At 36.6% G+C, this 144,179-nt stretch overlaps 1 long non-coding RNA gene across 1 annotated transcript; it reads right to left on the bottom strand.

The window, feature by feature from the left end:
* Nucleotides 1-44,800: 44,800 nt before the first annotated feature.
* On the bottom strand, nucleotides 44,801-117,103 carry LOC128627062 (uncharacterized). Its single transcript, XR_008391140.1, has 6 exons — nucleotides 117,032-117,103; nucleotides 76,493-76,557; nucleotides 50,270-50,423; nucleotides 49,943-50,007; nucleotides 46,704-46,766; nucleotides 44,801-45,760 (listed from the first exon to the last, which is right to left on the bottom strand). It is a non-coding gene; the product is annotated as an uncharacterized LOC128627062 (long non-coding RNA).
* Between the last annotated feature and the right edge of the window lie 27,076 nt (nucleotides 117,104-144,179).

Genomic DNA, 144,179 nt, shown 5'->3' with positions numbered 1-144,179 from the left:
TTCGGTGCCCCATTACAAGGGCACAGACATAGTTTGTGGGTTTGATCCCTGCTCAGGTCATTTAGAGGAGGCAATGGATTGATGTTTCTTTCTCACACTGATGTTTCTCTCTCTCTCTCTCCCCACCATCCTCTCTCTGGAATCAATAAATTAGGAGAGGCTTTTTTTTAAAAGAGTGGACCTGAGGGCTGAGTATTCAGTTTCACTGTCCATCCCTATGGAAATGACAGCGCACTGGGTATGGTAGGTTGGAGTGTTGGCGAACAAACCTCAGGGATGACTCTGAGTTTACCAGTTGTAGACTTACCTTGAATTTTTAGTAAAGACACACTAATGTGTTATATATTAAATTTTTAATAATCCTAAAGGAATCCTGGGCTAATATTAGTTATGTCTAATTCTGTTCAATTGTCATCTATTCATCCATTTAGAAATTTCTCTTATATACTCAGCAGTGACTCAATACTCTTACTGGACAGGGGGCCTGGCCCCGAGTGGGCCTGCCTAGAGCCAGTTGGTAGTATGTGGGTTCTTGATTTCACTCAGGAAAGATTTCACGAGTCCAGATGACTATGAGAATGCTTTTATTAAAGCTGGGGATGGTGAAACAAGGAAGTGCTCAGAAGCAACAGGAGAGCCTAGACTGAGCTGCCTTAGCTCACTGGGAAGTCAGAGAAAAGGGGGCCTTGGGACAGGTTCAGGTGACTAGCCTGAGACAAGCTGCTGCTGCTGCCCATTGCTGTAGAATTTAGGAGACATGTGACTCTGGGGAAAGAGGTGGAGGGAAGAAGAGGGGAAAGGGAATGGCAAACTGCTGCTCCCCTGAGGAAGGGCACATGCTGGTTCCTTTGTCTTGAGGTTTTTATCTCTTTCTCGAGGCTGGTTGGGAAACTTAGGGGAGGTCTTAGAGGAAAGTGTCAGCAGAATATTCATCAGTTCTCCAGGTATGCCCTTTCAGAGTCATGGTCTCCACTGATTTTTTAAAATATTTGTATTTATTTTTTTTTAGACAGAAGGTAAGAGTGGGAGAAAGAGAGGGAGAGAAACATCAATGTGTGGTTACCTCTTGCACACCCGCCCCCACACTGGGGACCTGGACTGCAACCCAGGCATTTGCCCTGAGTGGGAATTGAACAAGTGACCCTTTGGTTCACAGGATGGCACTCAATCCACTGAGACAAACCAGCCAGGGCAGGTCTCCACTGATTGATCAATGACAGAACAGAGGATCTTTAGTCATTACAGTTGGTCCTGGAATTGCACACCTGGTTTTATGGCTTTTCTGGGCCTGGACCTGAAATACAACTGAGGCCTAGATGTTATCTCTAGGGAGGCTGACTTTTTTCTGGCTGTAAATTGCTTGGCCATTGTGTTGAGTCTCACAGTCTCATTGTGTGCCTATCTGTCTCAGGTTTCCTATTCTACTTACCAAAGAAATTTCCTAACATCTCACTATCCTGTCTCAATACCATGGGCATAGCCCTCTTCTCTGTCCTTCATTAACTATATTTGGGGGGGAAATGTTGGAACAATTAGAGAAACTATTTTAAAGGTATTATATTGTAGCAAAATTGCTGATGAAAAATACAATATTAAGAATCCAAGTTTTTTTCCTGAAAGTATCCAAGAAAAAATAGTTTATTGCCAAGATTGAAGGCAGAAAAGTAGAATGATAGCAACAAATGCATGGGGAAATATAGGAGCCCATGCTAGCCAGAGAGGAGCACCTTTTGTGGAGAGCAAAAGCATATCTTCTAATTATATAGCAGAACCTCATTATTATGTATTCAGTAAATAGCTTTTATCCCTTTCTTGAAAAGACATATTCTCATCAACTCCCATTTCTAACTTCCCACCCCTAGTTTATTAGTGGAGAAAAATTACTGCTTAGGAAATGATTTCCACTGTAAGAAAACCCAACCCAAAATTCAAAATCTCCCAAATAGAGATGTCAGAAGCTTCCATCAGATTAGGTAGAGTATTGTAATCTTATTTTAACTCCCACTGTTAGCCTCAGGGATAGCGCCTTCCTCTCAATGCCAGTAGCACTAAACTCTTTTCAACATTGATTTAGCTACCTTCTTGTCTTGTATTATCATTTAATTGATTTAGGGTGGGGTTTTCTTCTCCACTGAATAGAAAGTTTTTGAAGAATGGAGTGGGTGTGGTGAAAAGCCAAATACACAGTAGATAGAAGAAAATATGTCCAATTTCATGGATTTGTGCTGTGTTTCCTTTTCCCCCATTTTGTGGGGGGACAGAATTCTCACCTCTAGAAGAAATGTGGGTAGGGCAGGTTTTATTTTGTTTCACACATATGCAAGTGATTCAACCATGTATTTATTAATCTATTTCATTTAAGTTCTTTTTTTATGATACCTTTGACTTCACCCTGACAACCCTATTTAAAGCCAACCTGTGGAAACTGAGGATGAGGTGTCCTATTTCCTTTGCAGAAAGCAATAAAAAGTGTTAGCTAGCACAGTACTTTGCATACAAGAGGTGTTCAACAAATGACAAGAATGATGATAATGATCTCTTCCTATCTCAGGGAAAAAAAATCAAAGAAAGTAAACCTTGGTTGATTATGTTCTCTTTAATGCTTTTATAGATTTTACTCCTTTCAATTCCTGTGTCATCTTCTGATATGTTGTTTAGATATACCCTTTGAAGCAGTTTGTTCATGGATATTTGTGAAATTACCTTGTGCTTTCAATATTGTTATGATAAATATTTCATTTTTCTCTACCTTCACACTCCTTTGGGCATATAAAGGTTTTTCCTTTTCCTGAATATCATAATGTTTTTATAGATTTAACAAATATTTGTACAAACTCTTCTTCATCTCTTCACACCTGTGTAATAAAATCCAGCTTTCATCTTAGCTGCCAGGAGCCACAGTGACCCCGGATCAGCTGTATGCAATATAAAGTTCATTGGGTTTAAAACTGAAGCTTTTCCTCCTTCTTTCCCTACAAACATTACTTCTGCCACATCTCCCAGATATTAGGTTAAAATCTTTCTACCCCTCACAGTAAACAATATTGCTTCTATCACTTGGTATAAAGAGGCCATGGTGTACCTCCAGGGCACTCAGAAAATACAATCTCACAAGGCCGTGAGTGGAAATAGAAAACCCTGGTAATACCGATCCCTCATTTTATTACCACTTGTCCTTCGGGACAATAGCATTCCAGCACCTGCTCTTGTTCCACTGTGAGGTTGCTGATGCTCCACAATCATACTTTGCAAAGATAAACGGTCATTAAGAGCAATTCTAAATCTATACATATAACCATGGAGGTAAAAAGTTGTTGCCTATGTCCACTGCAATGCAATGCAATGTCTCATTTAACTTCAGTGTACTTCAATTCACAGAATGGATGTCAATGAACCATGAGAAGATTTGAGTATTTATTATGAACTAAGAGCAGCAACCCAAATACACTATTTTACATTTAAGACATCAATGTGAGAAAATAATTTGAAAAAATATGTACTTGAAGAAAAAGAATATAATTTCAGTGATATTGATGTTATTCCACAGTTTACCTCATGTCTTAACTGACAGATAAAATGGTCTTGTGTCAATTTGTTGTGGCTTCTCATCTCTAAAACTTCTTCTCTGTAGTGAAACCTCTTGCAAGTCCTTTCAGCTGCCTCAGTAGGAAAGAAGCAAGCAAGATTACAGAGAGATAGGAATATCCCCTCTTCCTTCAGCTCTTCACCTTTTTTTCTAGTATTGCCTTTGGTTGTATGTATGTATGTATGTATTTAGACTGTTAAGGTATATTACGTTTCTAAAAAGCAGTTAAAATGAGTCCATTACACAAATATGTTTATAAAAAGAAAATAATTCTGGAAACAGTGTTAGACAGAGAAACTATTTTTTCTTTAATATAAATGATGCCCCTTATTGTAAATGGAACCTATTTTGAGTGTTTGGATTTAGTTTTATGACCATAAAACATTTTCCTAGAAGATGAGTTTCTGAATAGAATGTTAAGTTGTCATTCTGAATGTTACTTAGTCAATGTTGTCTTAGAATTTCTGCATAGGAGCAGAAATGGCAGCATAGAATGGAATTGGACAGTATTATGCTTAGGGAAATAAGCCAGGCCGTGAAAGACAAATGCCATATATCTCACCTATAAGAGGAACCTAATCAACAAAACAAACAAGTGAGCAAAATAGAACCAGAGACATAGAAATAAAGAACAAACTAACAATGACCAGAGGGGAGGGAAGAGGAGGGTCATGGGGGACAGAAGGGGAAGGATCAAGTCAAGGAACATGTATAAAAGCCCCATGGACAAAGACAGCAGGAAGGATGATTGAAGGTGGGGAGGTGTGGGCAGGGCAAGGGAGAGTAACGGGGAAAAATGGGGGCAAATGCAATTGAACAAAACAATTAAAAAAAGAAATGCAATGAAACTTAAAAAAAGAGTTTCTGCATAGGAGACACATTTATGAGTGGTAGTACTATGATGAGAAGAATCAAGGAATTGGCCTTGAAACTGACATAAGCATTTTGAATTAGACACACAGCATTCTGAATTAGATTCTGTGTGTTTTTAGAGGGATGGTCTGGATGAATGTTTGATAGAAAATCAAAATAAAGTCATTAGAAAGAGCTTAGAATTCCCAGTCTCTTCCATCAAATTACATGTATTTCAAAATCTTAACAAAAAACTGGCAACACTAAGCTCTTAAAGTATGAAATTTGGGTTGAACTAACATTTGGAGAAAATTTTAGTTTTCAATTAAGAATTTGGCATAGTTTAAGGAATCAGTGGAAGCTAAATGGTTTTATTATAGCTAACTGGTTAGAAATAAATGAAAACAAAACTAAACTAATTCTCCTGAATTGATCCAATAGGCTCTACTCACCACTGCATAGATACCCAAGACAGTTTTTTGAAACCCAGCTTCATAAATATCTCTAGCAGTGGCTTCAAAAGTGTAGTCTTTTAAATGGCCCAAGTTCTTTTTTCTGCACAAGAAATGGTATGGAAAAAAATGTGGGTCTTTCTAAAAATGTCATTAACAGACACTGGAAAATAACAGAGTGCTGGTACAAATTCCACCTGGTGAACTTTATTAAGTGTTGGGAATCTCAGTGTGTTTTTTTCCATTATTGTCATTGCAAGAAACACAGTTCATAGTTTCCTCCTGAGAACTGCTTGCTGGACTTCTTTGCTTGAACTGCTGCACGTCTTTTGTGATCCCTAACATAGGTACTACTTACTATACATAATGAAACTATAGCATCTTTCTAACTTTATCTTATTAATCTTGTTAACTAAACAAAACCAGTTTGCCTTCTTGCTTCACCTTTATCCTTCGATTAAGAGCTTGTTTTCCTACCTTCAGTGTTTTCCCTCAGTTCAACTTCAGTTGAGCCAGATGTCATTCCTCATGGCCCTATACTTTCTTTGCCTTACTGCCACCAGTTGTACAGGTGAAGAACAGAGAGTTCTTCCTTTTTACTTACCAAAAAAAAAAAAAAAAGGCCAGACTTGTTTGTTTCTAATTTAGCAGATGTGCATTAAAAACATGTAATCAAGCCCTGGCTGGTATAGCTCAGTGGATTGAGCATGGACCTGTGAAGTAAAGGGTCGCAGGTTCAATTCCCAATCAGGGCACATGCTGGGTTGCAGGTCAGGTCCCCAGTAGGGGACACATGAGAGGCAACCACACATTGATGTTTCTCTCCCACTCTTTCTCATTCCCTTTCCCTCTATCTAAAAATAAATAAATAAAATATTAAAAAAACAAGTAATCGGTGCCCTGCTAGATTATTAATATTAATCTTTATTAAAAATATCAACATTAATTCTGCACTTGAGAAGAGAATATTACCAACAGGACTCAAAATTTCTCCATATAAGATGCCCTTGCTTCCAGATAATATCTAATCCTGGAGACAAAAATATGAAAATGTAAAAGTCAGAAATCTTGGAGGCAGGTATCCCAGACAAATCTCGAGAATCCATAAAAGTGGACAACCCCAGTTCCATTTTCCATTTCTTTACACCATACCAATGAAAAAGCAAAGCATTATGATTTTACTTGATGATTACTTATGCTCTATGCTTCCATCTTTTATTGTTGTCACTATTACAGATGTCCCCCATTTTTTCCTCTTTGCCCACCTCCACCCAGCCCCTGCTCCCTGACGCCTTCACCACACTATTGTCTGTGTTCATGGGCTACACATATATGTTCTTTAGCTAATCTCTTCACCTTCATTTATTCAATCCCCTCATGCTCCTCCCCTCTGAGATCTTTCAGTCTGTTCTGTGTATCCACACCTCTGGTTCTATTTTGTTCATCAGTTTGTTTCATTCCCCTTGTATGTTTAAGGGAAAGAATGGAGAGAGCTGGCTCAATTGTTGAAGCTTTCATTTTGTCCATTCTATCACTTCTATCATTTCTCCTCTACTGAGGAAAGTCATTTTAACTCTGGAGGGATCTTTAGAACAGGACTGCAGATGCTCTTAGGAAAATCACAAACGTTATCTTCTCTACCTGCTTATCTTTCCCCTTTCATGCCCTAATCTGGCCATGGTTGGTAGGGTGTATAGTATTTACTTAGAAAATGAAGACATAAAAAGTTATGTTTGAGAAAAAGCTATACCCTATAATGTGGAAAGTAAAACTCTGTTGAGAAAGCAAATAAACCAAAGGTTTGTGTAAAACATCAAAAGAAGTAGAGATATCTACCCTGGGAGAATATGTAAGGATTCTTCCTGCATGTCTTTGTTTTTGTTTTTCTAATTATATTTTTTGATTATGCTATTACAGTGCCCTGATTGTTCCCTCTTTGCCCCCTCCACCTAGCACCCCACACACCCTCAGGCAATTCCCTCACCATTATTCATGTCTATGGGGTATGCATGTAAGTTCTTTGGCTACCCCATTTTCCTAACCTGCACTTCACATCCCCATAGCTATTCTGTAACTACCTATTTGTACTCATTAATCCCCTCACCTATTCCCCGACACCACCCTCCCATTTGGCAACCATTAAAATGCTCTCTTTATCCATGATACTGTCAATGTTTTTGTTTGCTTAGTTTGTTTTTTAGATTCAGTTGCTGATAGATATGTACTTATTGCCATTCTATTTTGTTCATAATTTTGATCTTCTTTTCTTTAAATAAGTCCCTTTAACATTTCATATAATAATAGTTTGGTGGCGATGAACTCCTTTAGTTTTTTCTTGTCTGGGAAGCTCTTTATCTACCCTGGAATTCTAGGTGATAGCTTTGCTAGGTAGAGCAATCTTGGCTGTAGGTCCCTGCTCTTTATGACTTTGAATATTTCTGGCCAATCCCTACTAGACTACAGTTTCTTTTGAGAAATCAGATGATCATCTTACGGGATCTCCCCTGTAGGAAACTAACTTCTTTTCTCTTGCCGCTTTTAAGATTCTCTATTTTTAACCTTTGGCATTTTAATTATGATATGTTTTGGAGTGGGCCTCTTTGCATCCATTTTGTTTGGGCATCTCTGTGCTTGCTAGACTTAAGTGTTTATTTTCTTCAACAAATTGGGTAAGTTTTCTTTCATTATGTTTTCAAATGGATTTCCAATTTCTTGCTCTTTCTCTCCTCTATCTGGTACCTCTATGATGCAAAGTTGTCCTCTTAAAGTTGTCTCAGAGACTGCTTATACTGTCTTCACTTTTTTGGATTCTTTTTTCTTGTTTTTCTGATTCATTGTGGTATGCTTCTTTACATTCCAAATCCTTGATTTGATTCTTGGCTTCATTCACTCTCTCATTGTTTCCTGGTAAATTGTTCTTTATTTCAATTAGTGTATACTTCATTTCTGACTAGATCTTTTATAAGGTCCTCACTAAGTTCCTTGAGCATCCTTATAAACAGTGTTTTGAACTCTGCATCTGATAGATAGCTTATCTCCATTTTGCTTAGCTCTTTTTCTGGATTTTTGATGTGTTCCTTTATTTGGTCCATGTTTCTTTGTCTCCTTTTTTTAATCAGACTCCTTGTGTCTGTTTCTATGTATTAGGTAGATCTGCTCAGGTAGATCTGCTTATGTCTTGGTAGTGTAGGCTAATGTAGTAGGTGTCCTGTAGGGTCCAGTGTCACAGCCTCCCCTATCTTGATACTTAATGTTTGCCCTTTGTGTGGACTAAGTACATCCTCCTCTTGCAGTTGAGCCTTGGTTGCTGTTGGCAGACTAATGGGAGGGAATTACCCTGGCCAGTCAGCTGCAAGGATCGGCTGTGACCACTTACCCCAACCTTCACCCTCCATGGAGGATCAGCTGTGCAGTGGCAGGGTGGTGGTACTTCAGTGTGGTCTGTAGCTGTCCAGGGTATGCACAGGTTCTGAAGTTTCCAGGGTGGTGCAGGCCAAGGTCAGTTACCACCTGTGTTTTACCCAGGGCCACCCTGATGGAGTTATAAAGCAATCTGTGTTGGCTGCTACTTGTTCTGGGCTTAGAGATTCCCAGGTGATGCCCAGCTGTGAATCTAGGCTGGCTAGTGTTATTGCTAGGCCTGGGGCTCACTAAGGCCAGCTGCTGCTTGTTTGAGAAGATTTAGGGTATTGTGAAGTATGAGTCTGGACCAGCCATTCATATGGCAAAGCAGATTGGGTAGGCCAGTAAGTTGAGTGGGGCAGAGCCTCTGGGGGATCTCCAAGGTATGTCAACAGTGTTAGCCAGGTTGGAGTTTCAGATGTGATACCTCTTGCCAGCTCTGTGGGGGAAGGGTTTAGAAAAGGGACAATGGCCTCTGCTAACCTTGATGCCAGACACTTCAGTTCCTCTCTTTATGCCTCTGGGGGCTTTCAAACTGCTACCCAAGTGCTGGAGTTCAGAGGGAGTGAGTCTGATTAGGTGAATCTATGTGTGGCTTCTTTAAGAGGAACTGCTTGGGACTCCAGACGTTTCTTCAATTGACTCAATCCCCTCTAGTTTTTGCAGCCAGAAGTTGTGGACTTATCTTGTTGTCACTGAAACTCTGGGCTGGGAATTCTGGTGTGGGGCTGAGACTCCTCACTCCCAGGATATTCCTGAATTTTTATCCAATAAATGTGGGTATGGGACCAGCCCATTCTGCATCTGTGGCCCTCCTACCAATCTGGATGGATGTGGTTTCCTTAATTTCATAGTTGTCAAAACTCCATTCAACTCCATTTCTGACAGTTTTGAGTTGTGGTTGTTCTATATTTAGTTTTCATTTTTATGTGATTGTGTGAATAGGCCAGCCATGTCTGCCTATGCTGCCATCTTGACCGGGAGTCCCCTTAGTGGATTTCACCAATAGTGTCCACGTTTATTCTGAGCACATCTAACTGTGGAATGCAAAGAAAACCAGGCAAACATTCCTTCCCTCCATAGTTAGAATTCTAATGTTCTTTTCATCTGCCCACTAAGCTCAGTATTTTAATTATTGTATTTATTCCTAATTCTATGTCTTTAAGTTCTTGGCTACATATACAAAGGTAACACTTGATATGTGGTTTTCATTTTTATTTTCTAATTAGTACTGCACAAATCACTTGTTATCACAACATAAAGTAAACTCTCTTGTTGTAGGGCCCATGCCTTCAGTTAAACACTATAAATAGCTGCCATGTTTTGTTTCTTGATAATACTAAAAACAATTCAATATTATGTTTTTCCTTCAAATTATTATCTATGTTGTAATAGAAGATAAGTTTCATAAGGCCATGAATCTTGATCACTGATCTATTTATCACTCCCACTTTCTGCATAAGAGTACTGACACCTATTAGGTACATAATAGGTACTCTATTATAGAATGATGAATAGATCCATACATTAATTACTCGTGTATAGTTAGATTTTCCTAGTCAAAGGAAAGGAATAATTTGCAAAGTATTCTGGATACTTTCAAGTTTTGTTCAGTCACAACTGTCAGTTTGTTTCTATATATTTTAGTCATTTTAAATAAGGATTTATTTTATATTTTGCCACCGTAAATGACAACATTTTAAGTATATTTTATTGATTATGCTATTACAGTTGTCCCATTTTTTGTTTCCTTTATCCCCCTGTGCCCTGCAACTCTACACCTTTCAGCATTTCCTCTCTCCTTAGTTCATGTCCATGGGTTATACATATAAGTTCTTTGGCTTCTCCATTTCCTATACTATTCTTAACCTCCCCCATCTATTTTATGCCTACCAATTATGCTTCTTACTCCCTGTACCTTTTTCCCTTTATCCTTCCCCTCCCCACTGATTACCCTCCATGTGATAATTTCTCTGGTTCTGTTCCTGTTCTAGTTGTTTGCTTAGTTTTTGTTTTTGTTTTTTAGGTTCAGTTGTTGATAGTTATGAATTTATTATCATTTTCCTGTTCATAGGTTTTGATTTTCTTCTATTTCTTAGATAAATCCCTTCAACATTTCATATAGTAAGGGCTTGGTGATGATGAACTCCTTTAACTTGACCTTATCTGGGTAGCATGTTATCTGCTCTTTCATTCTAAATGAAAGCTTTGCTGGATAGAGTAATCTTGGATATAGGTCCTTGTCTTTCATGACTTTGAATAATTCTTTCGAGCCCCTTTTCTGCCTATAAGGTTTCTTTTGAGGAATCATCTGATAGTATTGTGGGCAATCCTTTGTAGGTAACTGTCTCCTTTCCTCTTGCTGCTTTTAAGATCCTCTCTTTGTCTTTAATCTTGGGTAACTTAATTAATTATGATGTGCCTTAGTGTGTTCTTCCTTGATTCGATTTTCTGGGATGCTCTGAGCTTCCTGGACTTTCTGGAACTCTATTTCCTTTGCCAAATTGGGGAAGTTTTCCTTCAATGTTTGTTCAAATAAGTTTTCAATTTCTTGCTTTTGTTCTTCTTCTTGCACCCCTATAATTCAGACATTGGAGAGCTTAAAATTGTCCCAGAGGTTCCTAAGCCTCTACTCATTTTCTTGAATTCTTGTGTCTTCATTCTATTCCATTTGGATGTATATTTCTTCCTTTTATTACAGATTATTGATTTGAGTCCTGGTTTCCTTCCCTTCGCTATTGGTTCCCTGTATATTGGTTCCCTGTACATTTTGCTTTATTTAACTTTGTGTAGCACTCATTTCTTCTTTCATTTTGTGACCAAGCTCAATCAATTCCGTGAACATCCTCATTGCCAGTGTTTTGAACTCTGCATCACATAGTTGTCTATCTCCTATTTGCATAGCTCTTTTTCTGGAGTTTTGATCAGTTCTTTCAATTGGGCCATATTTCTTTGCCTTTACAACATAGCATACCTGTTATGTTATAAGGGGGCAGAGCCTTAGGTATTTGCCAGGGTGGGGCAACCCTCTTTGGTGCATTGAGGTGCTGTCTGTGGAGGAAGGGTGAGACAGGGAACAATACCACTTGCTCCACTCTAGTCTTACTTTCCAATTAATTCTTCTATGAGACTGGGAGTTTCTCCCACCATAGCAACCCCCACAGTATTTTACACCTAGAGGTTTTGAGTCTTTAATTTTCTATTCAGCCAGCCCCACCTCACCTGCGTGTCTGCTGCCTTGCCACAAACCCTCTCTGCTCAGCTGCTGGTCTCCACCCTTTCTACCAGTTTGGATGAATGTTTCTTTAACTCCTTGATCTTCAGAGTTCCATGCAGTTTGATTTTGTTGCACTTCTGGTTGTTTACTGTTTTTAAATTGGTTGTTATCCTTCTTTTGGTTGTGTGAGGAAGTGAAGCATTTCCACCAATGCCTCCGTCTTGTCCAGAACTGACAACAATTTTTTAAAAAAATTTCTTAAAAATTTTACTCATTTAATTTTACAGACAAGAAGGGAAGGAGAAAGAGAGAGAGAGAGAGAGACATCAATGTGTGGTTGTCTCTCAAGTGTCCCCTACTGGGAACCTGGCCTGCAACCCAGGCATGTGCCATGACTGGGAATTGAATCAGCAGGCTGCCACTCAACCCACTGAGCCATACCAGCCAATATTAAATGACAGTTTTTGATTCTAACTCAAAACTCAGTGGCTTGGCACCATTTTTCCTTGATGCTCGTATAAGTTTCAGCACTCAAACTAATGAAAGGTTTCTCTCATTTTGTTATCTTTTTTTGAAAACAGTATTTGAAAGATTCTATGTAGAAGTAAATTAAATTTAAACCTTGGATCAAAATGTTCCATGACTTTATGTATATCATTTCTCTAGCTGAAATACTATAAACACAATAATTTGTAACAATATTTCCTTTGCCTTCAACTTAAAAAAGTTCTGTAAGCTTTTCATATTTAAAAAGTAAGGCTGTTTAAGAACCCAAATGTTATCTTTGTATGTGTTGGCTTGGCTCTTAAACAGTAAATAATTACTTTTAAAGCCATGCCTATTGGTCTATATGTGATATGACTCAACCAATTCACCTCAATTTAGTAATGTTCTTGAGGTATGCAGACATCTAATTCCTGATCACTATATCTCGATCTTAAGCAAGATCATATTCTACATCTGCATCCATTATTGACAATGGCTCTAAGTATACACTTTCTTTCCCCAGTTCTATAGAAAAAACTTAATGCAAAATTTGTCATTTCTCTTTAAACTAATTTCATTTCTACATTGCAATAGTGAATGGAGGGAGATGGCCTGGTTAAATTTAATTTACAAGAAGTAAAATAGAAATGTCATATTGAACAATGGTTTACTGACCTTTTCTAACAATATTTTTTTTACCAGATAAAGAGAATAATTTGGATTTTTAAATTTTATTTCTTTATTCAATTATGTGAAGATTATAATAAATAATGCAATGTATTTTAGTCCAAAATTAGAGCAAAGAGCAAGGAAATCAAGTGGTCAAGATAATCAATATGCTAAAATAAGTCACTTCATGATTAAAAATTATCTGTCCTTTAATTAAGATAGGAATAAGCATAAATAATTTACAAGGCACTGACTTTTATATAGTGCATGTAGATTTTGAAACTGCCCATGGGGAATTTTCCATTTAATGAAGACATGCTAATAAGAAAATAATTGCCAAACAAGAAGTATTATATTTAATCTGAGGGTATCAACTACTCAGAGAATGTTCCTAACACATCTACTTAAAAAATATTGTTGTGAATCTCTGCCTCTGTAGCACAGACATGCACACACATGGATTGAATGGGAACCAGGGCCATGCTAAGCAGCAAGTAGTTCAAGAGCATTTGGAGTGAAGAAAACTTGTTACTGGGTTTTAAATAATTTGTTACTTCTCTTTATACATAACTTCCCTCAAATGTAAAAAGAAGTAGGTAGACCACAAAGTCCATAAATTTCTGTTTTACATTCTAGATAAGAAGCAAAATGAGGTCAGACAGGAGTAACCTGAATGCAGTATTTCCAGTCAATTTGCTTAAGTATTCATTTTCTCTTACTCTTTCTAAAAATGGTTGTGAATCGAATTAAGTAAAACCTGACTTTCTTAGCATTCTCTTAACCAGATATTTCTATTAAGTAGCATGGAGGGCAAACACCTTTTAGTTTCATATTTTGAACTCCATGTAGGAAAAATAAGTGCTGAATAAATATACTATATTGACAATATTAAAAGCCACTTATAGACTGTGACAAAAAAACAGATTCAACTCGATGAGTTTCTCCTTCTATTGATGTAATATTGAGGTACTGCAAAGTGCTAAAAGACATTTCAGTCAAATAAATATTAAAGTACAGGATTTTTTGTCTATTTTTTCCATCCCAGCCTCCCCTGCCCCTTGCTCCCCACCTCCCTCCCTTTTCCACCCCCATTAGTTCTCTTCCCTGTGTCCTTCCTATTTGTTCCTCCAAATCCCTCCCCCTTTTTCCCCTTAACTTCCCTTCCCTCTCCCCTCTGGTCTAAATAATTTTTTTAAATAAATATAAATAAATAAATAAAAGATTTATGAAAACATCAAAAAAAAAAGAACAGATATCTAGATGCAAGTATTTGAATAGGAAGAAAATAAGCAAGAAGTATTAGGAAACCTAGACTTAAAAAAGTTTGAAACTTATGGCCTTGCAACCCTTGGTCACCATTACTTTAGTAGATGGGTATAAGTTGAGATGCAAAATGCCATAAACATCAATAAAAATTGCACATTCCTTGTGTTTATTTAATTAATTCTTTAGATAGGCATTTTAATGAGAAAGTGTTAGGGAGGATAAGAAGGGAAAGTAGGGAGTTCAAAGAAATATATTTATTCACACTCCGGTAATTCTGTAAGTTAGTTATGTCATATTATTCCTTGTCATTTCTTTGTTTGAACTTCAAAATCTTCAAGAGCAGACACCATGTTTTCTAGTTCACTATGGTATTCAAATGTTCTAATGAATACATATTATCCAGTGCACGTTTTCTGGGTTATGGGACATAGCAGTGAATAAAAAAGTAAAAAAATAAAAAATAAAAAATAAATGCATTTGGTTTGCTGGTAATTGTAAGCTTTTTAAATTTTATTTTCTTCAAATATTTATAAACAGAGTACACAAAATATTAGATATACTACTCTAACTACTTGAGTAATCTTCCCCTACTAGGTAAACTTTGATTTTTTACTTTGGGTTTCAATATGTGAAACTTGAATCAGTAGACAATGAAGTCATGGGCTAGGGCTCCAGGATCTGGGATTCTCCTCATGTGTACATGTGATTGCTAAAACCCAATGACACGGTAAGAACTGGGCCAGGATTCATCTCTGGGTCTCTTTCTTAACTAGTTGTTCTTCATGTGATTTGTTGAGCAAATGATATGGTCTCTCTCAGCAGCAGCCTGCCCATTTAGAAAATGGGGGTAAAATATTTGCTTTTTTCAGAAGTCAAAATGATTAAATAAAAAATGAATGTAAAAATTATGTAAATGACTAAACTATTGTGTCTTTGAAAATGTAAGACAGCATTTTTCTAAATGGCTCATTATATATGAGTTCTATTTACTGAAGTCACACACTTGTAATTCCTTTCTTTAAAAGTGTAATTAAGTTTCCTCCTCATCAAAGTATATAAAATGAGTTTATACATCGAAGTTCCATCCCATATTTTTGGGAAGGAAGCTTTGTGTTTAAAATATTGTGAATATAAAGGTAACTTTAGTGAGAAGCAAATTTTTTTTTTCTCAAGGTCGTGTTTTTAATAGATTGCAGAGTTTAGGTAGAAAGAATGTGTCTCTTATTCTTTTTTGTACTCAGAGTTCCAAACACAGAGCAGGTACTCAATAAAAGCTTACTGATATGGAATTTGTGGAGTGAATCAGAGACAAAGGAAACAGAACTTTTATAGCTCAATCAGCACAATTCAATGCCATGCCTGGCAAGTCAGTCAAAGTATCTTCCTACTGCTGTAAAATCAGAGAAGTATGATTGCTTTTATTCACCTTCTGTGCCACTTTTCCAGGTATTATAGTTTTCTGAGATCCCCTGTTACACTGGTGTCTTCACTGAAACTATTCTAAGACATGTACCTCTTAAGGTGAGTTTCCTTGTTTTTATTTATATCAAAAGGAAAACAAAGAAACTCACCATAAGAAGTACATTTTGAATATTTATGTGCCTACTTCACTATTTAGTTATAAACAGATATTGAGTTTTCTCTGTGTGAGAATGAGCAGTTAAGTGTTAACTGTTCAATACCTGCCTTCACTATTTGACATTGTTATTATTGATGATATTGGTTCTCTTTTTTTCATTGAGCACATTTTTACTGAGCACTTACTATCTACACCAGACACTGATTCTGTTGCTGGTAATATAGCATAATAATACAAAACAGATAAAAATTCTTGCCCTTTCAGAGTTCTTGGGGATTGCATTCTAGTGACACCAAGGTAACCAACCTGTGGAGAAAGTGACCAGGCTATTTTCTCAAAAGACCCAGAACAACTCCTATGAGCAATAAGAAAAGGGATTCCTACTGTTTAAGTCAAAAAGAAGCAATGAAGTCCCTAAGAAGTCATCTAAAAAGGTGATACCCTTCTGAGCTCCCTGACCCATTTCTGCAAAAGCACAGGGCTCCCCTTTGCCACAGTCCTAAGGCACAGGGCTCCCAGAGGGTACACTAGGGCATTTAAAAGTCTATCCCTAAACCCAGGGCATTTCCAACTGAAGAGTATTTCCAACCAAAGAGTAAAGCAATGGTTGTACAAATTTGTTTTAAGAATCAAGTCAATAGTCTCTGAAATATGAAATTCAGTGAGAAGGAACATAACCCACAACTGATAAAAATAAAAAATAAATGTGAAAGTAAAATTAAAGTGTTTATAGCATAACAGTTTAAAATATAAAATGAGAATGTAGAAAAGATTTTTACCGAGGAAAATATTTTAATCCTTAGACCCCAAAACCAACAGAATAGAAAGTTACTATAGGATAATTTGACAATTTTAAATGTAGGCAATTTCTAATTTATAATGTTCTATTTTTCTATGGAAAGACTAAGTTGAAATTAATTTGCTCAAACTTGGCTTTACATAATGGTTTAATATACAACATTTTATGGTGTCTTTGGGACTTCCAAAAACAAAACAGGGTTCACTGGGTTTTAAAAAAAAATTATGAATAAAAGAAACAATTCTAAAACCAAAATGGAAATAAGCAAACTATATATAGCAAGTAGCACTGAGAAAAATAAGCTACAATAAAATCTTATTAATTAAGATTCATTAGGGCCTAGGCAAGTTTGAGTAGGTGACATGTAAGTAAATTTATATAAAAAGTTATTTAAATTCTCCATGAGATAAAAAATATATATATAAATAAACAGATATATATCAGAAATAAAGACTGAATTGAATAAAACTTTAAACAGTGTAATGTCAGGCAGTGTCATTGTCCCTCCTCTGAGCCCTCTCCCAAACAGAGCCACACAGCTATGACACAGGTTGCCCGCTCTGGTAGTTATCTAAGGCTCTACCCCATACAACTTACAGGTGTGCTTTTCTACAATAGACCATGATACTAAGACAAGGAGTCAAAGCAGCTCTACCTGATATACAGAGACAAATGCAGGGGAGCTGCCAAAATGAAGAGGCAAATAAGTATGGCCCAAGTGAAAGAACACAGCTCCAAAAATTAACTCAATGAAATGGAGACAAGCAACCTATCAGATGCAGAATACAAAACACTAGTTCTCAGGATGCTCAAGGATCACTGGGTACTTCAACAGCATAAAAAAGACCCAGGCAGAAATGAAGGTCACATTGAGTGAAATAAAGAAAAATGTACAAGGAGCCAACAGTGATGGGGATGCACTGAGAATCAAATCAATGATTTGAAACATAAGGAAGAAAAAAAGCATTCAGTTGGGACAATAAGAAGAAAAAAAGAATTAAAAAAAAATGAGGATTCGCTAAGGAACCTCTGGGACATCTTCAGACATACCAACATCTGCATCACAGGGGTGACAGAAGAAGAAGAAGAAATTGAAAACTTAATTGAAAAATATAATGAAAAAAATCTTCCCTAATTTGGTGAAAGAAATAGACATGCAAATCCAGGAAGCATAGAGACTCCCAAACAAAGGTGTGGACCCAAAGAGGACCACACTAAGACACATCATAATTAAAATGCCAAAGATTTAAGATAAAGAGAAAACTTAAAAGCAGCAAGAGAAAAGCAGATAGTTACTACAAAGGAGTTTCCATAAGGCTGTCAGCTGATTTCTCAGAAGAAATTTTGCAGGCTTGAAGGGACTGGTAAGAAGTATTCAAAATGAGAAAAGTAAGGGTGTACAACCTAGATTACTATATCCAGCAAAGCTATCATTTAGAATTGAAAGGCAGATAAAGTGCTTCCCAGACAAGGTAAAAAGGAGTTCATCATCACCAAGCCACTATTATATGAAACGCTAAAAGGATTTATACAAGAAAAAGAAGATCAAAACTATGAACATTTAAAATGGCAACAAATTCACAACTATCAACAATTGAATCTAAAAACCTAACTAAGCAAACAAGCAGAACAGGAAGAGAATCATAGACATGGAGATCTTTTGGAGGGTTATTAGCTGGAAGGGGGAAGGAGAAGAATGAAGGAAAAGGTGTAAGGATTAAGAAATATACATTGATAGGCATAAAATAGACAGGGGGATGTTAAGAACAGTACAGAAAATGGAGTAGCTAAAGAACTTATATGCATGACCCATGGACATGAACTACCTTATTTTGCCATATATAATGTGCACATTTTGCCCAAAATTTTGAGGGAGGGAAAAAGGTTGTGCATTATACATGGGTAGTACCTGAAATACCTTGTATCTATCCTTGTGATTTATAATTACTTGTTACATAAAATTTCTTATAATATGTTCAAAATAAATACTAAAGTTTCTTTATAATACAAAAAACAAATATCTAAATGTGAATAAATAAAAAATTGAATTGAAAAATTAAAACGAAAGATATTTTCCTGAAAGTTTGGGCCAAAAACATGGGTGCGCATTAAACATGGCAAATACAGTAAGTGGTGGGAGATTGCTGGGAGGAATGGGGGTACCAGATGGAAGGGGCAAAATTGGGACAACTGTAATAGCATAATCAATGAAATATACTTTAAAAGCATATACCCGAAATATACTTTAAAAAGTGTGGCCTCATAAAAATCCTCATGAAAGCTATTTTAATGTAATTGGAAAGAGTGATTAGTATTGGGCATATTAACTGATAAAAGGATGTTTTTTAAAGAGAGCTTTAAAATTGTTTAGTTAGTTCAGACACAATAGGCTTCTTTACATACTATTAATTTGCTTCAGGAAACTCTTCCTTCAGCTTAACTCATTATCTTAAGTTCCAGGAGGAGTTAATGAGGTTTTACTGTAAAAGCAGGAAAAAAAGACTTCAATGATAAGATTCCAGCAACACCTATAACAACAACAAAAAAATGTAGTAATGAAATTTCAGTTTGAAAAGCCACTACTGCACAACATAGCAAGGGCCAGATGTTGACACAGCTGGAAGCAGAATGAGGTTAAGAGCAGGAAATCCTCACAGTATTATACCAGTGGTTCCTTCACTCATTAAAAATACAAAACTGCAATATTACAATGATACAGTACAACTACTGCTTATTAGAAGGCACTGAGTTTTACCTTTCTCAGGGGAGAGAGAGAGAAGTGTTTCTGAATGCAGTCACAGTGATATAAGCTGTGGAAATTCAGTTATTTTTCCCCTTTTTATTGAAATTTTGGGGTGATACTGGTTAAAAAAATTACTCATGTTTCAGGTACACAGTTCCACAGTACATCATCTGTACACTGTATTGTGTGTACATCACCCCAAGTCAAGTCTCCTCCAATCACCATTTATCCCCTCTTCCACTTCACCCTACTCCTCCCCATCCCCTGGCAGTCAACACATTATTGCCCCTGTCCATGAGCTTTTTCACCTCCCTTTTTTTTCTCAATTGCTCCATTACCCACCCAGCTCCCCAACTACCCTCAACGGTTGTCAGACTGCTCTCTATTTATGTCTATCTTTATTTTGCTTGTTTGTTTATTTTGTTCATTAGATTCCACATGTGAGTGAAATCATATGGTACTTACATCTGTACTTCAGGCTTCTGAAGGACATGATTACAGTAAAAATCAAGCAAATAAAAACCAAAACAATGAACACATGCACTCTGAGCTTTCTCATTCCCATTTCATGTAGGACACTGATGCAGACCATCATTATCCGGGAAAATGTGGCTTTCACTGCAGTTAAATCTCAGCGTGTCTCCAAAATAGAGAGTTTATAAAATAAGTTATTTTACATCATGTACATTTGACTTTGGGATGATGGTGAGACACACAGATGTAAGTAAACACCAAGAAACTGAGCTTATTGTCTCATGTTGTTTCTGATGATGCCTCAGAAAATCTCTTCACTGAGAAGGGTGTGTCCTCTCTGCTTATTGATGAGTTTTATCACCAAATACACAAAAGATTAGTAACTGATGTTTTCCATTAGTACTGTACCATGGGACTTCTTCTATCTGTGACTCTTAACCTCATTAAAAAAAAAACACAGTAAAAGCACCAAGAATAAGTATGACAAAAAAATTCAATAAGCTGACTGAAAAAGAGTAAAGTAGTTCTCCTTCAAGTCTATTTTTGTAAAATGCCAAATGTTAAAGAAAGAAGTCTATTTTTAATAGTTGTATATTTGTTATTTCTTCTCTTTGTCTCTTGACTGTTCAGACTTGACTTGATTGTTTGTTATACACTAGAATTTCTATTCTACGTTGGCATATAGAATTGATGAATTAGCTTTATTTAAAAATGTTTAGGTCAAACCAGCACTAGATGAATTAAATCATATGTTTCAAGTCATTTTACTTTTGTATGAAGGTATATTTCAAAATTTAAAGGCCTCAGAGGTTTACTTAAATTAGTCTAATTGTTCTCAAAAAAGACTTAACCATTCAATAAATGGCAATTATTATTATGTAATTCTCTGTGCAAACATTTTACTTATATATTATTTTACAATAATTACTTGAAGTATTATCCCCAGATATTAGAAAGGTTGAGCAACTTGCCTATGCTCACAAAGCTAGAAATGGATGACTCCAGGATTTGAACTCAGGTTAGGCTCCAAAATCCATGTTCTTGGCCACTGTACTTTCAATAACTCATACTCAGGAGATTGCTCACATGTGGTTTGATAGTATAGACACTGGAAAGCCTCCCATAGTCCTAACATTTTCCTCATCTTTGTTTATAACCTGAATGTTCATCTTTGGAAGACTTTCACTTTATATAAATTGTGTTCATCCTATATACATGCATAAAATCCAAGTTGGGAAGACATTTTAGCTCCATAAAAATATAACATTCTTATGTCCCATTATGTTCAGTGTTTATGTAATGATTTTCACATAATCTTTACTTTTGCTAATTAGCTATCTGTTCATTCAATTCTATTTAATAAGTGTATTAGCAGGAAATCACTGTAGAAATTCTGAGAAGAATAAGGAGCTTATTCCAAGGAACTTAAAATTAGTTATATAGATTCACATCCAGTCACAAATGAAAATACAATGCAACCCAGATATAAGTGATGTCATGTTAAAGAATCAAACAAGGAGCACTGAATTCCAGCTATTGATATCAGGAAGTCTAGAGACAAAAGAGGCATGAAGGGATATATTGGGCTACAGGTATAGATAAAAAGAGATTCCAATACAGAGGATTGGCATGATCATGGCATAGTGTCCACAAGGTGAATAGCACATGTTTGGAAAACAGCAAAAGATCCAGCACACTTTCAGTGTGGCACTCATGGCATGTTGTGGGACAAAGCAAGCTAGAGAGAGCCCTGGTCATGGGCATCTTGACTATGAAAGTGGTTATTCGCACTTGCTTCTATGAGGTATGGAAGTGCTTGATGGTGGTAGTTACCATCTAATCTGCATTGTAGGAAAACTGAAATTCTTCAGAAGGGGAATAAAGAAATAAAAAATGAGAGGTTTTTGCACCAGTCCAAACAGGACAGCAAAAGAGTCCTCAGTAGCTGGTGGAATGGAAAGGACGGGACAAAAAAGACCTTATGGAAATGAAACTGTGTAAATGTGGTCTGATTATTGTACCTTTAGAGTTTTGGTCATAGGCAGAGTGTAAAGTGGGTAAAGTTAACCTACATCTTATTAATATTTGTCTCCCACCCCAGCATGTTTCTTCTTGTGTACCATACCCTCTGTAGTAGCTGTGGGGAAGCCAAGCTTGGGCTTTCAAATCATCAGAGGCAGATGCTCTAACACCATAGCATCATTGGATAGTAATTGGAATGGATGCCTTAACCAAAGACAGAGTTTATAATGAGGGGATTACACCAAGGGTTTTCTGAACAGGTGGGATTTAATTGCTTTCAAGCTTGAATTTTCTTATTTTCCTATGTCACGTCATATTGGTACCCCAAGTTCAACATATCTCTTTCCAAAGATCAAAGACAAAAGAGAAAAGAAGGAGAAACAGTCTGAGACCCCCTGACCACATCTGTGTGCACTCCTCAGCTCTTGATAAATAGAATGTTGAAGATCATGCTTCCTCTTATCTCTAGAGTTCCTGTGCTATACAACTCCAGGAGGTACTGTTCACAGACCATGCAATAGAATACGATCCAGAGCTCTCCCTGTCATTTCTTGCTTTTTCCTATCCCTGAGCTTTGCACCAACCCAGACTCAATCCACCATCCCTGTTTCTTTCCCTCAAGTGTTAATCTTACACTCCCTTTCCACAGCACACACCCAAATAAAACATGAAATCACTCACAGGCCAAATAAAAGTAATGGCTGTTTTAATTAGGCTTTAGGCATAGTATGATCTGCTTTACAAGTCCTGTCTCTGTGCTTATTTCCTTGTTTTCATTTAAGCATCCATTGTCAGGACTATTTCAAATAATAATCTTAGTATTAAATAATTCACACTAGCCATCCTCCTCTTTCCCTGCTCCCACCTCAAAAAACAAAACAAAACAAAAAAAACAATAGGCAGCATAAACTGTTAAGAGAAAAAAAAGAACAAAGTTTAGGAAAACAAAGATTCACCATTTTCAAGAGTGAATATGTGTGTCCAAATTACTTCAGTTATGATAAACACATCTTTTTAGAACAGTTGTCTAATATCTTTGGCTTCTCCATTAGGATTCAACTTCACAATTGTGAATAAGAAATACAAATTTAAAAAAAAACTTAAAGAGAATCCTATATTTTATTGCTAAACAAATGTAACATTCTTTATTTTGTCCCTTCCTTCTATATTCCAAGACTAGGAAGATAAATAACAGCCGGTTTAATACTATTGACAGCAACCTTTCTGCTATGTAAACCTGCTTTCTCTACAAATGCATCATGGCCATAGGGGACATTGAGAGCAAGATTGAAGATTCATTAATATATCCCCATAAGCAAAGAGCAAATGAATCTCATGCCTGCCTCTCAGAATATGTGGAATGACTCACCCAACCAGCTGTCTAGAGCCCTTCTGGCTGGAAATATTAGAACTAGCATTGAATAATTTTATATTAAAAGGTGAAGAAAAAATACAAGTCTACTCTAGGTGTTTATATTGTAGAGTCTCATTGTATTTAATTGCAGATGTACTGCAAAATATTCACTTTATATACATTATTATATGATGAGGCATAAATTCTATATGGAAATATTTTATTTGTTTTCAGAGTGAATTTTGTGCTTATGAAAGTTATAGAAGATTTTGTTATGAGGTGATATGTCTATTGCTTCTTTATTTATACGTGCAACATTAGTGAAAGATGGCAGCTTTAGAAATGGACTGACTTATTCTTCCCCCAGCTCCTTGCAGTTAGTCTAAACCCAGACACATTTTTTTTTTGCCTCATCTTACAAAAAAAACTTACAAATGAAAGAACATAAGAACTGCCATCTGGTCCTGGCAATTTTTCTGTCTTGCTTATCTATTAGGTGTAGAACATCTTGTACATTAAATAGTATTTGATCTAATAATTCTCATCTGTTTCTCTTGCCCATTTCCAAAGACATTTAGCAAATGAGACTGCCTCTAACATGTTCCTTAAAAGAGAGAAACAAATAATTCACTTAATATCTTAGTCTTCTATCTTCCCTCACAAAGCAAGGAATGCATATTTTTCTTTTCACACCACAGCACCTTCTGCCTTGTGTTTGTCTGCTGGCTCCCCAGGCCCAGCCTCTCAGGTGTTCCTTCTTCTTCACCTGTTCACGAAGAAGTAACCTATATTTTTTGTGATAGGAAATTTTTATTAAATGCAAACTAAAATGCAGAATAGATGTTTGGCTTATGGAATTGAGGATAATAATCTTTATTCTTTTTCTGGATACCCTAAAATGATCATGTATTGTTTTATTTTTAAAGCTTAATACATTTTATTTCTTGTTTATTTTTTAATTAGAAATAATATTCATTTTAAAAATGTAATTGTTCACTCAACAAATAGCACGGGATTCATATTTTGTACCAGGTTCTGTATAATGCAATGAAAACACAATGGTAATAAAACAGGGACTTTCATCTCACACTGTGAGGAATTGTGAGGAATAAGTATTGAACACTCTGGGGAAAGAGTACAGCATTCTATTTAGAGGAGCAAGTATTCAATTAAAGACAACAAAGAGGTCCTTATTTAGAGTGAATGTACATGTTAAAAACACTTCTATTGCTATAAATACATTTTTCTGCAACTATTGATTAATACCATGAACCTTTCCTATTAAGAATAAACTTTAAATACGAAAGAGCATCTACAAAAAAAATCAAGAGTAATCTTTTTCATTTGTTTGTCTTTTTGCAAAACAAGAAAAGATGTATAAAAGGCAGACATACTAGTCCAGAACATTAGGGAGAGTTTCTCTGGAGAAGTGACTTCTGATCTTAGTTCTAAAGCTGAGTGGGAGAGAATGTTCCAGCACAGAGAAGAGCAGTTTTAAGGCCCTGTGCCAGAAAAGATCTTACATATGTGAAAAATAAAAAAGAAGGCCAGTTAGTTGAAACAGTGAACAATTGGTGCAGAGCCAATCTGAGGGAGGAGGCAGGAGCCAGGTCATGCTGGGCTTTGCAACCCACAATATGTGTTTTGGTATTTATCATAAATGATGAATGATACTGAAAGGTTTTAAGCTGGGCAGTTGTCATATAAACAAGAATACCAAATCTGTTGAAAGAACATTTGAGGAGTTAAAGGTTAACTCCAAATTTAACTTTTAAAGAAAGGCTCAAAAACAAGTGCATTTATATTCTAAAATATGCCACAGAGGTCTAGCAGGTCCAGATACCAAACTTCAGCAGGAACCCTTCCCTTGATATGTGGAGCTTTGACTCTACATGATTAAGGACTCATTGTGTGGCCAAGAGCAGAAAGACTATAGCTGTATTATGAGGCAGAAAGTTGGTCCCAGCCCTATTCAGCACTTAGTTGTGAGTAGAACTAGCCCCTCCCTTGTTATCTAATTGGGGCCAGCCCCCCACCTTGTGATCTAATCAGGACATAAGTTTCACAGGTGTATAATGTAGCAAGTAAAAGAAATTCTCCACATCACTTCCTACTTGGGGGGAGGCTTTGGCCCTTCCTTTGGCTCGAGAGGGGCCAAGAGATCAAGCCTTGTGGTTGGGCAGGATTGATTGCCTTAAGCTCAAGACCTTAGTTCGCAGAAGGCCCAGGGGATCTCTCTTGGGTAAGTTAACCATTACTTCTGAGCTGTGACATGCTTAATGTTGTGTTTTAAAATAATTACTCTAGGTACAGTTTGAGAGCACATTGGAGATGGCAAGAGTGAACAAAGTCCATGTGACTATTTTAATAATCAGAAAGGATGTTGGAGCAGGTCGAATTAGTGGGAATGTGCATGTACATGTAAACTGAACTTAGGAAGTTGATTTAGAAGTAAAATTCGCTAGATTTTGTGATGGACCAGTTGTGACAAGTTGAGTCCCAGATTTCTAAGGTGAACTAGATGTTTGGTTCTTCCTTCTCCCGAGATAGAAAATATTCCCATACGTAGGAATCAAGATAATAACTTCAGCCTTTGATGTGTGGAGGAGATAGCCTAAAATTAAATGGAATAAATCTCAGACAAGAGATCTCTGGCTTTTAGGGCAGACAATATGGAGCAAAGCCCTAATAAAGAAAAAACAGTCAGGGCAAGATGAAGGCCTAAAAATGAAGATCACTGGCTGTTTTCTTGGCTCCATTGTCACCACTGTGTGTTCATAGCATCTTTTCAGTCTCTTGGAATTGTCTAAAGTAATTATGTTCAGGAATGACATTTATCTTTTAAGTTTCAGCCTTGAAGTGTGTCAGTATAGAGAGCATCCTATAAATCCATTAGGTTACTTTTGCATTATTCAAGTGTAGATTTAATGTAAGACCAGGTGTACTGAGTTAGTAGTTTAAAGGTGTCATTTTTGCCCAAGCTACTGATTACTCTTCTCTGCCTACCAGCAGGATTCCTTGCATTTGAGAACTGCAGGAGCTCTGAAAGCTGCCATTTGCCTTTTTTATCTTCGATCTTGCTTTATCTCTGGTGCTGCCACACCCTTCATCACTTACCCGCTTATGCTGGGTCTTGAAGTTCAATCGTCTGTAGGGAGTGAGTGATCACATGCAATGTGTCCCAAATCATCTATGCCTTTGGGGTGCTCTCCTATTGTTATAATACATTCTCTGGGTGAAGTGTGCAGTGTGTATCTGTGTATGTGTGTGTGCCTGTACAAAACTGTGGTGAATATGTATTAATATAATGTGTTTTCTAAGTGGAAAGATTACTCTTCCCTAATGCTATTCTCAAAATGTTAATATATTGTTTTATTCTTTGATGATAATCCTATCTAAGGCTCTTTAAGCTTTAAGAACACTTGAATAGATAGTTTGAGATATTTATTTTCTCTGTGCACTGTTGAAAGACCTGACAGATTGTGAAAAGACCAATTTTGAAATGGATATTTTAATAACTCAGTGGTAGATGTCAAAGCACTTATGTGTATGCATATCATCCAGGTGTCTCTTGAATTTAATAAGAATTAAGTATTTTAGTGAACCTTATTTAAATTGTTAGAACATTGAATATAACCCTGTTCTCTTAAAAAATACAGTGTATATAATTGTGTAAGGAGTGATCGAATTAATGATCTATTAAAATATGATATAGTTTATTTATGCTAAATTTGTGAAAAAGATACAATCAACTCTCAACTGCATCTTTAAATTATTACACATTCCTATATGCAAAAAAAGTGAATTAAACAGACTATAGCATGGAGAAAGGGGTTAAATTCTGAATCTCAACTAATTCATACTTTTTTGTGGATCATAACAATGTCTCAGAATAAGTTGGTAGTCAAACATAATGTTCTACTCATCTCAGCTAATGCATAAGACAGGCACGATCAGGATTAACATTTATTCTTATATGGTGTGTGGGCACTTGCTTGGTTCATGTGAACAGATCTTAATTAGCCAAAATACCATCGATAAAGATGCTCTTGCTTTTCACAAATGTAGCAGCAGGCAGCATGTGAATTTCAAATTAAGGATAGTTTTAATAATCTCAACTCCTCAATTTTGAAATAAGATTCAGTGACAACTTTAAGTCAACAGGTTGAAACCAGTCTTTAAGAATAGACAACAGGGAGTGAAAAAAAATGCAGATGTTTTCTGCTTATAAGAATTTTTTTCTTTTCTATGATTTCCCCAAAAGAGAATAAATTTTATTCTTGATATTGGGAGTTGTGTATGTATGCCTTGATAATTGACATGACATGCGGAGTTCAGCACAAATAAAGCTGTTTTTTGTGTAAAATCATAAGCATGTAGTTTTGTAACATAACAATATCACACTGAAGCACACCATTTGACATTTTAGGTGAAATGTTCAAATTAAAACTGTAAGTTATTACACTTACATTGTTACCCTACCAACCATACTCAAGCAGGCGTTACTTCTACCAGAACCTGTATGTAAAATGTGCTAATGATAGGAAGGGTAGAAGGTAGATAATGGAGCTGAGGAGTGGCCTGCAAATTTACTAATCTCTAAATGCCAAATACACAAACTCCAGACCCTGGGGGTGAGAAAAGTATTTGGAGATTTTCCAGTACTCTTCAATCCACAAAATTATAATAGAGTACCGGAGTGGTGTTATCTACATTCTGAGAATAAAAACAAATGAACAATTTTCTAATATCACTGAACATGAAAGAACATTTTAGGTTATGATTACTGAATCTACTTGAACTACTTTGATGCATAAAAGATTTAGTTTTCAAGTATGTCAAATCATTTTTCACACATGCACTTTCATGCATAGTGGGTCTTTGTCATTTTACTGGATGCCATCCTCATTCTGATTAAACCAGCATTATGATGAGGACCTGTGATATACATTATAAAATGGCAGTCTTTTCATAGGCTTTAATAGGTTATTATTTGCCTTTACTTAATTTATGTAGATTCTATGTGCAGGGTCAGATTAAGACCTTTGAGAACCGTAAATATTAAAAACATTATGTATGCTTTCCTACCCCTATCCTACTCCAACTCAAAATATTAGCAGTAGTCAAATGGCTGTCGCTACGCTTGGAAGTACAGAAAAACTTTTTCTATGATTTGCATTGACACTTTTGTAATGAAATTTCAGATATTCTTAAATCATTATTAAAATTATTATCAGCATCATTCATATTTGGTATCCTTGTGCTTTGCTGATATTCTAAATATTATTTTTAGTCAATCTAGTAGAAAATTTGCCTGTTATTCTGTATGTTTTATTTTGCATCTTTTCCTATCAATTAAGAAAAAAGAAAAGAAAAACTCTGCAAGTGTTTTCAAGGGAGAACAGCAGCCATACAGCTGCAGCATCAAGTCTTTTGTAATCTGCTTCCTTTATTCCTGCCCTTATTATTGCTTTAAAATTCAACCTTAATATTTTTTCAGCACGTTTCTTCCCATAGGTGGTTTTTTATTCCATTTTGATTTTTAACATTTTGTTACATCAACGTTACTATATCTAGTTGTTTAGAAGCAGTCAAAATTTTGGGTAGTGTCAATCAGTAAGTCACTATTTGTACAAAAGTTAAGTATTTAACAGAAATAAAGAATAATTGAAAAAAAAACAAGTGCCACAGGACCTCACTCCACCTTACCCCAAACTATGCTCTGCATTTTTTTTAATGTGAAGTCATAGCAAGTTCTGTTTCTAGGATGAGAGTTATGGATAATCTAGGAGAGGTCTACTTCAATCCAGGGAAAATGGTCAAGTTCCGAATTATAAAACTTTTTTTTTAACTTGCTTGCTGTTTTGGTCTAGGACTTGACATTTGGCCACAACCCTAGATTCAGTGTGTGTGGTAGTATGGTGCAAAATGGTAGAGCAGAGATCTGCTTTCAGGTTTGAAGAAATCAAACAAGGTTGAGGGTGAAAGGCTGTTTTGTTCAGCCACTTGACTCTTTCCTCTTTTCTTTCCTAGCTCCCTATCCTCCTCCTTCTCATTCTTTCTTCTTCTACTTCTCCTTTCTCCCACCTCTCCCCTCTCCACCTTCTCACATACACTGTCCCCTCCTTTCTCCTATCTTCTCCACCACATTCCCTTTGCTTTCACTCACCTGGGTTAGCGGCTTCACTTTGACATCTCTGGCCTAAGTATGAATGGCATTCTGTTTTCTTGATTACACTTGGCACAAGATACTCTGTCATTTTCCAATAGATTTCACAAAACACAAAGGAAACACAGGAGCGAGGAGTACTGACATAAAAATTGTTCTTATAAAGTACAGGTTTCTCTTTCTTATAATGGAGACCTTCTTTATAGATCCTGTTTTATTTTACACATTACCTTGGATGCTACAGGATGACCAAACTTAAATGCCAGGGGAATAGCACAGGTCAGCAGGCAGCCTATTTGAATTACTCTTTTTTTAACTACCAGTCTCCACTTGAGGATTTCCTATTGACCAAGGGTTCTCTCTTGTACATTTTATACTTTTATAAGGTATTTTTCTCCAGGTATTAACTGGCTATGTTCTGTTTATTTATATATAGAGATAATTATCTAAAAAACCTATTCCAATGGGTTGTCCAGTTTCCTCCCCAAATATACGAAATATATGTAAACTCCTGAGAGCTTATGATTTTACAGTCACATCTCCCCTCCAACCATCTGCCTCTGTTGAATTAATTCAGTTTGTAGTCCAGCTTACCCTCTAGCATCAGTTATTTTTGTAACACATGGTGAGAACCCACATGTGGAGCTCAGAACTAGAATTTACTTTTAATTTAACCCGAATTAAAAAGAAATGCACATGCACATAAACAAGGCACAGCTCACATAATACATTTGTGTTTCCTTACTTGTGGAGGCAGTGGGATTTACATTTAAATGTGCAAAACACTTTAAGTAGAATAATAGACACCTTTGTTCCTAAACATTTCCAATTATTTATGCAAATATGAGATCTATTCTCCTAGTTTGTGCCTCAAACTTCCTAATTTTATATCTCTTCTCTTGTTTTCTCTTTCTTACCATTTTATTTTATCCTCTGCCCACTCCATTCTAGTTCAAAACCAAATTGATACCATTATTAATAAAGAAAATGTTCCACTTTTTTGGCTCCTTTTTGGGGTCTTGTTTTGCATACTTTGTTTTGCCAATGCTTTGAAATAACTGCTTAGAAGGATCTTCCACAACCTATGCTAGGCTCCATTTTTTCTTCTATGATTAGCACCATAGGATAACAATGATTATTTAAGACCAGTCAAAAACTGAAAGCTCCTAGTTCTGTCTTATCTTTACAGATCTGATGTATTTTTTTAGTATAACTTAATAGAATATAATGGCATTTGGTTAATGAGAATTACATGTAAAATAATTGAAAGCTAACTTGGTTTCAATTCTATTAGTAAGATTATACATTGACCCAGCATTTGACATTTGTGAACAAAAAGTTTCTTACTAAGTTTGTTCTGCAATTTTCAGTTGCATAAAATGAAGTCCCAGCTAGCCTATGTGAGCTGTCTTTGTGGGATACACTACAAAATGGAAGCAGTAACCACTCTGTCTCTTGGAAAAAAACAGGAAATTTATTTAATGTTAACAAGATGATAAATAACTAATTTAGGAATACTGTAGTGATGATCCCAGACATCCTAGTCCATACAGTAATATGCCATGTATCAAGATTTACCCTGCCATCAGTCCTGAGGAACTACACCCAAATTTCTTTCTAATTATCTGGAAAGGCTTGTCTGGGGTCTTGCAACTCACAAGCCCTCATCCTAATAGGGAAAGCCTAATAGGGAATTTCCTTTGTGTAGCTCAGTTTTTTTATTATTATTATTTAAGGTACAAATCATTGTTTTATTGGGTCCAAATGCTGCCTGGGGCAACAAAAATTAGAAACATCAAACAGAAGTGGATGGAGGCACGTCTTTAGAACAAGTAGAATTCCTGATTTGTTGACTCAGTTTTCATTACAGGAAAATGACAAGAGCAAAGCTATTAAGGAACTTTCCAGAGGGAAATATCTCAGGATAATCCTTTGTCATAGAACTCCTTTATTTTATTTTATTTTTTAAAGATTTTATTTATTTATTTTAGAGAGAGAAGGGAGGAAGAAGAAGAGGGAAATATCAATGTGTGATTGCCTCTAGAGCTCCCTCTACTAAAGACCTGGCCTGTAACCAGGGCAATTGACCTAAACTGGGAATCGAACTGGCGACCCTTTGGTTTACAGGCCAGCACTCAATCTACTCAATCTCAACCTGGCGGTGAGCAACAACACCAGGGCCCTTCTTTTATTTTTGATGCAAAGGCTTGGAATCAGTTTTCTTAGATTCAAGATCTTTTCTACTACCAATTGGAAGAGTAAATTCAATTAGGCCAATCTATATATAGAGAAAATAGCTTCTCCCAGAATAAATTAATACCAAATACATTCAAATACACATGTCATCATTTCACTTAGCAGATATTTCATTAGACATATTTTACTAAGATATACAGGAGATCATAACAAATAATTCTTAAATTACTAGCTTCCATAAAATCATCCTTATGAGGATACTCTGACCATGCACATTTTACAAATGAGAAAATAAATTCTAACATCTATTTATTTCTTTGTTTATCTGAAATGATCTACCTACTAAAATCTGACTAAATTCTTGGCTCTCTGTCCTCAAAAATTACATTGTCTAGCCAGATCTAGAGGCTAGGTCAAGGAGAATACAGAAATAAACAAATGAGAAATACTCTTTCACTGGTTTCTAGTTATCTTACAATCTCAAAGTGTAATTATTCTGCTGTTTTACTGCTGCCATTCTTGACTGTCTTACTACAGACATTCTCAATGTCTGCCAACTTTGAAACCCAATAAGTGTAAAACTCTCTTCACCTACTTCCAAGTACATAATTGATTCAAAGTCTTTGTTAATAATATTTTCTTAGAACAATCCATCGTCTCCTGTCAAGTATACAACCATCTAGTGTCTAATTCAGAGAGAAAGGGGAGGGAAGAAAAGTGATATAAGAAATCATGAAAAGACCCATTTGAGCTTTTAGATATTCTGGTTTATATTCGTTTTTTGTTTCATAAAATGGATAGTGCTAAAAGAGGTTGGGGTAGGAAAATAAAGAAATAAGGAAGAGAAGGAATATAAGTGTTCAGGAGCAAAAACTTTGGCCAGAACTGAGTGAGAAAAAATACACAAAAACACTTAGTTTTCTGCTTCATTCTAGCTTCTGTTGTCTGCTCTCTGCTAATGGAGAACCCCACAGTCCCAGAACTAGCACTCTTGCTCTCCCTGCAGGAATCCTCACTGACTCCAGGAGGGCTCCCACTCCAGTCCTTTCTCCAGGGTGACTTTACCATCTGCCCCTGGGAGACTTGAGGTAATTCCTTCTCTGCTGGTTTTCCCTACAGAGAACAGGGAAGACATAAGGGGTGAGAGAGGAGGAAATAAGGAAGATAATGAAAGTTCCCAGAAACAACTGTTTATGGAGAAACTTGGCCCTGGAAAGAGATATAATGTGGGAAAAATGGAAGTAGCTGGGGCATGGGATTTTGGCAGGTGATGAGGGCCTGGGGTTCTGTGAAATTATGATGGGAACTTTATTTCCATCATATTTATTGAGGAGCTTCCTCTATGTTATTTGCAGCAGCATGTTTAATGTGTCATTGACAAAGGAAGTTGATGTCAGTGACAATGTCAATGTTACCACTAAAATATAAGTGAAGCCTGGATTGGGAACTAAATTGAGGACTTGCTAATGAAGATGCATAAGGGATAGATGCATGATCCCTGATAAGAATGGGTCACTCTCTAGTTTTAAGCGGGAAGTTTTAATGAGGAAGGACTTTAAAGTCAAACAACTCCCAGGTGAAATATTTACATCATTTATGGCAATAGAAGATTTACTTATATTAAGTTGTGTGTGAGAGTAAGTACCCAAATAGGCTGGTGAGGATGGCTGTCCAGGGCAGGAAGTGCCAGACTATAGTGCCCAATCAAAAGACCCCACTGAGATAACTTGAGACCTGACCTTGTTGAGGATTCAGCTATCCTTCCTCTATTCTTCTCCTCATCTACTTCCCCACTTTTTTCTCTACAGTCTTGTTTCAGTAATACCTTATACCTCGTACATTTTCATTGCTTCCCCTTGTGCTGCCATCCAACCATTATCCAACCACTACTCCAACTGGTTTTTCTCTCTCTGCTTGGATTTATCAGTGCTGTGATTGAATGTTTATCCCTTCTGCCCACCAAATTCATAGGTTAAAATTCCAGTGATCAGCATGATAGTATTAAGTAAGAGAACATTTGGAAGGTGCTTAAGACATGAGAGTGGAAACCTCTTTTGTAAGAACATCCTAAGGCCACTGAAAACAAACCCTCCAGCATTATGAAGACTGTATTTCTAGTCAAATCTGTAAGAAATGACTCTTTCTCTGCTAATATGGAGTTGACCACAGGCTTGGCATAAAAGGGTTGAGGACTGAGTCAATTTTAGTTTATCCATGTAAGCCCTTTCACAATTTGCTGGAAAAATAACTTCAGGGCCTTGAGTTAATGATGGCATTAACAGAGAGAGGAAGGCAAAGAAAGAAGGACAGAGACCAAGGGGATGACAGAAGGGCAATGAGAGAGCCAGGGGGAGCTAGGGAGAGGAAAATCGAGTTAACATGTTTGGCGTGATCTCAGTGGTCAGTGTGTCCCTTTTTAGAAGAGACATGTGCCTCTTGATAGCCTCTCAGAGAGCTGCAATAAATTCTGAATACTACAGAAAGGTAAATATGACTCTTACAGAGAAAACACTACTGTACATACCTATCCTTTACCCCTCTTCCTCAGCCCCAGTCTCTCTTATGTACATGCTTCCTATGGAAGACAGGGCAACACTGAAATCACATCGCTCCCCCATCATTAGCTAGATACCAGAGTGGACGGAAGCAGGTTAGAAGCATTATTCTGATGAATAATAGTGACTTCTGTGTGAGCAGCCTCATATGCAGGGGTGGGAGGAGATGTGGAGGGGAGGGCTGGCATGATGGAGACTTTATTGGATTTGTAAGCTTTTAGCCAGGACATGTGGCTTTGAAAGCAAACAACATCTCCCTGCTTGCAGAGGTAATGGAGCTGTTAGGGTGCTACTCAGGACTAAGAAAAAAGCAGAACTCATTATGCCCACAACAATGGGCTATGTCTTAGCCTATTTATAAGCTGAGACAGAGCCCCCTTCCCACCTGCTCTGGAACTGTGAGCTAATGAAGTCAAGCTGCATAACTCTCTATGGGAGCAGACAAGGAAGAGGCAGAGAGAGAGGGAAATGGAGCTGCAACAAAACTCACAAGAGTGAGTTTGAGAAAGTAAAGGAGAGGAAATACTAAAAGAAAGAAAAGGGGGAGGTATATGTAGATACACTTTGCATCCTCACACAAACAAAAGGAGTACAACTCAAATTTAAAAACAAAAAATAACCACAACTGCCAGAAAAGGAACTGCATGAAAGCATGACAATCAAGAAATTAAAAAAAGAAACATTCACCCAAATTGGTAGGAAGGGCAGAGATGGGCAGCTGGGGCAAAGAGAATTCACAAGGCAGTGGTTGACAGAGTAGGCATTTGCATTTGGATAAACCAGGAGAAACAACTCAGTAGCAAGACAAACCATGCAACCCGGGGTTCAGTGCAGGGAAATAAAGCCTCAAAACCTCTGACTGTAAGGCCTGTGGGGGTTGTGGCAGCAGGAGAAACTCCCAGCCTCATAGGAGAGTTCCTTGGAGAGATACGAAGGGTCCTAGAATGTATACAAACCCATCCACCCAGGAATCAGCACCAGAAGGGCCCAATTTGCTTGTGAGTAGCAGGGGAAGTGACATTGTTCCCTCTTGGACCCCTCTCCCACATATAGCACCACAATGCAGCAATGAGGTAGCCATACCCTAGCAAATACCTAAAGCTCTACTGCTTACTAACTAATGGGCACACAGAGACAAAAAATGTGGCCAAATGAAAAAACAGATCAAAGCTCCAGAAAAAATACAACTAAGCGATGAAGAGATAGCCAACCTCTATCAGATGCATAGTTCAAAACCCTGGTAATCAGGATGCTCACAGAAATGGTTGAGTATGGTTGCAAAGTAGAGAAAAAAGTGAAGGCTATGAAAAGTGAAATAAAGGAAAATATACAGGGAACCAACAGTGACAGGAAGGAAACCTGGACTCAAATCAATGGTTTGGGAGAAGAAAGAAATAAACATTCAATCAGAACAGCATGAAGAAACAGAATTCAAAAAATGAAGAGAGGCTTAGGAAGCTCTGGAACAACTTTAAATATTCTAACATCCAAATCATAGGGGTGCCAGAAGGAGGAGAAGAGGAAGAGCAATAAATTAAAAACTTATTTGAAAAAATAATGAACTTCCCAATCTAGAAAAGGAAATAGACTTCCAGAAAGTCCAGGAAGCTCAGAGAGTCCCAAAAAACTTAGACCCTCGGAAGCACACACCAAGGCACATTATAATTACATTACCCAAGATTAAAGAGAAGGAGAGAATTTTAAAAGCAGAAAGATAAAAGGAAACAGTTACCTACAAAGGAGTTCCCATAAGACTATCAGCTGATTTCGCAGAAGAAATCTAGGCAAGAAAGGGTTGGAAAGAAGTATTCAAAGTCATGAAAGGCAAGGACCTACATTCAAGATTACTCTATCCAGCAAAACTTTCATTTAGAATGGAAAGGAAGATAAAGTGCTTCCCAGATAAAGTCAAGTTAAAGGAGTTCATCATCAACAAGCCCTTATTATATGAATTATTAAAGGGACTTATCTAAGAAAAAGAAGATGATCAAAAATATGAACAGTAAAATGACAACAAATTCACAGCTATCAACAACCATCTCTAAAAAAAACAGAAACAAAAATGAACTAAGCAAACTAGAACTGGAACTGATTCACAGAAATGGAGATCACATGGAAGGTTATCAGTGGGGAGGAGGAGGGGGAAGAATGGGGTAAAAGGTACAAGGAATAAGAAGCATAAATGGTAGGTACAAAATTGACAGGGGGAGGTAAAGAATAGTATGGGAAATGAAGAAGCCAAAGAATGTATATGTACAACTCATGGACATGAACTAAGGGTGTGGATGGAATGCTGATGGGAAGGGGTGTACAGATCAGTGAGGTTAAATAAAGGGGAGAAAAAAATGGGACAACTATAATAGCATAATCAATAACATATATTTTAAAAAAGAAAGAAAAGGGGCCTAATAAACCATAATCAGGTAAGAGAGGATTAAGAACAGAAAGTGGAATAAAAGGAAAGAAGAGGAAGTCAAATTGATCTGAAATTGTGTCTGCTGAGAACCAATGGCCCCTCATCAGCTTCACTATTTTTCAGCTGCATGTCATAATTTTCAATTTGCTCTTTGTAAACGGACAGGTCATACAGTTATCTGCTTTTCAACAAAGCAGACTGTCACACATGGGGGTACTTCATTAACTTGGGCTTCATGTTTCCCTTTGGAAAAGGGTTGAGGAAATAACAGATGTTTCCTTTGAGTGAACAATGATTTAAAAGTGTTGAAAGCAAAAAAATCATTCTTTAGTGGGATAGGAGAGAATAGGTCTTTAATAAGTCATGATGCTTTATCCACTCATCTACTGAAAATGGTAATGAAAAAAATACAACAAAAGATTAAAAAATATATCATGATACATTTCTTTCTTAACCATTCTCAATGTGTGTGTGCCTTCAGGAAGGGGTAAAATACTAGGGCAAATGAGAAAAAGAGGGAGAGAGAGAGACGTATTAAGCCGGCGACAGGGCAGAGACCAGAGGCCTTGGCCTGGGTTTGGGTTTGGGTTTAGAGTACATATTGTACAGCTCTGCTGCCCTCTAGCCTCCACCAGGATTGCAGACACGGTACCAGGTTTATTTATTTATTTATTTATTCATTTTAACTGTTGTTCAAGTACAAGTTTTCTGTCTTTTATTCCCATCTCAACCCAAAGTGCTCCCACAGTGCTTCCTATCTCCCTCCCATTTCCAACCCCCTTAGTTGTTGTCCATGTGTCCTTTATACTAGTTCCTGTAAACCCTTCCCCCTTTCCCCTGGTTGTTAAAATAGACTAGTTCTGTCCAGGCTTCTCCACACCTGTAACCCACAGTGTGGCCACCCTGCTGAACTAGTGTACTAATAAAAGAGAGAACTGTTATGCTCTCTTTTGAGCCTTTATTTAGAGAAAGAGAAAGGAAAGAGGACAAGAAGGAATAAGTGAAAGAAATGACCCTAGTCAATAATGTTCAGTGCTTGACACTAACCATGAATGCATGCATTTTTCTTGGTGGATTTTGGGTGCATTGCCCAAATTGCTTTTTTCTATCTTATGTCTTGTACTCTCCCTTGCCTTCATTTTTTCTATATTCCTCATATTATTTTCTTTCTGTATTGTTTCACTTTCACAGAACTTTAATGTTTATTTAATCTCTGCACAACACACTGTGAAGGAAACAAAGACATGTCTGACATCTAGGAGCTCATAGTCAAGCTAGTGAAACAAAACTAATAAACATGACCCATTTAGCAAATAATAGTCTGATGAGTCTGATGCTAAAATGTATGAGGGAAATATGAAACAAAATGTGTAATTATATTGTTCTTTGTGCTTCTGGCTGTAAGTGCAACTGCCCACATTCCCAAACTGCTAAGCATCCAAGGTTTAAATCCATTTCACTCAGCCTATGAAGGACCACTGAGAGTTGAATGTGTCAGCAAAAATGACATCAACAGGGCCAGGCTCATAGATCTGACTAAAGATGATCTTATGTTATTAGAAAGAGAAATTTCTATATTTATCATTTATTCCCCCTCTCTTTTCTGTAACTTAAGAGGGAGGGAAGAGGGAGATCAGAAGACAGGGAGGAAAGAAGGGGGAGGAAGGGAAAAAGAGAAAGAAAGAAAGGAAGGAAGGAAGAAAAGAAAGAGAGAGATGTTGCATTGAAAGAAAGAAAGAAAGAGAGATGTTGCATTGAAATAAATAAAGAATTAATATACACATGCCCACATACATGCATGCACACACATGAACACATACTTGCACACATTCAGACACATAAGTGTGCCTCATCCTTTCCCAACTAATTGTTTAACACTTGTCTTGTCAAAGGGATTTGTTCTGGCACCCAGTATCTAATGTTGTGTTGCTCTGAGTTACTGACCAGAGCAAAGAGGGAAAATCCATCTTTTCCACAGGTGACAAAGAAGTCAATTTATAGTTAGTCCAGAGGAGAACAGAGATCACATGGCTTTCCACATTCTCTGGCCACTGTTAATGTATGCCAGGGTAGGTATCCAGAGATACACTTTAGATGTCTAATGTGTATTGTACACCTATATACAGAGTTAGAAAAGGGCTGAGATTGTTCAAAGAAATTAAGTTTTCCCTAATCCCAAAACAGTACCCTAAATTACCTTTGGAAGTTGAAAATAATTGAGTGGCTATATATTTTTATTTTATTAGTTACACGTACATCCTTTCATCAACTTCTAAATTTGACTATTTCAAGTACAAGGCCTCATAAACCCTTCTAGATAAGAATCCATGTTTTCTCTTTCTAGTATGTTTAAAACCAAGAATATCCTTAGAAGTTTTGGTTTCCTGACTTGCAGCATTTGTTCAAATCCAGTAAAGATCTCCGATAATGAGACTAGAAGATGGTTCTCAGTGGCTGTGCTTATCCACATGTTTTGCAGTTCCCCTGTCAAACACAGCACAACAACCTTAGCCTAGAAAACTGAGCTTCTCTCCACTGCTCTCTAAGATGGGGGCCTCACAGTGCTCTATACAGGGTCCACAGGTCAAGCAGCTAAGAGTTCAGAATCATTGTAATTGGACCCAGAAGGATGTGAGAAAACAAATGCTTTTCTTTTTCAAGAGTAAGACAAGAAAAAAAGAAATAGGAAATAGAGGTTAAGGAAACTCAAGCAAAACTATGTCAGCAAAATTCACTCTTTTCTCCTTGTCCAAAACACCCATCTTTAACAAAGCCCATGAGATTGCATCTTTGCATGATATGTTTAGCCTACAGGCCAATCTCCCTGCCTCTGACCCAAATAACAGAACAATTTTAGGATATTAGTTAGAACCATATGAATTTATCATTTTGGTAGATCAAAGATGGTCAGATATTGGCAATTTTATATGGTTCCATTGGATTTTTCACTTATTTCAGTATGTTTCTTTCTTGTACAAAACTCTGCAATATCAAACTAATACCTTATAAATTAAAACCAAAAATCTGGAACATGAAGACCTTGAGTTCCCCTGATCTAATATAATCCGCCTCCCTATGCCTGAGCCAGTGAAGACTTTCTCCACAATACCTCCTTACTGTGCTGCAAATGCTGCCTCTGAAATATTCAGAGGTTTTCAGACAGGTTTTTTTTGTATTAATTCTTTCTTTCCTGTTATCCATCCCTTTTATATACTTTATTAAGACAAATTCCAAGTTTCCTCAAGTACGTGAACACAATCCATTTTAAGTAAGAGGATTCCCTGAAAAAATGTATGCTTAACTGAAACTTCCTTTTCTGGGAAATTCCCTCAAATATATGGTTACATATGCCTCAATAATGTCATAACCATAGTTATAGTGTTTGTTAGTAGACATCATTACTTCAATTGTGAGTGTCTTTTGTAGCTAAACTTAAAGCATTTCTAAGACGAACATATCTTGGCTTTTCATTTATGTATTCATTTGTCCCTGTCTATCCTGAATACCTGGAATAGATCTGAGATACCAAAGCAAATCACACTGGTTAAATTGACCCATCTCCAACAGTTTACTGTTTTCTGTGTAGTAACCGCAGAATGCCAATCTAGACACCACGAGCAGCCTTTAAATAACACCTTGCCTTCCAACTCCTGGATGGCAATTTGTGAATACATATTGCTCCAGTAAGTACTGGTTCTGGGTCATAAAAGAAAGAAAAATAACACAACAGCAATCAGCCAGACGATCCTTCCTAAACCTGCCTACAGTCCTGATTGTTCCAAATCATTACTTACTCAATCTGTCTGTTAGTAAAATGTCTGGCTAAAGACACACACCAGGCATACAGGAAATACTGCTGTTGCAGATAATGAAGCATCATCATAACAAGACTAGCCAAAATCATTGAGTGCTTAACCTGTGCCAGGTGGCACAGTAAGCTCTTCAGAAGCCTTATCTCACTGAATCTTCAGCAAGACATAAGAGGTATGTGTACCTCTATCTGGAGGAAATTGAGGCAGATGTGGCTAAGAAAGTTGCCCAAATTAACTCAGTAGGAAGTGGTAGAGCCTAAACCATATACCAGAAGTGCCTCCTTGTATAGCATGCTCTTCTGGAGATTAAGGATCTTTATACATCAAAGAGCCCTACTTCAAACTAAATGATTTGCTTGAGATCTCACAACTATTCACTTGTTGAGCTAGGACTGAATACAGTTGCTTTAATTCTAATTGACTCCTAATCCAGTGCTGTTCCAACTAAACTTCACTGTGGTTCATCAACAAGATGAGAAGAGTAAAGTTCAGGAGGAAGAGTTCTATTTTTGCCTTATGGATAAATGTTTTTTTTTTAAATTTCACTATTGAGCCATTGCTTTTTTTAGATGATACGAGAAATTTTGCCCTAACACCAGGAAAAACAGAAGATAGGAATTGTAAGGCTTCCATCTATAACCCGCCCTGGCTTTCTCTTGCAGCCATTTCAGGTTATAAATACGCACCATTTCTATGTAATGTTTCCATTGGATGTGGGTTTCCAATGGCTTTTCAGGTGTGGTGAACACTGTCCACAACTGGAATTTCTCCAAGTATAATGAGAATTTGGCCTACAAATTATTTTAGTGCAGTTCATATTTTCAGGGGAGTGGGAAAAATAGAAGTGCTTTTAAGAAAGATAATAGCAAACCAACACCAAATGTGAGTACCTCTGATATGTACATTAGTGAGATTTTACTAGTCAAAAAAAAAAAAGTACACACAGATCATTACATCTAGGAACAGAAAACCATCATGGGGCTGGCTTGAGTTTCTGTTTTTGATTGTGGGTGCCTGTGGGCTGCTGTAATCTAAACACCTTTATTATTATTTTTAAATATTCCTGGAACTCAGAAAGTACACTGATCCTGCAGACATTCCCTTTGTTTGTCTGTTGAGAGGGAGTTCAAAGTTCCTGCTGTGCCTTCTTTTCTCTCACAGTCCACTACAATACAACTTCACTTCTGACACCAGACCTGTAGGTTCTCCACACATCAAGCAATTCTGCAACATCATCTGGTGTCCTACAATTCAACTCACTTCTCATGCTATCTACCTAGAGATAGGGTCAGACCCCACGAGTTAAGGGCTCAGTCTAACAAGAGGACATCCCCACCCTCACTTCAGAGGCTAATTAAAAGGCGAGGTTGTTACCTATTCTTCTGAATTCACCAGCTCTAGATCAAATGATCCCATGATTCCCCAATTAATGTGCTAGAACAGTGCATAGAACTCATAAAAACATTTTTCTTAGTAGATTACCCATGAATTACAAAAAGAGTTATATGGGGCAAGGCACATGTGGCAAGGGGCGTGGAGCTTCCTTGCCCTCTCCCCAAATGGCTACATGTGCAGCAATGTAGAAGCTCTCCCACAACCATCCTTTTGGGTTTTATGGAAACTTTATTACGTAGACATGATTGATTAAATGTTTGGTTATTGGCAAATGAACTCCATCTCTAGTTCCTCTCCCCTCCCCAGAGGTCAGGAGTGGGGGCGAAAGTCCCAATCCTCTAATCATATTGTTGTTTTTCCTGGCAACAGCTCCCATTTTCAGTGGGCTTTCCAACAGTCACCTCATTAATGTAACCTCAGGTGTGCTTGAAAAGAGATAGTAAGGAATAACAAAGCATCTTTATTGCTTATCACTTTTGGAAATTCCAAGGGTGTTAGAAGTTATGTGCTTCTTTTAAAACAGAAATGGAGACCAAGTGTGTATTTCTTATTATAAATCCCAGTATCACAGTTTTCATGCCATCTCCCACTGCCAAGGCTTTACCATGCTCCACGCTCCCTGGCATTGAACTACCGGAATGTGATCTCTTTCATTCTCTGACTTGCTCTCTACCCTTTTTTTTTTCCTTCACTTTATGCTTTGCTTATTTCACCACTTCCCTCTCTGAGTTCAAACCACTTGCAAAAAAGAATCCCCCCCCCCAGTACAAGCACAGAGTTGCCAAAATGTATCAGGGAATTAATATAGTTTTCCTGAGCTCTTATTCCTAATTTTTACAATGGACCCTATGGAAATGCACTTGATGCACTTCATTTTCTTCATCTATAAAGTGGGGTCGCAGTGCTGGCCTTTGTCTTCAAAGATCACTGTGATATGTTCCACTCTGGAGAGCAGAGCCGACGTTAGCAAAGAGCTGCACCACTTAAATTTGGTGCCTGAACAGAGGCGCTGGGCGGTGAGCTGAAGTAACCACACAAGATAATGAGGCCAGGCTGGGCTGGGATGACCGGTGCCCTAATGAGATTTCCTACAATGAACACACATCCAGCGTTTTGTTTTATTTCATTTTAATTGAAAGCTTAGGAAATGCTTCATGCTTCATGAACGTTTTGTTATTTTCAGATCAATCTACTATACTGGAAAACTTAATAAACAAATAAATAATGGTCCTGCTGAGTTGTTCAGCATTTCTTATTCACATCTCATGCGCTTCATGTTCTGCCTGCAGAATTGTGTCTCTTGATTTTGTTTTTGTTTTTTCCCCCTTTAGACATTAATTTTTAGAAAGAAATGCTCTATTGCAGGAAAGGGTGATAGAGACCATAGCAGCCCTCTTCTGAACTACTTCCCATTTGGCTGTTTTTTGAATTTTATGTCATGTCTCATGATTAACACTGTTTTTTTTTTCTCAAAATGAGTAACCAGGTCAGGAGTGTTTTATTCATATTTTTTTAGAAAGCAATGACAGCATTATTGGAAATATTCAACTGGCCTAATGTACATGGTATATGCATGTGAGCGATAGAAGGCAAACCTCTAGGTCCCTCAGGATGGTGTCCTGGTGCTCTGCTGGCCTTGCTGCCTCTACATCACCACCTCAAAAGGTCTGGAACTTAACAAAAGCAAATTGATTAAGTATACAGTATGGGTTGCCTATGACATGATTGATTGTACGGTGGGAGATCCCAAATAAATTCTACTCTCATCCCAATCACAGAAAATTAGTGATAAATCTCAGCTATTTTCTCAGTCCCAACACCCCTGAATGGAAGTTCCTGGACATAATCATTTCTCAAGTATAGAAACAATAATTTACTTAGTATTTATTAAAAGTAAAGAACCTAGAATAATGTCTGATATGTAGTAAATGTTCAAAAAATATGATGATCTTGAAGATTTGTATCCCATGTGTCTAACCCAAAGGTGGCACATAGTAACTGCTTGTTCATACTTGTCACATTGTTAAAAGTGAATAAATGTATAGCTGTATTTGTGGTAAGTCCCATAAAGGTGGCAGACAATTTTCTGTATTGCCCCCAGACATTTCAGCAGACCTTCTTGAGCCCCATGTTTCAGAGCTTCACTAATATAATGCTGGCCCATAAGAATCACATTCAAAACACTGAAAAGTGCTAGGAACCCAGAACAAGGAAATCCCTGCCTCTGTGACCTACTTCAAATATAAGAGCCAGAGTCTTACATATGATTAACTGGGACCAGGGACATAATCCTTAGAGCTTTGGCTTTTTTTAATTTTGATTCGTCTTTTTGTTGTTGTTGTTGTTGTTCAAGTTCAGTTGTCTCCATTTTCCCACCCCCACTTTCCCCTGCCCCACCTGCCTCTACCTCCCATCTCTGTCCTAAGTCTGTGCTTACATGGCTCGAGTTTTATTTTCATCATGACGTGAGCAAGAAAAACTTCAAGGGCAGAAAAGGGAGAAATAGAAAAAACAAAGACCAGTAGGAATGCTCATCATTTCCTGTGTTAAGCAGGGACTGAAATAATTTCTGTGCACCTAGTGTTAGTCTAATGGTCGCTTGCCTAAGCCATAAAATCATTGAGAACTGAGATGACAGATGATTTACTGTAGTAGAAACCAGTAGTAGCATGCTGTCTCAATTGAGAGGTGGGAAAACTCAGGTGAGGGGATCCCCAATATAAAGGAAAAGGTGAATTCACTTTTAAAGAGAAAAATTAGATAAGGCTGGAATTCAAAATGCTACTAAGCACAGGGCCTTGATCTTCCTTGGTAGTTATCATGAGTGACAGGAACTTTAATTTCCTGTGTTGTTATGGATAATAAACAACTATGATGGCTCAAATGGGGAGGTTTAATAAACCAATACACATCTGTGACCATGTGCATCATTTGCACCTCTAGCACTACTACTTGCCTTACTAACTGGACATCTCTTTAGGGTAACATGTCAAATACTAAAGAAATGAGGTTATTCTATCACTAATTTCTAGGATGATTAAGGATTTTATGAAGAAGGATCAAAGTTAAGGAAGTATGTGTTTCACTAAGACATAGGCACATAGGTAGACAATCTCATGCTTCATGATTTACACTTGTTACCTGTCTCTATGAATAAATATTATGAATACCTATCTATCAATATACAGTATGCATAGATATTACACAAAACTAGGTGATATATTACACTTGACTCTGCAATGTCAGGCTGTCTTTCCCTGTCCTTATATTTAAGAATAGTAAATAGAGAAGAGATGAACAAGAGGAAGACATAGGGTGGTGCTTTTATTTTCACTTGTTCTTGATAAGTGACTTTGGCTTTTCCTCTAAAATACTATTTCATCAGCCCATCTGAGATATATTTGGAAACTGGGCACCAGATTATTTTTGCCTAGTATCTAAGAGAACAGCAGTTTATATACAAAAAGAAAAAAGATATTATTGCTAAAGCCCTGGGTAAATGTATCCACCTCTATGAAGAACACAACTCAAGTGAGTGTAAGCAAGGAGAATGAGTCAGAGAGGAGGAGCACAAGCTGGAGGAATGGGCAAGTTGGGGAGTCTATAAACATACTCAACCGTCAGTGAATGCTTGAGTTGAACCAACATGCGTGTTGATGTTCCAGGTGTGCATGAGGACAGATGGAAGGTTAAAGGTTGCCTAGGCATTGAGCTGGTACACTTGTTAGATACATGGCTATGTGGAGGTGCTGTATCAGTATGCAATATCACAGTAAGTGACCAGAGAGGAAATGAATGACAGAGGTGAATGAGGTTCTGCCATTACAGGTATTTCTCCCCTAATTAAGTAAAAAAGTGCCCCCCCTGCTGTGTTAGTAGTCACAGTATGGATCTCACCAGAGAAGATGCTTTGTGGTTTCTCACAACAGCCAAGAGAGGATGGTAGTCAGGGAGAAGCATACAGTGAATCTCTTCATTAATGAAAATCTGTTTTTAAGGCAATTTGCTTCGGTTCACAGCTTATTTTCAAGATCAGGATTAATATTAATTGTAAATTTATGGAAAGTGGGTCTACTTAGGAGACAGCAGGTTCTCTGTGCATAACCATATATGTCCTCTGGGGATACATGCTTTGGAAGGATGAGGCTTGCATGACAGGTTACATAACTGGCATGATTATGGGCTTTGCATGCATTCTTGAAGTCCGGAACAGCTGCACGCTTGTAAAGGTTTGCATCTTGAAGTTGAGATGGAGTCCCCTGGGCATTGTGAAGATTTGCATAGGGAGTTCAAAGTGGCTCACATCTTCATGTACTCTGTAATCATAACAGCTATATTAATAGTAAATGCATTTTAGGTAGTTGATATGTGCAAGGCACAGTTTCACTCATTTAATCCTCACAATAACCCTATGAGTTAGATTTTATTATTATTATCTGTGTTTTAGAGAAAAGAAATATGATCTACTAAAGGATTAAGAAACTTTCTCAAGGTTTTACGGCGAGTAAGTGGTAGAGGCACATCATGGTAGAGGCACTCAGACAGAATGGTTCCAGAGTCTGTATGATAAACCATGGGGTCAGCCTGCCTATCCACACACACTAGAGCTGGAATTGTATAAAGGGTAGATGAATGGTAAACTGTGCATCTGTAAATTAAACCCATGCAAAGAAACTTACCAATATGGTGTGCTATGAGAACTACATGATAGACCATATTTCACCAATTCTAAGGCACAGATTTGATTCACAAATTAATATTTCTGAAATCAAATTACATCTTAGAGTCGTTGAGAAGCAAGCATTACATTATAACTTAATTGGTCATCTATGTTTCTTTCATGATGACTCATAAAATATTCATTGATGTGTCTACAGTCAATGTCATCTTATTGTCAGTAAAATATAGAAAGTACTTTTAAAATCCAAGTGCAATAAAGTAAGGGGTGGCATATAAATGCAGATCAAAGAAAATTGCTAGATATGTGTATATGTTTCTCTATTGTCTGAAGTTTAATATAGCTTCCCTGACTCAAAAAACACAGGATGCACATTTCCTCCAGGACAAGATCTAGAAGATAGGGTAGCAAACATGGAACAATATCATTAAGAAAATCAGAGTGCAAAATGAGGAACAAGCAATAAGTAACCTATAGTGTATGAAGAGCAGATAAGTACATGCTGGTATATGCCCCCAAAAGGGGTGATTATTTCATAAAGCAGAATTGTGAAAAAACTTAGGAGTCGGAGTCATGCTCACCTGGTTAGATCCCAGTCTTTATGAAGTACAAGTACACAAGTTGTGTTGTCAGTCAGCCTTGACCTAGAGGAAATGTAGATCTTGAGTTTCTTGAGGCTGGGCAGGTGCATCAAACCACAGCCAGAAAACAGACATATACACTCATACCAATATTCTTTTCATACCTATGAAATATTTCTTAACTCCATAGAGGTCCTCAGTTTCCTTATCTGAGAAATAAGGAAAATAAGGCTACCTTTGAAATGTTTTACTAAGAACAAAGGATAAAATGTATGCAAAGGTGCTGACTAGTACCTGATAAGTACTCATTAAAATATAGGGGTTACTTCTTGGTTGATGGGGCTGAATCAGACGCGTCATATTCTGCCCCTGTGTTTTCTTATTCAGTTATTGTTGAATGGTATCTGATGTTTCATTATATTGTGTTAATGGCCGCATTCCTGCAGCATTAATTACATGCCATCTTGTGAACCATTTCAATGGGCAACAGCAGCTTTCCACAATATCCTTTTCTGGGCTAAATGTTTATATCATTCATAGAAATCAAAATTTATGAAAACTTGCACAATAATTAAAATATATGCTACATGATGATGATTATCTGACACCTATATGTCTAGTCTATTTAAGTACTCTGCAAAAGAGGGTCAGCTATTACTGTTGTTTCAGGCTCAGCGCCTATTTAATGATTCCTACTTTTATCTAGGGACAAGTCCTAAATGAGAAACCTGTCAAACAGTCTCACAACTTTGTATCTTCAGAGTGTTTGGGTGAGAATACATGTGTAGCAATATTGATCCACCATTGCTGTGGAGTGGAGGGTGGACTGTGGAACTCAAACCTGATCGTATTGCTAGGGGTGAATTAGTATTTTAACATAAGACACAGTACACATGACTCACTTTTTAGCAAGGGAAATCAAAGCTTGGAGTGATTCAATTATTTCCTGGGATACTAGCTATTCTGCTGGTTTCTGTCTCAAAGTTTACATCCAGTTGCCAAGGGACTGAGACTCATGAGGCTTACCTCTAGTTCCTGACATCTGTTTCTGTCTTCTAAACGGGGAACATGGATTTATCACATTCATAAAACATAATGAACTATAGAGCATACTGTTCTATTTTTCAGAACTCATACTAGAATAAAGATTTGATGCTTCAGCTTTTTATAAATTTTATGGGTCTTTAGTGTTAAGCAAGATTTTAGGGATATCATGTCCAGCTTTTAGCTGCAGTTATGCTGGCAGATGCTTGGGCCTTGGGGTCGGGTTATTTAAAGCTAGATGACCACTGCGAGGAATATTAAAAACACATTGTGTTTTGGCTACAGTTGTAAATTAAGTAACTCCCAATTACCAACCATGCAAATGCACTTACAAAATATGTATTTCATGGGTTAATAATTATCTGGTTTGAGTTAAATGCTGTGTCCTATTATATATGACATTTATTCTAAATCTAGTGTTCTATATTATATATAAACCTAACCTACATATAAATATGTTTATGTCAAAATTTAAAGTTCTGTATCTTTTTTCCAATTATCTTCCTATTTCTTGGAAAACTGGATGATGTTAGAGAAAAAAGTTGTGATTTAAAGCTGCCACACCTGGATTCAAATTCCAACTACATTGCTTTTGTGCCACATAATTTTGAGCAAGTTATTAAAGGGCTGAGCTTTAGAATCCAGGTTCATAAAATCGAATTGATAATATCTACTTCCCAAGGCTGTTGTGAGGATTAAATAAACTCATATGACATTTAATAAGGAGTTCGACAAATGCTACTTCCTATATTCTTCTCTCTAAATCAATCAGAAACCTGAGATTATAAACCTTCTGCTTCAGTATAATCTGGGCACTTTTAAATGGTAAAGAACAAGTTTTTTAAAAGCAAAAGCAAAAAGTGCATGCTACCATTTAAATGATCTGTTACATTATATACTGCGGTCGGTTCCTAATCCTGTGTTGCAGGTGCAGTTTATGGAATGCCTATTGGTAATAAAGTATATGCACCATGTGGCACTTCCACCTTTACAGCACTTTGACAGAGATTATCTCTTATTGTTCTCAGTGCAAAAGTTCAGGGATACAACCAATCAACAGGGAGCGCAACCGATATTCCCAAGACAAACAGTCAATTACGGACTATCTTAGTTCACTCCAGCCTCTATAACAGAATACCATAGACTGGGTGGCTTATAAACAACAGACATTTTTTTCTTGCAGTTGCGGAGGCTGGAAGTCTAAACTCACAGTACTCACAGATCTGGTGTCTGGTGAGCATTCACTTTCAGGTACACTAACAGCCAACTTTCTTCTATATCCTAACGTGGCAGAAAGGGTAAGGGAGCTCTGTGCGGTCTCTTTCATAAGGGTGCTGATTCCATTCCTGAAGACTTTATTTTCATGAACTGGTCACCTTTCAAAGGCCCCACTTTCAAATACCATCATATTGGGGGTTAGGATTTAACATAAGCATTTTTTGAGGAATAGACACAAATATTCAGACCTTTTGAAAGTTAGTCTTGCTTAATATTTTTTGGGGGGTGTTCCTGGGAATTGCAGAGCCAAATGTAATTTTTGCTAGAAAGCAGAGCTTGTTAATTAAATCCTTTCCATTTTTATGAAATACTCATTAGAAAGTAGGGGTCAGAGGCATGCCTTGTGACTAAGATAAATGTTCCTGGCTGGGGAGATACCAGGGTATAAGACCATGCCTACTGTTTTCAGAAAAAAAATAGTTATGAACAAGGAGGGCTCAAAAGAAATGCAGATACTATTAAGATAGCATAATTTTCAAGTAGTTGCCTGATACCCCTACTTTATAAAAAATGAAAACGGGGCCTAGCATCAAACAAGAAATTGTCTGTGTTTGGCACTTAACCTAGACCTTTTAATTCCAGGGGCATAGTAATTTGCTTTGTAATTAAGACTCTATTATGGATGGCATGGTAAAATAAAAAATTTCAAAACAAGAACAAAAGCCAACACTCATTCAGTAAGTCCATCTTTCAACAAATATGTGGGAACTGCCTGTTACGTACTCTGCTAAGGTAGAACAGCTTATTAAAAATCTCTTCTAGGTGATCTCCTTCATAAAGGTCAGATGCATTATCGATCCATGTTGATCACTTACTGGCAAGGTCAATGACTTGAAAAGATCCAGAGTAAATTAGAAACACAAAATCCTGTTAGAAAGTGATTGATAACAAGCAAAATTAAAATTGAAAAAACTTACCATTATTGCTCTTTGTTTCCAATAAATCTTGATCTGTATTAAATCTTTGTGTTTGTTTATATCTTCTGGTAAAGAGTTCAACCATTCAGAGAGATAGACAGAAAGATAGAGAGATAAATACATGCATATACATATTTGATATATAGAAAATTTCATATATATGTAAGTGTATATTATATATATATGTGGATATGTATTCTATATAAAATATTACATAATTTGGAATAAAAACTGAATTTAAACTTTTGACATATCAGTGGAATAAGCCATTCATATGGGCTACACAAATGTAAGTCACTAAATGTTTGGCGATTATGACTAACTAACCTGATATATAGAGAAAATTGGACTGTGAAAGTGTATTTCAAAGACTCGAGGTTCTGCTGCCAGTGGAACGTTGGGAGGGGAGGATCCAGGAGGCTGGACTGGATGTTCATCTCCACAGGCTTCTTTTCAACCTTCTTTTCAGGATTATTCTTTCCTGCCACAAAAGGTAATATTTTATTTGACAGAAGGGTCACTACTCATTAGATGATTTGAAAATGAACATTTTAGGAGATATCCTGAGGAATCAAATCCCGGCGTCAGAAGTGTCACCATAGAAAACTAACGAGTGTTTCCCCAACTTGTATATATGAATAATTACCCTAAATGCGCAAAACCCCAGGCAAGTTTTATTTTAGGAGCCCTTCACATCTCTCCCCTTCTCTTCCTGCCTATTCTATTCTAGACATAGAATATTTCACCAATGTGTCCTTAATTGTCATATGGGTCACCCAAGATGTTATAAAAGTTTGTTTTCTTCTACAAACTACTACAAACCTGTTCTCAGGTCTTAAACTATTTAAGTAATTATATACCTCCTAAATGTACACTGTCAGTGGGCTTAGGCTTTCCACTGTAGTGATCCTTTGCTTCTACAAGTATTTTGGAAAGATATTTTATTTTAGCTTCTTCAGCTCTACCATTCCTCTAGTCTCATACTGATTTTCTGTCTGGCCAGTATATTATATGTATTTTTTGTTGAAATAGCTCTAAGAAAACCACAATTAGATTTGTATGTTTGTCTTTTACATTCCTCTTTACCATCCCTTTGAAACTTCCTCAGTTTTGCTAATTCTATTTGCTCAATGTGGGTATTTTATGCTCTTGGGCTTCCTCTTCTAGAAAAATACATTCTGGCTCCCCAAACTCCATCACATTATCCCAGTCAACATTTTCTGATCTTTCTGGACAATCCCTCACCCACTTTCCCATCCATAATTTCAGTTTTTACACATTTATTTATTTATTCAATGGTTATTAATTATTTGCCTAAAAAGGGTCAAGCCAAGAAAAGAGGATAAAATGATATTCAAACAACCCCAAAACAATACAAAAAATTAAAAAAATGGTCTCTATCCTCAAAAAGATTATAGTGTTGAGTACACTGGTGGAGACTTTCAAGTAAACCGATCATGGCAGTGTGAGAAGTTATTACAGGGGATATCACTGAGGGTGCTGTAGGCATATAGCAGAGACTCTTACACTTGACTCTGGGCATCAAGGAAGACTTCCCCAGTGGGATAAAAAGAAATAGTAAGTGAAAATGATAATTATGATAGGGGAAGAGAAAGAGTGTTTCAGGAAGAATTAATAGTATTTTTGGAGACTTGAGAGGGAGAGAAAACATGCTATTTGAAGGACTGACAGATGTCAGTCATATTTGGAGCTTAGATAGTAAGGAAAAGAATGATAAGACATGGGGAAGTGGTCAGATCCAGGAGAACCACATAAGCTATTTTAAGAGTTTGTATATTGTCTGAACGAATAGAATGGGGGGAGTGCTACTGAAAGATTTTTGGAAAAGAAGTAAAATAATAACTTAGAGTTTTTAAAAGATTTTATTTATTTTTAGAGAGAGGGGAAGGGAGGAAGAAAGAGAGGGAGAGAAACATCAGTGTAAAAAAAATAAGCCACTTAGTGAAAGACAAATACCACATGATCTTACTTTTCACAGGAACCTAAACAACAAAACAATCAAACAAGTGAAATATGACCAAAGACACTGAACTAGAGAACAGACTGACAGTGTCCAGAGTGGAGAGGGGAGGCAATTTTAGGGGAAAGGGGGAACGGTTTACAGGAAGAAGTATAAAAGACACATGGACAAAAACTGGGGTGGGGGGGAATGGGAGGGCTGGGGTGGGCTGGGTGGGTGGGCTGGAAAGACAGAAAACTGTACTTGAACAACAATTTTAAAAATTTTAAAAAGGAATATTGATTGGTTGCCTTTCACATGCACCCCCCCAACTGGGGACTGAACTGGCAGCCCAGGCATGTCACCTGAGCAGGAGTCACACCAGCAACCTCTCTCTTTGCACCAACGGAGCCATACAGTCAGGCCTGATTTAGAATTTTAAAAAGATTACTCTGACTGCAGTGTAGAGGGCTGTTGGTGAGAGCACAACTAGGTGCATATCTGAAGTACACGCTTATACAGTCACACATACACATACCACTCTTTGTAGTATGACAACATACTGGCTTTTACCTGCAAGTCTTTAATCAGTCTGTACACTTGGATCAAGAATAGTTATTATTTATGTCTCTTGTGAGAAGTAGATCAACTACAGAGACTTGCTTTTCCTTTTTTAATTTAATTTAATAATTTAATTTTTATTGTATTTTTCCATTACTATTTAATTCTCTTATACCCTCCTCCCCACTGCAATAACCAGACCATTGTCAATGTCCCTTAGTCCTTTTTTCCTTTTTGTAAAAGGTTTTATTTATTTGTTTTTAGATAGGGTAGGGGAGGGAGAAAGAAAGGGAGAGAAACATCAATGTGTGGTTCCCTCTCAAGTGCGCCCTACTGGGGACCTGGCTTGCAACCCAGGCATGTGCCAACTGGGAATCTAACTGGTGACCCTTTGCTTCACAGGCTGGCACTCAATGCACTGAGCCACACCAGCCAGGGCACTTTTTCTTTTTTGTTGATCCCTCTACCCCCTAACTTCCCTGCCAAGAGCTGTCACATTTCCTAAATAATCAAGCTCTACTGCTTCTACCCTTTCCCTTACTCATACTAACTTTTACTATTGAAAACATGGTTCAGGGAATAGCATAATTAGCATCTATTTTAGAAATGTGTATAGCAATTCCCACCCCAGACCTACTTGATCTGAGTCTGTATTTTAAACAAGTTCCAAGATGATTATATGTACATTAGAGTTTGACAAGCCTGTTCTAGAAATCTGCCTTAGACTCCCCAACCCATAATTTTATCTCTGTGTCAGAGAGAATAATATATATTTATAAGTGAGATTAAGCATAAGCACATGACTAAAGAGTAAAATAACTATTCACTTTATATATTCAAATGAAACTAATGTTCCTACGTATTTCCACAGCAGTGTGGGTCTCAAGGTGGGATGGGGGCCTTGAGAGCCTTAGAATTAGGGGCCTCCACAAATGAAAATTTCCCCCAAATTACCTGTAGCACATTAAGGTACATATTTTATTTCTAAATTTCCATCTGAAGCTAATGTTTTGGCAACACCCACAAATCCTAATCGATTTTACTTGCATAATTTACAAGTCAGTTGGTAAGAGAAGAATGAGTGACAATTACAAACAGGAAGTTTGGGGGTACTGAAATGAGTGGGGAGATTTAGCCCAATCTCTTGTCTATAACTTCTATCCTGGTGTAAAGAAAACAGATTATCAATAATGATGACCTACCTCCAAGGCACTTAAAATTCTCAATCACCAAAAATTATTCAAGAGTATTAAGAGTTCGATAACCACCCGGGGTAGTGGAAATAAACATTGACTTAAAGATGTAGAGATCTGGGTTCTGGTCTTGGTTACATTCCTAATTAGCTGTGACTTCACACATATTATTCTTAACAGTGCCTAAATGTCCTCATCTATAAAATGGAAGCAGTAGGCCAGGCAGTCTCTGAATATTTTAAGATTCCACATGCATTTCATTTATCCGAAAATTGGTAATCCATATGCGCTGCATAATGATGGAAACACTTGGAAAGCCTAATGTCCAATTAACCAGCACACTGCCATTTCCCCGACATCCTGAATTAGAGGTGATGTGCACTACTGCATGCAGGCTGCCTCGCTCAATCAAGTTCCTCTAAGTGGCAATTTTTGCCAAGTCTAACCAGCAGTTCCTTTGACTTGTTGCTGTTTATTTTTATTCCAAGCTAACTAGAAAAATATACCTTTCCTGAAGCTTATACCGAATGCTTTCATCCAAGTCATAAAAATCAGAAAGAAAAGGTGTCTTGGAGTCAAAATCATTGACTCGCTTTACATTTTTACAATATCATCCTTATGTAAGCGCTTGCTGATGTACTTCTTCTTCAACTGTACTCCTAAAAACGAAACATTCAAAATGGTTCAGCTGTCTTGTCCTCCTCTCAATGGAGATCCTAAGGAAGCTCTCCCTTCTCTTTAAAGGCTTATTTTCACTGCTCTCCACCCCCGGGGCTTCATGAAAGGGCCTACACACCACATTGCTATCAAAGTCTTCCTTAATCTTTTTCTTCCTGTCATTGCATTTCTTAATATTTCTTTTTATTTACAATAACCCAACTTTAAGGAGAGCTATGAAGATATAGGCAAAGCTAAATCTATTTTAGAGTTGAAGTCAAGAGATTTAACACTGTGTTACATAAGGAGAAACCCGTTTTGTCTGATTCATTCTCCCAATCTGAGAAAAAAAGGGGGTGGGAGGTTTCTTTCTAGGTCCACTGATCTTCCTACATTCTTCTAGCAACAATAGCAATAGCCATACCAATGTTTATCATCAATGCAAATTTAACCAGGTGCTTCCCAGAAGCCATCTCATTTTACCTTTGTAATTCTTTAAGAGAGTATTTTTATTCTCATAAGATAAGTAAAGAAACTGAGGCCAAAGTGTGTTGTTTACCCACAGTTACCCAGTTGGTGAGTGGCTGAGCAGGAATTTGAATCTGGTTTGTTTTGACTTTAAGTTCTTAGTCTTCCTCCATGTCAGATGTTGCTGCTTCTCTCCTGACATGGATGGGGTTTTGGGATGAAAAGCCTAAATGTAATCCGAGTGTGTATCCATCTAAAAGGAGAATGTCCAGGAAGGAGACTTGGTGTTTATGGTTTAATACGATGTCCTGCATTTCCCTTTTTGGGTCTTTGTCTTCATCTGTTTCCAAATTGTCTATGTACATGTAGGTTTTAGTTGTTGAGTACATTTAGTCACCTCACTCATCTTCTCGGGCAGTATCTCCAAATTTGATGAGCTGAAGTATCTTCTGGGAAACTTGGGGCTGAGTAGCCAATGGTAGAGTCCAATATGTTCACTGTACAAGCATCCCTTTCTACCAGTGGAGAAATGTTATGAAAAACAGATAAATATTCTGCCTCTCTTTCTCTAGAATAAAGAGTGGAAAACAAACCACAGGTGAGCCTTTGCATGTTTTCCTTGCTAAAGTTTGCCCTAAACAAACATGTTATGATAAATATATGGACTAATATTACTGGTGAAATTCAGTGCTTTTTCAGCCTGTTTATTTTTCTGGAATCCTTAGGACTTGAAACTGTTCTTTATTTTGCTCTTTGGGCTTTTTTAAAGGTAATGAAGTCACCTTCCTTTCTGGTCCCAGAAGGTTTCTCCTAGGTTTCATTTATTATCCTTCCTAAATTAAATGCATTTTAAAATATTTTGCTCATTGTAATGCTTTTTTTTTAACATAAGAAGAATAGCTTTGAATCCTGTCTCCAACACTCATTAACTGTGTGACCCGAGCAAGTTACTCTCTAATAGTTTCCATTTCCTCATGTGTACAGGACAATTTGGGTAATAGTGCATATGTTACAGAACTAATGTAAAGATTAAAAAGTCAATACCCCTGTGTGGCCCATCAACATCACAGCATAAGTAAAAGGCTCCCTCTACGTCATGCAGTGCACAACCTGTGTAGCTGTATGAGGGACTTTAAAATAAACTAATAGTTTCCTGTATTTATTTTTAATAAGAATTTTTATTTTAAGACACCAGCTTTGAAAAATTAGTTAATAGCAAACTTGAAAATAACTTAAGAAAACCATAACTAATATTTTTAAAGAGTTTAGTATACTTACTGCCATTGCCATCCCCAAATGGTACCTATTAACAATATTTAGTACTTATTCTTATCCTTTGACTGTTTCCGTCTGATTTATTTTTTACATTCTTGAACTGTATCTTGAAATACAAGGTTAATTCTACTTGCTTGCTAAGCTTCACTCCTTGATTAGGGTCCAGGATGACAGAGCTAGTTATGAAAGTAGCCCTGGTATTAACTGAATTGTGAATTTGCCTAAATTCATTCCTTTTCTCTCACCATGGTTTGCTTGTATCCAATGATATACCTTCGTGAGATGGCTAGTTGAGGTAAAGGATGCAGTGCATAGCTATAAAACCATTTTTTTCCATGTGAAGTAGTGATTAACCTGCCCAGAGATTGAACCTACTACCTTGGCCTCATTAGCACTGCACTCCAAACAGCTGAGCACTTTGCTTTTGTTATTTTAATAATGTGATGATGATTATAAAGATACAACAAGAGCAACACTGACTCTAGAAATTTCATTATTCCCATGAGTGATGCAAATCAGGGGAGATATGCATAACAGAGGGTGCATTGCAGTGCTTACATGGAAATCATAAATCTGACAAATAAGTTTAAGGATGAATTGTGATATATGAGTGTGTGTATGTGGAGTAGGGAGAAGAGGAAAGAGAAAGATACACAGAGAGAACAAACTGCTTCTTTTACACAAAGGGTAAGATGTACTTAAGCAGGTGTGGAAAGACAATGAGATGAACCACATAATTTACTTCCTTACTATTCATTTTGCATTGTTATTCTATCCTTGGAAACAAACAATTTATGAACACCTTGGTAAGAGAAAAAATATTTAATTTGTTTAGTATTATACAAAATTTATTTTTGATCCTTTTGCACTAAAAATATCAAAAAAATGTTTGCACAGGTAATTGGATATCTATCTATCTATGTATCTATCTATCTATATTTATCTATTGTGTGTATGTGTGTATGTGTTGAACTTCTATTGGAAAGGCAGAGATTGGGAACTGGGAACTTCAAATGGAGCAAACATCATTTTATTTCTAAATCCTCTCTTTAGAATATAAGCCTCATAAGGACAGAAGCTTACATTCTAAAGGGAGGAGTTAGACGTGAAATAACTGTATGAGTGATTGAATTAATTAATTAATTAAGCTTATGTCAGAACTTAAAATGTAAATGTTTAGAAAATGGTGGGGGTGAGTAAAGATGCTCTGTAGGTTATTATGCATTTAAATCAGAGGGAACACACTTTTCTTAGAATATTATAATTGGAGAAACTCCCTCCCAGTTTGGGGGCACCTCTAAGTAGGGAGAAGGTACTCTGCCATCAGAACTTTTAAAGGGGTTTAAGGCTCAAAACACAAAACAATATACCTGTATAGCCACCCACTCACCCACAGCTTCCCCACACATGGCAAGGTTTGACTATCGTTGCTAGACCTCCTGTCTGGCTAAGAACCTGCTTACCTGTCTCTGGCCTGGGATGGTCCAGATGTACCTGTTAGCACTGTCTACAAATGGGGGTATACAAAACACAGCCTCAGAGATTACTCACCGCCTAGAGATGCTTCTGTCCTCCTTCACCTCACTGCAAGTCCCTATACCTCTTGCCACTAGGGTTGGGTCTGTTCATGTGACTTTAAGACTTTACAATTGCAAGTTCGAGACATCAAAAAATGACCTCTTAGTGCCTGAGTTCCCTCAGCAACTTTGACCTTCATTCCTTTTCCATTTCAGTTGCCTGGTAACACAGCCGCATTTAAAGATCAGCATCACTCATTTCCCATTAAGGCTCATGGTCCCTTTAACTTGTACTTTCTAACTCCTATTCACTCTGCTCTGGTTTCCCTCTAACCTCTATTCCCTTGGCCATTTTTCCATTCTCACAGTTCATGAGCCTGCTTCTTTCTTCACCTGTCTCTTCACCCAACATGGACCCTATTGCCATCCACTTTAGTTCTTCATACATTTGTATTCCTGTGTTTTCCAATTTTCATATCTGTAGGAGCCAATACTTTCCCCTTCTCTGTTCTAACTGATGACTGCATAGAGGATAAGAATATTTTGTTTGTTTTGCCATTGAGTTTGCTAAAATTTCTGTCTTACCTCGGACTGCTATAACAAAATACCACAGATTAGGTTGTTTATAAACAACCGGTATTTACTTCTCACAGTTCTGCTAGCTGGGCAGTCCAAGATGGAGTCACTAGGAGACTGAGTGTCTAGTGAAGATTCATTTTCTGGTTCACAGACAGTCAACCTTGCACTCTCCTCATCATTTTCTGGTTCACAGACAGTCAACCTTGCACTCTCCTCACTTGGTAAAAGAAGCGAGGAAATTCTCTATGGTCTCTTTTATAAGGGCACTAATGCTACTCATGAGAGCTCTGCCCCCATGGCCTTTCCACCTCCCCAGAGACTCTTATCCAAATATCTGCACATTGGGGACAAGGTTTCCATGTGTGGATCTGAGGAGTACACAGATATTCAGCCTATAGAAATTCTTGTTTTCTAACTCTAAAAATTATTATAATCCATTCTTTTTTTAATTTTATTTTTTATCAGTTTCAGTGGGAAGCTTAATGGTTAGACAATCATATAATTTACCGCTCAATATTTCCAGTACCCTGCTGGCTATCACAATATTATGGACTATATTTCCTATGCTTTACCTAATTTCTTGTGACTATTTTATAATCCATTCTCATCTCATTTCTATCCTTTTGACCACAGTTGCTGAGCAGTCTTCTCTACTTCTTATTTCATTCTCTTATTTTATTGGACTCAGAATAAAAAAGCCATTGGATTCTTAAACCACTTAGTTGGCTTCCACTTTTCTATAAAATATTTATATCCTCACCTATATTCTCTCTTTTTCTCCTGCTTTGGAATAAAATTATGTTTTCCCATCTCCAAAGTGAAATTCTGTCTGTGTTCTTGTTTGTATCCGCCCCCCACACACACACACACATGTTTCCTTAAGGACAATGCTATGTGAATTTTCATTATTCTCTCAAGTCTAAAGACATATGTTTCCCTTTACGTTCAAAAAAAGCATATTCTCTCTAAAGAATAGTACTGCATTGCTCCCTTTGCTTCCTCTGATGAAAGACATTTTTGAGATATTAATTGTGCTCTATCTTTTCTTCCTCCCTACAGTGTCCTTCATCCACTTGTTACAATCTGTGATTCATTTAATCAAATTTCACCAACCTACTGAAACATCCTATTTAGCAAATGTTTAATAAGCACTTGCCGTGGCCCAGGAAGTTTTAGGTGCCAAGGTTCTATGCCCAGTACTGAGTAATCAAGACAACTATGTCTACAGTAACTGGTCCAGAGAGTCCAAATCCCAAGATAGTATGGTCGGGGGTGGAAGAGACTCAAAGTGAAAAGAAATGATAACACATGAGCCCTGAATTTAGCAGTGCCTGACGATAGACTCAAAGGTTTTTTTGTTTTCTGATCCAATACATTTTTTGTTTAAGTAACTTTGTGTTTGGATTTTATCATTTGCAACTGAAAGAGTTCTGAATAAAATAATATAGTTATTTGCATATATATATACTGTATATAAGATTCTCTCCTATTTAATCATAAACTGTGTGAGAGAAAAGACTGTGTTATTCATTTTGTGTCCTCCAGAATGCTTTGCACGTTAAGTGCCCAATAAATATTTATTGGATGAATAAATCAATTTATAAAAGAGCTTAAATTTAGATGAATACAGTCTTCAGAATTCTCTTGTTAAGGATAATGAACAGCATCACACCGCAGAAGTCTTAGACATATTCCCCACCCTCAAGTGTAAATGCCTATCCCCCATCCAACCTTCCTCCTTCCCCCATTGTCACCTCATCTTCATCCCCACTCAGCTTTTACTCAGAGAAAAGAATACAGGGATCTGGTGACTGTGCCCCTAGTGTCAGCAATGAGAATCCCAGGCTCTGCATATAACATAACTGAGAGGAAAAAAACACTGGCCCTTTTGGATTTCATTCTCTCTTGAGCCAGGTACAAGCTTCTCTTTGCAAATAAAGTGCCAAGTCACTTCATTTACAGCCATATCCTAATAAATTGTGACAAGAGCAAAACATTGGGAGAGATCATAATTTTCAACCTCTCTCTCTCTCAACACACACACACACCACAGACATACTTCAGAGATGAAGAATTAAAAGGAAACCCAAGAGATGCCCAGGGAAGACATCTGCAAAGAGAGCTCACCCTGACTCACACAGTTGCAGGTACATATGAAGACAGGTAAATACAGAAACGAATCTTTTAATTTAGGAAAAAAAGTCTCCTGTACATATCTGGAGTCAGGGAAGTCAGAGGGACCAAGAATACTTCCCTGAAGCAGACAGAATGTGGGTGGAGGCAAAGGGAATGATATATTTAAACATTTAGCAGGAAGGAAACCTTAGAAAGTCAAAGCAGCATCCTTATTAATTGCCAATTTTAGAGGCACTCTAGGATACAGCCACTTTCTCCTGTCTTATTACTTGTTGAAAATACAAGAGGATTGGGATGGTAGGGGCAAGAAAGTCATCTCTTTTTCTCTGGGTATGCGAGTGTATTTTAATTATCCCTCTTGAGATATTTCTCTGCATGGTTGTGCCTTCAATCTGTTGCTTGCAGTTTTGTGTTTGAAAGCAGAGCTTACATTATCAGTAGTTGCCACTTTTGTTTTGTGTTTTGTTTTTTGAGGGGGTGTGGGCAATTAGAGTGGCCACCAAACAGTCCATGCTGCTCACCATTTGGAAAAGGTTAAACTGCTCACCATTTAAAGAAGCTCAGAGTACATGAGCTTTTCCTACACCTTGCTTTTTGGGGTCAGGAATTCATGCTGCTGAAGTATAGATTGCTGGGCTTCTACATGAGGACCATGTGCTGGTTTCATATTCATAGATTTCTTCTCTGAGAAAGTAACTGGGGATTGCCTGAGAGAATGAGAGGTACTAGGTGGAGGGGACACAGGGGAAAAATCAAGACAACCGTAATGGCATAATCAATATATCATTAAAAAATTAAAAATAAACAGTAAAAAAGTAACCAGATTACTGCCAAGACAATTCCAACAATAACAACTACGTCAGTTGAGTGACAGAGTTTATTCTAGTAAATAGCTAACTCCTTACACCAGAAAAATAAGTAGCAACCCTATCTCCAATAACCAATGCTAAACATTCAATATTCTACATCTGCTTTTGGATCTGAAGATCTTTTTAAGATGTTGATGCATAAAAATTCTCCAAACTCCTGTTGTGTTAATAATGCAAATTATCCTTCATTCAGAATAGGGTATGTTCTTAGTAAAGGAGTGCTTTTATTCTAACAGTTTTCTCAGTGATATGGTAGAAGCAGGAAAGTTCTATGAACTGAGGTGTGTTATTGACCAAATATATGTAAAGGTTTACTCAAACTTAGTTTGTTTTGCTGGTGATCATACAAATGTATGTGGCATACCAGACACATGAGCTTTACTGTGTCACAAAACTGCAAAGATCCAGGTATGAAGGTAAGCTGATGTAACAGGAAAAGTGAGAACTTAAGAGATATCAGTCCATAATACTGAAATTTTAAATACATACAACATTGGTGTTTTGTTTTAGTTTTGTTCTGATTATGAGACAATATAAAAACATCTTAGAGTAAAGCAGCTAGAAAACAACTGACCTTCCATAATGTGTTTAGAAAATTTCTTTCTAGTCTTTTTCTGTTCACTTTTATATTCAAAAGTGCATCAGATATTTCAGGCATGAACTAAATGCTTGTTCTATAATGGCAAGACTCACATTATTCCTACCTTCTATTAAAGGTTTAGCTTTCAGTTCTGTTTGGCTAGAGTCCAATGTCAGGTCCTCTGATTCTTTATCCCATTCCCAATCTCCATCTCTAAACAAAATTTAGGAAATAATGCAGGATAACAGTGTTGCCATTTCAAGGCAAGGGTTTAAAATACTTTCAGCAGAGTGAGAACAGTCATTTCAGATGCCTAGAACGTCCCTTCAGTCATCAAAGCCTAAGCAAAAGTGGCTAAGGACCACCTGGTGCTCAGTGTCTCTTAGATGGTGGCCAAGAACAGGAGGACAGCACCTGGGCTGTCTTAGTATTGGTACTTTCCACAAAGCTTATGTCTTCAAGTTTTCCTTTTCATCTTCCTGTGGCCATGGTCTGATTCAGAGACTCTCTTCTCAGGACCTCCGTCTATCTGCTCAGGTTGCCACAGAAAAAAACCACAGACTCGGTGGCTTTAAAATAAAAATGTATTGTCTCACAGTTTTGGAGCTAGAGGTACAAATTAAACTGCTAATTGTGTGCCTGATGAAAGCTCTCTTCTTGCTTGTAGGTCAGTACCTTCTTAGTATGTCTCATGTGGTCTTTTCTTGGTGCCTGGGTACAGAAAAAGAAAGAGAAAGAACACTGATATCTTGTTTTTATAAGGTGTGTTAGGGCTCTCCAGAAAAAGAAAACCTACAGGAGATGTATCTATATTTATGTATACATTTAGTCCATAAAATACTTTCTTCACAATATTTTTCTCCTTCCTTGATTTAAGAAGATAGATTTGGGAGAAGTATATGAGGGCAAGTGGTCAGTGAAAATATAGAAGAGAACAAGTATGGAGCTAATTTCATAATTGACAGAAGATAAATTACCAATAATTAAGAGAAAAAAGGCAATTAATTGAAAAAGTTTATGTAGACACTGTGTGATATGGGCTGAGGAATCAGTGAGATAAATAAATAACACTGTCAAGTAACTACAAAGACAGAAAACTGACATTGAAACAAACAAAATTATGTTCTCCAGGCCCATCCATGCTGTCACCAAGGGTAAAATATTCTTGTTTTTTTATGCCCAGGTAGTATCCCAGTGTGTAAATGCCCAATAGTTGTTTTATCAACTTATCTACTGATGGACACATGGGTTGCTTTCAAATCTTGGCGATTATAAATAATGCTGCAATGAACATAGGGGTGCTTCCATACTTTTGATTCAGTGTTTCAGTTTTCTTCTGATGGACACGGAGAACATTACTCATAAACTAGGCAGAGAAAGATGAATGCCACATGATTTCACTCATATGTGGAATCTAATGAACAAACTGAACTAACAAGCAAAATAAACAGACTCATAGATGGAGAGCAGGCCGGCAGCTCTGGGATGGGTGTTAGGAGGAGAGGGGTGGAACAAAAAGGAAAAAGGACTCATGGACATGGGCAACGGAGTGGTGATTGTTGTGGAAAGGGGACTGGGTAGAGGTAGAAGAGGGTATAAGGATGATAAATGGTAATGAAAAATAACAATAAAAAGCAAATTAAAAAAAATAAAAATAAAATAAAAACAATTACTAGTGTGATCTAGGCTTATTCCAGCAATGGTCTGTGGCTTAGGTGTAAAAAAGATGATAATATTTGGTGGGACACATTTAATGTTTAAATAGTAGAGGCCAGTTGTTGGGGGAAAAAGTTATCCTTGATGTGCTAACAATGGCAATTTTGTCTTGATGTATTGGATGTATCTGCTAGAAAGATAACAGGGGGATTAATTAAAGACAAATGGTCACGTGAGCAAAGGACAAGGTTAAAATGATTAAAACTGCCTTTTCTCCGGAAGGCAGTTTGATATATAAAGTTGTATGGCAAACTTTCTGCATGGTAACTATCAGGTAGAATTATGGATGCAGAGATAAGAAAAAATTAGGAGCACAGGGGCCATTTCCAACAATCTGTCATCACATCTTACCTGTAATATCTTCTTCCACTGACAGCTTCTAACACCTGTGTCTGACTGGACCACTGGAAAAACTCAGCAAGTACAAGGCAGGCAAAATATTACTAGTTTGAAAAATTGTTTCAGCCCTGGCTGGTGTGGTTCAGTGGATTGGCTGCCAGCCTGTGAACCAAAGGGTTGCTGGTTCAACTCCCACATGCCTAGATTGAGAGCCGGGTATGAGATACATGAGAGGCAACCAAACAGTCTCTCCCTCTCTTTCTGCCTCCCTTCCCCTCTCTAAAAATAAGTAAATAAAATAATTTAAATAAAAAAGAAAATAAAAATTGTTTCAGACACAAAACACTCTGAAAAATAGAAAAAATTATTTCTCTCAAGGATGCATAAATGCTTTTCTCATTGGCAAATAAGGATTTTAGTGGCACCAAACATATGCAATATTAGAAACTTTTCTAATTAAAATACATAATTGTGGAGTTGTATGACCATCCTCAAACAAAAGGTATAACAAAATTGTTTGACATACTGATAGATTAAAATGAGTTTCTATGTTGGTTAAAAAATGGGGTCTGGTACAAAAATATACCCTGAAATGTAAAACATCACAAATGTGGCAAAGTCTGCTAGCTGTCCTCAATGTCTTTTCTCCCTTTCTTTAGCAGAGAACGTTTTACATTTAGGTGAGTGCATGATCATTCACAAAGAGACTGTAGTTCTCAGATACACTCTCCCCACAAGGTTGCTGCAACCCTGTAACTAAGTTCTGGTCAATAAAAGGTAAGCAGCAATGTTATGGTAACCTCTCAGAGCCTCACTTAGAAAGCAGCTTGTGTGTGCCCCTTGCTTTTTGTCCTTTTTTTTTAGTGCCTTCCTCTTGTTGGCTATAATTCGAGTGCACTGGGTGACAGGCCATGTTGGACTATGGCGTGACCTTAAGAATGGAGGCCGTGTGCAACAGAACAATGAGATGGAAGGAGCCTGGATTTGGGACCTCAGGGAGCAAAGCTGCCTTACCAACCCAATGTACCTCTGGACTCCTACATGACAGGGAAATAAGCCTCTATTTAGTTTCCATCTCTTTTCTTTTTTTAATATATTTTATTGATTATGCCATTACATTTCTCCCATTTCTGCCCCCTTCATTCCCCTCTACCCTGCATACCCCCTCCCACCCACATTCCCCCCTTTAGTTCATGTCCATGTGTCAGAAGTTCTTGAGCTTCTACATTTCCCACACTACTCTTGCCCTCCCCCTGTCTATTTTCTCCCCACCATATGATCCATCTCCTTTCTTCAAAGCTGATGGTGCCAACTGAAACAAAAGGCTGCCATTAAAAAGTGAGCTGTCAGTCTTCTTTCCATCTCCTAAAACTATTATGACTGATAGAATGGGTAGAGAGACTTTGGCAGCTATGAGCCAGAAGTAGAAGACAACTGCCCACCTGAATATAAATAGAAATGTATATCTTCCCACTCTTATGTCCCTGGATCAGAAACAAAACAATTTGTATTAGACAATTAAGTGATTCCTATAACAAAACAGGTGTTGGTTCAGGCAACCAAATGCTCTCCTTTTTGACTACCACTTTTTATCTGTTCATCTTTCTGTATTCAGTTTAAGACTATACATTTCAGAAAATAAATAGATGAGATGCACTGGGAGACACCTTGTAATGTGTTGTATTCTAGTATGTGTAATTGCACCAAATAAAGAGCTAGGTGGGGAGTGGTGCAGAGGCAAGAATCATATCAGCAGATTTTGTACATTGCCAGGTTCTCCATCTGTTCTTCCTGTCAGACAATCAGGCATTTGAGATAAGGTACTAACCTGTTTCAGTCCAGTAGAGCTACACGGAACAGAAGATCAAAAGATCAGAGATGGGACTGAGTGGTGCATATCAACTTACTATTTATTAGTGTATCTAAAAATATTTGACCAGCACCCAAGTGAACAGAGAGTAAAGAAAAAGTCAATCTACTACCCTATCTGTTAGTAAACAGTAAGCCTGAAACTACTGGCCCTCTATCTGTGATTGTCTAAGTAGAAATACAAAGAAATTAAAGAAAAGAAGACACAGCCTAGGAAGTAATACCGACTTGAGGAAGAGGACATTGGCTTGAGGCAGAGGAGACCAAACCTCTAGTGAGCATTAATGATTGGTGGCAGGGCCAACTTTAGAAAATTCTTTATTCTTTCTATAGTACATAAGGGCATATTGTCTTTATGGAAAACAAAAAAAAGACAATTGACTGAAATAAAAAAATAGACTATTTGACAAAAACTAATGGAGGATTTGAGGATTGATTGACAAGAAATATGCAATAGTTGTAATTAAAATCTGAATGGGATAATTTGAAAAAGTGAAATTAATGATATAGTAATCTAACTTTTTACATAATGTACTTAAAAATAGAAGAAGATACAAATTTGGAGATGGAGAAAGGGAAATGTGTAAAAAAATCAAACAGGAAAAGAGGACAGAGAAGGCTGTCACCTAGGCTAAAAATTAAATGTATTCATTACAGAAAATAACTGGAAAGTTTGAACAGAAGCTATAATTAAAGGCATAATTGAAATAAACTTTGCAGAGGTTAAAAATGAACTGAAAAAAAAAATATCAAAAGTGATTGCTATAATCAGCAGAAAAGTACCCATGTCTAGAAATATATTGAAAACATTTGTGAGATACAATACAAGAACAAATGAATTTCATGACTGGCCAGGTAGTGGGGGTGCTGATTTCTAATTGTCCACTCTGCATCTCTAAAGCCAGTGAACAACAAACAGTGTGTACAACATCTAGTAGGGGATAACATTTCTTATGAAGAGCTTTTTTTCAAGTTATTCTCAGCTCTTCAGTGGCTTATAAAATATAGTATATATGTATCAATTTAAACTACTTTAAAATATATAGCAGCTGATGAACAGCAAAAACAAAATTAAGAAATCCATTATAGGGAAGTTGCATGTAAAATGAATTGATAGGGAGAACTAAAATTATTTTTAAACAGCTAAATAATTATATAAATTAACTTGCAAAACTTAAATCAAATAGCTGAAAAATACTGAATGAAAAGGTATGTGATATAACAATTATAACTGAATAAGACAATATTTTATATCTAAAACTTAGAATTAGAGCAAGAATAAGACAGAGTAATGCAGTGCAAATGTGCTAGATTCCTAATTTTACCATCGGGTGACTCTAAAATACTATTTTATTATTAACTTAGATCATTTGAGGAATACAGATTCCTGTAGTGAAAGTACGAGAACATGCATGGGACCAATCTTCACCAACCTCAGGATAATGGTTCTCTCCGGGGAGTGTGGGACTTGGCTTTCGCTGTATCTATAATGTTTTATTTCTTTAAAAGGAAGAGCTGAAACTAGTAGAGCAAAATGTTAACATCTGTTAAATCTGACTGAAATAGTGATGTCTGTTGTAGGTTAGATTACTTTCTGTAGTTTTCCATATGTTTGTAATATTTTACAGTTTAAAAGATTACTTTTATAAGCTTAAAGATAACCACTAAGTAGACTTTAAAGCAAAATTGGTTCCAGTATATCAACTGAAAAGGAGGAAAGCATGCTCTGTGCTGTGCATGAAAGTGTAGTACAGGAAAATACCTAACTGACTCCTCTTCTTGGAGCTTTTGCTACTCAGTACCTACCCTACAGGTCATTGTTGTAGCTTTATCGTAGAACTGTTGTATGAAATTAAACCTTTTCTTTTCCTCATCTAACATTTTTTTAAAATCTTATATTTCTAACTCTTTCTTGTTTTTAATTCTTCTTGTCTCCATATATATCAACAGCAAATGTTGATATATGCAAATAGAGTTCTTACCTTGGTCTTGATTTTAATGGCTATACTCCCAGTTCTTCTAGTGTTATACCTCTCAGGTGTGAACTGGGCTAACTAGGCTCATGGTTTTAGATGCTTAGTCTTTATCAGGCTAAAAGAACTTTTGAATGTGATAATCTTTAAACCTGTAATTCTCTTTGAGAAATGTATTCAAATAAAATAGTAAAAAATAGTAGAAGATTTAGAAAAAAGGTTATTTACTTTTTATTCACTTTTTGAAAATAGGTATAAACAAAATTTCCCACAATGGCAAGACAGGGGTTGGCAAGAGTAGATTTACAGTTATATGTATGAAAAATAATACAATAATTAATAATAAGTAATGCACAAATAAACTATGTTGCATATACTCACAACTGTAGGGCTATTTTGCATATCCCTGTCTAGTTAGATAAATTGTGGAACAATAATATGGTGAAATTAATGCAGAATCATGTTTAGAAAAACCAGGAAATAAAGCAAGAAAGTGCTCAAGATACAATACCAACTTAAAATAAACTACACCACACTGCATTTGATATTCTACAAAATTTTAAAAGGTACTGTCTTTTAAGTATTTACATAATTTTATGAAAAATAAGCAAAGGGAGATTCACCAGTTTATGAGAGATGTATAACTTAGAGGTTAAATAATATATTAATTTTACATTCTATAGAGAGTCAGAGTTAAATTTTTTATATATTTTAATAGTGAACATATATAGTCTCTTTTGTATAGGTACCAGGCTTAAATCAAGATCGGTGATTTATTTTTAAAAGACTTTTGGAAGAGACACTGAAAATTAAAGTTTTTGAAGATGTGTTTAGAGGTATGTCCCTTGTAAGAGGACAAATTGACATGGTCTTTTTATCAACAAATAAGAGCCAGAAACGAAAATGAAAACTGGCCTCAACAAAGGAAAAGAACAGTCAGTGCCTTATTTAAAAACCTGAAAAATCTGAAAACATAATTGTCTTTATAAGAGTTCAAATGCTGATACACATTAAGGCAATTTTGTAATGTTTATACCAATATTCACCAGGCTTATAAACAAATTTAGCATTGTCTTATACTCAGATTGCATAGAAAATAAATTTTCTATTTCTAAGGATATAAAAACTAAAGCAAGTAATACATTGAGAGTTTTATTCTTATGAACATAAACTGTGATTGTTTACTGTGGCTAAACAATGATGAAATCACTAGAGGCTTCCTAGCAAGACCCAAAGCCCTGGGGAAGCTATTAAGAATTCAGTATTAAGAATTCAGTATTAACAGTTCATGAAAGAAAATGGATTCCACTTACTAAAATGACTTCAAAATGTTTTCTGTAAAATGCAAATATTGCAGCACTGTGAAGTTGGACATTTTTTATAGTTTTTATTTGAATCTTTGTACTTATACAACTGCTTTGTATTATTCCAAATGGAATAAAAAATTATAATGTCTAATTATCAGTGGGCATATAGTAAAGTTTGGATAAGTACACAAAGGAAGAGATTAAGTTTGAAAGAAGCGCAGCCACCAAAGCCATTTGTAGGCCCTCTGGAATTGCCTAATAGTCTTGCACCTAAAGGAATGCAACAGATAGTGCTTGGGTCCAAACTGCAAACTCTTTGACACTTCACCCAGTGACCTATCTTCTTCAATGTCTTATCTTGTTCAGATATTGTAATGCTCCCAGACAAATAATAAAAATTACTGTAACCTGACTGGGCCTAATTTTTTCCATAATGCTCCAGAATTTTCTTACACCATTAGGAAAATACACACACACACACACACACACACACATGCACAAGAGGTACAAACTAACAGTTGATAAAAGGAAAGGCAGGCACTTTTATCTGGGAATAATGAGTCCATGCTTAGAAAACACCAGCAAATGGTGCTTTGCTTCATTTGATTTTTTATTCACTTCATAATGACAGTTAAGCAAGGAAAGTGCCAGGTCCTGAAATTGCTCTTGGTTTAGGTTCTGGGGAATGTTTTCTTTTTTGCAAACAGCTTGTCAGAGCATAAGGAAAATGAAGAGCTTGTGTTTTTGGAATGAGAGAAAAGCAGCATTCAGACACAAATTAGTGATTTCTGTGCTGGCATTTATTACTACTTTTTCCAATTGTATTAGTATTTAATTCAAGTTAAATGGACACCTTTCTTGAAAATATTACTCTTTTTTTTGGTTTTGAATTTAGTCCATTATATAGAATTTCCTAGTTCTTAGAATAAACATTATATTGAACAAAGTGAATCATCTCTACTGGATAGGAATTTACTGAGGGCTCAGAAAAAAACAATAAATAAACTTGGAACCATTTTGTTTTCTCTCTATCCCACTCTCAATGTGTCTGCGTGTCTATCTCTGTGTGGTTGACTGTGTTGGTGTGAGTGTGTATATCTGTCTTTGTCTTTCTCTCTGCTCATTTTGATCTCTTTTTTCTCTCCAAGTCTCCTTCTGACTATTTCTCCCTCCATAAAAAATAGAGTAGCATATTTATGTTGGATTCCAGATGCACTAGTAGCAACACTGCCTGGAGCCTGGCTTCGAGATGTGTGGGCTCTGGAGGCTTCTTCATACTTTGTCTATCAGATCCCACTCAGGCTATAACCTGACATGGCCACCCTACAGGTTCCCTCAGGTACCTCCCGTCTTGTTGCAGAGCATAGTGTTCCAGACCATTACGTTCGACAGAACAGGCCAAGGTCATAAAAATTGATTTTCAATGGTAACATGCCAGTGCAGTCACCTCTCTGTGTCATTGCACATCCTGTTTTGTCTCAGAGCCAAAAAAGAAAGAAAGAAAGAAAGAAAGAAAGAAAGAAAGAAAGAAAGAAGGAAGGAAGGAAGGAAGGAAGGAAGGAAGGAAGGAAGGAAGGAAGGAAGGAAGGAAGGAAGGAAGGAAGGAAGGAAGAAAGAAAGAAAGAAAGAAAGAAAGAAAGAAAGAAAGAAAGAAAGAAAGAAAGAAAGAAAGAAAGAAAGAAAGAAAGAAAGAAAGAAAGAAAAAAAGTTTTAGATGTGACAGTTGGGAGAAACAGTCTTAAAAAAACACTCCTGAGAAGAAAATATAAATTATGTAGAGTTATGTCACATCAAAAATAGGATTAAAATAACCTGGTATAAATATTCATCCATGGCTTGGCAGAGGGCAGGAGCAAGACAAGTGCTTACAGCTTATGGCTAAGAGAGATGTCTTTCAGAGAATTGCATTTTAAAAGAATTTGTGATTCTTTGGGGTCTATTGGCCAAAACTGTGGGGAACTATTTTTTGTTTATTTCCTTTTTCTTTAATCTTGCCATTTTGGATGCCCAATGTCCTGCTGAAATGCATTTCTCTCTAATCACAACAATCCCAGGTGGCTTGCCTCACTCACACCGGGCCCTTAAAGGCTGATGCACTGCAGAGGAGGAAAAAGGACATTATCCTGGTGACTGATGACCCTTTCTATAGTAGTCTCTTTCTCCACTAAATGAACAGGATGCTTAACACGTTTTTAATCATTCCTCCATCTTCAGTGTTTAAAGAACAACCATAACATTTTGTTCCGACCAATTATTTTCCTTATTCCAAGAACGGTTCCTTCCCTTACACTGTCTCCCAATCCTACCTTCTATGAACACTGTTCAATTGAATTCAATAGAACTCTCCATGCTGGTAAAAGATTCTACATCTGCACTGTCCAATACAATAGTCACTAGCCAGACATGGAAAACACCACTTAAACCCCTGAAAATGTTAGTATAGAGTTCCCAAGTAGAAAACTGTTACAGACTCCAAAACTGTCAAGCAATGTGAATGTGTAAGTCTGTACACATACACATGCTTTTATTGTCTAAGAACACTTTCTTTTGAATTTTTTAATCATTTCAAAATATTCACTATCATTTGTTGTCAAATCTCAGCCTCACTAGTCAGCTGTTATAATTGCAGAGTACTCAAGAAGAAAAAATGTGACATTATTTCTAACTTCACTGTTCTCCAAAGAGCTAACATACAGATACTGAAAAGCCCAATTACATTTCACACCAAGTGATCTGCATGGAACAGGAGCAATCATTTCTGATGTGAACTTATGAGGATTTCTCAGTATATCTGAGAAAACCACACTTCTGTTTTTTATTGTTGTTTAGTTATAGTTTTCCTGACTTTTTCCTCATTGTTCTCCCATGCCCTGCTCCCCATCTCCCACAGTCAATCCCCCCACCATTGTCTGTGCCCACAAGTCCTCTGTTCATCTTCTTTGTCTTGCCCCTTCCCTTTCTTTCTTCCATTTTCTCCCTCTCCTTTCCCCTCTGGTCACTGTAAGTTTGTTCTTTACTTCTATGTCTCTGGTTCTGTTTTGCTCATTTGTTTGTTTTGTCGATTAGGTTCCACTTATAGGTGAGATCATATGGTACTTGTCTTTCACTACTTGGCTTATTTCACTTAGTATAATGCTCTCCAGTTCCATCCATACTGTTGTGATCATGCCTGTCTCAGGTCATTCCCCCCTTGGGGAATCTTACCCATCATTGGCTAACCAATCAAACATTGGGGGGCCAGTTATGGATGAAGTAAAAGGAGCAGAAGTGGTGTTCCTGCCAGGGAGATAAGCTTTGTCTCCTTAGTGGCTTATGGTCCAAAGGTGCTCACTCAGCCTTAGCTATGGTGGGGTTACAGCTTCTGAAACCAGGCAGGATAGTTCCCAACAGAGCAGTCTACCACAGAACCTGAGCTTATAATTAGTATCATATTCTCCATGCATAGGAAAAGCAGCAAACCAGAAAACTAAAATGGTCCATTTTCAACAACAAACAGCATCCTCAGCAGAAAATTTCTGATTACATGGTCAAAGTAATTTTTAGTATATTTATGGCTTAAAGCAACTAGGACTTAATACTTGCGACTACAATAGTACACTTAATAATCATAGCAATAAGATGCTAAAAGTGACAGTTAAGAGATTGTCTTCTCTTGATAACAGTTACATGTGTTATTCACCCAAGATTTAAAAAGTATATAAATATTGAGATATAATTACATTCTATTCCAAACTTTTGCTATTTTTTTATCACAAATAGGAAATATACTACTTTTCTACTCCTTAGGAAACATTTTATTGGAATTTATATTCCATTGACTTAGAAAGTCTTTTTTTTTTTAATTGTGGTAAGAATACTTAACATGATATCTACCCTCTTAGCAGATTTTTAAGTATACAGTACAGTGTCGTTGAGTATAGGCACAGTGTTAAACAGCAGATATCTAGAGCTTATTTATATATTTTTTATTTTATTTATTTATCTTTGAAAGGCAAGAGAAGGAGAGAAATATCAATTTATGGTTGCTTCTGGTGCATCCCCTGCTGGGAACTGGCCCCTTCTGGGAACTGGCCTGCAACCCAGGCATGTGCCCTGATGAGGAATTGAACTGCGATCTTTTGGTTTGCAGGCCCATGCTCACCAGCTACACCAGCCAGGGCTTTAGAGCTTATTTATCTTGTATTTCCTTCTCTCCACAGCCTCTGGTAACCACCATTATACTTTCTGTTTCTATGAGTTTGACTATTTTAAATATCTCATCAAAGTATTTGTTCTTCTGTGATGGGCTAATTTCACTTAGAATAATGGCCTCCAAATTCAGTCATGTTGTGATTTATGGCAAGATTTCTTTCTATTTTAAGGTTGAATAATATTCCATTGTGTGTATATGCCACATTTTGTCTGTCCATTATCTGTCACTGGACATTTAGATTTTTCCATATGTTAGATATTGTGAACAATGCTGCAAAGGACATCAATAGTCTTTTTGACTAAATAACTGGTATCCCTATTCTTTAACTATTTCTTCTTTTTCTTTTTGATTGGACCTTCTTTTCTATAATATTTCTCACCACCGCTTAACATTTTATGTTACCTGGAGAAAACTGCAACCCCCAACTACAAGATCAGAGGATGCCTGTGTCAGCTTTGGGTGATGGGCACTTTAACTCTGGCTCATTTCATCCTTATCCCATCCATACCAGATATTCAGAGTAGGTCTTTGCAAAGAAGCTGCCCCAAATGAGTTTGGGTTTTGAAAACTTAAATCATATGTGATTAAAGATATGGAACTGGGAGTAATTAGTGGTGGCAATTTCAATTCTTTCTCTTTCTGCCTAAACCAGGGAAATATCAGAGTTAAAAATGGCCTCAGACATCACCTTGAATTCTAATGCTGGGATTATTGACCTGTTTCAAAATCCCAATGACATAAAAATAAATAAGCAACAACAACAAAACTTGCTCCTGCATAAAGAAGAGGACTTTGTTTTTCAACAGTTCTAATCATTAGAATGTTCTTTCTTAAATAAAACATTTCTTTCTCTAACTTTTCCAAGCTAAATCTAATTCTCTATGAGGTCAGAAATAAATCTAATAATATTTTCTGCACAACAGTTTATCAAATATTTGCAGAGTTCTTATGTATCTCTTAACTCTCCTCTCCTCCAGGTTAAATATGTTGGGTTTTTACTTTATCAAGTATTCCTCACCTCCAGGATGTCCATTCACTTCACTTTTCTGAATGGTTTCCCCTAAGTTAAGTCAGTTGATCAATGTCTCATTTGCTGACTAGAAACAAATATACTGTGTTAGCAACATTCCATCAGCCTCAGTAGACCTCTTTCCCTGTCCTGGATATGATCTCTCCAATCACAAATCTTCAGAACAAATGAATGAGCAGTCACATTATTTTTTTAATTGTCCTGGGTCTTTCTAATCAGTTTCTCAGTCATTAGAAATATGACAACAATTTGAATATCAGGAAACTTAAAAAAACATTAATGATGATGTTTCCCTTGTTCTTACCAATGTTTTAAAAGTTTTTGTGTTTGACCATTAGTTCCTTGTTGAGGGTTAAATATTTTACTGATATGGGTTGCAGTTTTGCATACTTGTAAAGGAGGGGTTCTAGAAGCAGATTTACCTAGTTCTGCCACATGCTACCTATGCAAAAAAAAAAAAGCCTATTATTTTAGCCCTCTAAATTTCTATTTTGTCACCTGAACAATGACATACTTTGTAAGGTTGTTAGAGTTGAATGAAATAGTGTGTAAAGCACCTCATACAGTGCTCAGTATATAGTGAGTGCTCAAAAAATATCAGCAATTATTATTACGATGTGAAAAGTCTTTTGGTGCTCTCATGGAAGAAACACTTTGGCCAGGTGAGACTATTTATCACTTTGCTTCTTCTCTTACAGTCTAGTTAGGAAAATAATGCTTTATTATGTTAACCAATTAAAGGATAATTCAAGACATTACATCCTTAAATATGAAATAGGTAAGTGTACATGGACTTATTTTGGGCACTTCAGAAAAGGCAGATCTCAGACACACAAAACACCAAGAATGTCTTCTACATTTTCAGTGTCTGTTTCAAGATAATCATGACCTTCCCAAGATATACTCTACAGCTAGGACACAAATCCAGATGAATCAGATTCTCAGAGGGAACTGAAATTATGTTCTCCATTGTAGTATGTTCTGAGGATCTCCAACCATAAGCTTTTAAAAATAATTACAAGATAGTTTTGGGAGAGGTAAACAATTACTAACTCTCATAGATCAAATTAATAATTCATAAAGTCTGGAATTGGGGAGAATTATTTGAAGACTGAATTGATGGACTATCAGAAATAGTCAATGACTGCTCTTGGGAGACCTTGAGAAAAGTGATCAGGAAAGGTGGCACTTGCTTTTAATAAACCTCAGATTGCTCAGATACATCTCCTAACTAATGGATTGTGACATATGTAGCCTCGGCTTTGGCCAGCAGTGATGCCCAATGCTATAATTGCCTCGCATATAGAGTGTCTGTTTCCAAAGAAAGTTGTTGCTCTGTTGAGAGAGTAATTACAAAGCTGCCAGAGGAAGAACAGTCACTCCGCCAAGCTCACCATGATTTATTGGGAGTATTTGTTCTCTTAAACGGATCTGTCTTTTTCTTCCTGGAATGTTTTCACACTTCAGTATGAATCTCTCTTCCCTTGAGCTCACCTCATTTGTGTCTGAAATATTGATCTGGCTTATAAAGGACAGGGCAATATAAGTGTGTGTGTGTGTGTGATGCGGGGAGAGAGTGTGTACACGTACAGGGTATTCAATGACAGGATTTTTTTCTTCATATCATTTTGCATGACCTAGGCAGATTTGGCCCAGAAACTGCTCTTTCTCCTTGAAAATTTGGTTGAATATTCCTGCCGTTAAGAAACAAACTCTATTGTGAGAATGAAAAAGACCTTCAGTCTTTTCTGTGGCATTTGTCTCTACACTCTGCAATAAGAAATTATTTATGAAAGCCCACCAATGCAAGAAAATCATAATGTTTGTGACAAATTCTTTTACATCTATTGCAGATTAGCAGCTTTAGAAATATAGTCTCCATGGTATCCGAAATACCAAATGTCTGCTGTTACACAAATGCATCTTGCTGAAGTTTGAGGAGAACCTTGGAAAGTTGCAGTTACCTATATCCTCTTTGGAGAAGAAATAAAAAGTTGTTTGTAGTTAACTTAAACATTCCATCTCTCTGGGGAAATACTTTCACTTTTCCAAACTTGCAGTCATTGAGGCACAGTGGAAAATGTTGGTGCACACCAAACCTTTGCTGGAAACATCACCTGTACATCTGCCTCTGACTTTTCCTCTCTGTCCTGACAGGGAATGGTTGCTTGTTTCTCACTTTCAATAAAATTGTCAGTAGCAGTCTTAGAAAATTAAGTTCCTTTGGTGGAAAAAATGCTTATATTTTATTAGACCCAAGTGGTTCAAAATATTTAAAAAATTTAAACCATATTCAAGCCTATAACTCAGGCACTTGGGTTCAACATACCTCTTCTGTCAAAAGGTGCTCGTTGACCAATGTTTCTTGCCTCCAATCATCAAAGGAAAGTAAATCTGTGAAAAGCAAATTAAACCATAGGAATCACTGTAGGTTCCTTGTTTTTGAAATTGTAAAGATAACCATTGCTTTAGAAAAGCTTAGTGGCATTCCTGTCCCCAGGACAACAGATTTCATTATGTGACCTTTCTTGATACCATTTGCAGTAACAGATATTATGTGACTATGATTCAATTTTGAAATTATTTTCCTTTTTGTAAGCACCTCTTCAACCCTGTGTCAGACTCAGCCCATGTAAATTAAGATGACCTTGCACCCTGCCTGGGCTGTGGGGATAGTGGACGAGTAAGTTTGTTGTCATGGTGTTGAGCTGAATAGCAGGAGACATGGCTTTTAATTGCAAACGTATGCAGTGAGAAAGTGAGGATATTATCTGAACATAAAAGTTATATTCAACTAATCCACTAGTTTTCTTGAGGCAATTTATAAGTTCAAGAACATTAGATATGTTGTAATTTAGATATTTCCACAACAAGATTTGTTATTCCCACCCAACAGAGTATTGAGAGAAAAATAGAATTAGCTAAGAAATAGAAAACCAAGTTTAGAGATAAATTTTTTTCTTCTTAAATGGGTAATTATAACAATGTTGTTTTTGGAAAAAGTGCTGAGATTAGTTTGACTGAATACTTGAATAAATGAATTAGGGTAAGTATTATATAGGAAAATTGCCAAATTTGCAAAGGCACATGTCAAACCAATGAATAAACTTAACAAAGAACATACAAGGTCTATTTATTCTATACTTCTTAAGAGCAACCATGTGCCAAAAATTGTTGGGGATGCAAATAAACAGCTTCTCCTTTTAGGTGGTTTATATTCAAGTATATGATTAAAATGCTACTTTAAAATTAGAAAATTAACCAGCAAATGTTACCTGTCCCACCAAAGGAGTAAGTAAAATATTATTAAGTTTCCAAATGCAAAGCATTTTATTCCAGCTTGAGAAAAATGAAGACTTAAATTTTCATAAAGTGATAGAATTCACATGTGAACTTTGGGCCTCTGTTCTGTATAATAAAGCACCAGGGCTTTCTAAGCACATGGAATAATATAGTAAAGGTAGGATAGAAAAAAGTAGGCATAAATTATATATGTGAGCAATAAGAAATTTACACTCATATGGTTATTATTTTTATTGATAGCACAAACAGTAAGCAAACAGGATGTGTAGAGAACAATACTGGGGCTAAATTGTGAAGCACTGTAAAATGTTGAGTAAGGGAATTTGGCCTTGATCCTGAGGTCTAAGAGTTCTCAACATATTTCGTCCTCCTCACACTTGACAGATGACATTAACACTTGCAGCATGTGGTCATAGATAAAGGTATGTGCAAATAACTATAAGCCCTCAAAAAATCATACCATCATGTAAGCCATTTTTTAATATAAGTCATCTTCAAAATCAGTATTTTTAATAATTAAATGATGGTAACTTGTTTTTGACACATCAAAGTAAATGACAACACTGCAATATTGAGGTAAATGGGTTCAGGTTCACTGTTAAGAGGCCGTGAAAATAGTCTGTTTTAAAGAAGAACATGTCATGAGTAGATTATCCAATTAAGTGATAATGAGGACATGAACTTGGGGAGCAGTAATGGAGATGGAGAGGAACCTGGAGCTTTGGTTTGTTACAGGGCAACACCTATGGAGACCTATAGGATTAGGGAAGGGAATGACTGTGGTGGGTGGCAGAAGTCAGGAGAGCAGTCACAAGTTAAGATTCAAGTGGGAATTTAAGTAGGTAGATGGTGTCAAGAAAAGAAACAATAAATTCAAGACGAAGAAATAAAGTAAGTTAAGTTTGATGTAAAATGTGTTTGTGGAGCTTAATATACAACAGGTATTTAACAGGCAAGTTAAATGTAGAACTAGCAATCCCGAGATTGTGATTTGGTAATCATCCATGATGGGTGCTACTTAAAGCCGTGTCACTGAGTAAGAGTATTCTTGTTTTACCTCTTATGTTACTTCCCTTGATAACTAGTTTCTTGGGGACCACTTAAATTTAGAGTCTAGAGGAAGAAATCAATTCACAAAAAGTTCAGTCATAAAGTTAATAGGAAAAAGAAAGGGAGGAAGGAAGGAAAAGAAAACAGTAAATGAGAATTCTGCAAAAGCCAGGGGACCAGAGAAATTCAAGTTCATAGTGGTCCATTATATCAAGTGCTGTATAAAATGAAGAAAATAAGAATGGGGAAAAATCATTATTGCCAAAAAGTAATTAGCATGGAAACCAGATAACAATGTTTGTTAATGGGCAGATAGCTAGGAAGTATAGACTGTTATTTTAAGTTTGGTAATAAATGAAACTACAGAGAAAATGCTCCTGAAACTATATCTGGGTAAAGAGATATATTTTATAATTTGGGGTTTGAGAAAACTTGGAGTGAAGACAACACAAAGTCTCATAATGACAGAAGAAGGACTTAAAAGCATCTGTAAGTCTGGTGTAAGAGCCACCAAAGCATTTGGCAAGTATAAGGGACAAGAAGGGATTTGGGTAGTTGTACTAGTTTGGGTCCTCTAAGAAGCAGACAAATGGGTTTAGATGTATAGCAGATATATTGTGGAAACATCTTTGAAGGATATAGGAAAGAGACCCGAATGAACAAAAAAACAAAAACACAAACCTTCCTATCACAGTGTAGCTCTGACATCTGTAAATGGAAAGGAAGAAGGATCAAATAAAAAGAATCTCAGAATTTAGTGCTGTTCTAAAACCTTTTTGGCCAAACCAGTGGGTATTCTTTGTTTCAATCGCCCATCTGAGAATTCCCACATGTCTCATAAATGGCCATGGATTAGTATCTTTGCCATGCTCTTTCACTGAGAGCAGCACATGGAAAGGATGGTCTTGGTATAAATGCGGTAATAAATTCAAACAGGAGCTAGAGCTATTAGTTAACTCGATGTTCTTCCAGCAGAAAATCTAAGCAGCTCACTTTCACGGCCACCATATTGATACAAATGAATGTTGTTAGTTTCAGAAGAGGAGAAGATATTAGGATTAGTCAGGCCAATGATCAGTTATGGTGCTAAACAGCAAGGGATAAGCATATTGACCATCATGTTCTTCTGACCCTGTGAGTTGCAGGGAAAAGGAACAGATGCTACTAAGGAGAGTTTTATTAAGTAGATAGCCATGGGCTGTCACAATTCTGATTAAGAAGCTAGTCTTAGAAACAGAAAAATGTCTTTAAAGTATGCTGGAGTGGAAGATTGCCATTTATGCCTGAAGTATCACAATTAAAGCCAATTAAGATAGGAAACACCTGTTCCACTAGGATTGTTTAGACAGCTAGGTCTTTCTTCATTGCCTAATACTCTTATTTCATATTCCAACTTGGACACTTGCTATTTGCATTACATTGGACCTGCTCCTGAGTGCTTCTGGCCTCCATTGTCTTCATCTATAAAATGGGAACGTTATAGCTTAGAGATTTGTTATGGACATTGACTTTTTATTTTGTATGTACTTTACTTCTAGTTGAAATACTGTCATTTTCCTTCTTCCATTAAAATGTTAGTTCTGAGATTTGGATTTCTTTTTTCCTGAGTAACTGCAGTACTGATATTTATTTTCCAACTCAGTTCATCACCATTCCCCACTTTCCACCTTTAATATTCATGGCATCCCATATCACTGTTAGCACCAACACCATATTTACCATTTCCTACTTCTGCTCCCTCACTATCATGTGTTTTCTATGTGCCTTCATCAGCTTATGGATCCTCTTTAGGCAAGTTCCTATGACAGATCAAACCTGATGCTCAATTTCATTTATGTCAAACCTAGTGTACTGACAGAAAGACTATTTCAGAAAAATACTGAAGATACTGCATTGGTTTCCAGCAGATTAGGAATTCCAAGGTACACAGTGGAAAGGGAAAAAATAGTAATAGGCAGATATGCATTAGACTAATAGTATAGAATTAGAGACCAAAAGGAAAGAGTGAAATTCAGATTGACCATTATAGTGATGTTTCAATAATAGAAACTGAAGCAGAAACTTAGAAAGTATTTGGAAAACTGACTTCTTAGTGATAAAATTTGTTAACAAAGTAGTAGAAATGGGAAGTTCTATTTCTACTTGGGGACAATAGAAATAGAAATGAAGTTCTTCTTAACTTCTATTACATGTTGAGTTTGTAACTTAAATTCTTCATGTAGCCCATGCCTCTATCCTTTAAGAAATATGATATAGCAAAATAATGACAAACCAAAAAGAATTGTTTGAGAAATCTGACAAAATGATCAAGGAAAATAAATACTCCTCTGAGCATAAATGCAGATAGTTATTACCTTTTAATTTGGAAATATAAGGATTGGAAGATAAGACAAATTAAAATCATAAAATAAACTTTAGACATTTATTAAATCTCATTATGCTAAATTAGAAATTATGTTTAATACATGAATATCTTTTCAATACAAACAAAAATCAGTCCTTCTTAGGAAGAAGAAAGTTCATAGAACTAATTAGCAAATGACATAATACTTCATAAAGGAATGAAGTTTGGAAAATAAATTAAAATTTAAATATATACTAAGCTTCAGACACTTTGATTGGCAATCTACTGTGTTCTCTCACTTAATTCCACCAATAAGGAGATAATAGAGGTAGCAACAAGCCCATTTTATACATGAGAAATTTATGGTCTAGCCTGAGGTCAGTTAGCTAGTTCTATGTGGTAGAATTGAAATGTTCTTCTGACTGATTTGACAAACTACTTAGGTTAAACAAGGCTTCCATTATTCAGAGCTATAGCTTTTCAGGATAATTTGAATGTGTTTATAGTTTTGGTCTATTTTGAAATCACAGGTCTTAGTAGACTTGCCCACACTTGCCTTTTAGTACTGTTAGAGATAAGTGGTAGATCTGAATGGACCATAGAACTAATAAATTGTAAAATTTTATGTTATAAAATTTACCATCTTGAACTAGGCCCTCTGACTAGATTACTGTGAGAATTGTGCAATGTTTACCATATTTACTCAGGAAACATTCATTGTTGATGCTGAAGATGACAGAAAAAACTAAGATGTAAATTAGGCAGAACTATGTAGTGTATCCAAACAATTAACAAATCTTTGGAGGGCAATAGGAACAGAAGACAAAGTATGAATACATATGTGCACACTCACACACTTACACATACAAGTTACCTTCTGGATGACACAGTGGAATTTGATTCCAAACACATCCTGGAAGTTGTATTGATATATCAAAATAGTTTTGACGAAACTGTTTATATTTTAAGCATTTCTCCATCTGTGTCAACCAACTATTCACTATAAACAAATTCAGGAAATGGGAAAATTAGAATAAAATACTAACAAAGATTTTTTAAAAGATATTTACTAAGAAACAACTTCTGCCTTTTCAGTGAAGGCTCTCTTTGTCCTCCTCTTGGTCAAGGGCAGTGTCTATAAGCCTTTATTTTCAGCCCAGTTTATATGTTGCAGTTGACTCCAGTAATGGAATTTATAAATTAAAAAGATGACAAAAATTACCTTACTTCTGTAAAATGAATCAATACATTCCGAGTTTTGACTTCCAAGAAGTTGTTCAGGGATATATTATTTACTCTATGGAGAGCTACAGGCATTCTGGACAAAACAGGTATTCTCAATTTTAATCACTTCTATTTCTGAATTACTTTGCTAAGCATTTTCTTTTAAATTTAGGATTGGAGAAATGTTCTTTCACCAACACTCTAAAACTTTGCTATGAATGCATTAGTTACTACTAAATATGCTGTCAGACTAAAGATTATTTAAATAAAATTCAAACCTGTAACACCATTTATGACATTTAATAAATTTCTGTAGCATGGGAATTTCACCTCTCATCTCTAACATGTGCTTTCCTTGCAGCATTTTATTTGATTAAGTAACACTATTTTTTGAAGTCATTGATGGAATCTCTAATCAAACAGTTCAGCTTTGCTGTAGCACAACTCTTGAGTTTCTTAGAATCTTCATATGAAATGTGCTGGGATCAAATCTGGGGGGGGGTTGCTAAAAGGCAGTTTATTTTGCTATCAAAATATTGTGTGAAACATGGTCAAAATAGTTTTATTGTGGTGTATAATTTGATGTGTGTCTGTTTATAAAGATGCTACTGATTTCTTTGTAGGAGCTGGTAGTTTGAAGACAGTGCTTGATGCATATAACTATAACTAAGAGAAATAGACATCATAAAATTCTGTGTCTTGGAGTTAGTCATTCTTGCTGCCTGAGCTTCTTCCAAAGTTTAACTTGAATATAATCCAGACTTGAATTAGAGCAAGAAGCCTTTTTCATGTTGGTGAATCCTTGTGAGCTTTCCTCTGGCCGCAAATTGGCTCCTGATTGTAAAGCCTCTCCAGAGCACCATGTGGACTCATGCACACCTTCACTATTGCTAATTGCTGAGTGTTGAGGTTTTCTCAGGTGCACTGTAGAACTAATCACTCTAAAATAATTTTATATTTTGATCAATCCAAACCAGATTGTATCTGCCACAGTGTAAACTAATTGGCTGTGGCCTACCAGAGGGGAAAACGGTACAATCTTGAATAGCCATGTAACCACACAGGGATCCCATATGACTAGGAAGTCATTTTACAGTAGAGGGGTAATTTATGTCATTTTTTAAATTAAAACTGTTTTCTATCATCAAATATGACAGAATTTATTCAAAGATAACACCACTTTTTGATGACATGTGGATTCTGGACATAGAGTAACAATGTAAATTTCTATGATTAGGTTAAATAAATATACTTTTGTGTGTTTATTATACTTTTATGTCACAGTCAAAGCAGAAGAAATATTTATCAACACATTTTCAGCCTCTTTTTTTAACCGAAATAGACACCTAGGGCTTAGGAAGTGATGAAAGAGCCCTCCTTTTTGCCAGCTCAATAGACTAAGCAAGTGCATTAGTTTTCTATTGCTGCTGTAACAAGCTGTCACTAACTTAGGGCTTAAACAATACAAATTTACTATCATATAGTATATCAGAAGTCTGATGTAGGTCACACTAAACTAAAAAAAAAAGATTCAGGCAGGACTGCATTTCTCCCTAGTTCTAGGGGAAAATCCATTTCTTTGCCTTCCCTGGTTTATGGCCCGGTTCTTTCATCTTTGAAGTTATCAGTAGCAGGTGGAAGCTTCCCTTCACTCAACATCGTTCTGACCTCCTCTTACACAGATAAATAGCCTTCTGTTTTACTCTTCTGCCTCTCTCTTCCATTTCTAAGGCCCCTGTAATTACATTAGGCTCCTTCCACCCAGATCAGCCAGAAAAATCTTCCCATCTTGACACCTTTAACCTAATTACATGCAAAGCCCGTTTTACCATGTTAAGCAGCATATTTGAAAGTTTTAGTGACTAGATCACTGACATCTTTAGGAGGCCATTATTCTTCCTATCACAACAGGTAAGAGTTCAGACAGAGATAATAACAATGACAAAGAATACTTCCTTGAATAATCCCTCTCCAGTTGATCTTTTTCTTTTCCCAATAGCAAGGCATCATGTTGTATGCACATGTTCATTGTACCTCTAAATACACTATTATATAACTCTTGTTATCTAATTTCAGGTCTGATGATTTTTTCTTTCTTCATCCATGTATGAAGCACAAGCCTATTCATAGCAACTGTTCAGTTTTTTATTAATCAAATTAATATCTTTGGTTCTCAAACTGAGAGACTATTACTGGCTGTGTCTGGATGAACAACTGGAATGGGATACATAGACATATAGGGGGATTTATGGAATAATTTATAGAGGGCTCATTCAAACATGAGTCATATTTGAACATCTGTTGTACTTTATTTGTGATTCCCTTTAATACATAGTGATTTTCCCATGCGTGAAATTCTGTTCTTGTTTCAAATTTGGTATTAAACTCCTTGAAAGCAGAATCACTCAAGAACCAAACTTATCTAATATACTTGTATCATTAGAACTTCCATAATAGTCTGTTCTTATACATTAAAGTTTTTAGAACACTATGGTATATTTTCCAGACCACTCATTGTTTCCAGAGATAATAACCTTGTGCTCATCTTTTGGATAGAGGGAAATGCAAAAACACTTAGGCCAGGCCAGTCCTCAAACCACTACATAAATGTACGTTTTTAGGGTATCTCACCTATGACCTGGTCACACCCAATGACTAAATTTATTCTGCTTCTTAAAAACAAAGTGAATGTTTGAAAAGTTTGCTCTCTTTGCTTTGTGGATGGGGCTAGGGAAGCATTTCCAATGTGCCCTCTCTCTTAACCCTGCCTTTCAGGATTTCTGCTACTGGGGAAATGTCAGAGATACTAACACAATGGAGCATGAAGGAGAGTAACACTGGGTCAGACTCCTCTAAGCACTGGTAGAAAATTTGTTGGGGAGCTCTGCTACTGGCAGACAATGTAGCTGTTTTTGAGCCCTTCAGCATCTCAGAAAAACAAAATAAAAATATCAAAATATATATTGTTCTACCTGGTGTCGATGTGACTAAAAGTATATTAAAATGGGAAAACATCAACTGAGGTGCTTTGAATAATATGCTAAAAGACAGACTACCTGTGAGAAATTTGGAGTTTAGAAAATGCCTGGGAATCTTGCTAACATGCAGATTCTGATCCAGTAGGTCTAGGGTAGAGTCTAAGATTCTACATTTCTAAGAATCCTCAGATAATATGGATATTGATGGTTCTCAGATCACCTCAGCAAATATTTAGGGTAATACCTCATTTTTTGGTGACAATAGAGCCTCCAGTACACAAGGACATATGAACAAGGGACCTCTCAATTTTGCTATCACCTCCTTATTTCAGGGTAAGGAAGAGCAGAAGAGCGGCTGCACGTGGGGAGTGCATTCGTCCTTCCCCCATGACCACACAGAAGCAGTGCACCTGAGAGGCTATATCACAGCATTGAGGGAATGTCCCAGCTGAGTCCCTGGTTCATTAGAGAGATCCTAAACAAGCCATCATTCTAATTTTTTATTAAAAAAATAAGCATTTCTATACTTGTCTCAGGCTTCTCTCACAGAGGCTACACATATTAACAAGAGCCTACTCTGAAGAAAGACTAGATACAAATAGAAGATATTAGTACTCACTGTCCTCTTTTCTATCTATCATTCAGTTTCTTTCTTACCACTTATACATGATTTATTGTTAGCCCATGTTCTCTCCATTTTCTTGGCATTCTTCTCATGCGACCCTCTGATGTATTATTCAAATGCCCCAACTTCTTTTATTGCTAATTATATATTAACCAGGTTCTGACTTTGTACTTCTCTGTATTGAATCCTGTTCTAGGCATGACACTGACAAAAAGGATTCCTTGAGCTCAGAGGAAATTTTGGCAAATGACTCTTCTCTTTTAGGGCTGTTAGTCTTAATGGAATATTTGATAAGATGGTAATAATCCCTGATATCCTTTTATAGCAAATCCAGAGGACAAATTTATTTATATATAATTGGAAGTAGAAGACAAATTTATTTATATATATAATTGGAAGTAGAAGACAATTTGAAACATGCATGTTTAGCATGTTTAAAGAAATACTCATTGTGAAATGCCTTCAAGAACTGACCTCACTAAAAAATTAAATGAATAAATAAAAATCATTGGGACTGATGTATGTGTGTATGTGTGTGTATATGTGTGTGTGTACATGTGTATATGTATACACACACACACCAGTCTCAATGATTTTTATTCATTTAGTTTTTCAGTGAGGTCAGTTCTTGAAGACATTTCACAATGAGTATTTCTTCAAACATGCTGGACATGTATGTTCCAAATTGTCTTCTACTTCCAATTATACCTATTGGTGTGTAGAGAAAATTCTTCTCCATGTGTATTATTCAGTTGCAGTTTGAAATTTATTTCCTTAGCTCACTTTATAAGTGAAGGACTACTTACCATTCTTTAGGATATCTCCTCTGATAGGTTGTAAAATCAAGGATTTGGCTCCTAAACACATAGTCTTAGCCATATACTATCCATATATTATTCATGTATGTCTGCCATCTTAATTTCTCATCTCAAAAACTGCCTGTGCCCCATTCTAGAATCCAGTGGCTAAAATCTGTTTCTTCTTAGGAGAAAATGTTTATTGTGTTTGTCAATTTTGTGTAACATAATCCAATGTTTTTTTCTCTGTTTCAAACATAAGGTCCATTGTTTAATAATATGGATGGGGAGGCAATGTAAACATTTGATGACAATAACAATGATAAGCTTTAAAATTTATTGAGCCATTTACTGTTTCAGGCATTAGTTCAGATTTAATATTCACAATGGTAGTATAAAGAAACAATAATTAATATGCTCATTTTGCAGATATAGGCATTAAGGTATAGAAATTCTACATAATTGGGGTTGAGGTCATGCAGAAATAAGCAACAGAGTTTCTAGTAAAAAATAAAACATTTTAAAGCTTGTGTTCTCTTAATTGTTGTGCTAAATTATTTTGGCAAGAATTTACTCACTCTAGGCCTATATATTGCCAGTGCCCAAACAGAAAACACATTCCCATCTCAGGCTCGGCGCCCTTTAATGTTTACATTGTCATTTTGAGACTTTTAGTAGGGCTGAATTTTCCAGGTTTTGCCTACGTAACATGTTTGAAGTTAACAGTAAAACTATTTAATTACAACATCTACTTTAATTAGTGTGTTTGTAACAATGGCTTGGAATTTACTTAACCCAAATAACTTCATCTAACATAACGACCTGATGCGCAGGCAGCATCCAGTTGCAGTGTTCCTGTAATTGTTTGCAGGACACGGGGCTGGTGGAAACCACCTCTGTGGTCCTGCAACACCTGTTAAAGCCTTGCTTCACCTCTGCAGCCTGGTCTTTTTATGTGAAGTTAGTCAGTCAGGATGAGTTAATTGGGAACCAAGTGAATTATTAATTATTTTAATACCATTTTGTTATGCTTGCTTTGTTCTTAAAAATTGTAATTCTGTAATAAAAGAGTCACAAAGCGCATCTTTCATAGCTTTATTTATAAAGTGGTTTGAGGAGCCAAAATATCAGTGTGACATAGCCAGTCAGACTTCGGATGTGTTCACACAAAGGGATATTCTGATTCACTTTCTAAATTATATTTTATTGATTATGCTATTTCAATTGTCATGATTTTTCCCCTTTTTCCCCTTCACCCAGCACCCCTCAGTCCCTTTCCATTGTTCATGTCCATGGGTCAGGCATGTAAGTTCTTTGGCTACTCCATTTCCTATACTTGACATCCCCATGGCTATTCTGTAACTACCTATTTGTACTTCTTAATCCCCTCCCCTGTCACCCACTTTCTCTCTCCCCCCTCCCATCTGGCAACCATCTAAAGGCTCTCGGTATCCGATATCCATGATTCTGTCTCTCTTCTTGTTGTTTGCTTAATTTGTTTTATAGATTCAGTTGTTGATAGATATATATACTTTTTACTATTTAATTGTTCACAGCTTTGGTCTTCTTTTTCTTAAATAAGTCTCTTTAATATTTCATATAATAATGATTTGGTTAAGCCTTCTTCCCTCTGGAGCTATTGTGAGTTGTAGGGAGGTGGTAGAAAAATGATCAAGTCCTCACTTCGTTTTTTAATTTTGTTTTCATATGTAATTAGTGAAATAAGTACTACAGGCACTGTGCTTTGTTTTGCTGTTCTTCATAGGTATTGCATTGTTTAAATTTATTTATTTTACTAATTGAAAGTAAGATCTGTTGGCAGCAAAAAGGTTACAACTCATTTTATTGCAATACTGGCTTTATCATGGTGGTCTGGAACCGAACCACCATGGTCTGTTTCTAAGGTATATTTCCAAGCAATATTTCTAAGGTATACCTGTATTCAGATTTCCAACCATTCAGTTCAAAGACTGAAGGTTTATCTTTATTTCTCAGTAGAGCACATTTGTGGGGAAAATGTACAGGATCAGATCCAAGTATGAATCATGAGTATTTAGAGAAATAATCTTTCCTTAACTGAGGTGAACCAGCTGAACTTGGTGAACTGATTGATAACCTTGGCAGATGTAGCAGAGGTTCCTAGTTGTCTGCTGAAATCTATGTTCTCCCTTCTCCTTAAAGACAGAGCTGTAGCTGGGCACATGGTTGCTCATTTTTAGCCTATTATTTTCCATCTCTCCTTTCAGTGATTAAGTCCTTGCCAATGGAATGAGTGGAAGTGATGTGCTATTTCTTAGTCTGGGCCATGAGACACTGGTCATGTGTTCCTCCATGTTCTTTCTATCCTCTACTTACAAGCAAAAACATGGAGGTGGAAGTGGCCAGACTTTGTGTTAACTAGGTAGACAAAGATATGATGCTAAGGGCAAAGTAACAAAACAGAAGGAACTTGAATCTTCAATTTCAAAGAGCAAAGTTGCTTCCATTCTTGGGTCACTTACCTCAGGACTGTTTTATGAGCAATTTAAAAACCTTTATTTTCTTAAGCTGTTATTTAAGCTTTTTTTTTAAAAAAATTGCTTTAGCCTTCACCTTAACTAATTTGACGAGCTTGACCAAAATTACCCATAACATTTATTAAAATGAGTAAGATCTAATATTGTTCACAGCCTAAAATTTTATGAGAAACAAATCTACCGAAAAAACTCTCATGGAAATACCAAATATTTTAAGGGAGACTACAATGAGTATGAAAATAGGTGTTCAGCTGATTTCATATTCCATGAATTGCTTTTGAGGACTGAGTCATTGGATTGTTTCTCAGAAAGTATAATTAGCAATACATAAAATCTATTATAGAGATAAGTAAGATTTATTTTCTATGTTTGGACATAGCCTCATATGGTTAAACAAGAATATATTTAACATCCTCTTGTTTCTGCAATAATGAAGCTCACACTTAGTTATTCAAATAATATACAATAAGCAATTATTATATACTAAATTCTCACTAATGGCATCAATTTCTGTAGTTATTGGATTTATATTCAATGAAATGACTTCGCCAAAATTAACATAAACCAAATAACTTATGGTAAAACAAAACATCAGTGTGGAACATATTAATAGATATAAAAGGTTCCAATTATTGTTAGAAATAGTATTCTATGATGTGAAATAAGAACACCCTTCATCTTCTATGCTTATCCTTACTGATAATAAGTGTTAGCAGAAAACATGTATAGGCAGGTTGGAATGATTTGTAAAAGGAGAACAAAACTATATAGGAAATATAATTGCCAAATTTATATCATATGTAACTATATATCTCACTTTACCTATATATCTATATATTAACTTCTAGATAAAGATATTATTTTGTATTTTATGTTTTCTTAAATCCAAAAAGGCAGTGATATCAGGTACAAGGTTGGTTCTTGTGTCAATTATTGATTGCCAGAATTAAAAATGTCAGTAGAGCCATTGGTATGTGGAAACAATGAAATCATTTCAAAAGTCACTGAATATCAAGTTTAAAGGGGTAGAAATTTCAGGATGGTGATCTTTTCTAAGCCCTTTCCACAAATGCTATGCTAAGCTTATATGGGCAAATTGAATACATGAAACCATATGTGAGCATAACCCCGAAGAAGAAGTGAAGCAGAGAGTTCAACAAATATTAAATGAATTTGAACCGTGTGAACACAGTAGTTGAAGTCATTGAGAATCTCCTTTGAATGTATTAAAGGCATTGATTCTCAGGAGCCTGATATGTGCATGCTCTTTTCTGTATCATTAGGAAGTCTGCTTTAGAGATGACCAGAAATCCGTTTGGTAAGTGAATAATCTATAATATTCTTCTTTGAAGGCACCATCATCCATTTTAGGAGTTCAACTTCCATGATAATTATTACTTTGTGTACAGTTTTTTTCCAATAACAAATTTAGACAGAGGCTATGGTAGCCCTAGATTTCTCAGATCCCCAAAATAGAGATTACAGCAATAATTATGATATTGGTATGTACATTTTATGTTGAGGCTATACCAAATTGAGTACATTACAATTCTCTACAATAGCAAAAAAGGTTATCAAAGAAAAGACTTGGAATCAGGACAAAAATTGCAGAAATATTATCTTATTTAAGGAGATACATATCTCCAAAGACATTGGAGGAGAGAGTGTGCCCCCCTCACCCAGGCAGATAAGAAAAATGGACTATATATTGTGATCAGTACTCTCATTTTTGTGCAATAGAATTCAGTCTACTTTTTTTTAGGGGTAAACAAATTTATCACAAGAGAGTAATAGCTCAGAATCATTGAGCACCTTGAAGAAACAAATTCCAGGCTACACTCCTAAAAATGATTTTTAAAGTCACACCATAGATCTAAATCATCAAATGAATTTTTATCATCATCCTGATCTAGATTCTAGAAAGCTGCTGAGTCAGGAAGCTACCCTCCCAATTAGGAAGCTGTTATCATAACTGCTAGTACCAGAATTATCCCCAGTTACCTTTGATCAGAGAGTTGTGTGTGACATTAGGAAACTGCCTCTCAAATTAATGGCTCTAAAATCATGCTTTCTTTGCCAGGATCCTTACCAAAAATATATATACAAAAATATACCTGTGCCCTACCCTTTTAACATTGCTCAGTATGCAATCAAAATGTCACAAGTGTTCATGTGATTGAATAACAAGCAATAAACTGCAAAGGAGCCCAAGTTGTTTTTTTTTTTTTTTTTTTTTTTTTTTTTTTTTAGTATTTACAGTTTTCACCTGCAGGATGATGTAGAGGTAGATGTTTGGCAAGCCATTTATTATATGTGCTATAGATCTTCAGGAGAAACTTTAGCATACAGCCCCTTATTATGTTGTTCAAGCTTCCCAGTGTGTTGCATCATATATGTGGTGAGGAGATCTGAGAAGAAGGGATGTGCATGTGGGTTTGGGGTGAGAGAGTCCCAGGAACAGAATTCTGCAGAATACCACTCTTGAAGATGCCAGATGAAAATGTAATACTAGAGTACATGTCTGATTCTTCTGCGTGGGTGATTTTCAAAACCATTGTCCAGGGTTCAGGCTATTCAGCCTTAGCAGAGACTGAAAAATGAACTTTACAAATCCCCATGATGCTTTACAAATTTCCCATTTAAAAATTTTTTTCATGAGAAATGATATGGTTTAGGGCTGTGAGGAATCATGTTTATTTTAACTCAAATGATTTTAGTTAACCCATGTATCTTGAACCCCATATTAGTTGTCAGGCAGTGTGGAAACAGAGAAAAAAATAATTGTGCCTACTCTGAAAGAGATTACAACCTTAATTGGATGGATTCCAATTATGGGACTTCTTAGTGAAGTGGAAACAAAATGAAGAACACCCTTTCTTGAGTCCTGGTAAAGCTACATATATAGTGCCATGCTAAGCTAATACTAAGCCACCCCTCCTGTGTCGCTAGGTGGAGTTTGGTTTTATTCATTATCGCTGAAATTCACGCTGTGATTTAAGAGATTATAACTCAGTCATGGCTCCAAACATGAGCAGAGGGTACAGTTCACTTTAGTTTTTAAAAATGGTGCCATAACAGAGCATCTCAAACGTAATAAAATGTTAGTCTTTTCTACCCATTAAAAGACTTCATTCTGGTACGTGATGGATAGGGAAACAAGTCATAATGAGTGTGCATCCATACTGTCCTCTCACATTTCTGCAGTGTTTAAGGTAGTGACATTTGCTTCAATTATTTTCAAGAGATTGTATGAATTGTGTTCAGCCCAACATAGAGTATCACCATCAGTTCTCAAATAAAACTTGAGAAATGTTTTTTTATTAAAAAAAATTTTACTGTTGTTCAACTAGAGTTTTCTGCCTTTTTCCCCCACCCCTCCCTACCACCCCACCACTCCCCACCTTCCTCACCATTTCCACCCCACCTTGGTACTGTCCATATGTCCTTTATAATTGTTCCTGTAAACCCTTCACTCTTTTCCCCCTTTAGCCCCTCCCTCTCCCTTCTGATCACTGTCAGCCTGTTCTCAATTTCAATGTCTTTGGCTATACTTTGCTTGCTTGTCCGTTTTGTTGATTAGGTTCCTGTTAATGGTGAGATCACATGGTATTTGTCTTTCACTGCCTGGCTTATTTCACTTAGCATAATGCCCTCTGGTTCCATCCATGCTGTGAAAAGGGCAGGAGCTTCTTTCTTTCTGCTGGATAGTACTGCATTGTGTAAGCGTACCATGCTGTTTTGATCCACTCATTTACTGATGGGCACTTAGGTTGCTTCCAGCACTTGGCTATTGTAAATTGTGCTGCTATGAACATCAGGATGCATAGGTTCTTTTGGACTGGTGTTTCAGGGTTCTTAGGGTATAATTCCAGCAGTGGAATTGCTGGGTGAAAAGGCAGGCCCATTTTTAGTTTTCTGAGGAAATTCCACACTGTATTCCATAGTGGTTGCACCAGGGTGTAATCCCACCAACAGTGCACTAGGGTTCCCTTTTCTCTCCCTAGAACTTGAGAAATGTTAATGTTTGTTATCATACTTACCATAACTACTTTATCTGATTCATTTTTCTAGTGCATTGCTGTCCTTACATATTCATTAAAATTTCAGCTCATTGTCTTGCTTATTGTAGTTTTTCAGTAAATATATTTCAGTAATCTTTTAAAAACGGTTATTTCTTTCTACTGAGTGTTATGCAGGGTTGGTTTGACCTCTGGTCTATGTCAGGGTCAGCAGTGACAGCTCTTCCAATGACCTTTAATGAAATCAGTACAAAATGTTTTCTGATGATCAGCATCTATATGTGCCCTCATATATCATCTGTTCTGTGACTGTCCCTGACTGCAATGCTCCATTTCCTTCCTGGCCCACAGGCATTTGTGTCTGAATATCCATCTAACCGCATTGTGACTGTAATTATTTCTTTTTGATTCAGCTAATTGTGTTTGCAGCCTTTTTCTCTTCCGTGCTCTGCAAAAAGTCCCTCAGATGGTGTTTAACAAGAGTGCATGTAACAAGAAACAAATTGTTTCTGGGGAGTGCTATTTACCTTTTTTATTTTCTGCTTTGTTAGCAACGCAGAGGTTTCATTAGCAAGGAACAAATGAATTGCAAAGACAGCTAATCCTACACACGCACACGCACACAATAGATACAGAACTCAACCAAACCATCTTTACATGAGGGAGAAGAAAGGAATGAGAGGTACCTTTGGGATAATGATGCTTATTAATGAATCATTATTTGAATAGATTGTATTCTAAGTAATTGGTGGTCCAATCATATAATGGAGGTCTGTATTTTTCACTATAAAGAAATGGAGACAGATTGCAGTACTTCACAAATGAAATAAGACTGAGCCCTGTAGCATTTTTATTGGCTCAGAATTCTATGCATTCCCATCAGAGGACTACCTTATTCTTAGACTAGCGGATAAGTAGAAACAAAGCTTGGATTATGAGGATTAATCTGCCTAGGTCCTAAGAGAAAGACAGAAATATATGCAATGATTCCGGCTCTTTGAGAGAGACTGTTCAGTGTTGAAATGCTACCTGCCACTCAATGCTGAACTGAATTCCCAGAGAATATTAAAGTAGAAATGTAGCATATCTCAAAAATCACAGCTGAAAAGGGAGAGACAAGATAGTACAATACAACTGAAGAAAGAACGTACAAAATTTCTAATATTAGGTGGTCCTGAGAGGGCCTCCCTTAACTTGTGCCCATTTCAATCAGCAGATGTAAGACTTTGAATTACCCTAGTGGTATTTCTCCCAAACTTTTGAAGGATGCATATCATAAAGAGCAGAGAGAACGAATTTAAAACCCGACAATTCCACAGTAAGAAATTTGATAAGCTGAGGTATGAAAGAGATAATCTAGTCAAAACTATTGATTCCTAGCCCAGGTGATTCCTAACAGAAGTTACAACCAGGAAGATTTTAGTTCACTATATAAATAAAAGTATACAAAAGTTTAAAACACTCTTCAATAATGAAATGTTTTCTTATGAATCAATGAGCTAGTCATCACTATAAATATCTAGAAAAATTACATGATTCTTAAATATTCATTCATTGATTTATTCAGACATGCATTTACTTAACAAATATTTATCAGCTCTTGATTATGTGTCAGGGAATGGTAAGCTAGAAACATTAAAGATATATTCAACTCAAAAATTTCATAGAGGTTTTGAGGTTGGATCTGAAATTAAATATGCAGAAAGTAATAATTTCTGAGGCAAATCTAACTGTATATATTTTACATACCTGAATTTTCTACACATTTGTAACTCAGACTATTTTTCCAGTCCATATATTGGATAAAATGCTACCCAATGCTCCCAATTTCAATTGTGGCTTTCTTCTTACCTTTATCTTACTGTGCAGTAGTTACTTTTTCAGACAAATTGAGTCAGGAACATCGCTTTGGTGCTCTCATTTGCATGGGAAGTTGTCAGGCCTGATCTGACCTGCCTTTCCATCAGGATTGTAAAGGTGACGGATAGTCAATTTCAGGGATTCATGATCCATTTTACCATGGCGCTTCACCTTGCAGCTAAGTAATACGACTGTGATAAAATCAGCCATAATCACGCATCTCACTCAGCCCTGCCTTGGCTATAAATACAAGTTTTATAACAAAAAAAGCAAATGGAACAAGAGGAGAGATAGAAGAAAGATGAAGGCAAATGTGAAGGTTTATTCATTGTGACTAATGGGAGAATGTGTTCATGGTTTTTGCCATGCTCATTTTTTCTATAGAGAAAATGGAGTCATATATCACACAATCAAGAAGTTTGCTTGTAGTTGATTCATCAAAATCCATTATCGTCATTTTATTAACTATTTATATGCATTTAAAATAATTTTTCTCATCACTATATATATGGGACGGTTAAACAAACCCCAGGCATGAAGACCTTATAATTGAATATAAACATATGCACATGTGCCTGCACATATAACAAACCTGTTTCCGTGGACAGAGACAGAGACAATAGTATAAATACTAAATGTGGAGAGGATTGAAGAAAGTAATAAAGAAGTCTTGGATCCAAAACAATTCCACTCATTTACTGTTCAGCCAGCCACACGCTGTTCTAGATGCAAAAGAAAAACCAGTGATAAAAGCAAACAAAACACAAGCCCTCAGAGAGCCTGCATTTCAGAGGAGAGAGACAGAAAATAAAATGAATAGTATAAAAATAAAAAATAAACTATATATATAGTTTAATATATACATATATATGTATATAGAGAGAGGAAAGACAGAGAAGGAGAGAGAGAGAAGAGTAATTGGGGTAAAATATACAAGGGAAGGGCATAGGTGTGGAATAATTTTTAGATACCCTGGCTAAAATTTTAGACACCTCCCTAATAGGGTGACAGTTGAATAAAATACTTGAAATAAGTTAAAAATAAGCCATCCAGTTCTTAGGTGGTAAAATATCAAGTTCAAAAGAACTGAGGCAGGAGGTGTCCATGGTGTATGTGAAGATCTGGGAGGAGGCTGGTGTGGTCACTCACTGTGGCCTGAGTAAGGGGGAAGCCAGGCCAGGGAGGCAACAGCTGTCTGGGTGTGAATGACCCCTAGAACATGTTGTAGGACTTGAGCTTCTCTCAATAAAATGCTATAGCACTGGAGTCTTTTGAGAAGAAAAGAGACAAGCTCTGGTCTAAATGTTTAATCACTCTGGTTAATGTGAGAAGGATATGCAGTAAAAGGCAAGAAAAAAACAGGGAACCCAGTTAGAAGACTACTGTGTTATTTCAGACTCGAGGAGATAGCACTCACAGTCATTCTAGTAATCTCTTATTTATGTCAATAAGAATTTTTTTCTGCATTTCAGCTCCACTTCCCACCTACATGCCTCTAGAACTATGAAAGAGCTTCAGATTGAGATTTCATGCTGTGGGTTAAATGGAATAAGGGAAGGGATTTTATCCCTAAGTCAGAAGTGGATTTGAATCTACTTACTAGCTGTTATTATTGAGGGACTTAACTTCTGTGAGCCTGGACTTTCTTGTCTGCAAAATGGGAATACTACACTTACTTAAATGGTATTTAACCATGGAGTGATGAGAGAATAAAGTAAGAGCTCCTATTTCAATGACCTGGCTTAGTGCCTGGAACAGGGTGGTAGACAATGCAAATGGCTAGTGCTGGTCTTACTGTCCTCGTTATTATTATTTGAGTTGCCTTCTACCTACTTGCCATGCTCTCCAAACACTGTGCCCACCCTGGTGGCACTTTATTTTATGTGTGAAGCTGGATTTGCCCCTTTCCTCTGCCCTCTAGAAATCTGCCAACTCCCACCCCCACCTCAGGCAGTTTCCACATCTTGGTCTTTATGCAACTCACAGTTTTGTTTTCTATTATTTTCTATATTATGGCATCTTTCATCTTGTAAGGACTTCTAAGTGTATTATAAATCCTTGGAACACAACCAGGAAGAAGATTGACTTGGTTATAGAACACATTACAGGGAGAAACAAAGTCTTTATTATCATTTTTCTTCAATATTGAATATTTACTGAACGTATATTCTATATTGGGTATGCAAAAAACATAACACATACCACTGCTATTACTTTAGAAGCATCTATTTTAAACATGAATCTCCTCGGTCTCACATCACCAACTTGAGTGTCCCTTCCTTGCCAACACAGCTATATAACCAATAAAATAGCTTCATTAAAAAAACCCCTAAATTGGCTAAATAATTCCCAGGTAATTTACTTGTCAGCTATTTATTTATCCACAGTTCATGTTGAGTTATTGTTATTAGCCAGAATACATATGAAATTAATGAAACCATTGCTGAGTTATGAAGTTAGACTTCTCATTTAGCTATTTCCTTTCTTCCTTCAGCATTTCCCAGCCTGCTAGGTTGTACTTCTCTCCTGTTCTTTGCTAAATTTAAGGGTTAACAATCAACTTTTTCATGTTTCTTTCCATTCTATTCACTTGCACTATGATTTTTTGTTCATATACTCTCTTACAGTCTATTTGTTTTGAAATGTATCATTGCCCTCTGCCATCTTCCACTCCATTTCCCTCAGGTTTCCATTTCATGTTCCAGGTTGTTTTATTTGCATTTTCTCTTTGCATTGATTTTGTGGGTTTCTCTTCTTTCCAATGCAATTTCCTCACTGAGTTCTGCAATCTCCCACTCTCCTTCCCTGCAGCTATTTCAGTATTCAGTGTCAGGATCATAATGATATAATGTGCTTTAAAGATCTCTGTAAAGTGTAATAGGTTAACTAAACATTGTTTGCTATTTTATTATTTTATCCTGAAGAGGTGCAAGATGAGAAACAGGAAATGAGCAGTAAAGATGAACAGGTACACTTCGGAAAAGGGAAGTAAAAGGATTACTGCTGGATTCAAGGAGCAAATGCAAATACCCTAATAGACTGTTTAATACACCTAGAGAGTGTATGAAATTTCCAAGTTCACTGATACAGAGCTCAGGAACATTTCAAATGTTTTGAGTTTGAACTTAAAAGTAACTGGTGGGCATGAGAGTGGTCTACTTAAGATAATTGATGGAAAGAAAAATAGAAACCTAAAACACTGGTAAACATGATGAGTTCTAAACCTCCACTATAAGCAGTTGGACCTTGAAAATTATTGTAAGTCAATAGTATGAACTCACTGTGTTTCTATTTTAAAAAAAATGAATGGGCATCATTAGAAAAGTTATAACATATCAAAGATATGCCTCTATCATATCTAATTGCCAACACATTTTTGAGCTAGTGAGAGTTAGTGCTCCTAAATTTAACAGAAGGGTAAATAATCAGTCCAGTGAAAACAAATATTGTGTTTGTTTTTCAGTTTGGAAAGACAAATGCTGAGATGAATTGTTACATAAGTATACAAGATAAATAAGTTTGTATTTTTTAAAAAATTATGTTCCATGGAGCCCTAATTATACTAGGGGTTAATAATTGATTTTGTAAAAAATAAGAACTGAGCATTGTTTGGGTTCCTACAGGAATTCTCAGAGGGTTCAATATTCTGGTACATATTTTAAATCAACAAGAAATGTGCAGTAAGCTTAGTTTCTAATCCTTGTTTGACCATGGAGTTCTTTTCTTGTGGGTGGAATGTCGTACAAGACTAGAATTCAAGTTATACTTTAGGGAATTTTCTTTCTATGTTAGGAATACCATTTAAAGTAGGAAGAGTAAATGTCTGGACTTACCAACATCCCGAAGTAATAAAAACTGAAAATATAAGTTCAAGCACACTTTTATTAAATGTTTGTTTGAAACTATCCATGAGGAAATCTGAACTGCTGAGCTACATTTTAACCTTTGTTACAAACTGCAGGCAGATCTATTGACCTTTCAAATAATACTCTTGGCAATTCAGGAAAACTAGTAAGGTGAGTTTATTATGTCCACTTTATAATTAGTAAATATTTACTTTAATATTTTTACATAATTATAAAGCTCACTTTATAATTAGTAAATATTTTTAAAATATTTTTACATAAGTGAAGTATATGAAGGTGGGCCTCTCAAACTAGAAATCTGCATAATTCAAGAATAAACACTGCATGATTTTTTCTTTAATATTAAGTAATTTAAAATGTTATTCTTGATATAAGAACTAAGTCAGATGTGTCTTGGAAGAGAATGCAGAATTTACAATAATTTTAAAGAAAAAATATGAGATGTTAGAGAAAAGTTAAAGTTGTGGTATACTGTGTACTCCAATCCCTAGGAGAAAGTGTATTTCTCCGATGTCATGAGTAGTCTCTGGTGCTAAAATTTGAGATGCATTGGCCTAGAGTAACAGCACTTAGTAATACTAAAAGCAATTTTAATAACTCTTGAATAAAATATATGGGGGGAAAAAGCATTTTTATAGTAGTAAATTCCCAAGATGTGTCTCTTGACTTATTGGCAAGTTCCATGTGTCATTGCTGATGGAAATATCCTACTTATTGTCCATAGTAGAAAACTGTTTCTTCAGTGAACTTGAACTGAACTACATTGATTCACAAGATCACAGGACATGTCCTATATATTAGAAAAGGAATGAGATGCCGTACTTGATATTATCATGTCTCCAATGTGAACTTAATTCAGATTTAATGCAATTACTCTGCATTGATTAAGTCTCAAATAGGTTTGGCCTTCTACATGGCACCATAAACCTTAATCATTATGTTGGCAATAATCACTTTGTAGTTATTTAACATAAATAATTACTTTAGCTACTAAAATGAGGTGATGCAGCATTACATTGTTCCCACAACTGTTGGGTAGCATTGCTATTTCTGCTTGAATAACTAATTCTTACCATGCAGTTCTTGTCTTTGGTCCTATCTAGTGAATACTAAATACCAGAATAATATTATGACTCAGGCCATAGAGTGTCTGACTCTCTGTCACATCTTAATGTTATCAGGCTGTACATTAGAAACTATCATTGAAGCTCTTTTATTAATCATAGGATAGGGACTTATCAACACAAATTTATCCTTTACTGGTAAAGAATCAAAATTTGGAAGTTATCTCTTTGCTTTCTTATCTCGATTACAAATTATCTATTCTATTCCTCATGTTTTACTAATAATTAAAAAAATAAACATCTTGTTGGAATCTTATTTTTTCTTATTTCTTGCTTTTGTTTAGGGCAAAATCACACTTCAGTAACAAGCATTTGTGTGAATATTTTCAAGAATTATGCTTGGTCTTACTGTGGCAAGGAGGAAAAAAATTGAGAGTAGACTCTTGGCCTCATGGCATTTACCATCTAGTAGCAAAAGTCATAGGCACTTATATTCATATCTCTGAAATCATAGTATAAAGGTAAAAGGAAAAAGTGATTATTTTGGCTTATCTCATTTTGTGTTATAAATCATAATTATAATTATAACTCTTGTGAATGTTTTCAGAGTAATTTAAATTGTTACATATGACTCCCTACCATTTTGGATCTAAGGTCACAGTTTGAACTCCAAACCTTTCACTTGGCTCCTCCTTGTTCCTTACAAAGTACAGACCCTCCTTTAGGGCTGCAGTATGGCCAAGGATGCTTATGATTCCTGCTTTTGCTGTTGTTCCAGTTTTGTACACAGTGAGCCAGAGTTTAAATTATGCCTCTGCCACTCATTTATTTACATGGCTTTGGAAAACCTGTTGAAGTATGTCGAGTCCCATTTTCTCACCTGTAAAATGTGTATAGCAACGCCTACTTTGCAAAGTTGATACAAAGATCAAGGTAATGCAGTTAAGCCAACAATCACAGTGGCTGGCACATTGGTCTTGCTCAGTAAATGTCAGCTGTATTATCCCTTATTGATGATAGATCTACTATACAGGAAACCTATGGGGATAAATTAATTCTTGTATACCAGCAACTTGTCAGGATATGCATTTGTTGTCTGTTTGTCTTAGATTATCACATGAGAAATTATTGAAGAATGGAACACAGGATACCACCTTACCACCCTGTGTCCACTGTAGGCACTTTCAATCAATTGCAGTGAGCCCAAACATAACCTTGTATTTTTGTTAAAACTGTGTTCCAGGTAGCTACTACTAATCAGTCACTGTTGATATCAGAGATAAATCCTGTTTGCCACCTAATAGCTAAACAGTGATGTTAGAGGGATTGGACATAGTTTGTTTAAGAAATTAAGGACAATAAGAAGGCATTTTGGTTGGAGGTACAGATAACTGGTATGCAGGGGCCTGTTCAGGGAATGGTGAAACAATAGCTAGGAGCTGATCACAACACAACAAGAATATAAGTGGGCAAAGGTGTGACAAGTATGTTAGTATGTAAATTATTTTCCACTCGGCATATTGTGCAAATGCCAGCCACAGCCAATCACTCTGAAGGGCAGTGATGTACACAGCAATTTGTTGCCAGCCTACCTCTGGTAACCTATCTCATACTAATAAAAGGAAGAAAGAAAAAGATTAATTTCTTTAAAGTCAGTGTTCACAAAGACCTAACATTGATTTAAAGTTTGGGTCTGTGCTGATTCACCACCTCTAATCCCCAGATTCTTACACACCTGGATCCTAGGTTGTGTCCCTGGTATGACTGACTCTCAGAGGTGGAAACAGTTAACATGAGATAACCCTCCTACATGGGGCCTGAGGAGATTTATAGCACCTTTTTAGGTTTGATAAAGTCACACTCTTTTCTCTGTCTTCTTTGTCTTAACCATGAACTCACTCTTGCACAATGACTTATAAGCCCAAATACATAACTGTAGAAAAGATACTATAAGAGATCAAAGGAGCAAAGTTTTTCAAAAGAATGAAAGGCCCTTTCAGCTCTGTGGTAGTCTCTAAGCCTCTCAGACCCAATCACATATCTATATCTTTGAAGTTGGTTGGATAGCAGGAGTTTAGGTTTATGACCATGCCAAGTAGAATATCAAGGGAATAAATACCTCACTGGCTGTCCCAGGACCAGTAAACATCTACTGTGGAATTGGCAATCTGGGCTATCTCCCTCCACCTTGTAATGGATCCACTGGTGCTATAGCACTGCTCTGCATATGCCTGAGTACCCCCGACTTTGGGGACTGAAAGACCCTAAGGAGGCTTTCAAGATTCAAGGAACTTGTGTTATGAAGGGCTATAATGAGTCCCACCCAGGTTCTGACCCCTGTAACATAAGAATCCTAGCAGTTCCACCCAGGGCTGGTTTGTTTTGTTTTGGATGAAACAATAAGCATACAACCTAATAAACTTGGGTTGTACATAGGAAGGGGGTGGTAGGTGTAGCTCTTATTTTTAAGTTAGGTATAACCTTAAAAATGCTATGAATTTTATAGCTACCTAGCATTTTAAAGCAAAAGGATTTATTCCCTCTTGATTTCCAACTTTGGCCAGCTTGAGGGGATAATGAGTTCCAAAAGAGTAGGCTAGTAGATTTTATTTTTTAATTTTCCCTAAAATGACTTAGACCACATCTGGAACTATCAGTTCAATTTTTAACACCATGGTGGAGTCAGGGTAATGACAAATGGGGCTAGTCAAAATCAGTCAGCATTTTCCTTATGATGAATATTGAAGAGAATAGAAATACTTATAGCTTAGAGAAGACTCAGGGAAGATACCTATTTTTAAATAGTTGAAGTTATACTGAATGAGAAATATATCAGCCTTACTTTACATAGTAAGCATCCACAAATGAGAGTTATCAGGGGCCAAATTGTGTCTAAGGATTTTCTCATAAATCAAACTAAGAATAGAATGATGCTTGCTGTCTTGCAAGGTAGTGAATTTGTTTTCAATTGAAGTGATCAAATAGAGGCTGCCTGACTACCTATCATAGACATTCCAGAAATGTCACTATATCCTGATGATGGGTAACTTAGGATACATAAATATAATAATAATTTCATAAGTGTCAGCAATTTGTCACCCTGTCTTCAACCCCCCAAAACAGGATTATGTGAAGGAGGCTTCAATTTGGCACTGTATCATATGTTGGAGTATATAAGGAACTGGCTTCTGGAGAACTGAAACTAGAGAATTAAAGTTGGGCTGAACATGAAAGCACAGAGGATGACAGAGTTAAGGAAAAGCTTCTTGACTCTTTTTCAAAGTTAGTGGCAAGTAATGAAACAGGGAGCTGCTTCCAACTGGCATAGGAACAGGATTGGGAACACAATAGTGTAACAGGAAAAGGAACTTCACGTTTCTGTCTGTGTTCTGGGAGTGTATGTGTGTGTCTGCGAAGAGTGAAAGTATAGTAATTTCTTAGAGAGAAGAGGCAAAGGGAATAGCCAAAGAAGATAATTCAAAACTAAAAAAAAATGAGGAGGATCGACAGTGGACATAGAGGTCAATAAAGATGAGAACATGAATCTAAAAGAAATGAAAGGGTAACACCATGGAAAAGAGAAATGATACAGAAGCCAAATCTACTCTGGCTCAAGTGGCAGAAGGAACAATTTAATGCATGGATGGAGTCAGCAGTGCCAGCTCTTCTAGCCAATGGACGCATTGGAGAACTGGCTTGCCGGGTCTCAGCTACAAATGTTTACTCAACAAGTTCACCGTAGGTTTACTTATCACTCCCAAACTAGATGGAGTTAGGAAGTAAGATGCTTGAGTCTGTCCCTACCCTTCCTCTTGTGCCTAAGTTATTCATTCACAGCACAGGAACAGTCTCCATCAGAAGTCCTTGAGACAGAAAACTGTACTTGAAAAATAATTAAATAAAAAAAAAAGAAAGAGAGAAAAAAAGAACCCTTCATTCAGAACCTGCACCTCCACCAGGGGTCCTGTTATCCTGGTCACAGCCAAACCACCCTTTCCTTCAGATGGAGCATCTTCCTGCAGGGCTATTTTTGCCTGTACTCCACACTGAATGTGACCAGACGGTGTCTCATTCTTGCTAATCAGACACTTTATCTTCCCAAATGCTACTCTGATAAATTATGCATGTTCTGTGCTAATGAGGACAGGTGAGGTAGGTCTTTAGGTTGTTTCTTTCCCAACCAGGTAACTGAATGATGATTTTACATACAAACACACCTCATTTTTTGTTGTCCAAGTCAGCATAGCTACTGTAACCATGGACATGAGGTCCAGCGAAAGTGATATTTGATAGGGTTTAGAGAGATAGGCAGGAGCCTTTGTCACAATATTATCTAATAAACTGCCACCTCTCTTTCTGAATACACTTAATCTAGTTTGAGTAATATGATCTACCAGGCACTGGATCATGCATTTGAATGTTTCCTTTGCAACAACACAGACTTGAAAAGAGGCCATTATAGGTCTAACAGTGAGTTTTCTGATCTCCTCTGTGCCATATACATTCTCAAACATAACTTAATTTTAAAATGGGAGAAACAGAAAAAATTATTGCTAGCATTATGGTGTAGAATAAGGTTTATAATAGCAATAATCTCCCATGAAAACAGTTGTTATCATAGTTAATGCCCATTTTGTCAGTGTGTTAACCTTCCCTGGCTCTGCCTTGGGCCATTAAACAGCCAACCATTTGTTAAGCACCCTGAAGCAAGCAATTTCAGGGTGAATATCTCTGAGCTCACTTGCTAAGTAAAGCACTTGAGAAGACAAACTCTGAGCAGGTATGTGGACCCACAGGCATCCCTACATATACTTTATCCAAGTCCTTCCTTTAAGAATATCTTGCCTTAAGATTACTTCTAGGATAGTCAGGGGATCTCCGCAGTTCTTCAGTATCCATTCTTACTAATCCAACCCACCTCCAACTGAAACTCTCAAGATCTTGTCCTAGCTGTCTCCTGACATTCTTTTTCCCATGTCCAACTGGTATCATTGTTTAAGATGTTTGATCGTCTTAACTCTGACCCTCAAGAATAGGCTATGTCTTTAAAATCCTCAAAGGACATAACTGAAAAACAGAAGAGAAGTGATGTTAACTCGTAATCAAGAACAAAACAGGAAAAGAAAATGACAGAATACCTGTAACATCCAGGAATATCTGTCCCTTAGATAGCTTCAACTTTGTAATAACTAATTTCTATTGTTAAATGATTCAATGTTAGATAAATTCAGTGCTTTATACCTATTACCTCTCTTAATCATTATACCATTTCTGCAGGGTTGATAATAATTAGTTGTCCCAATCAATACGTGAGGAAACAGACTATAGATCCAGGCATTTTAAATTTGGCTATAAGCTCTTCACTATCATGGTGCAGTGTATGGAACTCCATTTAAAGTCAAAACAGGCAAATTTAAAAATAAAACTAAAAAGGGACTGTTTTCTATCTTAGTTGCATTATGTGTCTATTGTGGACCAGACAATGTTTATTACTATTACCACGGTTGCTGTTATTTCTTAAGCTCAGCTATTGGCTATTATCCAAGGATACTATGTTTAATAAATCTTGTCTAAGTATTAGCTAGTTTTCAAAATTTCAGTGAAGCAGAGTTAAATAGCCTAAATACTGATCAAGTAGAATGTAATGAATTTGATTAAAACTTTCTTATTTTACATAAGATATTGTAACAGAACCACTGGGTTCTATTGCTCGGACTTCTATGGCCCACTGTTGACAAGAACTGTGACTCCCAATACCAGGGTTTTATGAAAAGGAAAGGAACTATTTATTCAAAAGTTATACGGGCTTAGAATAATGTCAGAATTCTGATGTTAAATCCCATGCCCTTTAGAAGGAAAAAGAACACCCACAAACACACAGTCCTACCCCTGCTTGCCAAACCAGGCCAGTCAGAGGTACCGTGCTCTCAGGAAAAAAAAAATAGAAGTCTGCAGCTTAGCTGGACAGATTCCCATCTGTATTTCAGTTTCTTCCAGTTGTCCATGCATGGCTAGGCTCCTGATCTTAATCCAAAACTGCATCCTCAGAGGGGGCTGGTAGGAGTCCTTCTGCATCCTTTCAAATTATGTGGCCAGAACCCTGCACAGCTGAAACATGGTCAAGTGGCTTCTCTTTCTGAAGCCACAAGGTTCACAGAGTAAGGGGGGTGCACTTCTCATGGCTTTCCCACTGTCCTGCACACATGGTCCAGAGTTCCAGCATGGCTGCTAAGCTTGAGTTTAAGTCCTAGGGCAGACCTACCTCCTTAACTCCATTTCTGACTCCCCCTAGACTGGGTTACACCTGCCAGTAGTCTGGTCTCTTCTGCCTTTCTCAGCTGCCTTTGTTAGTCCTGGCAAGCATGGTCCCTTGATGTAGAAGCTGCCTCTAAGGCTGTCTCTCAGACATAGTAAGCCCTCCCAGCTACATCATGAGTTAGAGTCATACCCATCTCCTTGGCCAGCTTGGCAGGCACAACAACCCAACATTACTAAAACACTGGCCAAGTCCTATATATATGCAAAGTAACTCTCAGTGGCCCTCTCCATTTCCCCCTCCCCCAGCCATGTTAGTGAGGGGAGCTTCCCCATTTTGGGGGTAACTTTATGCTATGTTACTATGGATCCTCAATTGGTCCAAAATTATAAATCTCTAAATCAGAACACTATTTAACTAATTAGTTAAAGGTAGCTGCAACTCTCTTCAACTATTTTCCTTCGGGGAAGAGTTATTTTAGCCCAATCTCATTTCAGAGAAGAAGAATACAGGTATGCTATGTAAGTCTTGACATAATTAGTCATTTCATTAATGAAATAATTGGACCTCCCTAATCAAAGGTGGAACTTCTTTCTTAAAGCTTAGTGTGAAGAATCAAATGGGTGTAGCAGTAGGAGGTACAAGGATTGGTTCAGAAGAGACAGGAAAATTTTTAATGAGGAAGAGATCTTTTCTCATTAAAGTTCTAATTTGGTTAGGCTATATTCTATTTTTAATTTTTACATCCCATAATCATTTTCACCACAGTTAACATTGTTAACTGCTAATATCAGATGAGTACCATACATAAATGCATGCAAGATGGTCTCAAGGGACAAGCAGAAAAACCATAGCTTGTTTGCCGGGATTATGGTTAGTCCCTAATATCTTGTATTAACAGAAAGAAATCTGAGATAAAATTATGTTAATTTGCAGATAATCCTAGACACTTCATTAGCCATTGTCCTCAATGTCTCAGCAGCTTAATATTTTTTTTAAAACAGAAGAGCCTGATTAGGATTTAAAAACAATGGAAGTAGGCACTGTGCTAGATTTTCTCTCAAATGTAAAAGAACTGGTTTGAAGTTATGAGCAAGTCTTAAACTCAGTCTTTCCCAAGCACTTGCAATGTAATAATATTCCGTTGGAAGTAGAAGGCAGGTTCGTTAGCACATGTTTATCGATTATCTGCATAAATAGCTTTTTTAATCATCTCTTTCCTGTCTGTGTTTTTTCTCATTTGATGCTCTGGTTGGCAGCAAACCATAAAAATCTTAGTGTTGCTCTGGTTAAGTAGGGTTCCCTACCTCTCCATTGTTTGGCATTCTACATAATCGAGGTTAAAAAGCAATAAAGCCACAAACAGTGTGAAGTTCCGTGTGAAGATAAATAAAACTGGGATGTGGAGTTTCTGCACATTTAGCAACATCACCATAAACTACAGCCCCTTTGGTAAGAATGATGCTGCAAATTGTTCACGTATGCCAACTTTTAGTGACTGTGTAGATTGGTTGTAAGATGCCAACAAACGATGTGGTCTAATAATGAGATAAAAGCTTGCAGACAATTGTTTAACTAACTTGAACAGATTCAAGGTCATCCCTATGATAATGCCATTCTCACTCTTTTATATTATGGTCCATTTTCTTGAGTGGGAAAGTGGTAAGAAGGCCTAAAGTAACAAAGTATGTAGAATTCTTGATATATTCTTAAAAAAATGTGCCCATGTGCTGATTTTATGACAGCTGCCTTGTAGAAACAGACAGAAAAAAAAGTTCACATTTTATTTATGGAGGAACCAACAAGAGGAGTTTTTATACAACATGAGAACCAAATAGAACCCTAGCATAATAGGCAACCACACTTGGAAGGGGGACCTTAAGTGAGAGGAAGTACAGAGAAGAGTTCTCCTCTTTGCCCCTCTCTTGCTTCTCTTTAACAGCTACTCTGAGGTATTAATTTTGGATGAAATGTCCTCGTTGTGACAGTGCAAGTATGCAGTGGCAAATTCTGATTCAACACTAAACTCTGAGGCTGTGCATTCAAAGGAGATGTTACCTTAAGTAATTAGACACTGAAAGGAAGAAGGCCCGTATCTCAAGGAGAGGTATTTGTTATCACTGCTTGAAATCTTGGGGGCCAGTAGCCTATGACAAAAAGACAGAGTCTGAGTGCAGATAAAATATCTGTAGGGTGAACAGGCACCAGCCTGAATCCAGACAACCCCAGAGCTGCAGGTGAATATATCATGTGACCTGCATCTGCATTTTCTACAGGAAGGGAGGCTACCAGGGGCTGCAGTTCTTCATCTCTGTGCTGACAGTCAGCAGAATAGGTCTGTATTGAAAACTGTTTTCAATTTGAGCATTTAGGAACATTTTTCTTGTTTCCTCTTCCCCTTAGTAATTCTCCCAGCTGCCTGGAGCTTTTCCACATAGCCTTATTGCATTGCATGTCACGTTACAGAGACATGGGATTTTAAAAGTATAATTTAATAACAGCCTGGAACAGTAAAAGCTATTGCTCATCCCCTTTGTCCTTCTTGTTTTTATTAAATTTTTAGTTATTTAGAGTAAAAAGAAGTAGAATTGCTTTGGAAAACTAGAAACCTTGAACAAAGATAAGAATGGGCCCCAGTCTCAATGTTTCCCTCAGAATAGCTACCTGGACAGAAACCCTTTCTTCTTACATGTACACATGCATGTCTGTGTGTATATATACATTTGGCCCTTGAACAGCACAGCAGTTAGAAGCACTTACCCTCAGCACAGTTGAAAATCCATGTAGAAAATTTTGTGTACCCAAAACTTAACTACTGATAGCCTACTATTGACCTGAAGCCTTGCCAGTAACATAAACAGTTGATTGACACACATTTTGTATGTTACACTTATTATATACTGTAGTCTTACAATAAAGTAAGCTAGAGAAAATGTTATTAAGAAAATCATGAGAGAATACATTTACAGTGTTGCATGTGTTAATTTTTTAAAAACCTACGTAAAAGTCAAACCACGTAGTTCAAACCCAAACCTATGTTGTTCAAGGGTCAACTGCATTTGCATGTACTCACACACATGTAACTTTTGGAATACTTTGAACTTTGATAGACTTGTGTTTTCATTTTCACTAGTGCCCCAAATCAGCATGATGACACTGTCATTTGAACTAGGTCTCTCTGGCCCTAAACACCAAGCTCTTTTTTTTTTTTTTTTCAGTATACTACCTTCTCAGGGAAAAAGAAAAATCCCATAGGGGTTAGAACTTGGTGTCTGAGAAAATAGTAATGCTCCAGATGATTGGAAAAAAGCCACCTGTGCATGAATGAATGAGTGTTTGGTTGAGGGACAGCAAAGTCCTGAAACACTGACTGCTCCATACTGCTTGCCCATAGTGTTGCATGTTGAGAAGCTGAGAACATTCTACCCACCTGAGAAAAGATGCATTGTTTAGTCAGAAACAAATTATACCCTTATTAAAAGATTATCATTGACTTTTACTATGCATCTGATCTTTCTAGATCACAGATTTAGGAAAGAGGCAACATGCATTTCTCTTTTCCATGTTTATAAAACAGCCCTCTATCATGGAAGCCCTCAGGTACACTCTATATAAGAAATGAAGTAGGCTCTTAACTGTGGCTATTCTAAGTCCCATAACTAATGAGAGTTTGTAAATGCTAACCTCCATGCTTAAAAAAAAAGAATAAGAAAAGAGAGAGAAGGAAAGGAAAGAACACTATTTAAACATCACCACTGGCTTATTAAAGTTTGATAGATTCAAGAAAAAGAAGCCCTATTTATACATTTTGTTTTTAAAGTCAGAAGCATTTATAAAGCATTAGAGTCAAAGTTGCTTCAACATTCAAAAGTGCTTTTCCAAAGGAGGTCTTTATGAAGGTGCTAGTGCATGAGTAAATTAAGATTCTCCATCTATTATACAATTGCAAAAGGGGGAAAAAAGGAAAAAAATAAAGGCAAGCATTTAAACACAGCCCAGTGGGCTTCATTAGATAGCACTGCAGTTGTCAAGGATCTCTTGCTTATTGCTCTCTCTATTTGGGAGGGGTTCTGGTCTTTCATTTTGGTACTGCCAAATCTTGGGTAAGGCAACTGTCACCTAAAACAGTTCATTAGAACATGGTTTTCCTCCGTATATGGACAGTCAGAGTCATTCTAATTTAGGTATTTAAGAGATATTTTATGATCTATAGATTACTCTTTAATAAGTCAGAAACACAATGTTTTAATGACTCAACAACCCAAACCAGATAAAGATAGGGAAAGCCAATAGTTAGTGTATCTAGGCAATCGCATTTTACATGTGGGGACACTGAGGATGTGCAGAGCACTCAGGATAGTTGTTCCCACCGCACAGTATAAATGGAGCTGGAGTATGACCTCCTGTCCCCAGCCCTAGTACCTTGTGATCTTACACACTAAGTATGATTATTTGCAGAGCTGAAAAAAGGCCTTTTCAATCATAACGTTTAAGTTTATTTGATTCTATCCTTCTTATCCTTCTCCACACTCCCCTCAACTCCTCCCTCAGTAAAAGCCCGGGGAAAATAGATATCAGTTGATTCAATAAAAACTGTTTCTTCGCTAATATGAAAATTAAGAGAAAGCCATTTAAGAGTGAAGATTGATGCACCAAGATAATAGACATACAGGCAAAGGCACTTCTTAGAAGGTAGCATTTGGTGTACTATGATAATGTATGTAGCCTTTGTGTCTTCAGGAGGTCATCCCCTTTCCATTGTACTGCCCTTGTCATTAACGTAGCCATAAAAACAAGTGTGCTGCTCTTTTCTCCCCAATTGGTTTAAACTTTCTGTATAAGACTTGTTAGTGGTACTACTAGTACTCATTTTCCATCATAGTTTCAGATTAAATATTAATACAGTACATTAAATGAATACAGTAAATTAATATTTATAGTACAAGTACAAGGCATGGGTGTTTTGCATTGAGAACACTTACTGTATGAAAAAATTATGAGAAAGAACCAAAGAATGTATACATCAACATGGAAATGACCTTAACAAACCACATAATGTATTTGCTTTCAATTCCCTACTCTACAATTAAGGAGTTAGAGAGAAATAAGGTTGTGCTTTGGCTGAGGTTACACAAATGGTATGAATAAGAAATGACTATTGGACCAAATAATTCCTTAAGAATTGTCATTTTTCTTTCAAAACTCAGCCATTTTTTGTCTTCCAAGCACTATTACTGATCTGCACAGAATGAGCAGTAGCTCCTTCTTTGTTCTCTCACAGCCCTATGATTACTTCTATATGTGCACGAGGCATATGATATTGACAATTGGTATTCATGCATCTCTCTTACACTAAACTCTAAGATTTCAATGACAGGAACCAAGTTATAATGATCTTTATATCCACAGCACCTAGTTCAATGCCTGCAATGAAATTGATTTATGGTAAAAGTTGAATTAGCCAGGACCAATTTAAATAAGCCCACTTTCACAGTGAATTTATATATGATTTGATATATCCAAAAATATTTTCTAATAACTTTCAGGAATATGGTATGGAAAGTGACATATAGTGGTAATGTCTTTCTGTTAGAAACTAAAATTTGACAAGCTCGAGGTTCAAGACACTAATTTATTTTGTGCAAAATAAGCACTTTAATACTATGGCTTTACTTTCAATAGTTTTATAGGGAATGATATGACTGAGTATCAGTGATAAGCTTCCCTAAAACCAAGAAGATGATAAATGATAACAAATCCTTAGCAAGACATCCTGAGAATAGCCAATGGTTATGCATGTCATTTACCTTCCAATTTTCTTTACTTGTGCCAAAAATAACATGTTATTAAGACCAGTTGATTAACAGTACATATGTTAAGATGGTGTCTATAATTAATAGTCTTAAATCTCTGATTTTCTCTACATGTTCATCACGGGTTCCTAACACCCCTTGTTAGGGGAGCAACCTTTTCCCCTATACGAGTACCAGCATATTTCAGAGAAGAAAGAACTTATTCCCACTCCTCATGTCCTTTATTTTCTTTGAAAATCTACTCAGAGAGACCTGATGTAGCTGCCATAGACCACTTCTGCTCAAGTCGGCACCATATGTGTATAAATATGTCTGGACTTGTCTCAGGAAGGACAATTCACATCAATTATCTTTTCATATATTTTAATATTGATATGAAAAGTAACACATTTTATACTAGTCATAGTCAAAACAGCATGAATTATATTCCATCTTAAATGAAAATATCAAAGGATTCTGAGATAAAGTGAAAGTAGCTCTTTTACATTTCAGTGGACGAGACACAAGAATGAATGTGCTTCATGAAGGTAGAAGCATAAGCTGCTTGAGGGTGGAGGCCATTCCATCATTTGTACCTACTTTCTACAGCTCTGTACATAATATGGAGAGCATAGGTCCTTCAAAATAAGTACTTGCTGACTGATTAAATAGCATATTGGTTATTATATTCAGAAAGCTACAGTTCTCATTTATCTATTGATTTATCTTCATTTCCAGATTTGCTCTTGGGATGCATGCATAATCACACTCCCTTGTGTTCTCAGGTGGTCTTAAGTTGCCTGCCAAGTTGCTAGTCATACACTCTGAATGACATCACACATCCCCTCAATGTGAAGGCTCCAAGGGCTGAAGTGAAGCCTGGGAGAAAGCATGAATTTGCCAGTCAGATAGCCTTGAAAACTCTAAGGGTTGTGAACTCTAAAGGTGTTTCTAGAATGTTCCCACTGGGGCTTCAGAAATAGTGGAATTGACAGAAAACATGGGACTGAGAATTGGGAGCTCAGGATTTTATTTTTATATTCACTTTTTCATTATCATTACATTTAATTTAAGGACCTTGAATAAGACCTTATTTATCCCAGTTTATGATTTGGAGGATACATTTAACGAATCTTTCAATGTCCCTTCTCTGGCTCTACAGCACTTTCCTTGGGCCCCCTAAGGGTCTCTTCACTGTTCAGAGACTTATAACACCCATGATTCTCTCTCTTCATCTTTTAAATTTTATTTTCAAGACAGTGACTGTCAATAAATTTATATGTAACTATTAAGCTTTAACATTAGGGCATTTTAAAATAAGACAAAGGCGTTGAATTATAGGAATAAATAATAAGAAGAATGTTCAATAGTATTAGAGTCTTTCTAACCTTAGTTGACATGTCCCTGTTTTAAAAATAAAAACAATTCCTGCGCAAAGTGAGAAATTAAAAAAAAAATCAGAAGGCAAACTAGAACATATTTTTCCTTTCCAGTGGTCACTTTCCCTAGTGGGATTTGCTGTTAACCAATTTTATCTACACTCTCAGCAAAATATAATATGCTTTACACATAAACCAAAATGGCTAGATAGTTGGATGGGTAGACAAATGGAGAGTAGATAGAAACATATTTTGACAAAAGAGTTCAGTCTCATTTTATAATGAAGATTTTTCAAAATCATTTTATATATTTACCTCATTTTAAATAGGTTCAAATTAGTCAATTCTATGGATGTACAGTAATTTACCTAAGGACTCGCTAAGGTTTATTCAAGTTTTACTATTACATATATATGTATATATATTATATATATGTAAAATTATGTATCTATGTATATGTATATGAGGTCTGTTCAGAAAGTACTCTGACATGTAATATGAAAATTTATTGAAGAAGATATAAGAAACATTGTACACATGACGGTGAGGCCTCAGTCTCCTTCAAAGTAAGCACCTTGGGACCTCACTCAGTAAGCACCTTGGCACCTCACACAGTTCTCCCAGTTACCATAAGCTACCCTGTTGTATTTCCCAGAATCTCATCAATGGTGTGAAATCTCTTCCCTTTCAAAGGTGATTTTAGTTTTGAGAAAAGCCAGAAGTTGCCACACACCAAATGGGTGATAGGGGGGCTAAGTAACCTGGATGGTTTGATGTTTCACCAAAAATCTCTTCATGAAATATGATGCATGAGCCAGTGCACTGTCATAATGAAGCTGCCAATCACTAGCTGCCCATAGCTGCGGCCTTCTGAATCATCCAAATAGTTTCCATAGAGGGATGTTCAAGCTTAAGGCAAAATTTGTTGCAGCTTCCTTGCTCTACTTGCTCAGTCATTTTGAATGTGAGGGACACACAGTGCACATGCTCACTTAATGGTACTATCCCCACTGACTAGTACAGTGAAGTCATCATTGTTCACTCATGCACATTCCAGTCCACTCTCCTTGGCTGCCAGGTTACATTGATGTCATGTAAACCATTCTTGTTATATTAATAATGGCTGGACTTTTTTGGATAAACCTGTGTGTGTGTATACACATACATATATAATATATAAACACATGTAATTATATATTACATAATATATACATAAACATAAAATAATATACATAATTATATGTGTGTATATAAATAATAATGGGAATTGTTCAGTTAAAGGATATAAGTGCTAAAAAATTGATATTTTCAAGTAGAGCATTCGAATGTCTAAAGAAGTAGGACACTTTAGATTAATAAAGAAACTTTCACTGTAGCTTTTTCAGTGATCTCTGAGGTCCCAGAAAATGTGTTGAAGAGTCAACAGCAGGAGAAAATTCCCAGCATAGCTGTCTCCAGTATTGGAGAAAAGCATAGGCTCAGAGTCTAAAGATTCAGTCATAGTTTGGTGGCAAAAATTAAATAGGATTATACAGAATCTGGTTCAAAATGTCTAATTAGGGTTCATATGGAATATTTAGCAGAGAAGTCCAACCTCTCATGACTATGAAGCAGAGCATGGTCCTCCATCTATGCACGTATCACCTTCCCCATCTAAGCAGGCCTGCATTGCCTGCTGTGTGGGCAGTGAGGATGCCTGCCCAAATGAACTAAGGCTTCCAGCAGGTAAGCAGGTAGCATTTCTCATTCCAAAGTGAAATCTATGGAGTTGTCACACACTTGCTTTTTATTGTAAAAGGAGACAGGCTGTCCTCACTCTTCTCTTAGTAGCTTATTAGTGCAGCTCCAATGAGCTAACAGCAGCAGCCAAAATCTGATTAATAATGTATCCATCTGTACCTAAATCAAATGTGCCATGGTAAGGGAAAAGGGAAAGCACAGAGTACCTTAAATCAGAAGCACCAGCAGGAGCCAGACAGCTGAGCGGGGCCTGGGAGACAACACAGAGGTAAGAAGCAGAGCAGGGGTGTAGGAAATTGGGGGGAGAGAACCAATTTTTAAAACAACACAGTTATTTTGAAAGGCTGAAAGAAGGCTCAGGACTTTGGGAAATTGAAATCATAAATTACATTTATAAAAATTTGAGCCAAACAGTAATAGTTTGATGTATATATATAAAAGGAATATAGTGGTCAAATAAAGCAAAAGTCTTGGACATTTTTGGGGAAAATTCAAACAGAATCTCTGCATCTCCTGGAATTTTGCAATGTCTCTTTAGTCTCCCTTTTCGAGATAATGTGTCAGGTCTCTAACTGAGCATCAAGTATTCAGAGTACATATACTGAGTTTCTTCATCTGAACCTGTAAACTATGCAGAATGTCTCCAAAGCACTGCATTTTAGCCAAACTTCTACTTTCTACACACACACACACACACACACACACACACACACACACTCCAAAAAGGGTTTGGTTTGGGTTTGCATTTGGGTTCAGAAGTTGGAAATAGACATGTGAGAGCTGAGAGAATCTTATAGGTCAATTAGCCCAAAACTTCCATTAAGTACATGAGGAAACTAAGGCCTCAGAAGCAACTACTTTACCATGATATAATTAGGACTAGATCTTAGACCTCTTTGATTACCACCTGAGTCATCTTTCAGCATGCTGCTCTACCACTATTTCTACTCAGCATTTCTATTTTTGTTCATGAGAGAAAATCAGCCATCCAGTATTTCATTATTGCCTGGGGGAAAATGCATTTACATCTTTCTATAAGTGGATTAACATTCGGTAAAGAAAACAGTGAACCGAAATCTCTGATAATGGGATTTCTGTTAATCCACATACTTGGAGTCCATCACTGTTTCAGAAAATAGACTTTATTTGGTAAAAGGGGTATGTGTGTATGTTGGGAAGAGGGCCAGAATGAAAAGTGAAAGACATACTTTATTCTAATGTCAAATGTAAATTATTTTATATCAGTACCCATTTTAATTTTTTAGGATGAACTATGTGGGCATCTATATCTAGGCTTAACATATTCACATATAACAATGTATGAGGGGGGACACCCCAAGAAATGGAATCATCTTCTGGAGAGTAGGCCCCTAGTAGTGCAAGATTCTCTTGCTAGGTGAGTGGTCTAGGAATCCATCTGTATCAGTGTACCAGCTGGTATTGTTGTGAGAGGCTGCATCTGACTTCAGTGAATTTTGTTTAAAGACTCTTTCAAAGTGTTTGCTCATTTCATGATGGGTGATTTAGGAGAACACCTGCCCACACTGAACGTTCAGCAGTTTTTGACCAAAAATGGCATGACCCCCGTGCCCCAACCCCCCTACTAACCAGATCTTGCCCCAAGCAACTTTTCTTTTTTTGTTTCCCTGATAAAAAAACGTCCTCAAAAAGAAACATTTTGCTGATGTGGATGGAAGAGGTGAAACAAAGAATCTACAAAATCGCTAAAAATCATCTAAACTGACAATTCAAAAACTGTTTTGAACAGTGGAAAAAACATCTCAATAGGTGTATTGCATCAAATGGTGAGTACTTTGAGGGGACTAAAGTTTAAACATGTAAAATAAATACACAAATGTAATAAATAAACAACTTTTTTCAGTCCCCCTTGTATCTATATTTATGTGGTTTATTTTTTGTCTGCATCACACAGAAATAAAACCAAGAAGGCATAAAGCAAGTCTGTTGCTCATGTTTATATTAAGGCCATGCTCACTGCTATAACTGAAAAGTTTCTTTCTAGCTCACCTGGAGTCTAAAACCATTTAGACTTACCGCTTTCTTTTAAGTGGCGACCCCACCTCCTTCTTCACTGTAGTTCTACCAACTTCCATGTAGTTCCCAAGGTCACCACGGTAGGGGAAAGATCACAGCAAATCTCACAAGACAGGAGCAGAAGTAACACTTTTTCTTACATTCCATTGGCCAGTACTCAGTTGTATATCCATCGGTGACCAAAAAGAAGGCTGGGAAATGTAGTCCAGTTGGGCTCCCAGGAAGAGGACATGGGTTCAGGGATCAACTTGCGGCCTTTGCCACACTGCCCTGTAATCAGAGCCTAGAATAGCACTTAGTGCATAGCAGATGCTCAAAACATAGCTGTTGAATAACTTTTTGAATGAAAGAATAATTTATTGTTATAACTCTCTCACAATCCTATAGGATAAGTAATTAAGTGTGAACTACTTATTCAAATAGAAATAATAATTCATTATGATCCCATTTTTTAAGAGAATCTTATTACTCTTCAGCTCATTTGCCTTTTCTTTCCTCTCAGCAATGATCCTTAACTGAAAATAACTTGATTTTTATGAAAATCAGCTTTTGTGAAAGCATGGCTAATTAGAGCTGTCTGGTGCCCCTTTCCGCCAAGTTCTTATAAAAGACTTGACTATGTGGGAACTATATGATGAAAAATTTTCTTACCATCACGACACAAGATTACTTAACAATCTACACCCACAGAATCTAGATTATCTGCATTTCACATGTATAGGTTTGAGAATGACTGTTATTTTATAGTTAAAATATAAGCCAGGAGACATGCTGAACCTATTGAAAGTCAGATAAGAATCTATTCTAGAGCCTGGATATCCAGGTCAGACCATTGTACAAGCTCCTCTGATTGTTAACCAAACAAATTTGCAGGAGTTTTTTGTTTTATATTTCCACCTAGCTCTTTGACTACATGTCATACCCAGTTCTTTGCTTTTTCTCTTGAACTGTGCCAAGAGAACAGCAGGTACATGTCCTTGGGATAACAACCATGTGGTGTAACAGCTGCCTGGGGTCTGGCTCCCTGGCTCCCTGGCTCTCTGGCTCCCTAAATACCTTCCAGGCTTAAGAGTTGAATCTCAAGCTTTTGAAACACAGCCCTTTGCAAGTTTTCAATACTCCTTGCCCCTTGCCTTTGGTGAATCCTCTCTACCTCTGCTTCTAGTCAGCAACAGTCTAAGGTCAGCTGGCAGATTATACATTTTTTTTCTTCTCCCCCATAGGCAGTCAGAATAAGATAGACACAAACTATTGGTTTTGGGTAGTCACAGATTCATAGAATGGTAGAAAGCAGAAACTTAAGCAAGTGACTCTTTAAGCTTCTGCATTCTCTTCTTTTTTTAAGTATATTTTATTAGTTATGCTATTACAGTTACCCCAATTTTCCCACTTTGCCCCCCTCTACCCAGTACCCTCTTCTCTCTGGCATTCCCACCACCTTAGTTCATGTCCATGGGTTGTGTCTATAAGTTGTTCGGCTTCTCCATTTCCTAAACTGTTCTTAACATCCTCCTGCCTATTTTGTACCTAGCAATTATGCTTCTTACTCCCTGCACTTTTCCCCCTCTTTTCCTCCTTTCCTTCCTGCTGATGACCCTCCAGATGATCTTCATATCTATGATTCTGTTCCTGTTCTGGTCGTTTGCTTAGTTTGTTTTTATTTTTGTTTTTTTAAATTCAGTTGTTGATAGTTGTGAGTTTGCTGTCATTTTAATGTTCATAGTTTTGATCTTCTTTTTCTTTCATAAGTCCCTTTAACATTTCATATAATAAGGGCCTGATGGTGATGAACTTCCTTAACTTGACCTTGTCTGGGAAGCACTTTATCTGCCCTTCCATTCTAAATGATAGCTTTTCTGGTAGAGTAATCTTGTTTGTAGGTCCTTGCTTTTCATCACTTGAATAGTACTTGTATATGATGAGGAGATTTGTGACTTTCTGTTACATTACAATGGATGTAAAATGCCTGCTCTACCAATGTTTGTCTTCTTCCTTCATTCCACTCTACACTATTCCCTGACAGTTCCTTAATTTACTACCAAATGATGGAAATTTTAACCTCCTCCAATTATCAACATATGTTTACACTTGTATTATCCCATTCCAAAATGAATTTATTTTAACACAGAAGCCTTGTGACCATTTTGTCTATTCAGGCTTGCTTTTTAACCTACAAGAGCTATGATGTCCAGTTCTATAAGCTCTAGCTTCATGTTGTTCTTGGGCATTTGAAATGTGTCTATTACAAATAAAGATGTGCTCTAAATATAAAAAAGAATGTAGACTTGCTTGTGGTTTGTGTTGATCATATTTTTTAGATTTTAGAGAGAGGTAGGAAGGGAGAGCAATAGAAAGAAACATCAATTTGTCATTCCACTTGTTTATGCATTCATCAGTTGATTCTTGTATGTGCCCTAACCCGGAAAGAACCCATAACCTTGGAGTGTCAAGCAGTCTAACCAAATGAGCTACCTGGACAGAACTTGTGTTTGACTATAGCTTGCTGTGACAATCCTTTAGATACACTGGATTACATAAACTATATTAGTAAAATTAATGTCCCCCTGTTTGTTTTTTCTTTTTTTAAGACACGGCTACTATGAAATTTAAACTTAAGCATGGGACTTGCATTTGTGGCCTGCATTGTATTTCTACATCACTGTAGTAGAAATATCTCTGACTTAATGCCAAATTCTAAACTTCTCCTACATCAGGGTCCTCTACCCTCACCTCAGTTTCTCCTTATAACTCTCCCACTTTCAGGCAGATGTGTCCCTCTTTCTTATTTAGCATCAATAATAGTAAGACCCTTTTTTATTATATGTTATCGATGATGCTATTACAGTTTTCCTAATTCCCTTTATTCCCCCTCCACCCTGCACCCCCCAATCCTCCAGCATCCCCCTGCCCCTAGTTCATGTTCATGGGTTGTACATATAAGTGCTTTGAATTCTGTTTCCTACACCATTTCTGATTTTTCCCTGTCTATTTAATGCCTACTAATTATGCTTCTTCTTCACTGTACCTTTTCCCTCCTATTCCTACCCTTCCCTTCCCCAAGGAAAACCCTCCATGTGATGTCCTTTTCTCTGATTCTGTTCAAGGAATTAAAATGGCATTTTAATCTTTCTAAAAGTCATTTATCTTTATTGTGTATGAAAAACAAATGCGGTTAAACAACTTTACCCTAGCCACTTAGCTAGAAGAAAGAGCTTGACACTGGGCTCTTCTGACCTTTAAAAGTCTTATACATAGAAATTTTGGAACATCTCTGTTCCCTAGGCACAAAACCAAGGAAAAAAGACTTGGTTTTGGATTCAGATAACATAGAATCAAATTCTAATTCTTCATGAACTTCAATGTACAACTCTAAGCAAGTCAAGTCTCTTGAGCTCTCTGAGTTGGTTTTCTCAATAATAAGAATATGTGTGGATGCAAACATTGGATTCAAATCATGTAAAGTGTCTGACAATGAGTTTTTAATGAGTGAGGCAAATACTATTTCACATGACAAATTGCACTGTTAAGTTATACCCTGGGACTCCTGAGACTGAGACTAGGACCATGGGCTGGAGAAGATAGTGGGGACATGTAAATCCCACTGATGTTCTATAAATTGTCCCCTTTACCTCTTATGCTTTAATGTTGTCATTTCTATTTCCACTTGTATTTTATTATGGGTCTTATTTTCAAGAGATGCTTATTAAAAATACCCATAAAAGTTTGATGATGATACCAGGACATAAAGAATGTTAAAGGTATAATTCTAAAAGTTAAAAGGACACTCATAGCCCATATTTTAAAGGTTATATTTAATCACAAGAGGGAACTAGTTCGATGGTCTTTGACAAAATAAAAGACAGGCATTTCCAGATAACATGTTGATTATTCACATTCTTCATATTCAAAAACAGGAATAAATTGAGCTTCTCCTAAAGTATTATGGCTATAGTTCAGAAAACAGCATAACTTCTGAAACGTAGGAAAAAAGCTTTTTTTATTGTGTGAAGTGTAGAAATAAAAATGTGAGAAAGGTTTTATGTTTTAAAGTAACTTAGGCACCATTTACCAAGTTATGGAATCATTGACTTTAAATATAACATTCTACATTTCAAGATGTCTGCACATATTAATATTCTTGCTGACCATCAGATGAGAAAAGTAGACATGATAGAAACTAAGACAGGATTCTTGTGTGTCTCAAATGGGTGAGAGAAACCTTACACCTGCTTCTGAGATTCTGGATTTATTGTTGCCCATTGAGTTCGGGGCCACAGCCTCCGTGAAAGAGGGGCTACAATGGATTTGTGAATTGTGAACACAAGAAGTCCAGGTTCTTTTGGGTCCTTTCCATTCACCTCAATATTTTGACATTCAGTGTACTTTCCTGCCATGATTAACTGAGCCAAAGTAGCCCATTATACAAGATAAAGAGACTAGAAGGTCAATAATGACAAATCTCTACATTTGCAACTAATGTAATCCTGCCGAGATAAAATAGACTTGTGACCCAAAGAAGCCAACTTCAATTGTGTCTCAATCATGAGAGTCTAGAGGTGGCACTGTGCTTGAAATGATGTTTTTAAAAATTGCTGCCAAAGGCCTTTATTGGCCACTAGTATTACCTCATTAGTACACTGGGGATAGTCAATAGATTATAGAACAAACAGCACCTACCTGAATACTAAATAAATCTTGTAAACAACAGCTTGTGTAGACACTTACTGATATTTGAACTACTGTCCTTTCTCCACAAAATAAACTACTGGGATGTGACCTATTCATGAAGCTTGCTACTCCCCTGCCACACACTTAATAGCATTCACCTCCCTCCCGATGTGCTCCCTTTAAACGTATCTCTTTTACAGAGGATGTAATTATTTTTGCATGTATTTGTTTCTCCAAATAAAGCATGGAGACTTCAAGAGCATAATTTCTTCACTTGTCTTTGTATGCCTTGTGCCGCACATAGTGAGCGCCTAGAGTGGGACAATATGCCCACCGTTTTGAACGGGTGTGTGCTTGTTTTGAGAGCCAGGGTGGATATGACCGAGTTAATCAATTGATAAACTGATCATATTCCTCCCAAGGAATTTTTATAAAGGACCCATGGACAAGGACAATGGTGAGGGGTGGGGACTGAATGTGGGTGAGGAGTGGGCAGGGCATGGGAGAGTAATGGGGGGGAAACGGGGACAATTGTAACTTAACAACAATAAAAAATTAAAGGTATATATTCATGGAAAGGTGTACGCGAACTTAAGAAATTTCAGGTTGTCTTTAGTTTCCTTTGCAGAAAGGTACTTGGTGAGAGAGGAGCACATTGTCCAGTTAATAATTTTTCCTTCAGTTTGCATTAAGTAGAACAGCCATTTTGACCTCATTTTAATAGAGCTGTAGACAGCCTCCTTTCAGGGGTCTTTATTAGGATCTTTTGAGAAAATTGATACGCTTTCAATTGCAGAATTCAGAGTACAGGAATTTTAAGTGATTCACCAGTTTAGCTATTGCTACGTATACTTATTTTTCAGTTTTTCCGCTGCTGCTGCTTTTGGTGACCATTAAAATGTTAAATTCCAGTGGGGTTTTTTTGTGTGTGTGTGTTTCTTCTCTCTAAGTCCTTATCATTTTATCACTTTAAGTTCCTATAGGTAGGGCTTAATGGTTGCCATCTATGTGACAGATTTTTTTCAGAAAAAAAGGGAAGAACTCTGTAATCCTCCTTTTATATTCCCAAGTAGCTCATTAATGTTTAATATTGTAAAACTATAGAGTCATTTCTTTGGCTTGAGATTTGGGCCCTTATTAAAAGATAATACTTTATAATAGATACAACATATTCCTTCCTTCAACCTATATGATCCAATGTGCCACTTTGTAACATTTATTATATTCATTTTCTACTAATTAGTATGTTTATCATATGTTCCCTACTAGATTATAAGTGTATTAAATTCAGGGTTGTCTCTTCTTTATCTTTCTATGTCCTACTTTTCTCAGCTACATATTTTCAGATAGATAAAATGTTGGTAAGAGATGACATGCATAAACCCACTATCAGGTCACAGTAAATAACCAATTATTTAGCCTGAAATAAGAATTCCACAAAGTAGGAAAAATTGAAGCCTACTGAGCATACCTTTACCCTAACAGGTGACACCTGCAGCTGCTGGTGCCACCTGCTTCACAAGTTCCTAATGGATCTGAGCCCCTTTTGCCTTGCCATATAAAATCTTCCCTTCTTGGGACTTACATAACAATGACCTAGAACTGAAGCAAATTATCTTTTTTACTTAAGGCTCCTACTGATGAAAGTGGCTTTTTTTCCCAGCAAAAATCACTGTTGTTTAATGAAGAATAAGACCCTGAGATTCTGCTAACATTTGGTGTATGAAGATTGTATTTTTTTTTAATGCAAGACTGGACATTCCCATTTCTTACATCATAGAAGTAGGAGTATAGCCATATTCTATTGTGGGAGGAGAGGGGTATTGATGCCCGGGTATCCTAATCTCTGCATACATGTCTGCTTCCAGCTCCACAACCTCTCAGAAAACCCATTTCCCTGCATCAGCACAATCCCTTGTACATAGTTGTCATTCCATAAAAAAATCATTGATTGCATGTACACACAAGGGATTGAGAAAGAAGAAAGGAAATTATTCTATGGAGTCAATGTTCTTATCCAGATAGAAAAGAAAACAAGTAAACAACAGCAAGGTCAAGTAAAATGCTTATGATCACACAGTTAATAAATGAAAGAACCAGGTTCTTCCAACCCAGTGTGGTCTAGCTGCAAAGCCTGAGAATTTTCAACACATGCTGTGTTTTCATCAGTCATATGTCTAAAAAAGGAAATACTCTATTCAGAGCTTTTCATATTTAAAAAAAACATTATCTATATACTTTTCTTTCTACACTCTATATTTAGTGCGACTCTTTCTTTCCCATTTGGTTGATTTTCTTTTCTTTAATCCTGCCCCCCTCCACATTTTTATTCCTCCTATTCACTCATCTCTCCCTTCTTCCTCATTCTTTGTCTCTTTTCCACTCTGTCTTTTCCAATTCCATTAATGAAAGTAGATAATAACTTGTGAATTCAAGTGGAACTTCATTTCTGAAACTGCACACTCATGCTGGAACCCATTAAGCTCAATAGCGAGAAATGAGAGAAATCATAATTATCAGGCCACTAAAATACATGAAACATAAAATTTGTCAGGGAAAGTAATTGAAATTATTGGAGCAGTTGGGCCTGGTGCTGAGCAGACCCTCAGTGATAATGGAAAGGTTACGGGTGATGTTTAGCAATGCTGATGAGGTCCAAGGTGACTCCGCACCACTACAGTCAGCAAATTTATGCTCAGTATATTATTTAGCTAATCCGTCTCTGATAGTTGGGAGAACAGTGGGGTTTGAGAAACCCTTTCAACTGTCCAGCAAAACAAATGCAGAGGACTTGCCTCTTTAATGTTTTTTTTTCTTACTTATCTCATCCTGTTTTCTCTCTCTCTCTCCCCTCCTCTTCCTCTCTCCCTGGGCTTCTTCATCGTCTCATTTCACTCTTTCTATTATTCTTTTTACCTTTACAGCTTTTCTCTATCCTTTCCCATTTATTCTGAGTGCTTTAAAAAATTTCCCTCTAATCGTTTGACAGTTTGTCTGACTGGAGTTTAAAGTGTGTTTTTCACCAATGGTGACTCTGTAACCCCAGGACCACAATCTGTCTTCCCTCAATCAAGGCTGACTGCCACTAAGATTAAACCACAGTCCAAATCTGCACAGATATTCCCGCCAGTATCATTACCAAACAAATGTCATTACTATGCTTGTTCGTCTGATGTCATCTGAGCAGATATGAATATGCCAGGAAGAGAAACAAAATGATTATCATACTGCCAACCTTAAAATTCTGAATGCATCTCTGACCTCAGCAACTTAAGAATTTTAAATAGACAAGGCCACTTATACACTGTGCTTATGAAATAATGGCTGAGACATAGAAAATAATACCCAGGAGAAGATACCAGTTCATATGAGGCCATGATATTAGGACATTTTTGACAAAGATACTTGAGTCATCCTGGAAAAATTTTAAGAAATCACCACAGCTTGTTAGAGTTATAGACAGAATAAATATATAGATATCTGACATTAATTAATGGTTGCCTTGTACCTTGATATCTCTTTCATATTATAGTCATGGAAATTTATATTTATATTATATTTCACTACTTTCAAAAATTTGTTTGATTCCCACATGTGAAAAAATAGATGGTTTTAATACTACCATCATATGGTAAGAAACAGGCTCTGAAAAATTAAATGAGACACACACTGTCACTTGACTAGGGAGAGGCAAATAGGTGTCTCCTATCCTTTTATTCTGTGTTCTTCCACAGTGCCTATGTCCAACGCTACTATTAGAAAATGTATGAGTTGGGTCTGAATGGTATCTTAGTTCTTCAACAGTTCAGTGACCTCATCTGGAGAAGTTCTATATTGTTTTCTGTATCTCAGTATGTGGCTGACCAAAACATAACTATTCTGTGTCAATGCTGACAACTTACCTGTGCCTTATCTTTCTCAGACCTATGAATTCTAGGTCTAATAGCTCCCACTAAGTGGTGGTTTAGTCTCTGCTTAAACATGTCACAAATGAGTGGCTTCTGATTTTGTCTTCTGCTGAGTAGCTCTAATTGTTAAATAGTTACTTTTTTTTTTTCCTGGTGAGCCAAAAGCCATTGCCATTTAGCAGGATTCCAGCTTCTTGAACACTCAGAACAAATCATAGGGACAATTATTAAATTCAAATGCATGCCAGCTTTTAGCTGGGATGCTGGAGATAATCTCTTTCTTCTTCTACAGCTATAGCCCAGGAAGGCTCCTGGTCCTAATAGGTTAAAGGTTGGACTCTGATGTCAGACCATCTGGTTTGAAACTTGGCTCCACCCTGCTCTGCCCAAGGTTACTCAGGTTATCTAACTTCTGTGTGCCTCACATTTTCCATGTGCAGATGAAGAGAGCAACAGTAACACCACCTGGGGGTTGGACAGGATTAAATTACACGATACATATGAAAAACTAGAATTTATTAAGCAATAAATTAAGATTACTTGTTATTGTGGTGATGAGAGTAGTTCAAGATATCCAGACCCCTTTCATGTGCCTCATAGAGTTCTCTTCTCTAGATTAAAACCCTAGGCAGATTATTCATTAGGCAGATTATTCATTTATTTATTTATTCATCCCAAACTGACTGGATGGTTACTAAAGGGGAGGTGTGTAATTAGCCCTAGAGATGAGACAGTAAATAAACAACCCCAGATGTAAAAATCACTGTTCCATAGACACAAATATTCACGGAGATAACTTAATACAGAGAGATAAGGGCTATGGTTTGCATATGTACAAAATGGGAACAGAACAAGACACTGCATCTTTCCTGGTTGAAGCTGACTGGGTCATGGGGGAATATTTAGACTTTCCAGAGGGGAAGCCATAAAACAAGCTTTGAAGAACGAGTTAGAACTAGATGGGAGAGAATGAGGAAAGGAGAATGGCATTTCAAACAGTAGAATTCCCGTGTACAAAGTCATGGAGGCAGGAGGCACTAAATGTGCACTCTAGGTGGTTTAATGTGGATGGAGTATAAGATGCCTGTTGGACTGAGAGAGAGCCAGGCTCTTACGGCCTGTTTAAAAAAAAATGAATGTTGACTTTTATGTTGATCTCTTCTTGGCAGCCTCATTATACTCAAACTAAATTCTAAAGTCTTCTTTTACACATGCTATGTTGAAGAGAGTTTGTTAGAACAAGAAATTTAAACTCAGGGCTTTCCAAGGCCCCAGCATACAGGCTTAATCAGTAGCAATGCCAGGAAGAAACCCAGGGTCCACAGGAAGTCACCAATCACCAGAGGGGAGCGATGGGCATTATTTTGATTTCTTTTGTACAGTAGATTCTTATATGTGAAGTTCTGGAAAGTAATCATGTAAAAGTGAAAGTTTTAAAGATTTTCTAATAATAACAATAATAAAAGAGAGAGAGAGATTCTGAAAAGCCTGGTGATTCATATCTTGGAGATTCTTAGGAAGAAGTGGTCAGTTATGATAAACTTCACTAAAGTTCTTTTATCACCTTCTGGATTCATGATAGCTGTTATAAAACTATTAGGATAAATATTACTTTGCTCAGTATCACTTAAAAATAATTTGTGATCCCTTTTCTAGCATGTTCTCTAATTTTGTGTCAATCATTGTATTCAGAAAAATATTTTTATTATTCTGTTGAAAAAAAGAAATGATGTCTGTAACATTAATGGTTAACCACTAAATACTATGTCACTGAAAAATGGGTCATAGGAATAAGAACAGACAGGATATATAAATCTTTTAGATTCTCTGTAGCACATACATACAAACATCACATGCCATGGGGGAAAATAATGATTCTAACTCCAGGCATTGAATTGTCTGTCAACTGAATTGGGTCCCAGCACTTCCAAATTGCCAGGATGGTATTATATCAAACCTGAAACAATCTAATGAAAGTATTTGCTGAGAAGTTGTTGTTTAAAAAGGGTTTCTCACCCTGAATGGTGTAGGTGAGTGTTTTGAGTGTGGGCTTGTGAACCGAAGGATAGCAGTTTGATTCCCAGTCAGGGCACATGCTTGGGTTACAGGCCAGTTCCCCACAGGGGACGCACGAGAGGTAACCATACATTGATGTTTCTCTCCCTCTCTCCTTCCCTTCCCCTCTAAAGATAAATAAATAAAATCATTAAAAAAATAAAAGAGGTATATCATGTTAGTTTACTGTTGCTGTAGTAAACTGCATCCTGCCAGTGCAGTGAGGACAAGTGTCCAGAATCATCATCACTAGAGCGAACGACCAGAATTTGGTGCTACACTTGGTATTGCCAGAGTCTTTTTTACATATAAAAATATTTGTGTAAACAATTTCTAGTGCATGGTACCAAATGGTATAAATACCTTCCTCTAGAAACTTTAGTTACAAAGGACCCTTTTTGTTGTCCTGAGTCATATAAGAAGAAAACTTACAGTTTTGTACTGTAGCATAACTAGAAGAAACCTAGAATTAAGGGAGTGTAACTTTGCTCCCTGTCTCATTTTGTGCCATGAGGAAGGTACTGATCTTTACTGGAAAGTGGGAAAATATCTTTGGAACATTTATTTATACCCCTTTATTCAATAGATGAGGAATCCATGCCCCAATGACTATCACCTAATATGCCCAATGTTTCATAATTAATCAATGACAAAATTAAGACTTGAACTCAGGTCTTCATATGTATGATACATGCACTTTCCACTTCAACATTTGTTTTTCTGGCCTTTGCTACTGCTTCCTAAACTGTCTTTCTTTAAGAAACTTTGTAGGATTTAACATTTAGTTTCAAGTGTGCTATTGTCTATTCTATCCAGCAGAATAGAAACAATAATAAAATATCTCTGTGCATCTATTTCACTTAAAAATACCACTATAAGGACTTTTGGCCAAGATGGAGGTGTAGGTAGAAACACTGCACCTCCTCACACAACCAAATTTAAGGACAACAAAGATTTAGAAACAAACAAACAAAAAAAACAGAACAGACAGAAAAGTAAGCTGTACAGAAGTTCAACAATGAACCATTCATCCAGACCATGTCACAACCCAGAGACTGGGTTGCCCCACCCTGGTGAACACCTAAGGCTCTGCCACTCATACCTAACAGGTGTAACCAAACCAAAAAATTATGCCTCAAACAGAAGAAAAAATCAAAGCCCCAGAGCCAATACTTTTAAGTGACCAAGAGATAGCCTATCAGATGCACAGTTCGAAATACTGGTGATGAGGATGTGCACAGAACTGGTTGATTTTGGTCACAAATTAGATGAAAATATGAAGGCTACACTAAGTGAAATGAAGGAAAATGCACAGGGAACCAATAGTGATGGAAAGGAAACTGGGACTCAAATCAATGGAGTGGACCAGAAGGGAGAAAGAAACAAGCAAACAGAAAAAAAAAATGAAAAAAGAAGAATTCAAAAAAATGAAGAGAGGCTTAGGAACCTCCAGGACATCTTTAAACGCTCCAACATCCAAATTATAGGGGTACCAGAAGGGGAAGAGGAAGAGCAACAAGTGGAGAACTTATTTGAACAAATAATAAAGGAAAACTTCCCCAATCTGACAAAGGAAATAGACTTCCAGGAAATCCAGGAAGCATAGAGTCCCAAAGAAGTTGGACCCGAGGAGGAACACACCAAAGCACATCATAACTACATTACCCAAGATTAAAATGAAGGAGAGAATCCTAGAAGCAGCAAGAGAAAAGGAGACAGTTATGTACAAAGGAGTTCCCATCAGACTGTCAGCGGATTTCTCAAAAGAGACCTTACAGGCAAGGAGTGGCTGGAAAGAAGTATTCCAAGTCATAAAATGCAAGGACCTACATCCAAGATTGCTCTATCCAGCAAAGCTTTCATTTAGAATGGAAGGGCAGTTAAAGCGCTTCTCAGATAAGGTCAAGTTCAAGGAGTTCATCATCACCAAGCCCTTTTTTTTTATAAAATGTTAAAGGGACTTATCTAAAAAAAAAGAAGATAAAAAATATGAACAGTGAAAGGACAGCAAACTCACAGTTATTAACAACCACACCTAAAACAAAAGCAAACTAAGAGGACAGCTAGATCAGGAGCCGAGCCACAAAAATGAAGATCACATGGAGGGTTAGCAACAGGGGAGTGAGAGGAGCAGAGAAGGGGAGAAGGTACAGAGAATAAGTAGCATAGACAGTGGGGAGAAAAATAAACAGGGGGAGGGAAAGAGTAGTGTGGGAAATGTAGAAGCTAAAGAACTTATGACACATGGACATGAACTAAAGGAGGAGAATGGGGGGGAGGGGAATGAAGGAGGGAAATGCAACAATTGTAATGGCATAGTCAATAAAATATATATTTTTTAAAATACTTCTATAAATAATGTGAATCCAATTGTTCTGAGTTTAGTAATGCAAAATTTCTATTTGTTAGTGCTTCCACACTAAGAACACCATATAATTGTGGAAAATAGGCACTTTCAACAGAATTTCAAAATCTGATGATGCTTAGTAACTATGTTAATTAGCAGGAAAACATATCTTCGAGTCATTTCTCTGAGTGCTAAAAGCTCTTTTATATTTGATGCTACTGGCAAAAAAATTCCTGGACAGAGCAGCTTGAAGAATTTGAGGAACAATGAAATTTCACAGGAAGAGAGGTTAGAGCTGGGAGGGAGCACACCAGAGAACTAACTGCTAAGAGAGCTGCCTATATGTACAGGCTGTGGTAATTCATAGAGATACCATTTAGCAAAATAGAATCAACAATTCACTATGTTCCTAGAATAGGGGAGGAAGATGGCTTTTTATGGCTCTGGAGATTATCTGAAAGGCACAACTTTGGATCCACCATGGGAGTGGCAGAGAGATGGGGACCACTTAAGCTTTATAATTCAAACAAAAAGTATTATTCTATCCTCCCCCGGGGCTTCCCAGGTTTGGCAAAGGACACTATTGTTGTTTTTTTTTTAAGTTTCATTGAAACTTGATTGAACTACGACAACCTGCACTTATTTAAAGTCTACAATTTGATAACTTTTGACATGTATACACACCTGAAACACCTAGTACTAATCAAGTTAATGAATGTCACCCCCAGCTCTTTTCTGATGCCTCTTTTTATTTTCCCTCTCTTGCCACTGTTTGGTCTCTCCTGTCTTCAGGCAACCACTGATATGTCCCTACAGAGTACTTTGATTTTCTAGAAATTTATTCCAATGCAATCATATAGTATGTACTCTTTTTTGTCTGGATTTTTTTTTTTACTCATTATAACTACTTTGAGATTTATCCATGTTTGTGCATATATCACAAGTCTGTTCCTTTATTGCTGAGGACTATTCTACTGTGTAGGATACACTACATATTGTTTATCTACTCATCTATTGATAGATATTTGGATTGTTTCCAGTTTGACACTATTACAAAAAAGTTTATGTGAATAGTCATCTACATGAATTAGCTATTTTATTCTCTTTGAAATATTCCTGAGAAAAATGAATGGATCAGCCCTGGCTGGTGTGGCTCAGTGCATTGAGTGGCTCAGTGCCTGTGAACCAAAAGGTTGCTGGTTCGATTTCCAGTCAGGACACATGCCTGGGTTGCAAGCTGTGTCCCTGTAGAGGGCGTGTGAGAGGCAACCACACACTGATGTTTTTCTCCCTCTGTTTCTCCCTCCCTTCCCCTCTCTCTAAAAATAAATAATCTTTAAAAATTTAAAAATGGGTCATATAGTAGGTTTCTGTTCTACTTTAGACTTTTTTTGTCATCAGGACAAGAATCAGCAAGTTTAGCTGAAATAACACTTGTCAGCAAGATTTATAGGAAGATGGTTTGACTCAAAATTGGGGTACTCAGAGTCTTTTGTTCTTAGATTTACGTTTTATTTAATTACAACTCCCATAAAATTGGGGGAAAAGGATTCATGGGATTCCTTACAATCTGGGAAGCACATTTATGAACAAATAATTGAAAAACAAAACAATATCAGAAAGGTGGTTCTGGCTATCTTGAGGATTCTTCATGGACTTTCTTGGGCTTTAGGAAGCAGCCTGCAGAGACTGCAACTCACTCCCACAAAGGATGGGTGAGCTTCCAGAATAAGTGACTTACAACTGGATAGTTTTCCAGGAGTATAAAAACAGCCACTAATTTTAAAGTACATGAGTGTATGTATGTTAGGCTTACTCATATATTTCACATACTTTTTCACATACTTCACATATCTAATGTGAAATATTAGCATTTTTTATATCCTAATTCACATAAAGCTTTTCACATAATTTTTTCTCACTTGATTCTTACAGTATCTCTGTCAAAGACTCGGAAAAATTCAAATTTCCCTATTTTACAGTTGTAGAAAGTGGAGATCAGTAATGTTTAGAAGACAGCATGGTATCATAGACAAAATTCCAAAACTGGGCATCAGGAGAGTGGGGTTGTTGCCATATCTCTGTCAGTCGATTTCCATGGACAAATCTTTTTAAAACTTTTAGGCCTCAGTCTTCATCTTGATAAGGTAAAACATTTGGTTGGTATCAGACTTCTCAAGTTGTGTTCTTAGAAATACAAGCTTTTCAAGGTTTTTAATAATATTTATATATGTATATAGCTGTGGAAAATGGAGAATTTACTTACCTTCTGGAGAATCGCAACATAAGTACCATATTAAAAATTCTTAGAATTCTTGTATTTAAAGAGCCCCTTTTAACTCTGGATAACTTAACATATCCTGAGGTTATTTGCCCCATAACCTTTTGCATATTAAACTTCTAATAACCAACATATCATGTGATTTTTATTCTAAAAAACACAACAAAAAAAACCATGAAATAGTCTCTTTCTGAAAGCCTCAACATTCTCTCTGTCTTGAAAGATGTTACTTTGGCACGTCTACAAAAAGCATGAAGGATCAGAAATGAGAAGGTTGGCTCCTTAACTTCTTGTCCATTGGTTTATGGTGGTATCAACAAGACTAATCAGATCTTTCCTTGTGCTGCTTTATGATGTCAGGTTTGAAGCTGACACCGCAGGCAGAAGGGCAAAAGTTTTCATGAAAACAAAATCTCTCAGCCTAATTCTGACCAGAAAAAAAATTCACCAGCATGGCCCTGGCTGGGTTGCTAGGTTAGCTGGGGCATTGTCCCATACATACATACACACAAAAAGTTGCCTGTTGGATTTCCAGCAGGGCACATACCTGGGGTGCAGGTTTGATCACAGGTAGGGGTACACATGGGAGGCACCTGATCAATGTGTCTCTCTCACATCTCCGTCTCTTTTTCTCCCCCTTTCTCTTTCTCTAAATCAATAAACATATCCTAGGCTGATGATTAAAAAAATCACCAGCACTAATTGTTTCTTTCAGGTATATTTCCTTCATACGCAATGCTTCCATCACTAAATTTTCTGTGGGAAATGCCAAATTATCTAGTAAATGGCATTAGAATAATTCTTTATACTTCCTAGTAAGGTGTGTTTAAACTAAACACTGATTTGGAAGTAGCAAGGCTTATCTCACTCAGACAAAATAAAACATGGTGGGGATATCGAGTTGCCAGCCAAGTTCTCTTTCAGTCTTTGTTTCTAGCCAAGACTACTGTGCTCCCCAAATGAGCTGGTGGTGATGGTTTCTGTGAAGTCTGTCTCAGATTCCCTCATTTAGAAATTTGCATGGTACTAGAAAACAGTGTCTAGAGAATCCCACAGAGGAAAGAGAAGAAAAGACCCCCTTATTTCTCACCCCCTGTTCAGTCACTAAGCCAGCAGGGTCCTTCTCTCACACAGAGGTATTCACAAAACTATTTTAGAGGAAACACAAAAATCAGTGATTTTCTCACTAGTGCTTCTAGTTTTACCTTTAATTTCTTCAGGACAATAAAAATAATGACCTTCTGAACAATACAAAGGTTGAGCTTTTTAAAAAATATCTACATTATAGGACTAAACAGGGAAACTCTTGCAGCCTCAGGATTTCAAGAAATGTGTCGGCAAGTCCATTAAATGTATTTAAGTATGTATGTGTGTTAGAAATACAATTAGTCTTTATGGCATATTTTATACAAATTTTGAGGAGAAAGAAAGATGAAAGATGCAAGTATATAAACTATATAAAGATGCAACTTGAATTGGTTTAAAAGAACAAGTATAAAGTTGTTGAAATCCATCCAGTAAATTGTTCAAATTTAATGCCTAATAACATCTAAAATGTGCTCTTAAAGACAACTCTGCTGTTAAATTTAAATCCCTTTCTCCATTCTCAGACAAGGTTTCTGAGACACACACATTTAATATGTGTAAGATTCTGAACTAGGTTTTTAAGAATTCCACTGAGAGCCTCATACTTTTATCAATTTCTCTTTTCTAATGATGTAGAGCATATGCCCATTTATTTTTTAAATGAACACTATAATAGTTTTAATAATAAATGACTTGAAATAATAGGTATCATTTGGAAATTCTCATGAAAAGGAGCTGAATTCTTTTACTGGATAATTCTGAATTTGTTCACAATAGTGGAAAGCAGGTAGAATGTGAGAGGAGGGTTGACGGAAGCTATTCTATTATCTCTTTTTAATATGCTTGGATATATTCAGCTATTAATCTTGCATGTATTTTACTTAATGTAAAATAAATAATAACACCTCTTCTTTCCTCACTTCTTTTTCCCATCTTAAAAATCTCTGTTTCTGGTTGCCATGGAGATACTGCCACTCTGATATTTGTTTAAGTGAAACACTTTCATCTCAGTGACTTGAAGACAGGTCCTAGAAGGGCCAGAAAAAAAATTGACAGCATAGCCTGTGAGCAGGAATAAAGGGCCCTTGTTCTGAGGCAGAAAGACCATAGTTCTGGTAAGAGAAATCATCCTAATAGGAGTAATGAAGGGGCACATTATCTCTCACTGTGAGGTTTATTTTAGTTTATCTTTCAATTGTGTTTTATTTTGTTTTGTTTTAGGAAAAAACGTAAGAACTGGTGTTAGGAGTAAATAGATAATAATTAAATTTGAAGTCATTTGTAGATAAATTTGTGATGTAGGAAGACCTTTGGAGATGAAGGCAGGTGACCTTTAAGAGAAAGCCCCTCTTTGCTCATAAGAAATGATACAAAGAAAGGGCACCATTTATAATCAAGGAGGCAATCCCAAGTTGTACCTACTTTTATAATTATGGCCAATACATTGAAATTAGTTTTGAGTTTGTGGCTGCAATAAATAGCATGCTGCCTTCATTCAAAAAAATCGACGCATTTCCAATTTCTGTACAACTTAAAGGTTGCCTATTGTACACGGCCCAAACATGTGAACTTGCATGTAGAGCCATAATGAGAATCGCTTCCAATGAATAGCAGTTCACAAAGGCACTGTCTCATTATCCAACCATATCTAACTCTAAGACATTACATTATGAGACTTAAGTGTTAGGAGATAGATTATGTTTGTATCTGTACTTTATTCTCAGCTCTGCTGCTGTTAAGGTCACTTTGGCAGGTTAAAGAATGGCCTTTGGAATCAAAGATACTGCTGTCACAAACTCCTCCACTTATTCTCTGTGTGAACTTGGACAAATGAATTAACATTGCTAACCAAAGCGAGAAAACTAATGGTCTTAATATGGAATATTGGGGTTGGCTGGATGTTACAATGTCCCTTTTGTAAAATGTCTTCTGATTTTAATGACAGCAGGGATCATGATCTTGGGTTTTGGTTAATTTAAAATACACACTTTCCCTTTAAAATTATTTGGTGCTCTATCAGAGTTAAACTGTTTATCTGAACAATTCTGGGGTGGTGGTAGTTTGTAGAGCTGGCCTAGCAGTGATTAGAGTTGGATATGTGATAGAAACTTGTGTAAATTTGGACAGGTACTTTCATTTCACTAAACCACAGTGTCCCTATTGACCAAATCAGGAAGTTAGTTAACTGATGACTAAGGTCTTTTACCTCTCTAACTTCTATAACTCTTCCTCTATTGATCTTGGTTGTAGAATAACACTAGGGGAATAACACAAATAATAAGTCCATTTTCTTAGCTTAAGAATCAGTTCAACCTCAAATTCACAGAATCAGATAAAAGCGGTGGTTACCAGGGGGCTGAGAGGAGGGAAAAATGGGGAGTTACTATTTCATAGGAATAAACTTTTAGTTAAGTTAGAATAGTGAGCTCTAGAGATCAGAAAACATCATTAGAATTATAGTCAATAATAAAGTACCATACACGTAAATATTTGATAAGAGGTTAGTTCCCAGGTTAAGTGTTCTTATACAATAAAAGAAAAGAAAAAAGAAAATTAATATAAAACATCATTTTATTTATTTATTTATTTATTTATTTTTTTAGTTACTTTTCAAGTACATTTTTTTTTAATCTATTTCTCCCATCCCACCCCACCCCCCTGCCCGGTCTCCCCCCTCCCTCCCATTCCCCCCCCCCCAGTCCTCATCTCTGTGTCTTTCATACTTGTTCCTCAAAATCCCTCCCCCTTTTTCCCCTTAAGTTCCCTTCCCTCTGCCCTCTGGTCGCTGCCCACTTGTTCTCTATTTCAGTGTCTTTGTTTTTATTCTGTTTGCTTGTTTGTTTTATTCTTTAGCTTCCTGTCAAAGGTGAGGTCATATGGTATTTGTCCTTCAATGCCTGGCCTATTTCACTCAGCATAATGCTTTCCAGTTCCATCCATGTTGTTGCAAAAGGTAGTAGCTCCTTCTTTCTCTCTGCTGCATAGAATTCCGTTGTGCATATGTACCACAATTTTTTGATCCATTCGTTTACTGATGGGCACCTAGGTTGCTTGCAACTCTTGGCTATTGTAAATTGTGCTGCTATGAACATTGTGGTGCATAGGTTCTTTGAAATTGATGTTTTAGGATTCTTGGGGTATAATCCTAGCAGTGGAATTGCTGGGTCAAAAGGCAGGTCAATTTTTATTTTTCTGAGAAAATTCCATACTGTTTTCCATAATGGTTGTACCAGTCTGCAATCCCACCAACAGTGAACTAAGGTCCCCCTTTTCCCCACACCCTCTCCAACATTTGTTGTTTGTTGCTTTGTCTATTATAGCCATCCTGACTGGTGTAAAGTGGTATCTGATTGTGGTTTTAATTTGCATCTCTCTGATAGCTAACGATATTGAGCATCTCTTCATGTGTCTCTGGATATTCTGTATGTCCTCTTTAGAGAAGTGTCTGTAAAACATCATTTTAAAAGAGACTTTGGCTGAGGCATTTTCTTTCTGGTAGTACATATGCCCCAACCACTATCTGGTTTATCCACTTTGTGGGTCACGAAGTTTGGTTGTGACAACAAGTGAAAAAGAAATTGTCATTCAAAGTTAAACAAGTAGAAGAGGACATTTCCCAAGCCATTCTTGGTCTGTTGCCAGCAGTAGTTGTAATGATTCATCAATCACACTGACTAGGATGGAAATGACTGGATTTACAACCTTCTCCTTCTTTCAGACTTTTAATTATATCCGCATTCCTTTTCATCTCTAGTCCTGCAAAAAGGGCATATCTGTCTATTGTTTTACTTGTATATTTTGTATGTCTATTTTTCCTTTAAATATGAGAAAACAAAACATCAAAAATTTCATGAACACTCTAGAGAACTGTAATTTTAAAATCCTTGGTCTCAGCATGTGCTTTACTCCTTTTGTTTTCCTTCTTCACTCAGGAACCTTTCAGACATAGAAAGCATTCATGGGACAATTCTTCTCTTTTGTTCCCACCTTCTTCAAAGCAGATAAAGAGTATCTCAAGCAGACATCCAACTCATTACATACTCCAGGGAATACTAGTCAAATAGTTTAAGATTTTAATGTAGTAGAAGAGTAGCAAAATAATATGTAAAGAAGAGAGGTACTGAAGAGAGGTAGGCATAGATTAATCTGTAGGTGTTAACTGAAGCTGGCTAAAGAATGCATGAACCTTCTCTTCTGTAGTACCAGATATTCTGAAACATTTCATATACATCATATCTTTTAAGACTTAGTTAGACTTTCCATGCACTGGAATAGCATTAGAAATTTGACCGTATATTTTCTATGTATCTGAGAGTTGAAGTAGAGATTTGTGACTCATATTTTACTTGTTTTTCTTTCTGGAAATGTACACAATTTTAAAAGCTAGCCATAAACATTGCTGAAAATCATTAGAAAAAATAGCATGCCAATATTTTAACCTCTAATTAGAAGTAAATACATTCTAAGTCAGTGGTCTTTAAGTGTTTTTTATCATGACCTATAATAAAAAAAATACATGCTATTTAGTAGCCAGACACCCATAATCACATATGTGTGTATGTGTATATATATAATTTATATATGTATATATTTTTATTTTTTTAAAGTTTCATAAAGCAATTTGACCCTTTTATATATCATGTTTTATTTTCCCATTCTATTCTTTTTAAATTATTAAAATCCACTAAATTGATTTTATAACATACAAATATGTCACAATGCATGATTTGAAATGCAGAGTTGTAGGTAAATAGTAGGTTAAGATACAGCATGGAGAAATTACATAAATAAATGGCAGAAATTGAGATTTGGAAATTAAAGCTCCAAACCAGGGAAGTCATTCAAGTAAATGTAAAAAATCAGAGAGAGATAAGAGGATATATGATCTCATGGTTTAAATAAGTTAAGTCAGAAATTTGTGCATAACAGATACTCAAATATTTGTCAGAAGATGATATCTCCTAGTTATACACTGGTTGGCCATTTACCTGAATCCTTCAAGGGACTTGTCAGTGCCAACTCATCAAAAGAATATGTAGAAATGAAAGGAGACATTTTTTGAGTTGTTTATCTTCCTGGAGAGCATTATGCTAAGTGAAATAAGCCAGGCGGTAAAATACAAATACCATATGATCTCACCTATAAGTGGAACTTAATCAACAAAACAAACAAATAAGAAAATATAACCAGAGCCATTGAAATTAAGAACAAAGTGACAGTTATCAGAGGGGAGGTGGGAGGAAATAATGGGGGGGGGGAATGGGGGAAGGGTTTTCAGGAAAAACTATAAAGGACACATGGACAAAACCAAGGGGATGTGGAATCAGGGGAGGGAGGGTGTCTGGGTGAGGGGCAGTGGTTGGGGGTAAATGCAGACAACTGTACTTGAACAACAATAAAATAATTTAAAAAAGGAAGAAAGAAGGAAGCAAACCCAGCTGTTGAGAACTACTGGAAGAGTGGGCTGGTATGAACATTCTGCTTAGCCTGAAATCATGGCAAGTAGCCACTCAGGACCTGTCATGTCAGTCAGGTGAGAAAGTACGGAATTGGGATTCCTATAGACATGTTAACCAGGTCTCCATGATATATGTGGGAAAGGAGTAGACATGGAGACAAGGGAATTTAGTTCTAGTTCTCTTTCTGATACTGGCTTGCAGAGCTATCCTAGGCTGTCAGTACACTTCTCTAGTTCTCATGTTTTTCATTTATTCTACTCTTAAATTCTTATCCAGTATAACCAATGCTTGATTTTATAATCTGAGAGGTAAGTCAGGCATGGAACAAAGATAGTTCAGGCCATTTCCCTGGGAGATCAAAGACCAGAGACTCAGAACAGGAGTGTATACCTACAGATGCAGAGCCACCAGAGAACAGGAACAGAACCACAGAAATGGAGAACATATGGAGGGTTAGCAGAATAGGAGTGGGAGGAGGAGAGAGGGGGAAAATGTATTGAATAAGTAGCATAGGTGGTAGGTAGAAAATAGACAGGGAGAGGGTAAGAATAGTATGGGAAATGTAGAAGCTAAAGAACTTATATATATGACACATGGACATGAACTGAAGGGGGGAATGTGGGTGGGAGAGGGTATGCAGGATGGAAGGGGTAAAGGGGGGAAATGGGACAACTATAATAGCATAATCGATAAAATATATTTAAAAAATGAAATAGACACACCTTGAATATCTAGGTAGAAGGGGGTTGAAATACAGGCAGTGATTCTGGACCAACAGCAAGAAAACTGAAATTAAATTGACTGTGTTCCTAAGCCATGTCTTCTGGGACTGAACACCTGTCCAGGTCCAGGGTTCCTGCTGAGGAGAGGGTGAGACTGAGCCATCAGTGAGAGCACTGCAAACAGGCTGTACTTCCAGGGTAGGAGAAGAGGAGGGGTGATATCCCTCTTGATTCCATCTGAGTTGACTCAAAGAGAGAGAGATTATCCTTGAACGACAGTCAGGGCCAATTTTCCACCCAAGTTTTCAAACACTAAGCTTTGTACTACCAAGAAGATTATTATTTGCACAATCTGTGACCTGACTTTTTTTTTATAAAGCACTCATTGTAGGATATTGAAAATACTTCTCAAGTTACAAATACAGATTTTTTAAAAAGTCTTACTTAAAGCATATATAACTTGGGTTATCTATAATGGAAATTAATTAAGCAAACAATATAATTGAAGAGCTTATTAATTTATTTGTTTATTCACTACATATTAAATGAACACCTGTTATTTTCCAGACCACTATATTACCCTTGAGGCCAGAAAAATGAATAATATGAGCCTCTGTCTTCAAGGATTTCATGGTCTAGTGGGAAAGAGAGATGTATAAATAGATAAATTGCAATACAATGTGATAAGTGCTTTAATGGAGATAAGAAATGATTAATATAAATGAAAACCAAATTAAGCACATTAAGCCCTTCTTAAAAGAAGGAAGATTTGTTCATGTAAAATATTGTTATTAAACTGTATTATTCTTCAACTCTCTAAATGATATTTGAAGCTAATGTCTTGCTCTTTTCTCTTCTAGCCCCATTAGTTCTCATTTTTACTCTACTGGTGGGTGTGTGCACTCAGGCACATGCATAGGTGGGCTCTGCTCTGTTGTTTTGCCCCTGATTTCTGAAACAGTGTCAACAATTTTCATAACCAACATAAGAATTGTAATTATGAGACACATCTTAAAATATCAGTGTTCTCTTTTTTTTCTTCTCACCAACACTAGTCCTCTTTTAGGCAATTAGAAGATATTCATGGGGGAAAAGCAGAGCCAAGAAGAGAAATGTGGAAGGGATGAAAAAAATGAGTAATAATGATAGCTAATATTTATTGAGTCTTTATTATAAGTTAGATCCCTCTCTAAGTCCTTTGAATGTTTGAATTCCTTAAGTCATAAGGACAGCCCCATGAGGGAGAGCTATTATTACTTCCATTTTAGTAATCAAGAAGCTGAGGTGCAGGGAGGTTAATTGGCTTGGCTAAGGTCACACAACCAAGAAATTCAGAGCCACAAGTTGAACCTATCGAACTCCAGAATTTATCATTTAACCCCTGCACTACACGATATTGAAAAATGTTACTTGTTGCATTTTTTCTTAGAAAATCCTGAAGTGATATTCATATTAAAAATATATTAATAGAAGGAATACAGCTAGCAGGAGAAGGGAATGAAAGAAAAATCACTATGTAACATTTCACTTCCTCCTCTGTAGTTCTCCAGTGTTGCTCTGTCTTTCAGGTGACATAAATCATGAGAGTAGAAAGGACAGAATTTTCAGGAACAGTGAATGTCTACTTGATATCTGTGCTTCAGTTTCTTCTTGGTAGAAACCTTATCTGCTACTCACAAACCAAGCATAGAGGGAAAACAGATTTCTACTTTTGTATTTTGTGAGAACAATAGAGTTAGTGGAGAATAGGGTCACCTTCAAGAACATTCCTATAATGCTTATTGTAGTTCATTTGATCAATTTCATTTCCTCCATAATCACAAATATTAACTAAATGACTGCATTATTAATTGACTTTGTGAGGGAAACTGAGGCAGCAGGCAGTTAAGTGACTGACTCATCACAGGAAGGTGGCTGTCAGTTTCAGGTGGAAAGGAAATGCAATAGATGAGTCCTAGCTAATAGTTTTGAGTAAGTAGAACTGATCTACCTGGGTTAAATAGTTGCTGAGGCTCTCTGGCAGTTCTTGGTAACCACTCCTGTCTGTAGCAACCATAAAACATACAAGTCATTATTACTTTATCCTTTCTATTCCAAGCAAATAAATTGAAGTTTAGACTTCTCAAATGGCCCCTCAGGCCTGGGTATTAATGAATTGGACTCCTGCTGCTTCAACATGAAAAAACCTTACCCAACTCCACCGTCCATTCAACCAAGAGATTCACCCCAGCTCTTATCTTCTGTAAACTGGCAGCTTTAAAATAATATGAATGTATGTTGTTGTAAACTCCAATCATAGTTACAAATCATTTTTCAGCAACTTTGTCTTTCTACCAGTTTATTTTAAGCCTGTCATTATTTTGCCTATGTTGTTAGCAGTCTGCATTGTGGGTATGTCTCTGGGCATAATAAATATAATTTCAATATGACTAAATACATCCTAGATGGCTGAAAAATAATCACCTCATTTCTTTGTGGCCCCTACTTAGTTATCTGCATAGATTTTAACTATCTAAGAGTTTAAATTCATCTGCAGGATTTTTTAAAAATCCTAATAATAAATAATAGATAGTTATGTAAATATTTTACTTACCCAGAACTATTTACTTGAGCTTAATATGATCTGGGTTTGCTTATGTTTTACACAGATTTAGCAGGTGTTGGTGCTTTGGAGTCTATTTTCCGTTCACACACGTGAATTTCAGTTGAACAAATTAAGTAAAGTTTATCTTGAGAGACTAGATTGTTTGCATCCAATGCAGTTCACGTGGACTAATTAGGTTACATGCAAAGAGGTTTCTCTCTCCACATAAGTGATTGCTGTGTGCTGAACTGCACAGCATCCCCAACTTCCTTACAATTTCACCTGGAGTGTAGATTGATCCTGAACTTACCTGTAGCTACTCCAGTCAACTATTATGTTACCTAGGCAACCTGGAATACTCTGCTTTCAAAGAAAAACCAGAAAGCTTTCAAAGAAAAATTAGACAGTTAAAAAATTAGTATAGAGATTCTTCATCTGAATAGCTATATTTTTGAGTTCTCCTCCTGAAAAGCAGCCTGTTGTCAGTTGATGTGACCAGATTACTAAATACTAAATCTGTGATCCTAGAGGTGTGTGTGTGTGTGTGTGTGTGTGTGTGTGTGTGTGTGTGTCTGCACTTGGATTTTTAAGAGTGATCGTTCAGGTACAATGACTTATCTGTCTGTCTATAATTTTAGATATTCCCTGTTGTTGAAACTCTTTTTTCAAACTTAGTGTAATGTAAAATATAGTTATGTAGAATACATTTTTTCAATTATGAGACTTTTTATTAACTGTAAAATTTTAAAGATAAACTTTATTTAGGAGTGAACATATTTTCTTCCCCAATGAGGGTTATGTTTATGTAAGATAAAACTGAATAGGAAAGATGTTAAGGAAAAGGGGGGAAGATTTTAATACAAAAGGAAGACTTTAAGAATCGTTTTTGTTTAATTGTTTATGCATCTAAAAGAACTGTTTAATAGAAAACATTTGCATGGATGAGTTTTCATGATGAAATAACTGCATTCTTCTGCTGTGGCCCTAAGAAGGTGAGAAGATGGACTCAGCTGTGTGAGACCTCCTCTTTGTTGGAGGGTGGGAAACACATAATCACGTTTGCTGCTGCTCCCAGCTGCTTTCCGTGGAGAATGAGGGTCAGAAAGGGGCAAAAAGTACATCAAGGGCCTCCCCTTATTCTCTTCTTTAACTCAGGCACAGTATTTCTATTAAGAATTCTGAAATTATTAATTTTTTAAGTCTCAGACAAAAATATATAATTGGTATGTTTGAGACTTTTTCAACTTTGACCACTAGTCACTTTCCATGTAAGCTTTGCTCCCTACTGCTCTCTTTTCCTGATTCTTTCTTACCACCTCGCTGGAGACTTGGTTCATTAGTTGTGCCATTCCGACTGTGTGTTCTTTCAAACCCTGTCAGGAGACAGGTGCTTCCTCCTCTAAACTCTCACAGCACTTTTTTCAATCCCCTGTTATATCACTCTGTCACTTGTGGTGTTTGTTAATGTGTTTTTATGTTCATCTCTCTAGACTTTGAGCATCTTGGGGTCTGGGACTGGCTTTTTATATTTGTGTTCACATGTGTCCAAATGTGAGTGGTACATTATAGGATTTTCTATTGAAAGTCCCAATATGTCTGATGAAAAGTGAAAAAAAATATATATGTTCAGATCACTCTGAATTCTAATTCTGCCATTCATTACAGTTTGGGGTTACCTACGAATGTCATAAGATTTTTTCTGTGTTTATAATCAAGCCACTGATAGATAGACATAGACATATGCAACAAAAACATAGGCACAGAAATGAACATGGATATCCTATGGCACAAATGGAGAAACATACTTTCAGTCTACATTTTAACTATTGTGAGAGGAGAGAGATATTAAATGTTTCCATTGACATCTATTTGTGCCATAAATGTTTACTTTGACATCTATTAGTCAATCGACTAGTCAACTAGTACCCAGACTATAATTTTCTATTATATTTTTAAATATATTTTATTGTTTATGCTCTTTCAGTGGCTCCATATTTTCCTCCCCTTATTCCCACTGTCCTGTACCCTCCCCCCACCA

Source organism: Artibeus jamaicensis, unplaced genomic scaffold (genome assembly GCF_021234435.1).
Source record: "Artibeus jamaicensis isolate MK-2021 breed Jamaican fruit bat unplaced genomic scaffold, CSHL_Jam_final contig_3126, whole genome shotgun sequence".
NCBI classification, from domain to species: Eukaryota; Metazoa; Chordata; class Mammalia; order Chiroptera; family Phyllostomidae; genus Artibeus; species Artibeus jamaicensis.
Note: the sequence above shows the minus strand (reverse complement) of the source record. Positions and strands in the feature narration are given on the sequence as shown.